This window comes from Zymoseptoria tritici, chromosome 20 (genome assembly GCF_000219625.1).
Source record: "Zymoseptoria tritici IPO323 chromosome 20, whole genome shotgun sequence".
NCBI classification, from domain to species: Eukaryota; Fungi; Ascomycota; class Dothideomycetes; order Mycosphaerellales; family Mycosphaerellaceae; genus Zymoseptoria; species Zymoseptoria tritici.
In genome coordinates this window covers 253-137,607 of record NC_018199.1, presented here as the reverse complement: position 1 = coordinate 137,607, position 137,355 = coordinate 253, and the positions used below count along the sequence as shown (strand labels likewise).

The following is a 137,355-nucleotide window of genomic DNA, read 5'->3' as shown; positions in this document are numbered from 1 at the left end:
TTGTCGAAACTGCAGATACGCGATGACGAGTCTCTGTCATTGGAACGAGCTAAGGAACTACTCGATCGTGCCCGCGAGCAGCGCCTGAGCAAACGTGGCGTGATCAAGAAGACCAGTCATACTCGTGATTGGCGACCGGCAGATTGCACGGTTGCAAGGGCTTGGGCAATCGAGGAGGACCATGCACAGCAGCGCGTCGTGCAGTCGACGAGACGGAACCTGCGGCGTATTACGGCACAGAAAGAGCGTCGGAGCGATGGTCTGGACCATAGGAATGGCAGCGAGAATCGAGAAAAAAGTGACGGAGGAGGAGGAGAAGACCAGCAGTCTGGCAGTGATAGTCAGGATATTGGAGGAGACGACGGTCTACAAGACGAGCGGTCTGACAGCGATAATCCGGAAGGCGGAACGACGGAAGACGGACAACACGCCGAGCAGCAGGACTCTGCAACTCCGTCGAAATCGGCGCCATCGCCTGAGCAAGCTCGCGGAGTTCGATCAAATGTCTTCCTCGACCTACAAGAGGACGACCATATCAGCCTGCAATACGACGACCACGTCGAAACTCCGGACACGACGGCATGTTTGAGTAAGCGATGTGCGCCTGGCGCCCTCACCACTGCGCAGTTCTGGGAGCAACGCCATACCGAATCCCACATGCTGAGGATTGCCCGCGACGTAATCACCACCTTTCGTTTTGCCAGTGATGAGCTCATGATGGATGGTTCCATCGATCTGCTCGAGCGAGCGGCTGCGATGCAGCACAACGCCAAAACTAGGTTCACCACTCTGGTCTCATTCGTACGTCACGTCGGAACTGGGACGCGCTTGTGGTTTGCTGCAGAGGTCGACCTGGCAGGACAGGAAGCTACTTTATACACACTGGCGCCGCCTGAGGCAGATTCTGCGATCCGCGAGCTTATCGAGCATCTTCACCCTGGACTTAAGCTGTCGAAGAATGAGCGCCGAAAGCTTCCTACGATAACCGATACGACCGTCGGTGAAGAGGCCGGGTTTCTTGCCTGTCTCGCTGTAGCCACGAGTATCATAGCCGACCGACAGCCTCCCCCTGCTCTATCTACCCTCTTCTGGACCACTGTTGTCCAGGTATGCCAGACTCCCGTCGCGATCCGTCGCACATCCAAACTCTATAACGACCTTCCTCTCTTTCCCTACGAGCACTCCGGCGAGGGCCACAAGCGCCCACGACTCGACTCCGTATTGGATCCGGATGTGTCGACCGAGCAGGGTTCTTTACGGCAAACGCTCCAAGCCTGTCGACAGAAGAAGATCGAGATGTCTCGGCGAATCAGTCAAATTGAAGCATACGCCGACGAGGTCCGTCATATCCAATCTTGCACCGACGTGACCGAGGTGAGGCCGGCGCCGAATCTGACGCACATAAAGGTGTGGGCGGATATGATGGCGAAAATATGTCTGGACGAACTTACGACCGTGCGGAACGGCCGAAATGTTTACCTCCAAGGCATACGGGACATCCTCCTCGAATCCGACAGCTAGGTGGCATAAGTTGAAGAAAGGAGCACTACGAAGAAAGGATGAGGCCGGCAGTTCACACAGAATCATCACCAGGAAGTAGCTCTATGCAAGTGCTGCAAACAAGTTATTCATGGTCTCTTGAGTATTTGTCTTGTGCTGGAGCGGACCTTTGTTCATACGTAGTACTTTTGTTACAGTCGTAGCAATTACACACCTGAGCAACTCGTCAGCCATATACGCCACAGCTTGAACACCAAGGCGACCTATCTGACCAGCGCGCGTCTTGGCGATCAGTCGCGAGTCTGACCACGAGCCCCACCAACAATACCTCCACTGCCCTTATCGCCATGAACAGTTTCCAGCCTTCTCATTGGCCGACCGTACGACAGCAGATTCATCGTTGTGCGAGTCGTTTGCACAGGCAAGAGGTCTGCGCCGGTGAGGCTCGAATATGCGGCCAAATCGATGGCCAAATCGATGTTGTATACAGCTATATCCTTCAATCCAGCCTGCTGCAATTTCCAGCCTTGCCGTCGAGGAACAGCGTCCGAGCATAAAAGTGCACTCAAGCATTTATACTCTATGCACATAGGAAGGATGAAAATGGGTCAATGGCGGGATACGATAGCCTCGCTGCTTGACACTGCGAATCGTGCTCATGGACTGTGGAGTACTCATCTGGAACACGACTGGCATCGGACGATCATGGGTGATGATGCAGTCTGGAGACTAACACAACGTCCGGCAGTTACATACATTCAAACACCTTGCCGTCCGCCACCTCATTTCCCACCGATGCCGACCATGATCGTGTCCATCACACATCAGCAGATCGCAGCGGGATCCCCATCTTGACCTAGCCCGGACTTTGTGTCAGAGACTCGCAGCTTTGAAGAGACGAATGGATCCCAGATTTTGCACTGCTTGGTGGCACGGGATCCAGCAGGTGTCCAGAAGGTGGCATAGAAGACAACTCAATAGCCGTTGGGAGCCTTTCGGCGCAGCCTTGGGTCGCTAGCGTTGCAGGGGGAGCGGCGTGCTCTTATAGCGGCTGAAGGTTAGCGATACTGGAATTGAAGCTAGCCCGACCGAGGAGCGTCATGATGGACAGCGGCGGGCGGCAACCCGAGTGTGTGTCTCGAGAGCCGGCAACGATAATACTCGCGGTGTTGGTCGAAGTCTGAACGGGGTCCGGGACGAAAAGGTCCATGGCGGTGATAGTGTAAGTAAGGCCGAGTTGGTCGATGAATTGGGAGAACACTGCGAGGAGCTCGAGTTGTCGATTGATATCCGCTGGTGTTGTTGAGCGGACCCGTCTTACGAGGACTCGCCCGAGCTCTCCTCCGATTGATCCGAAATCTCCACATCCATATCGCTATCGCTCTCGGCTGGGCATAGAAGAGAACCACTTACCTTGGTGAGCGAGAAGCCTTCGTCGATGTCGTACCACAGGCCCGGGCCACGATTCTGCTCGACCACAAGGCCCGCAATAGTGTTTAGAGTCTTGTCTATGCAGATCTCGGTGACTTCCTCGCCCTCGGCAAAGGGACAAGCGAGTAGAGTCGAAAGAGTATGGCGGATCAGTATGCAACTCGCGAGACCCGTTCCGAAGCGGGCCGGCTTCGTCGATTTGAGATCACACCTTCAGCGACCAGCTATGTGGCAGTCAAACCACCCGAAGTTGGATTTCACTTCTGGCTTCAGCGACCTTGTTTCATCGTACCTGGAGTCTCAGACCCTGCCGAAAGCGACATCAGCCAATGTGTCATCCGTGCTGGGAGACGACCCACCCCGTGGAGTCGTTAGAACTCGCGTAGGTTGTCAATCGATCGTTCCAACCGGCTGGCTCAAACTCCCTTGCATGGTCTTCTTAGTAGCTGGACGATTCATTCGATCGATTGACCCGAACACATGATGCATGTGTACTTCCGCTGATGCCAAGATGTGCTGACATGAGGCCGCGATGTCGGCTGGAGACGGCTCAGACGGGACGGGAGGGGTGTTTGGTCCGCGGCTGAACCTCGGGATTGGAATCAGGGAGCGTGCACTCCACCGACCGCCGCTATGAAAGTCAAACACGGTTCTTATTTTAACCTCGCCTGACAAGAGAACAGGCGAGCAGTCTCTCACCAGCGACGAAATTTTCGATGAAACGGTACCGCTGTAGGTATTCGCCCTCCCTTCCCTCAGTGGTCGTGGCCAGCAGACACAAAAGCAAGCGTCGCGCGGTACGTGTAACACCTCGCACATTCACACATATCTGTCAGACCGAGCACATGATCCGCGAAGTCAACAACTTCAACGCTCTCCATCTTCAGCTCGACAAGGAGGAAGTACCCTCGATTCATCAGACCATTCTCGACGCCGCCAGAGCGCAGAGGCTTCAGGGTGATGGAGAGAAACTTCGACTCATGACTCCCAAGTCCACTTCCGGAGTTCTGCGAGCACGATGGACAAGAACCGGGAGCAAGAGTCGAGTAGCTGTTGGCGTACAAAACATTTCAGGGAGGTCTTCCCGAGAGATGGGCCATCGCCGCTATGCTACCACACGTCGAAGAGATGTTTGAGATTCCAACGACGTTTCAGGGCGATGATGGCGAGAAAATTCACCAAGGTCAGCCTGAACTCGTTCAACCACCGATGTGTCAACTGGACCATGATCGAACAGGCACGCGATGAGACGGGTGAAGCCGGAGGCTCGGATGTGGACATGCAAGATGCGGTCGGCGAGGAGGACAAGGGTATCCGAACATCGAAACACACCGCCGCCGCCGCCGCCGCCGCCGACTCGTCGCGCCATAACGCCCACATTCTTCACGATCAGACTACCGACGCTTTCGCCCGGCAAAATTATGGCAAGTAATCAGTTCAACCGATGATGGAGGAGGTACCGCCTTGTGTCCTTGCGCCCCCGAGCAGTCGCTAAAGAAGAGGAAGAGGAAGTTTGCGTGCGGGAGGAAAGCGATCGACCCGACCGCGGAGAACTCCTACCACCGCGATGAACAGCAGTCTGATGCACGATCTCAAGGTCGACGAGAACGATGGGAATAGATCACGAGGAAGGGTTTGAAGACGACAGTGCGGGAGTGTGTTGCGGCCGGTCCGTGTCCTGGCTTCCCAGGCCATGCCATTTCCGGCCAGCCGCGTTCCCGGCCATGAATGCCACGAATCAAAGGCAGCGTCAGTCCGGCTGAAGAGCTCTCATTCCCTGCCAGGTCAGCACGGATCGTGCGTCCAGCAGCGCCAACATCTAATCGACTCTTACCTCCTACCGACTTTGCCTCGATTGTTGCAATGAGCATTCCCAACAAAAGAGGAAATAAGAATCAATGAGAAGAGAAAAAAAAAACCAGTTGGACAAGTATAAGACATGTACTCGTAATGCAAGCCATCTACTCCCAGCTTTACGAATACTCTATTCAGGATGCGCACTCGCGACAAAATTATCGTTCCGAGTCGCAATACATTGTCATTCCTTCCATCGGATCCTGCATCTCGACATCCTCGCCGCCGAGGAGGAATCCATCAAGGAGTAAGCCAGATGACACATCCGACCCCATCGTCTCGTCCATGCTCGCCATCGGGCTCATCTCTTCCGTGAGCTTTGCAAAATCGTGGTCGAGCCTCGCAGTCTCCTCAGGCATTGCCGAGGGCGGCAGTGGCAGCCAACTTAGCAGTGGTAGATGGAGAGGCGTCAAAATCTCCCAGCTGTACTCAGCGCCGGGCGGAACGCTCAGGGTCAGCGAGAAGGAGGAAGTACGGCTCGAGGAGTTGATGTTGGACAAGACGTGAGCCACTTAACGGCAGTGGTCCAGCATGGCGGCTTGAACCTGCTTGAGGTCGAGACATCATGTCGTCGTGTCTTGATGTTTGTGGAGTCGATGAAATTGGATGTTGTGAGGTGAAGTTGATGAAGTTGATGACGTTGATGAGGCTGATGAGGTTGAAAGAGTGAGAGAGTGACAAGTCAAAGTACTGCGACACTTCCCATTGCTGCCAAAGGTCGAAGGCGGCTCACCACGTGACCATCACCTCAGGCTGCTGCTACGATTTCTTCCTCATCTCAACACTTCCACCACGATTACGACACCACCACCAACGGCGCAATGCCGGTTTGTACCTTATCCATATTCATGGCTTTCTTTTGGAACTTGCTTTGGACATCTGTGAAGATGAAGCTGGCTTCATGAGCTGAGCAGCGCTTTCAAGTGCCTTCGAGGCCAGGCCAGTCACTCAATGTACAATCTATGACTGTCCCATCTCTCGAGTCGGAGAACTTGGACATTTCTTCCCGGCCACTCAAGTCACGGTCGTGCAAGACATGCAAGATCGTGTTCACGGTGCGGAACAAGCGTTCGCGGACTGTCCCGACAGACCAAAAGGTGCTAGGCAGCAACCCGAAGGGTAAGGTGAAGCCAGAGATGCGACCGCTCTACCTACCAGAGCAGGCCAACCAGAAGGCTAGAATTAGCAAGCCGAGAATAGCCGCGAGCGACGCTGTACCTTCCGCAGCACTGACATCAAAAGCCTCGCCGGAAGAGGAGCAGACTCGCCATTCGCACCCGCCAGCGGTGGAAATTACCCCGGCCGCTGGCGGTCAGGCCATCCCGGAATCATCTCGACCAGCTCAGATACGCCGGCCAAAGGTGGATGCTGACGCCCAGCTCGAAGTGCTTGCTTGATTCAACGGCAAAACCGCTTCCTGCCATGGCCTGGTTTCGCGTAGCGGCAATTCTATTTGATCAGCTCATCCCCAGACGCTGCTCACACGAAGGCCACGCCCACAGGATCGACAGGACGGCATAAGACCCAGCCCCAACTCTCGACCGTCCTAACACCGGCTGGCCCGAGCGAAGGCTCGGGACAAGGTGATATTCGTCGTCAATCCCAGCAAGGTGGCCGCAGAAACGCAGAAGCGGGGATCCGAATCTACCGCAGCAGCGCGAGACGCGGGTTCGGCGAGCACTTGGAAGGGCAAGGAACTCCAGCACGCATGACCGGCCACAGCTAGAATTTCACCCTGACGGCGAACTGACCAGCGGTTCACCTCAGCGAACGCATCCCATCCGACCAAATCCGCCGGCAAAGCCCCCAAAAGCCAGCCGATGTCCAGATCCACCACAGCAGGTGTCCCCCAAACTGTCAAAACTGCTGGTCAAACCACCCGTCCATCGCCGACCTGGCTTCCTAAAGCCGTAAAGCGAAGGCAAGCGTCCATCGCCGCAAGTCTCTGCGAATACCACCGCAACTACGAGAACCCCGGCTGTACCAGCGGCATCAGCGACAGAGAAAGCCGTGAGGACTTCCACCCAAAAGGCAAGCCACCTGCCCTCACCTGCGAAAGCAGCTGACGACACGCCCGCCAAACGCACCAGCAAAACGACAGCATCGGCAACAAGCAGGCGGAGTTGTAAGAGCAGCCTTCATAACCCAGATTCGCCAAGGGACCCGCGAATATCTCAAAAAAGTACGACTTATCGCAGAGCCGGCAACTGCAAATCCACCGTTGCCAGCCACCCCTCGAGTTTTAACTCAATCGCAAGTTCTCTCTCTCTCCGCGAAGACCTCAGTGACCACTGCCACTGAGGACAAGGTCTACTACCCTACCCTTTCGAAACGTGAGCTCCAGCTCCCTCACTTCATATCACTACTCGAAATCCTTCAGAAGATCACGGATCAGCATTTACGTGTGAGCTCCGCCACCGCGCACATTTCCATACTGAAAACCTTCGCTTTTCCGCGTGAAGAGGCCAACTGTAATGACGTCTACAATGTGGGACTGTCGTCGAAGCGGATGGTCTCACAATTGAATGAGGAATGGTATTGTTGGGAAGGATCAACGGTGGACAACAGAGTCGCTAAAGATGTAACTCAAGTAACGAGAGTCCGAGATATGATCAAGCCGCCGATCCAATGGAAGAAGTGACTTTACGCGGCCCGGTCATCGGGTCGTTCGCGTATAGTCGAAGATCAGAGCCGACCAACGTTCGCGTAGTCATAGCACAGGGCCTGTCGTTGTTGTGGGAGCAGAGTTACTGATGGAGGATCGACTCGGTGTCGGCATAATTGGCATGAACCGAATTTGAACATCGCAGTCGTGCGCCTTGATCAGGCACGTCGAGTTTCGAGATCGAGACACAGTGACGCGAGGGCATGGAGATGACGGCATTGGAGCCTGGTGATGGCGGCGACTGTACGAGCGAAGACTGCCGCAGAGGAGAGGAGATGTGGTATTGGATTCGCCGCATTGTCCTTTTAGACCACATTCATGGCTGCACATTACTCAACATGTTGTCTAAAGTTGACCACACTCCGAAGCCCGACTGCCTCGATACATCCCCTCACCATCCACGCCCTCGCGATCCACACCCGGCGGAATGAGCTCCAAGGCGCGAGGCGGCAGGGCAGGCCTCCTATGCAGCGATCGAGCGGGTGAAAGCGGGTGAAGGCGGAGCTGCGATCGAAATTGGCGGAACTCAGCGGCATGTTCGAAGAGCAAAGAACATCACTTCCGAGCGAGAATGGATACTCAGCCCGAGTCACCAGGATTACCATGAACGACAGCCTCTGGACGAACTTGTGCGCGAGAGAGAGATGCCCATCATCGCCGAGCAGAAGACCTGACAGACATTGGACAACGAGGGTATACGTGCGATCAGACTGTCGGACCAAAGCGCGATACGAAACCTCCGACGCCATCGCACCGCGCCATCACTGCTCCCAAGTAAGTCCAATGAAATGACCGACCGGTACCCTCACCGAATCGCCGTGGCACAACACTTCGCTCCCAAGCCGCCGAAGACGAAAACATGACACCTACCAACCACGAGCAGATCCCGACTGGCGCAAGCGATTCGCGAGGCAGGATGGGTGGATGGATAACAAGGAGATACCATCGGAAATAAAGAGAGCTGCTGAGGCCACGGCTTTGCAAACGCCTCGAAGGGATGGGCAAGCCAAAGACCATGCATACTCTGGGACACTGGTGCAATCGAAGTTGGACAGCCAGACGAATGCCAAAAGAGCTCTCGAAGGGTCTCTCGCGTCATACAAGACACGAATCCAGGAGCTTACCGAGGAGAACCGCGAACCTGCTTCTCAGAAGAGTGTGATTGTGAGCGACCTCAAGAGCGAGAAGTAGTCGATTGAGATGGGAATAACAAGAGGGAATAGCGAATCGAGAGGGGGTGCGAAATGTTATCCGATCGCTGTACAACGGAGATGGAAGAAGCACCTCCCGATCAGTGGAATGAGACGCATTTCGCTCCCGGCGGAGATGATGGTCGAGGACGATGGGTCTGCCAAACGGCTCAAGAAGGTCGCGTTCGATGTGCCAGTCACCTCCTCTGACTCTGCCACGCCTTCCACAGATCCAGCGGAGTCTGTGTTGACAAGTGAGGATGTTCGCTAAATTCTCAACGGCAAGGTATGTTGGGCAGAGTGGTATTGATGGATAGTAATGGAGACCTCACGAATACCGCCAAGGACCCTCGTCTGCAGATAGGCATGCGGAATATTGAGAGTGTGACCAGATGTTTCAGTCTCCTCCGCCATCAACAATCAAACACCTGCAGAACCCTTGGAAGAAGGATCCCGCGAGATTATCGGGCTTCGAGGCTGCAGAAAGGCAAAGATGGTCTCAAACTGGCTGTTGCAAGACACGGCAAGCTCTGTGTTCTCGCACCGCACACTTGTATCTGAAGCTCAGAAGGGCATCTATACCCAAGCAGCACCAGAGAATGGAAAATCAATGGCAGTTTCAAGAGATGTTCTGTTTTACAAACTCGAGTATCCTACGCAACATTTCAAGATCGACGCCATGGTCGAGCAAGGCCAGGACGCACCAGCCCGCTTCACCCCTCAACGGACGTCCCAGCTCCCTTTTCTCTTTCTGCGCATACTGAGTCGCCTCACTCTTCTCCTGCCGACCAACTCAGCCTTTCCTTCCCACGTCCGTGATGTCGATCATCATGAATCCTGACTTTTTTCCACCTAGAAGCTGCGAGTAGAGCCAAACCTCCGCAACCAGATGCAAAGCCCGGTTCCTTCGTCAGTTCAGCGCTGCTCAGCGATTCATCGGGCAATCGCAGTTCCGGGAACTTCCACTTCCAGCTCAAGTATAAAATCTGCTCACCCAACGACCTCAGTCCGCTAACAGTCTTCAAGGTCCTAGGGTACATGGAAAGTTCACTCAACCGCATCGCAGGCAGCGCCACGCACCGCATCGCTAAGACGTGCAACAATCGCTCCAAGAGCACCAACGTCGGCCATGTCGCCGGTGCAGTGGCCGACACGAAACTCCTCAACACAACGTTGATAACGGTGAAAAAAGTCTTGTTGGGCCTACCGATGCCGTACCGGCCATTGTGAAGTGTGTGGAGGAAGTCCGCCTTTAAGCAAGGCAAACCCGTCGGTGTGAAAAAGGGTAATATGAGCGGGGTGTCATCCCCGCATCTGTTTGTCGACGCCGCTGCTGCTGCTGCTGGTTAATTTGTGGAAAGAATGTCCTCTCTCCCCGTCAGTTCTTCGATGTCGCGAGTCTTATCGTCGTTGGACGCATCTAGCTGGCTCCAATTCGTCTGCAGTTTCTGGTTACGGATTTTGACGTCGGCGAGGTGATCAAGCAGGCCTTAAATCTGCGTCGAGCTTCAAGAACAATGCCGACCAAGACGACGTCTTGCAAGTTCGCAGCCCTGGACTACTCAATGCTGCCGCGCGAAAGGTCCAAGTTGAACGCTACCCTTCCTGGATCAACACCCGCAGTGCACGCAAACACAAGCCGCCGAGTTCTCAGGTCGTGATCAGCCGGAATGAAAGAGGCAGAAAGTTCCTAGATGGAGAACAAGGAGCCTTGGAAAGTGTTTACGGACGGGCGTGGGTAATAGTCGGAGTTGAACTTGGGCGGAGAGGACATGAAGCCGAACACGAAGGGCACTTTAAGGGAGAACCGGAAGATCAGAGCTGAGAAATTATATAGGACAGGTGATTCGTGGATGGAATTGGCACCGTAGAGGCCCATAACGAAGAGGATATCGGAGAGGAGGACCTGAGAGAGGAGGACATGGCAGAGGAGGACATAGGAGAGGAGGACCATGACGAAGAGGACATGGGAGATGACAACGAGGAGCCGGACACGAGAGAAGATAAGCGCGAGGAAAATCGTCAACCTGTGAAGAGTCTTCGGTCAAGGCAAGCCGCGGGTGAGTTGATGCGTCGAGTCGAGCCAAGCCGAGCGTCTTGAATATATGGCAAAATCGCGGTCTGCGGCGGACAGGACACGTCACAAGCATTTGCAGCACTCTTCCAGCATTGAATACAGGACCTCGCCTCCATCTCACATCTTTGATGCTCGCCGCAAAGTCACACGAAACCAAGCCACGGAAGGCTGGTCCAGTGAGGCCAGGTGGGAAGGCCACACCGAGGGCCAAATCTATACTCATTCCACACCGAGCCTGGCTCCTTTCGCCGTGATGAAGATGTCAGACGGAGACTTGTCGTTGGTCCGAAGGAAAATCCTCCCATGGACATTGTCCAGGACCAAGCATTCGGAACTCGGTACTTCCGATGCTAGAGCTTGACATGACAGTCTGGCGTGGTTGCAGGCGGTACAGCCGGTGGTTAAAAAGACGGGATGCCATCTGTAGCAGACCTGTAGAGACTCTGGCTGGGTGGCGAGCTTTGATAAAACGAGTCCGCTGCTGGCAGCCCAGCTGGAGGAACTGCAATCGAAAGCTGCAAGCAGTGAGGTCAACTCAAGTTGTGTGGGAGAAGAGTACTGGAAGCACCTGGGTGATAACTTCCGACCCTTCGTGGTGAGTGAAGTGAAGTGAAGGTCCGTGTTTCTCCATAGCACAAGAAGAACTGCCTTTGCATAAGCATATGCCGCAGCAGGCTGCTCGAGGAACATTGGACACCAAGCAAGCGCCGCAGAAGACTGCTACCAATCACTGCGTTCAAGCAGAAGCTTGCAGCCGCGCATAGGAAGAATCCAACACCATAAACGCGTCTCGATGGCACCTCATTGCCGACCCCGAAGTCCCAGACTCCGGTTCGAGAAGCCCGTTCGGGAACAGCAAGTCGACCGGCCGGGAACCCTCAGAAGCCGAAACGAAAACGCAAGCGCAACGCCTAAGATCCTTCATCACCACCATCAATGCCTCCGCCGCCGAAGAATAGGAAAGTAGGGAAGACAAAGACCCAGCAAGCAGTCTGAAATCAGTGACCGCGCTTACCAACACCACGGCTCGAGGGACCCACAGCTTGTCGGTCCTGCTCCGGACGGACGATGGCGTGGCGTGGTCGATGGGATCGTTACTGTAGACCTGGCGCTCAACGTGGAGCTCCGACTCGGCCAAGGTAGCTGCTTGTTGGAGCAATGGCTTGCCTCGCGGTAGTGGTGATGATTGTGGGGAGGAGGCCGGATTCTGGGCTTGGGCAGACGATGGTACATTGCTGCTTGAGTACTTCGGAGCCTCCCCGCCGTCAGCCGACGACATCGATGGCGTAGCAGATGGAGGGACGGCGTGGTACGGTGGATGCATGTCGTCCGCGTGGCTGCCAGCGGACTAAATGACGAGGACTTGGGGCAAGTCAGAAGCGGGTGGCGGCGAAGTGGCAATCTCCTCGTTGCTAGAGTCGGCGTTGCCACAGTCGATCGATCCATGGACTTGACACGTACCATCGAAAACCATGATGTTTGGGTACAGGCAGAACAGGTCGCTAATCCCTGTCAATCCCCAAGCGTCAGCGCTTTGCTGTCGGTGTTTGTGCTATGATTGCAGCATGCGAACGACCTCTCGGACTTCCTCTGCCATCTCTCCCAAACACATGAAAATTTCCGTTCACCGAGCCATCTCAACTAACCGGAGATCTATGCCAATCTGGAGCAGGCAGATTTGCAAGAAGATCCGAACGAGCCTCTCTCCTCGGTCTCAACGCCCAGCGACTTCGACAGTCGACAAGACATTTGTTCCGGCTTTCATGCTTGCCAACGACTCATCTTGAAACCAGCTACCACTCGAGCAAAATAGTCTGCTTTGAGCACTCTGCAGGTCTTGCAATGCGACTGACATCGCTATCTTTTACTCGACGCTGAACGCAGGTAGTAATGTTCTTAGAGGAGCTAGCAACCGGCGATAATGCGTCAAGACAGCTACGTTGAGTCAACAGGCCACCCCAGGACTACAGAGCCTTAATGAGGCATAAGAAGTGCCTACAGGAATACTACCACCACCGGTCTCTCTCCACCTACGCCGCCGAGAATTTTGCCCATGGCTGCATATGCTAGAGAGGAGTCCAAACACGAGTGTGGCCGCTCGAGAATCGATGCATCCTGCTGCGCTGTTCGTTGCCGACCGTGGTAGAAAGCTCCTAGACCTTCCGGGGCAATGTTCCTTTTGCACAAGCGGAAGACCTAGACTCTCTGCCTTTGCCGCTTTCTTCCTTCGAGGCTTGGTGGAGATGTGTCCAGCTTCTTCGTCCAAGGCCGCAGTGTTCCGGAGGCACCTCCACACTATCCCCTAGCCGTCTATCTTCACCTCCGCCTCCACCTCCACCTTCGAATAGTTCAGCCGTACGCAAGCGGGACACAAGTTCGGGTCCGGTCTGTTCCTCTATAATGGGATCGACAGAGTCGGAGGAGTTATCATAGGCGGGAGATGGGTCGGCGCCAATGGACTTGGGCCTGATCGGCAATATGGCCGACTTGTATACGATGTACGCTCCTGCCGGGAAGTTGTCTGCACCAGCGTTGGCGTCTGGTAGTCGCTTGCCTCGGGAGTTGTGTATTCTTCGACCTTGTCCGGTCGTGTAGCCGTTCATCTCGTGCTCTAGATCTAGTCGGCTCGTCTAATTGCTTCGCAATGTTCCTAGGGCAGGGCTGAGCACATACAAATATTGTCAATCTTAATATGTGCTTTGCTCTTGCTCCTCTGCCCTCGATTTGACAGCTTTCTTGTTGTCAAGACAACTTCCCTGCCGATGTAGTCGCCACTCTCGCCCTTCACGTGGCGGACTTCAACGCCCAGCTGTTAAAGAGCTTCGTAGAATCACCCTCCCATACCACTACTACCCTCTCTCCCGCCCGCTCGCCGCTCGACTAGCAGCAACAACATTAACAGCAACGGCACCATGGTTCGCGACCGAAGTAAGTTTCCGATCGCCGAACACTTCTACTGCTTGATACTAACGATGTGTTTCTAGTAGCACCAGCCAAATACGCACTCTGTACGATCGATAGCTATCATTTGCTGCCCGCACGCCCTCTGAACTCTATGTTGCGTAGTTCTCCCGCCCCCTCCTCGACCGTGCCGCTCTCCCCCTCGCAGTCCGACTGCGGGAGTCGTCGACCGACGAGAAGAGCGCCGTGAAAAACGCGCTGCCGCAGAAGAGAGGATGCGAGACCAAGTTAGCACAGTCGTTTTGTCTTGTTGTAGATTGTATAGCTAACACTTTAGGACAATCTAGGAGATGTGCGACCTGCAGCTGTTAGGAGAGTTGGAGGCAGCAGGCTCGATCTCGGTACGTCTACTGCATTCTTCGTCGTTGCGTCCGTGCAACTTTCTAACGACTACTCTATAGATGAACCAGAAATAGATCCGCAATGACAGCTTCTCTTCTCTCTTCCCGTACCTCCACGTCTAAGCCGTTGCAGAATCTTTGCGCCGTTGAGGTTCATCTGTATACCCACTGCCCTGCACACTCAAACTCCCTAACCGTCTGTCCACTTTGTCCGAGATCCAAGACGCCGCTAAGGCTGTTGGTCAAGAGAAACACAACTCAGAAATTAACGATCGATCGACAGCGGAGAAGCGCCATCGGTGGGTAAGGATGAGCCCTTCGGCCTGGCGCGCAGTTTCCCTGGGAAATCCTCTTCGTCAAGCTAAGAGGAGACCGTGAGCTCCAAGGCCAACTCCATGTAAGTACATTGCCGAGTGATAGGACGGATGAAGATTGACAGATCTTAGGGATTCGACAACCAGACAATGTCGTACGGCGTACGTGGTCCCGTTGACGATACTGAGATCGATTGGAGTAATCCCAACAGCCAATTGATACCTCCAGCGCTGGCTGGAAGATTTAAACCTGCTCCGACTTTGCTCTGGCGTTGCTGGATAATCATAGCTTGCGAGGACGGAAAGCACGGCAGTGCCGACATCTCATACCTGGACAATTCATCCTGGACAGCAAAAGGAAGGCTCAACTTGGACACGGAGTTGGTGACGACCACGGTTGAGACATACGTCGGTCAAAGGATGTCATTATTCAGATTATTTGGATTCGAAGCCACCTCAGCCCCAAGGGCTACCGCCTCGGACTGGGACAGGACTGGCGCACCTGTAATGCTCGACCGAACATCGAGGCATTCTACGCCGGCCGACGACAAGCAGGCATAGCTAGTAGCACGGAGCAAGCATCGACTGAATGCTGGAGGTATATAAGATGCCCCTCAAGCCTACGCTCACCGCAAACACCTCAGTCTTGAGGCAAGGTAGAGCGACGAATTCGGGCAGGTGGCTGTTTGGGACGGCTCTGCTGGGCCCGAGTTGCGGATGGACCGTGGTCTTCGTCGCTGCGCTCGGGCGAGGAGTTGTGGGTTAGACGGGCCATTTTGGATGGCGCTGGAGGGGCAGTCGGAGGTGAGGGAGAAGGCGTTAATGGAGCGATCGAAAGAGAACGGTCACATCGGTGGGCGTGAGAGGGGGTCTGCACAGTGCTTGCCGACGCAAAAACAGCGAGGCGGTAACTAATTGACTGGTTCGACCGCACGGCGGCACGATGGGCTTGCGCAGCAGCTGGCAACGATGTCAACAATGCGGCGGTGCAACGATTCCCAAGCGCCCTTTTGCTGCCATCCTTGCGACGGAGACACGGCGATCGAGCCAACAATCTTCAAGAGCAGCTTTTCAAGGGCATCTCTGTCTGGTTTGAGGACTGGAGTAGTGCGAGGCTTTGAGTAGACAGGTCCATGTTGCTTGCGGAGCAGTTGGCGTCACTTGGCGCGATAGGGGTAGTGAAAGGCGTCAAGACGACACGGGCATTTCGCTTTGGAGACCCATGTTGGCGCGGGCGGTGAAGATTTCCACCCCAAATTTGTGGGGGAATTTTGCCGTCCAGGTCGGAGAAGAAGCGGCGGTGCAAGAATGGCTGGTGCAAGCATGGCTGGCGAAGTGCCCGGTTTCGAACATACCTTGGGTACATGAGGACCTGACGGGACTGCTGGCCCACGAAACGACCCGATCGAGCAATCGCCACTACTCTTCATCCACGTCGAAGGCGCAAAGGCCTTGGAAGAGTGGGTCAAATCCAGCCGCGTCTGCACTCTTCTTATTACCCAGTCCAGAGGCACGAAGCTTCGCCACGAATTGTTGGCCCTCGGATTTCACTCGATCATATTCCAGCGATGTAAAGTCGAACCGTCAGATCTAACCTTCAAGCCGTATTCGGTTCATGTGGAGCGTGTTTTGATCGCCTGAATCGTCTTGAGCTCCTTTGCATAGGTAAGAATATGAGGCGTGAGCCGCGCAGTGTGGAGAAAAGCAGGGATAGTGCCACGTGCTGTGGGGAAATTCAGGGATGATGCTACGTGTTGTGGGGGAATCCAAGGATGATGCCACGTGCTGTGGAGGAGTTCAAGGATGATGCCACGTGTTGTGCTCCTTTAGCGTCACCTTCCTCAGAACGGAGTCGGAGTCGGAAATGCAGTCAAAGCCTTCGTCACTGTTTTGTTGTTCATCATCGTTATGGCTGAAGTTGAGACGAACTCCGATAGCGTCGCCACTATGAGGATCATCCATGCCCTGTCCATCGTCAACTCGAGCTTTGAACACTCGGAAAGCTTCCTTTCGAGATTCATCCCAGACCTTCATCACGGCACTCCGACCACCACTCCGACCAAACCTCAACCTACCTCCGTGTCGACCTCGCCGGCGTGGTGCTATCCAAGCCATCATCGCCGTCAATCAATTCCCGACCATATCTCACCTCCCTCGCATGTCGTCCCTCCACCACGTCCTCCACCACGTCCTCCACCACTGCACGCAACAATCCACCGCCCGCTCATACGTCTCCTGCACCCGGACATGCGCCGGCAGAAACCTAGGCCGATCCCTCTCCCGCTCCTCCCTCGACTTCGACTTCCGAAATCTTGAGGTAATGAGATCCACGACCAGCCAGACGGACGACGAAATGCTGAAGCCACAACAGCGGAAATGTGAGGCTTCAAGGAGAATATCAGAAAGCTCGATCTCGATCAGGAGAACGAGCGCATTCAAAGTTCGCTAAGTGCTGCGGCGAGCAGTCCAAAGGAAACGGAGGGGTGTGTTGCAAGGGAACAACTGGTTCGCCACCACCATGAAGCATACTCCGGAGCCAAGCTCAAGGTGGTCCGGATATAAGGCATGTGACAGCGATGATTTCCAGATCAAGGGTTCGAGCAGTGAAGAGTCCGACGGTGAAATACTGGCCGGACGCTAGAGAAGGTGTGGAAGCTGGAACACATCGTCAGCGCTGTCAACCTCCGGAGCCAGCGTGATTGTCGTCAAAAGTTGGTCTCTGAATACGTTGCAATTTTCACACGAATGTCGCCTGAGAGGTGCGATTTCACGACAATAGCCTTGCACTTCGACGCCCGTCTCGAATTCTCCTCGGACGATGACAAGCTCCGAGTCTGGCAGCATGGCGAGTCGCGAGGCTCACGCAGCGGGGCGAGCACCTGTGGCTCCAATATTCTCGACAGCATCGCAACGCCCTCCGGTCCTTGCCGCCGCCACCTATTGCTCGAACAGTCGCAAACGCAAGAGAGGGTCGTCCCCATCCGACTCGGGGATGGTATCGGGTGGGTTGAGGCGTAGTGCCCTGCTGGCCGACTTCTTCGGATGTCGCGGCCTGGGACTTGTAAAATTATCGTCGGAGTCGGGGATAGTGGATTGTGTGTGATTACATGTTGTCTTGCTAGCTGACCTTATCGGCTGCTTCTTCGCTGGCGTGATGTCGTCGTCGGCGTCCAGGATGATGTGCTAAGGGCGACGGCGTACTGCCTTGCTACTCAACTTCCTCGTTGGCTTCTTCATTGATGTCAACTCGACGTCGGAGCCGAGGATGTTGAACCCGGAGCGAGAGCCTGCTACCTCCCTGCTCGACTGCTTTCGCTCCTTCTTGGTCGGTGCAAAGCGTGCAGGAGGGATGTACGGTAGAATTCCCGACACCACTGCTCCCGGGTTGTTACTGATGAGATCTCCATCGTCGTCGGAGTAGACGGGCCGCGCATTCTACCCGCGGCCTAATCGGGACTAATCATCATCGCAATCGTCGATGGCGAGGGTCATGCGCTAGGGTCGTGATGCCTGCTAGATGAACCGATCGAGGACTCGTCCATCGGTGTATGTTGTCCTTAGTGAAGCCCGCACATAGAACGTGCTGCCAGATGTCTCATTCGTCGCAGCCGATAATTGACCTGATGGGCGTTTTGGCATGTACATCGGAAGTTCTGGAACTAGCTGGCGAGAGCTGATGAAGGGATCGAAAGCGACGCATCGTCTTCCTGGTTGAACATGGTCGTTAGCGTGCATGTGTCCGGATGGCGCTGGTGTGTAGCGGAAGCTTCAGTACACTCCTTCAGCGATTCAATGACGGCTGTTACAATCAAGTTTGAACCACAGCATCATCATCAAGTCTCCATAGTTCCAGCAACATCCCCAAACAAGTCGTCTCGAAGACTCCCCGAAGGTGATGAGGACTCGGAGTCATGCGATCACGCTTGCGATCTTCCCTGTCATGACCTGCCACTCAATTGCCAAAGATCAGAGCGCACCGAGGGCTGCTGTAAGATGGGCACACACTGCGAATGCGACGAATATCAGCGGAGCCGTAAAAGAGTGAGAGAGTTGATCTCCAGCATAGGCAGCGATCCAATTCGGAAGCGAAAGGCAACTTACGTACCTCTCGCCCAACCGGCCTTGGTCCGAAAGCGCAAGCAGTTGATCGTACTGGCGGACCCAACTTCCTCTCCAGCCGACACATTTTGCGTGTGAGCCATGTCACTCCCCGTGACGCCGGTTTATAGAGCCAGCGGCTGTAGTTGACGGGGTACCAGACATATCGTTCGACGAGTGCAGGGGTCCTTTGAAATATATTGGCGAGGGCACTTGCGTTTGACACGTCGCGGCAAGATGAGTACCGTCATTATGGAAATCGGACTCCGGAAGGTGTCAGGACAGCCTATGGCAAGGTTATCGACGGTGTGCATCTTACAGCCGGCAGGTTTGCCTGTGCCATCTCGATCGCAAGGTCGGGTACGTTGACGAAGCTCTCACGACTTGCCATGCTTTGCCGTGACGTATTGTACACAGACACAAGAGTGTCGAGGAGGAGGTGCTCGATACGACCAAGCGGCGCCTGGTTCAATAAGAGAGGACTGGAGCTGTATCACAACGGCAACCGCGGTCCCGCTTCGGCCAATTTGCTCCGAGGGTCGAACGCATGGTGTGAATCTCTCGGATGCTAGGCAGGTCTTCGAGAGTTGGTGGCCGTAGGAGTTTGGTCGGACCGTATGCGGCTGATGAAAAGTGAGCCATACAATAGAGACAACAGACCATACGTGTCCACAGCCAGCTCCCTGTGTCGAGTCATCGTTGGGGACATATTCTCTTGAGCTTACAGCTTGCATCGGATTGCGCACTTACATCTCCTACGAATGCTTTACCCTCGAACCGTAGCTGCTCCAATTCGCATAAAACGTCGACATTCCACCCTCTATGCGGAAGAGTGAGTGCTCTCGCACGCTGCAGTTCGGATAGGTACCAATGGGCTAGGTTGTCGTTGTCGGCGGATAGCGAGATCCGGGATCGAGATGAAGCCTTCGGTGCAGAAGGAGTGCGAGGGTGATAAGTTCGTTCCCAGTCCTCCTCAATCCATCCCATCAGCGGCGGTAGAATCCACCTGTCAAAAATAGAATACAGGGCGGTTCGAGCAAAGGATGGCGAAGACGGTGCGTACAACTCCCTCCCTCCCTCCCCAAGGTCGGCAGAGGTCTAGGAAGGAGGAGTGAATTTCAACTTCCAGAAGAAACCCGGCATGGCCGTCGGTCGAGTAATCGATCGATCGAGAAAGGAAGTCAAACAGGCTCATAGTCCACTGGGAAAATAAAGTACAAAGCCATCTCGAACAAAGGACAGCCCGCGGTCTCAAACACCTCCCTCTCCCTCCCTTCCAAAAGTCCAGCAACTCCGTTCCCTCTGCGTCCGTCGTCTTGCGAGGGAGTACTGCAGTGACACTCAAGTCTTCCTTCTTTTCCACCCCATTTATAACGATATACGGATACCGCCAGAGCAGGTTTTACGGAGCAGATTCTCCATCGGTCCAGGGGAGATTTCGTCATTACTTATGAGGGGAGAGGGATGGTCAAGGATTGAAAGGGTCGAAGGCGGTTGAAGCAACAGCGACGACCGAGGCGAGGTAGGTCCAGTCTCGCCAGTGTGTGAGATTGTGTCCAATCCGGAAGTGGGTCCATCCCGGAAGTGAGTGTCGTGAAAGCGGACGAGAGAGGTCGCAGTGGAACATCGGCAGCGTTCAGCACCCGAGGTCGCTCATCTTCGGCCGTGCAATCCTTATCCTTCCGTCGTCCTCCCACTCCAACTGGTGCAACCGTCCTCTCAGATCACCGAGAATCCCACTCCAATCCTTGCCCTCCAAATTGTCCAGGGAGCCACAGCCTCGAGTTCAGCTCCGACCGCCCGCCCGCGCGCCACTCGACTGGTCCTGACCCTGCGCATCCGACGCCTTTCGCGCAAACTCCAACAATCGTCGTCCTGCACGGAGCGCGCGTGTGCGGATGTCCAATGCCCTCAAAAAGCATTTCCATGTCGAGAGTCGGCTCTCCCGCCATGTGCCGGCGTGTGTGAGTATGGAAGACCGACGCCGCGAGGGTGCTCGTCGAATAATGGAGCGCCTCCGAAGGTGCAGCGGCTACGGTGAGCTCATGGGACGTCGGGAACGGTTGTGACAAGCGATCCGATATGTAGTGCGCTTTAGAGTGTGGCCGGGGAAACCGCCGCTGCGTGCGCCATGTCCGCTTTTTCTGTTGTGGCAATATAACCCAGCACTGGAGTGCAGGTCACTGCATTCAGCGCCATTGATTCCACTGAGACGACTTCGGAGGTGGGAAGCGTCGCTGGTCATGTCCTGGCTGTCTCATCGTCTCCTCACAATGCCGCCTGCTCTGCACGTCCACGTCTTCCTCCTTGGCTTCCCAACCGTCCATCATCTCTTCCTCCATCGACGTGGAGCGAACGGGAAGCTCGTGATGTCCGTAGAGAAGGATGACCCTCCTGCGAGTACGTGCTGACGAGCGAAGAGTGATGCGCAAGATGGAAAGGGTGCAGTACGCAGACTGAGGGATACCTCGTGGGAGTGCTGAAGTCGTGGCCGTGCAGAGAAGAGGTTCAGGTAAAGTATATAGAGTTGGTAGAAGCGGAAAGTCAAAGACTCTCATTGGCCTACACCCCTGTCGACGCTAGTAATGGTACAGAAGGTGCCGGCTTCGACCCGGGCCGGGCGGATCTCCTGCAGTACCTCAAATAGGCACTGGGTGGAGCGGAAACCTGTTTAGGGCAACGCCGCCGATTCCTTTGAACGCTGCTCCGCGATCATCTCCACTCTGCATACTGAGTTGCCATATCTGCCTTCTCTACCCTGCCTTGATTGCGCCAGATCTTCCTCCGCGATATTTGGCAGCATCCCGCTGCGTTCCGGCAGAGTTTGACTCCGCTGCTGCACTCCTCTTGCGGGGACCGAAGCTGATGGCGAGGGCAAGAGTCGCCTCCGTTCCGACTCGAAGAGCCTAGTATAGCCCTTTTTGATCGCGAGGACGAGATTCGCTCAGGCTCGCGCGGTGTCGCAGCCTCTTCACTTGCGAGAGCATAGTACTTCCTCACCAATGCTGCTGCTTGCGGAAGTGGTCGGCGACGGTTGGTTCTAGATCGAAGAGCGGAGGAGAGTTCGGAAGAGGGCGTAGAAGTTGTGTGTGTCCCGCCTTTTTGCAGGAGGTCAACCTCATCAGGCATCTCCGAAGGCAGCAGCGCCAACGCGGAGGATGCGAATGCGGACGCAGAGTTGTCAAGAGCTGATTTGTGGGGCATGATGGGGGTTGGTCTGGTTGACAAGGTATGGGCGGGATTGGAATTGGTGTCGCTATCGGCGGGACCGCGACATCACGGAGCGGTAACTTGCCGAGTAGTACTGTTAAGATGGAAGGACCGAACAAGGCGTGTACGCTCAATCGGCAGGACTTCTTCGTAGGTAGATTAGGCAAGTCCAGGGATCCCTCCGTGGAAGGCATTGGTGAGCCAGCATGTCCTCTTCACGAGTACTCCTGGCGATCCGGCCATACCTGGCGTAGGAAAAGCAACGTTCGTATTCATGCACACGATCAAGTTTGCAGCTTGCGCGACCAGGAATGGGGATGCGTACAACGACCATTCGCGTGGGAGTGACCAAGTGTGCGCTCTCCGGCGCCACCAAAAAGCCTCCGCAGGCCATGTAACCGGCGTTCGTGTTGACGACCGCGGGAGAATTGGTCGGCACGTATTTCTCTTTCTTCCGCGGCTTCTGTCACCCCATATGCGCTTTCTCTCAACCTCTTCCGGCTGCATCCTCCCTTGTCGATGGACTCTCCTCTGCCTCCGTCTCGAACTCCCGCTCCGCTTCGGACACTTCCGCGTGTCAAAACCGCTTGACGACTTTCGAGAATAGCTGTCCATATCTTTCGGCTTCTCGTCACTCGACCCACTAGTCCGGGGCCGAAATTTTCATGTTTCGCTGGAAGCCCTGCGGAAAGTGGTGCTGGCTCGGTCGCAGTGTTTATGAAATTTCTCCAACACCGGCATCAGGCGCTCACAATCAGGATCGGAATAGCTCGGAGCTTCTTTTGGGATATGGGATGCAGTGGCGTTGCTCTTGGAAGCAGCGTTGATGTCGGCGTGCATGGTCGTGGCGGTTTGCACAGGTCGGGGAGGTGAGAGAGAGAGAGAGAGCGTTTGCACATGCACTGAGGCTGGACCGCTACGTTCTGGATTCGGCTGAGGATTTGGCGTCGAATGGCAGCCGATATGCTGTGCTACCGGTCGTGTTGGTACGGCCGACAGGCGTTACCTCGATGCTCCGACTCTGGACATCGCGGTGCTGGTGCGAACTTCCAGACCTCGGAAGGGGGTTTCTATCTTGGTCGTACAGACATGTATTACTTTTGGGCGCGAGCGTCCTGATGTTGACCTTTTCCGTGCAGGCTGCTCGTCCTCGTCCTCGTTCTCGTCCCCGTCCTCATGCCTTGTCGGATGTTGCGAGGGGTGAGACTGTGGTCTTGGGGTGTTTTTGTTTGATTTGTTTGTAAACTCGCATCTTCAGTAGGAGTAGATGGACCCAGACGGTGTCCTCCACGCCCTTCACCGACAACAAGTCTTTGCTGACGACCACAACTTTTGCTGATGACGGGACCCACCTCAACTTTCTCCCTAACTCAGCATAGTTTCTCCTCCACCGCTGACCTCGTCTTCGCCATTCTCTCCCCACACGCACCTACTTCGACCAACGGATTTCCACCAGGCGAAATATTCTCCGTCGTCGCACCGTGGCTGGCACATTGGAGAAGATGCGCCGAAGGAGGGAAAAACCGCTGCCGGTTGGCATTGGCCGGTGGAGGTGGTGATTGAGAGAGAGGCGGACCCGACGCAGGAGGTGAGCTGTGTTCAAATGAAGTGGAGATGGGGCGGCGAGCGCAGATGGAGGCACAGACGAGCGACGCGACGCGCCAGGTCAAGCCCAGTCTGGAAGAAAGGGAAGACACAAGACAGTTTGGCGCAACCTCCAGATACGTCCGCCTGTCCATCTCGCTTCCACCTTCCCAGTCCATCCCATCTCTGCCGATGCGGCCCTCGCACTCCTCCACCACCATGGGTTGCCGAAGACCACTGCCCCGTCCTCGACAACAGGGCGCCATTCGACAGCCAAGCCGCGGCCTTGACAACGACAGTAGTGCTAACAAGACCGTGAATGAGCAAGATGACATGTGCGGCACAACAACAATAGCGACACATTACACACTGCAACCTCTCCCGGCGCAGTGCAGGGCGTCGAGTCCTGCTGGTTCGACACCGTCCAGCAGCTACTTCTCGCAGACAGACTTCGACGCAGAGACATCTTCGGCACACGATGTCTCGCACCGGCGGACGCCAAATCAGGCGAGGAATCGCTCGGCGCACGAGGAGGGAGTCCACCGCGACTGAGTCGGCGTACGGGCGCTGCAGAAGTCGGCCATGTGCTCCAATTGGTTCTGCGTGCTGCAACAAGGCGAGGTGGGACACCAATGCGAGCAGAGCAGCGCTTGAAATGAAATTCATGTTCAGGTTCTCGCGCGGCGGCGAGGAAGAGTGCACGCGCGTACGCACGGCATCATGGCCATGTGTCCTTGTTCAATCAAACATTGTATCCATCTCCGCCGATCCAAGCTTGTCGTATGCCCAATTCCGCCTTGCACAGCCCAGCCATAAGTCCATCTCTCATTTCCAATCTCGTCAAATTCCCCATCTTCTCGATTTCCTCGGTTCTTCCCGATTCTCCACCCGCAATTCCAACACAGCCCGTCGTTTTCTTGCCACTGTACCTTGCGAATCGAGGTGATGTGAAGAGATGCGGTACCAGCCATCTGTAGCGATCCGGCGTGACGTGAAGGGCATTATTCGAGATTCGTTGCAGAGGAGGATCCAATGGGTCGGTTGGACTCGCATCATCAGTCGTGCCGATTCGTCCGCCCAAGTGCTCTACCGCTCTCTCTCTCTCTCTATCTCTCTCTCTCTTTCCATTGAATTGAGAAGGCAGATAATCGGCTGCGGATGTAGACACGGGAGGCGATGGGCAGCGTCTGCCACTCCAAACTGCTTGCACCGCAGCGTTATGGTTGAGTGGTCCTCGACGGTCGGATCTGAGCTCGGAGCAGAAATGACGGAGCATGCGGCGGCACGGGTGGATAGTAAATTCAGGCGAGATGAGACACATCGTCGATGCCAAGACGATAATGAAAGCCTACACCCGAATCGTGACCGATCTCTGCTCGAAAGCCAAGAGTGCTGAGCTGCCCTCATTGCAGAACTCAACTGCGGTGTACCTCGCCAGCTGCTTCAAGAGAGCGACCACGGACCACGTGCTGATCACGAAGCCTCGTCATTCTCGAAGCCAGCGGCTGAAATGGTGCCAGAGGCCATGCTCTACCCAGTGTCCCACCTGATCCCGATGGTCCAGCTACCTGTTCGTTGTGAAGCATCCCAAGACCAGTGTCGTTTTGTCCTTCAGACTGCAAGGGTGTGGCGAGATGGCAGCAATTCCCAGGTTGCCTTCAGAGTCGGAGTTTTTCGGCCAGTGTAACATAGCCCGCGGCCGAGCCAGGCTCAGGCACAACTCGATCGTGACTGTGGATAGAGATTAGACGCCGACTGAGACTGGCGTGTTCGAGAGTGATTGGGTGCTGCCGGAGGACTGTGTCGGGCACTGTGTCGGGCACTGGGTCGTGCACTGTGTCGGGCCCAAAACTCATCGCATCGTCTTCTGGATGATGGTGATGTGCTTGCAGGACCCTGCCAACGTGGTGAAGCTCTTGCCGACCGCCTGGCTCCTGATGCTTCATCGTTGCCTTGGGTTGATGACACCAACACGAGATTTTCTTGAGTTGTCCTTCAGCAGGAATCATCCCACGCTGAGAATGGCATCCAGAAAGAGAGGTAAGGGGTGCGCATGTGTTTGTCTCTTTGAGAGGTGTCGGAAGGACGAAGGTATATACAAAGTTCTTGGCGTGTAAAGTGGTACGTCAGGAATGCCATCCCGGAAACCAGTCCATTTACTCATCATCCATTAAGTCGTCGTCCTCGTCAGCGCTAATGCCGGTGTGGTAGCCGTGAATTGTTGGAGGTACGCTGTACCCCTTAACCGCCGTTGAGGTCGTCATGCATAAAGAAGTGAAACAATGGCCAGATGCCTCTGGCGGTCATCGCTGAGATGCTCCATCAAATTAAATGCTGCTCTCTTACTTTCTTGGAGCATCTTTCCGGTGGTGGTGTATCAGCTCGTTTGGCGGTCCTGGTCCTTCGGTTTGAACGGTCGGAGCGTGCTCGGCGCTAGCAGTTTCTCTGGTGGTGGATCGAGGGCAGCGAGGTAGCCAGTACATACTGAGAATCGCTTGACGTGGTCAGCATGGCGGCAGCCCTGCGTGGCCTTTCCTGACAGTAACTTGATCGTATGCACGCTGCTTGATCCAGCGACCTCTTCAACTCGGAAGAGACCAGTCCATGGGGGTTGTTCTAACTTCTGGCGTATCAACTCGTGCTAGCACTCGGTGCGCCCGTCTGCTTTGCGTACTGCATCCTGCACAGGAGGTCGTGCACTCACTGCGCTGGTGTCAGGTGGTGCACTGGCATCGTGTGCGGTTGGTCGGCGGTGGACGGCGAAACCTCTTTGCTTCACAAGGTACGCCTGCGAGGGCGTATACTCGAGGGCGTAGGAATGCGAAGCTGATAGCACACTTGCGCCGACGACATAGACCGTTTTGGCTGGTGGTATCCGCCGAGGAAACGTGTAGAGGACATTGAGGGTAGGGCAGGTTTGTAGGTGGTCTTCCACTTAGATGACCTCCACTCAGATGAAGTCAGCGGAGTTATGGTCAACTCTTTCGCTATTCGATCGCTGCACCGTCATTTTGCTTTCTGGTGCCAACTTGGAGGCCCTCGCTCTGCTGTCAAGCCCGCCTCCTTCTCAGTTGCGCTCCATCCCAACAACGCACCGACTGTGCCCTGTATGCTACGCCGGCGAACGCTCTCCTAGAAGGGCTTGGAGGCCATCAACGCGCGTGAAACGGGTGATGCATGCAAGCGGCTGGGCGGGCTCGAACCTCTCATCAGCCAGTCAGAGTTTAGGCAGCGCAGGCTGTGCTGATCTCGCGCTGGGAGAAGGACTGTGCCGATGAGGAGAGAAGGTTGAAAGCAAGATCTGGTGAAGCTGCGGGATAACGTAATCTTGGGAGCCTCAGACAGCGTCGAGCGCCCTCCGACCCTCCTGAAACCGTTGCTAAGCCTTCTCACAGTCCGTATGGAGCTGAGCAATCTGGGCTGCATTGTCTCACGATGTCTTTACGCCATCGAGCTTCCTGGATCTCCTCACGAGCCATCTTCAACACTTTCAGTGGTCCTCATCATCCAGCCACTGGGCAAACCCCGTGATATTTTCGAAGTTCTCCTTCGGCTCCCATGTCGGCTTCCAAGAGACAAACAGCTGCTTGCCTATCCCACTGTCCTTCTCATGCAACACGCTGTCGATGTAGGTGTACGTTGGCACTGTCTTGGCCTTACTCTTGCCTGCGCCCTTGCTCTTCCCGGCGCCCTTGCCCTTGCCCGGACCATCGCCTTCCCAGTATCGCTTCTGCTCCTCGGTGATCCACCCCGAAGTCCATGCCGTAAGGACCTTTTTTGTCATCGGATCATACTCCAGCCAGTCGGCGACGGTGAAGGTAAGCGATGCCTTTTCTGGCGCCGACGGTGGCGAGATAGGGTCAAGGCAAGACTTTTTCCGCGGCGGAGACTCTTCCGCCTGGGAAGAAAAAGTCGAGTCCTCCGCCTTGGAAGAAGAATTCGAGTCCTCCGCAGGTGGCAATGAGCGCTTGCCATTCATCCCTGTAAATTCGTCAGCCATGCTCGTGCTGCTGGATCGTGATGCATCCCCCTTAACGTACCTCTGCTTACCACGCGGCGACCAGACTTCTTCATTTGCCTAGCGCGAAGGTGTTCTTGAGACGATATGTTGGGAGATTTCAATGCCGCAATCTCTGCATTCGTCTCGGGTGTGTGTTCATTCTCCTCCTCGTCCTCATCTTCCGCAACTGATGATTCGGGACTGCGCTTGGGATTGCTGTCGTCGAGGGGATCGGTGTCGGCGGAATGGGCGTCGGCGGACGGCACGACCATGTCCGGAGGGATGAGAGGCTTGTGCGCCACGATGATCTCTCCATTGGTGTCGTCGTGCGCGGTGTCGATGTGCTTGGTGTCGTCGTACTCGCTGTCGTCGTGCTGAGGAGTGTCGGCGCGCTGGGCATCGGCGTGCTGGGTTTCGGCGTGCTGGGGGTCGTTATCGCCTGCAACGGGGTCCATGAAAAGAAATATCCGCGCCATGCTCTAGTAAGTTCTGAGAAGATTGAAGTCGTGCTTGTGAAGCTGGTTGAAGTCGTGGTTGTGAGGCTGGTTGAAGGTTGAAATCGTAAATATGTGGGAGACGCGTTTGACGCGCGGGAGTGAGATGAGATCACGGGAGTACCGCGAGATCACGGGACGGCAGATCATGTGACGCGAGATTACGGAGCCAAGTTTCTCCGACGCTCCGCGTAGACATCGAGACAAATCGCTCGCTTGTGATCAGGCAACAAATCAGGCATGGGGCGCTGACGACATGCATGGCCCAACTCCCTCCTCCTCGCGCTCTGGACTCTCCTGCACTGCCTCCTGCGCCGCCACTCATCCAATCTACGTCTACCTCTACGCACCGTCCTGCTTATCCTTCCCCTTGCTGGTCGAGGATGTCGAAGTCGGATGGAGTTGCGGAGAGAGAGTGGTCGTCCTCTATCCTATATGGCATTGTTTTTGACAGCTCTTCTCCAAGACTAGGCACAGAAGCACCCGGGACTTGATGAAAAGGTTTTCCCATGGCACCCGAGGACCCTTGTTCGCATTTCGATGGATGCGGCTGGCACCGTGCGGAGCGTGAAGGTCCGACAGCTCCGCAGAGGGCGTGTGAGGGCTGTGTTGTCCGCCGTATTGCTGTCTGCCGCCGCTGTGGGACGAGCTTCGCCTTCGTTGTTGCCTTGATGAACACGGGAGTCGAATGCTGGGCGGGCAGCGTGTTCCACGGTCGCGCTGATGACATGCGTTTGGAGGGCCAATGTTGGTATGCCTGGGAGTCGTCTGTGTAGAGGAGGCAGATGCGGAGTTCTGCGACGAGTGAGGGTTTTCGTAACATCTGGAGGGGAGCGTGCTTTCGTAATGTCTAGAGGGGAGCGTGCTTTCGTAACGTCTGGAGGGGAGCCTGTTGTCGTGACATCTGGAGTAGAGCCTGTTTGCACTTGGAGGATGCGGAGGAGTTGGATCAGTTGCTCCGAGGTGAGGTACCAGGGCACCCAGAAGTTGTCGGCGGCGTCTTGGAGGATGAGGAGTTTGGAGTGCTGAGAGGGATAGGAGGTGAGTTGGGGCCTTGGAGGGGTTGGCGTGTGGAGAGGGTTGAGGGGGGATCGTACCGTAGTCATGTGGAGGATGAGGACCTGCCATTGGTGCTTAACGCGAGTTCTCAGTCGCGACGTATAGAAGAGGGACAGACCTATTGCAGCAGGTGGGATGGTGGGAATTGATGGTGGATTCCTGCCGCCTCGTGCTCGCCATGCAGCAGCCATAGCTCGATCCGGAGATGGTCAGCCACGCATACTTGATGTTGCTGGGAGTCGCGAGCTGCAAGGATCATGCGTTGGCCCACGCCGATCGATCGTGGTCCGCCACGCAGATGCTGCCCGTTATTTCGACCATTCACAATGTGGTGTCTTCCTGGCGGGTAAGTCTCTTCTCGGACCAGATGGACGGTGTCGGCGGTCCGCTGTCAGCCATCAGCAGCAGCTAACCTTCTCAGCCCAGGGCGATCCCCACGAGACTCCAACCTCTCTCCTCTGTCCGATGAAGCAGCCACCCACCGAGCCTCTCCACCTCAAGCCAACTCAAACCGCCATGCTGGACTACTAGGGTCAACTGGCTCAAATCATGTCCCAGTCGACCTCCAGCCGCCGTCCGTCCTTCTCGTTGACTGTAAGCATCACGCCCGGTGCTAAATACAACGTAGGAGCCATTGACGGTTCCACATCTGCCTCTTCAGCATTGGCGCTGCTGCCGTCGGCGATGCCTGAAGAGGACCGTCCGGACGATGCCATATGCCGTCTCGGGAGATGAGTCCTACCCCAGGCGGCCGTGGCGACGTGGGGCTTGATGACACGGACGAGATGATGTGTGCCTCCCGGTGGTGACTTTGGCGGCGAGCAGGATGTCGAGATGCAAGATGATGCCGGATCGATGGAGCTGATGAGGGTTTGAGGGTGTGAACGAGGGCTTGAAGGGTGTGAGCGAGGGATTGCAGGGAGAGAACGAAGGATTAAAGGGTGTGAAGGAGGGATTGCAGGGAGAGAACGAAGAATTGAAGGGAGAGCGCCTCCATCAAATGACCCTGATGCTGTTCCGCTGCCGAGACATCGATCAGTGCTCCCACGAGACGGCGTGCTTCATGATCGGCTTCAACAGCGATGGCGTCTGGGAGCCAAGGTGACCGGTATGCGGGATTCTCGCCCACTCAGCGAAGATGAGACAGGAGGACTCGCCTACCGCGGCAGTACCAACCTCCATTGGCTGCTGTAACACGGTCTCCTCCGGCTGTTTAGCCGCACCATCGCGTGCATAGATGCGAGCACAGTAGCTGCCGACCTCCACGGAAGCAAGTCATCGTCCACGATCGGCGGCGGAGAAGCCTCTTTCGGCTTGGATTATATGCTGTTCACTCGAAATGTGCCACAGGTGGTGGATCAATGTCAAGAAGGCGGTTTCCTCTCGCTTTGCGAATCCTTGTCTTCCACCTTCCATCGCTCAGAAGTTCACATGAGCCATCTATCCGCCATACAACTCCATCCCACTCTTCCTCCTCCTCCTCCTCCATGCCGATCCCTCTTACGGCAGCAGTAGCAGTAGCAGATGGAACCAGACTCCGACTCGGATCCAGACGAATATCATATCCTTCTCCTCTCACGACGTTCGTCAACACTTCGGAGGGGAGGACTTGAGCCGGAACGTGGAAAGTCTGCAAATGACGGAATCTGCGAGGGGTTGAGACGATGTCGTCCCACGTTGACTGCAGGGAAGATGCGGCTCTGCGTCGGGGGCGGCGGATTGAGCGTAGAGGTCCAGCGGGAGGCGCAGGTGGATGCATAGTGTACATGCTCCCGTGATCGTCGGAGAGGATTGAGCCTTGCTGGTGGATAATGGTGGGGATAGTCGGCTCCGCCGTATCGGCAGGGATGGTAGATGGTAGAGGGTTTGGGACCGAATTGAGGCATTGCAGATCCGTCGTCTTGAGGCGTTGGGCGAGCGTAGGAGAGGTGGGCTCCTCCGAAACGTTGTCCGCATTGAACGCGGCATCGCTCCGGTGGTGAGCAGCACGGAGTGAAGCGGCGGTGCGATTGAACATGTCGAGATTGCCTCCTGCCGACTGAAGGAAGGGGTGATGCTGTCTAGGACCGTGATCGAAGCTGGGATCTCAGACGTTGATGAGAAATGCTCGGGGAATGGTGCTGGACGCGGAGTTCGGCGGCGGGAGGGGAGGTGCCGCGGCGGCTGCTGGATGGGACCAATCCTCGTCGGGAGGAGGTTGTCGCATTCGGAACCGAAGTCGCTGTTGTATTCGGAGAAGTGCTCGGTGGAAAAGTTGGTGGAAAATTGGGAATCATGATGAAGCCTCGATCTGGTAACAATGCGGCGGTGATGGGCGCCTGCATTGTCTACCCTTCGGCGGATAGGGGCAATGGAAGGTCAAGGAGGGTCACTGTTTAGTCTCGGTCTCCGCTCTCCGGTTTGAGCCTTGGTCAGGGAACGATGCGGCGACAAATAGTGGCGTGACAACCTGGAACAAATCGTGCCCCGATCGCGTGCCTGACCAGAGATTGAGCGATGAAAGGTGGCAAGGCAACGGTGACACACTCCGCCCGGAGGACGCCGACCCGCTTGAGGCGCTTTGCCGGGATTCATTGCGTCCGTTCATCGGTGGCCACTGCAACCATTCGTTGCGCGAACTTTATCAGCGTCCGTACATCGCCACGCCAGGAGCATCGCGACCCGGATGTCCGCTCCATTCCGAAGTTCCATGCTAGTTGGACGGCAAGCGTGCATAGGGCGCCTTGAGCTACGAGCTGCGATTTCCGGATCGGGAGGAGGCGGGTGTTTATTGAACCTCCCACAACGGAGCTGTGTGAGCCCTGGCATTTGACATCTGAGCCGCAAGTCATGGGTCACGATGCGGAGCCGTCTTGGACGAAGAACGTGGGGGACGAGCTTGATCGCTAGACTCCGAGAGTCGATATGTGTGTCTTGCTGTCACGCCGGAGTCGAACCTCCAGTTGGGCTCCCAACATTCGTCGGCTCCAGCTGATGGGCCATTGGCCGGCCCATGCTTGTCCATGTCTTTGATTTCTCACGTCTTGCAGCCATCGCCATCCTTTCCAGATCTGGACTCCGACTCAACCGACCTAGCGCTTGCTTCCTTCTGCGTCGTACCTGACGCTGCTCCGGCTCAGGCAATATATTGTCTTTGATCTTGAAGGCAGTCGCGGGTCTCTACGAAAGGAATGTGGTACTATAGAGGTTGAGGTGCATTTGGGTAGGTTTCGTCGAGGGCGTGCGTTTGCAGCGAACCGAGTCGGAAGGGGTGCATTCGTGGTCGGATGAACGGTTCCGTGGCTTTGCTTCATTTTGTCCAGGTCAAGTTGCTCGTGGTTTCGTGATTTCGTGCGCGTGGCTGTCTGTCATGTCGGTGCCCGTAATGTGATCTCGTGCCTCGTGTGCATAGCGGTAACGTTGGATGTTGAAGATGTGAGAGAATGGCGCTGGTAGGATATGTATGCCTCAGGCATGAATATCGCATTCAGATGAGTGTGGTTCTACGCCCTCACTGTCGCCACCGGCCACCCAGCAATATACAATGCCAGAGTGCATCGGCGTGTTCAGAGCGACGACTGACGGTCCATGTAGCCATGAACTATTGAAGACGAGTTTGGTGACCATTAGCTTCTCCGAGTCTGCAGCTGATGGCTATAAACTGGACGATAACCGATAATGGTGGAGAAGAATGTGTTCAGTCGCAGCGAACCCTCTGTGACCTCCACACGACGAAGTTTGCCCCTCCATGCTTGCCGGTTGATGTCCACTCTGTGACCTCCACACGACGAAGTTTGCCCCTCCATGCTTGCCGGTTGATGTCCACTCCAACATCATCAGTCCGAAAGTGGAGTGGTTATTTCCCAGCATCGCATGAGAAGCACTAAGGCCGGGTGCAGTCCACGCCGGCGAGAGATACCAAGCACAGTGACTCTGGCTCTGGACACGGGTTCAAAGGACGGCCTGGGGCGGAAGTAGCCAAAGCCTGTCGATGCGGCTGGTGGAACTATTCGTTGGTTGATGACGTGGGTTGATGTCGTGAGTTGATGTCGTGGACAAACCTGCTTTCCGAATCAGCGAGTAGGAGGGCGCAACGCACCGCGACAACGTGGATAGCAGAGGACACCGCCTGTCGTACAGCCGGACGTCGGAAGAGTCCAAGTCTTGTGATCGGATCTGTGATCGGGACATGCAGAGGCTGGTATGTGGCCGGGAGGTTCGTCCGGGTGTGGATCAGTGCCTTTGAGGGCTGTAGGAGATGGCGGAACTTCGACCGATGGTTAGGTGGTTATGGGCACGAACCAAGAGTTCATCTCGTAACAGGGAGCAACGGGCAGGCACAGGGCAGGAGTCGTCTCAGTCTGTGCGCTTTCGCCAAAGCGGCCCTATATTCCTTCATCTTCCGCAGTTATTCGACACTCCTCGCCACGCATCCGTCGATTCTAGCAGCTCTTTGCCGCCTTGGTGGTTGAGCGCACAACGGGATCAATGCGGTGGGCTCGTCGAGACGGACACAATGAGGATGTGTCATGCCTCGACGTGTGATGTGCTTCATACGGGCGGCGCGGTCTGGGTCATCCTCCGAGTGCGGTTCTCCACCAATGACCTCCATGTACTCGCAAAGGGTCGTGAACGAACTGCTCCAGCGCGGCTTGCCAGGTCTTTCCATGTTGTGCAGCATATTGGTCGGGAGATGAGGCCTCTTCACCATCAACTGCTCCAACGCTGCCGGCCAGGTCTTTTCATCTTGTGTAGCACTCTCCTGGAGAGAGGAGATCTCGGTGGGCGGTGGAGTCGCTTGAATCCTGACGCTCCAGGCCTGTCACTAACTGTCAGCTCGGGGATTTACGAAAGATATGTGGCCTGAGGCACCATATCCGCGGAGTTGTGTGGGTACAGGAGTCGAGACGGTCCAGCGGTGCCCACTCATCAAACATGCGGCGCAGACTTCCAACCACAACGGCACCCCTTGAAGCAGGCTCGCGTTGCTCCATGTCAACCCGCATAGGCGCCGATGGATTCACACGACCGGGTGGTCAACTGATCATGCCAACGCACGCAAACGCTTTTCTGGTTTGAAGGCGACTTGAATGGACAACTCGGGATGGTTGTGGTGGAAGTCAGTCACTGCATGGTCAATAACTGGACATGGCTGACTGTCATGAAACCGCCGCGCGAAGGTATGTATCCTTTCCAATGTACCAAGTACTGTCAATCGACGGTCGAGGGTTTCTTACCTTACGCCGGCAGGTCGATTTTTGGAGAGTCGTCTCGTTTTGTTCCTGGTGGTGTGACCGGGCGGGCCGGCAGCGATGGCCGCCCTTTGATCGTCAGATGATCGTCTCGTTTCGTCGTTGACGGAGAATGGGCATGAAGTTTGTCAAGGCGAGACAATTGGCGTTGCGCAGAGCATACCCGGGTAGTTTTGGCCGCACGACGGATGAGGTCTTGAGAAGTACTACAGTAGCCGGGAAGCGACAAATAAGGTAGCCAGCGGAAGCGACAAATGCTCCTATCGGTTGTTTGGCTTTGTGAGGTCACTAAGGTGGGAAGCGACGGGTAGGGCAGCCAGCAAAAGACGGGAGCTCTTACCGGTCGCTCGTCGCGGTTCCCGGGCAAGAAGGCCCCCCTTCGGAGCCAATGGTGTTAGTTCTACTGTATAACATGGCAGAGTGAAGACATGAATGTATGTAGTGCTGCAGCTTTCAGGCGCTACTGATCGAGGGTCTTCTCGGGACCTCATATTTGGGGGCAGAGTTCCTCGTATTTGGGGAAAGGTGCCTTAGGCATCAGGAATCTTGAACTGGATCCTCACTTTGCCCTCCATGGTCACAACACCATATTCTATCCGGTGAGCGCAATGAAACCCGCCGAGCTTAAGAAATCGGTAGGTGGGTAATGAGGACGATAACGACGAGCAAGATGGAACTGAAGGTTTGTGACACGGATTTCAGTGGAAGAGATGACACTTTCTTCTTAATGCACAAGCACACGTCGGGAGGCGTAGACGGACGGAGAGGTGAAACCAGTCCCTGAAGGAGATTTGATAGATGCAGTGTCGAATGAGTCCAAATTCAGAGCCGGAGCTTGCGTGGTGCCTTTGGGGGAGCTTGCTATGGCGGACATAGCTAATGGTGGAGGTCGTCGTAGGCCGTCAGGTGTGCGTGCGTGGCGCTGGCGTTCTGCAGGCGGTTGATGTTAGCAGATCGAAGTAGATGGTAAGGAATAGGAGAAGCATATTACCATTCGTGTACGGGAGATCGTCGAGCACACGTATTGCCTGGACGTTGCATCAGCCCAATCGAAAATCTGGCGGCCATAACTGCGCACACCCCGGAATGGATGGAGCCAGAAGCGAATATTCTTGCCCGTCCCAGAGAACGGCTTTCGAGGGCGACGCTGAAGCCAAGCTGCTGCACTTTATCCACCCCGACGCACCGCTACGCTGCCCTTCGCGGCGTAGCGTGAGTCATCTTTCCAATCCTGTCCATCCTCGTCATAAGTGTAAGGACCTGGATATGGTGTGCTGCATCTTGCCATCTTCCATGTACTCTTCCGCCGCCTCGTCTGCCTGTGACGTGTCGGATCTTTTTGACTTGTGCACTCGATTCCTTGCTCTCTTCAGCCTCTCCTGCGGTTCCTGGCCGATGCCTTTCGCAGACTCGAGGCTCAATTGTCTGGACAGCTCGCGTAGGCAGTTCGGGGCATGATATCGGATGGTTGGCACGGAGGGATGTAAGCAAATGCAGGTAGGCGATAAACAACATGCGATGGAAGTCGACGGGAGCAGACTTTTGATGCATGTGCGTGGGGCTTAAGCCTTAAGCCGTCCTGCGAGCGTTATGGAATGCATTTCAGAGTATTTCAAGCTCCGAGGTTCATACCGGCGACAGCAAGACTGGGCATGAGTAGAGTAGAGCCGATGACAGCAATGGGATGCCTAGTGAAGGTCGTCCATTTGGTTGCAAAGTAAAGGACTGGAAGCGTCGTAAGGTAGAGAGGGTAGCGCTTCGCCTATCGGAGCAGAGAGGGCAGCATTTGGCGTGTCGTGGCAGAGAGGGTGAGCATTCCGCATGTCGTCGTAGTCGTCGTGGAGAGGATGAGCATTCGTGGAGACGCTATAGACCGTCGTCCCTGTTGTGTTACCCCGCGACCCGCGACCCGCCACCCGACAGCTCGGAGCTCGGGGAAGTAAGCCCGGTTTATGTGGACAAACGGTCGCGGCTGCAGTCGCTGTGGCCACAGGTCTGGTGGCCCCTGTTGACCGGGCTGCTGAGGCAGACTCTACTCCGCATTTTGGGGAGGGAAGTGCTGCCAAGTCCCATAGTGCTGGAGCTGACTGCTGTGTTGCTCGAGCAGGTAGTAATAGAGGTGCTAGCCGGAGGACGGCGGCCATCTACTGGCTCCAGGCTGTGGCGGTGCTATAAGTCCTGCGGCCAATTAAGACCTTATCGTCGCCTGGCTTGTTGCTACACGGTTAATTGCTATAGCAGTGCTCTGTGCACAAGGATTGCAGAAGCCTCTTCGGGGTGCTAGCGGCCGCAGCAGTCGTGACGGAGGGTTGCTAGGCAGGCTCCTCATTGCTATGGCGGCGTACTACAGCCGCTTCCTTAGTCTGTTGTGTAAGTTGCTCCGGTCCAGTCGCTTCGCGTGTGTTGCTAAGAAGGCTTTGTTGCATCGAGTACTTTACGAGGGAATTATATATAACTGTCCCTGCTGTTGCTTCTTCTTGCTGCAGCTTCTTCCGGAGGTAGTCGGCCACCAAAAAGGATAGTGCATGCCGGGGTCTCGTCCGTCCTCTTGTGCTACTTCGACTGTGTGATCTACTCGACGGTTAACGTCGTCGATGTGGCTTGCGTCTCGCTTAGAGGACGTCGAGTCTCTGCGCTAGCCCGCTTTGGGAGTCGTCTAGACATACTGTCCCTGAACTCTTTTCCAAATTTAAGGTCGAACATAGCGCAGCCGACCGCATCCTCGTTCTAAGCCTGGAGTGCGTCGCAAAATCGCCCACGGCTTCGCCGCTGTTCGACCAGCCGATTTTAGGTCGCGGCCGATAGATTAAAAGAGCTTTACTAGAGTTTCCCGAGTAGAACAAGCTACTTAAAGACGAGAGTATAACACTTCGAAGCTGCAAAAAGCTTATTTGTACACTAGTCCACTTCAAGATCTCTCTAGACATTGCTTTAGAGGGTACGCGTCTCTTGGATCTTCTAACTACTACCTCTTATCTGCACTATATACCTATAACCCCGAGAGGCTTAATGTTATTTAGTCGAGAGTATAGAAGATATTATCTATAAATGCTCTGTCTAAGGTAATTAACTAATAGCTGCGAAAAGGCCGTTGTGACACTAATCCACTTTAAGAATCCTCTAGATATGCTTATTCTGAAGGACCAGCCCGACAGTCTCCAGTGCACGCACGATACCAACTGCTCTACGACCGACCGTCCGAATAACTACTAAATCGCCGACGACTCCACGACCGACCGCAAAGCCTTCATCGACCGCTCCACCATTGCCAGTGCGACTATTCATCGCAAAGAGAGCTACAAAACCGAATTAAATGACTACTACAGAGCACGAGAACGTGCTACAGCAGAAAATTTTGGCAGAAAGGAAGAGACTTGGGAGAGAGCGATACATCTACTTCATAAACGCACAAACTACAGCTACACCGATCGCCAGCTTTACCAGCATAAACGACTGCGACACCAACAACAGCGACATTACCACCGACTGCGGGACGACCGAGAGCAACACCAAGAGCAAGAACTGAAGAACGAGACAGACATTGAAAGCAGCGAGCTTCCAACAAAGCGCACAACTACCACCGAGACAACCGCCACCCAGCGCACAACCACTGCTACTGGTGCTGATCGCATTGGGTTAGCTGGCTTTCTTTGTCCCTGTCTAACCCTCCATCGAGTCGTCAATCCCGTCGACAGTGTCCACGTTTCTCCTGCAAAATGTTGGTGCGACAGCGGGCTCTTAGTCTGCAGTGAAGATCCCGACCGCGTAGCCGGTGTCGGTGTGGATAGTGGTGCAGAAACGGCTTAATACAAGTGGTGGTAGTGAAAGCGTCGGATTCACGCTGAAATTGCGACCGACGGAGCTAAGGCCGATCTGCTTCGGATCGGCTGCATCCTTCGTTTTTGTTCTGAGGGCTAAAGGCGTGTTCTCATTAGTTAGTAGTCAACCAGATGTGGCTCCGTTTAAGGCCCTGCGGAGGTGTGTTAGTAGATGTCACTCCCTGTACGTTGCTTCGACGGCTGGTCGGGTTTCGGGTGTGGGGTAGGGCATGGCCTGCGAACATCTCTTACTTGCGCAAACGACTCGCACGGATGCTGGAAACGCTGAATCCGGTGTCAAACGTCCGGCCAACGGGATGGCTGGAAACTGCTTGCAGTTTTTCTGACTCAGCGTCGTGTTCTCGCTCTTGCTTTTGGTGGTGGTAAGGGCGTGTGTTGGTGGTGAAAGCGTGTGCTGGTAGTGAGGACGTGTGCGCTGGTGGTGGAGTTGTTGACGGCGTCTCGTTTTTCGTCGGCTGCGTGGTGGTTGTTGATAGCCACGGCGGCAGAGCGGCGGTGTGCGAGGTGGTTAGAGCGGTGGTGGCCATGGCGGCGGAAATTGTTGGCACTGGCGAATGCGAGCGTGCTTATTGTAGCAGTCGCGGTGGTTGAAGGCTGGCGAGCAGGAATTGGTGTTGCGGCGGCGGATGCGGTAAACACGGAGAACAATCTTCGCCCTGCTTAGCACCCACTCTAACGGTACGGAAGGATCCCTCCAGGTTTCCACGCCGACTTGGTCAGACTGCGCCTCCTTATGGACGACCGACAGCAAGTGCTGCGTGAACAACTCCTTAACCTCGCAACGTCTGTTTTATTGCCCGACGTTTGGGACACTCTCGCGACTTCACCACCTGACGCTGTTCCATTGCCACCCTTCCCTTCGCGGACAACCGCTGCATGTTGAACAGGAACAAAGGCCTAGATATTGCTCAGACTTTTGTACGCCGCGGGCTCTCCTCCTAATCTCGCATTCGACGAACTGTCCACCACACACCTGTCTTGGGGAAGCGTTGACAAACGCAAGCACTCGACGAACTGTCCACTACACATCTGTCTTGGGGAGGCGTTGACAAACGCAAAGACTTACCGCAACAGAATCAAACTGGTACAGCTACCGCTCCTCGCCCTTTCGGAGGTTACAGACAAGTTACTGCAGAATCTTGCAGTTCCGGAGCGTCTGACCAAGACTGCATCTTTTCGCCGACCCGACCAGTTCCTCGGATTCGTCAGTCCACAACGTTGCGGGTGCAGCTAACCACATCGATGCACGCGCGATCCTAGTACGTTTGACGGTGAGCCGACGGCGAACGTGGGAAAATTCATACTGATTAATGAACAATCAGCGGAGAACAAGGAGTCGAATTCGAGAGTGAACGACTTGGTATATGCAATCAAGAGCTTAACGACCACGGTCGCGACATCGCAGTGCGTCGCGACAGCGCACCGAATCGCCAATCGACTTTTCACGCCGTGCCCGACCGCGCAAACCCAACTCTGGATCGAATGCGCTCAGCGTTCGCAATCCCAGACCCAGCGCGGAGATCAAACAAAAGATCAGATGAACATGCAAGAGAAGGACGCTACGCGCATATCATATCGTCGCAACAGAGAACTCGCAGCGCCCGTCAAAGTGAATGGTAAGCGCCGGCGGCGCTGGGTCGTGAGACTTCCGTACATCACCTCCCCAAAACTGCTTAGCCCAAAACTGTTCAGCCCAAAGCCGCCGTGAGCTTAACCGCCGTCTGCTCTGCCCAAATCCGCTCTGCCGACGGCAACAAACGCATCCAAGACGAGCATCACGGCAGGCGAAGTCACCAACAATTCTGCCTTCCCGCCGTCGTGCTTCACCTCCTGGGAATTTGCCATTGCTTCCCTTCGCACCTGCCACTACCAGACCACCATCGACGCCACCGACGCCCGAACTAGCGATCTGGCACTCGAAGGTAACGGATACTGGACTAGCAAACCGCCTGTTCCGACCACGCCTCCACTAACATCCAGGACGCCAAGGTCGCCAATGAACGGACTGCCGAGCTGGTACATTATCCAGCGAAAGCGCCATCAACAACCGGAGCATCGAGGTTGTTAATAACCGGACTGGCGATCTCGTATATTATCCAGCGAAATCGCTACTCTCCACCACTTTGACAGGCCGGAGATTCCAGAGGAAAAGGAGATGGACTTCGTTGGCAACTTAATCAGCAATGTTGTGGTCCCTGTCGCGCGGCTTAGCGTGGCACAAACACATCATCAAGACCGTGCCAATTAAGTTCCAGGATGAGCAGTATCGGGTGCAGAATTTGGCAAGGCACCGCGAGGCATTACAGTACGTTTTGCACCCGTTCTTGAACGCTCCACAGAGATCCACTTTATGCTGACTAGATTTCCAGGGAATATGCGGCGGTCGTTGCAGAGTACGGCCACAAGGGAGATGACAAGAAGAGCAAGACCGACAGCCCGCTACCCGTCATGCCGCAACTGCGGAAGATGGCCTTTGCAGCCGCGTCCAACCGGCTCTGTCGATTGAACAACTTCTTCACTATCCGCGTAGGAAAAGGCAACACGAGGGTCGAGACAATTAATGGATGGCGAGACAAGGACCTCACCACAACCGACTAGGTCGGTTAAATCTTACAAATTTGTAAGGCGAGCGAACCCTCGAAGTACAACAGGCCTGTTGATATACTCGTACATAACTAAGCAGCCTCCATCTGACACCATCGGCATACGGATGACGATTCCGGCGGCTTGCAGCCCGCGGCTGTATCGAAGTTAGTTACGGCAACAGACCTGGCAGCGAATGCACGCTTACCTCTCCAGCGCCTAAGGGAGACTGCCGTCGCAGATGTTGCAATCGTTTAGCTGGCTTCTGCGACAAGTACTGCTCGCGCTCAGCCTCGGACCTCCATCACCTCCTCTCCCATCACCTCCTCTCCCATCACCTCCTCTCCTATTACCTCCTCTCCTATTACCTCCTCTCCTATTACCTCCTCTCCCATCACCTCCTCTCCCATCACCTCCGCTGTCAAAACCTCCTCTCCCATCCCTTCTTCTCCCATACCTTGGTGGTCCCTTCGAAACCGAGCGTCGACTTGGCCGGAATGAGACATCTGAGCGCCGCGTTCGCAGAACACTCGTCGTATGTTCAGCGACAAGCAAGACTACCAACATATGTCCACTAGCGAGGCATGCACCGCTGGCTGTTGGGAAGTATGGCCACGGAACCGTTCGTTTATAGAAGGCACTTCCCAACAAGGAAGCAACAGAGAGAATGGCGCTCTTTTTGAAGGATGTCCGCAACGGCCTTAACCGCATCGTCCAGAACGCTTCCCACGCTGGCGATGAGCGAACTGTCGAAGAAGTCAGGACAGCACAGCAAGTGCATTTAGAGGTATGTTCAGATCCTTCTGGAGCAATGCCGGCCAATGTCCAAGCAATCAAGCAACTAACTATACTGCGGGCCTCTAGCTCTTTCAGGTCAGCACAGCAAACAAATGCAGAGATCTGCTCAAGCTCCTTCTGGAGCAATGACGACTACAAAACCTCCTTCTGTCCGCCCCGGTTGCAGGAATACCACTCAAATCTGGACTTCAAGCGTTCTAACCTTACAGGTCCAACCAGGATCCAGTCTCAACGACATACTATTAAACATCTCTTCACCGGCCCTTACATCTCACAGAAGCCAGTTGTGGCGACACTGTGCCTGTGCTGGCCGACAACAGTCGCTTTCGTCCTTGTAATCGGCACAGTTCTCTTCTAGCCCGAGCCATGGCAGAGCTACCCGAAAGAGGGGAGCGAGGGTCTCGGAAGAGGCGTAAAAGAACGGCCAGCAATTCCTTTATTGCAGCCGAATCGCTGGGTTGTGCCGTTCCCGATGTGATAGCATTCCACCGTGGCACCGACAGTGGCTCAACAGCTCGTCCGACTCCTCTACCCAGCAAAGAAGATTCACATCGCATGCCCGGGGCTTGGGATTCGAGCTCAGTCGATAATTCCATTATCTCTATCGGGTATGACTCTCAAAGATAAGCCACAATGTTCGCCCCGCTAACTGTTTTCTAATTAGGTAAGGTCCTCTTAATAGGACCGACCACTCTTCCGGCCCCGCTATTACCATCACTAATGGCGATGAAAGCTCTTCTCTTTCCGCGCGCTCGGTTAATGTCCTTCCTCAAACCAGACATAGGAATAACGGAACATCCGGCGGCGCAGGGAGAGCAGCTCTGCTGCGGATGAGGAGGAAGAGCGTGCGAAGCCGTAAGTGCATCCGTTCATGATCGTCGTAATCGGCCTCTTACTCGAATACAGCAGCGATGAATCCGATCGCGGTCGTCGTTTCTTGACCAAGGACGCGAGCGACTACCATGCAGATGTGGAGGTGGGCAGTATGGGGGAGTAAGTGGTACTATTCATGATCATCGTGGATTAGTATCTCACCACTGAACTATAGCACCGATGGTTCCAGACGCGGACTCTCTCTTTCGAACGACGACAAGACGTATAAGGCAGCACTAGCCCATGGTCGCCGGCAATCGAATGTCACAGCCTTTCAGACAAACAGGTGAATACTTCCATATTCAGCCTACACCTTTGCTGACAGTAATACAGCCTCCACGACGACAATGGTCTGAATGAACGTGTCGATCCTCATTCTAGCCAACTGCACAGAACCGACCACGCACGCAAGCTCGAAATGCATCCAGGAGTGCCTGTCGATGATTACGATATGTCATATCAAGACGAAGAGGAAGACGAAGGCGCCGACGAACGGTCAGTCCAGTCGCCCTCATCTCTCATTCTCTCTTGATTGAACAAGCACACAAAACGAGCCAGTACAGGCGTCCCCGCTCCTCAATGTACTCCTCGGACCACGACTCCAGCCCCACCCCTCGCAGGGCCTCCAGGTCAACTCAGCCGTCGCGAAGCACACAGCCAGAATCAACAGTCCCCACGAACAATGACTCCCGTCTTCCAGTACCGTCATTAGACGAGGAAAGCGACACCTCCGATGGCAGAGAGACATTCCGCAACGCACAAACGGCCACCGGCTTCGAGCGAATTCGACACCGATGATTATGCTGGAAAACAGAGTAAGCCAACCGTGCGGCTCTGCGGAAAGCCCGCGTGGGATCCCCAGCTTTGGGCCGATTCATTGGAACCTCCCGTCCGCACCGAAGTCCCAGCACATCACGTGACAAGGGCGACTTATGCCTACCTTCGTGGCTGCAACACTCACCTTGCACACCATCCATGGAGCCGGCTGGTCGAATCGCAAGACAACTTGAGGCTCATCAAAGCGAAGAAGATTGTTCGCAGACATTCACTGCGCAAGCAACACCTCACACAACCGAACAAGGACGACCGCCTCGATTACCACGAATACCTCACAACCGATCTCGCTCAGCTGCCGCTGCCACCAAACACGCACATCTCAAGGCGAGCAGCCCTTCGGCGAAAAGCAGGAGGCCGCGGTCGTTCTCATGCAGTGCGCCGCGGCCAGTGAGCACATCAGCAAACGTCGTCAAGAGACCGATACAATGTGGATACCAGAGACAACAGACACCCCAGAGCACGTTGAAAAGGAGATCAAGAAGCCGGTGGAGCAGCTGGATGCCAGGCCAAGGAACTCTCGTTCACGCGCTCTCATTGAGGGCACTCGGGCACCGCCGGAATTGATATCCATCACGACACCTTCCGCTCTACACCATCGACAACATGACGAATGGACCAACCCACCACCAATCCATTAACCCAGGACTCATTTGGATTGACCAATCCATCAAAAATCGCTCGCCTGCGGCAGCCTCTCAGATCTAAGGACTGAGGATTGATCAATCTATCAACCCGTCAATCCTCATCAATCCACCTCCGGTCGGGTTGGGTGGATTGATCGTGCACCGCACGGGAGGAACACAAACAGTCGAAGATGCAAAGGCATAGAAGGTGCGGGCTTCTGGTCAACACAGATCAATTCGCCGAACGTGCTACGAGGGTACCGACAAGAACAGAACAGATAACAAGGGTCGAGAAGAGAGATGCTCCAATGTCCGGACTCGTTCGCTGTCCGCATAGTCTTGCCTGAGCTGGAATGAACGACCAACATCCTCAATTCCCTCGTTCGCGACCAAAGATCCGAACGTGTTCACTCCACACCATCGGCCCCATGCTTCGTCCTGTCTTCTTGTATGTTCTCACAACACGACGCCTGGTGGACTGCAATACATCAAGCATCCAGCATCTAGCATCCAGACTGTTCGCCCAATGGGTTCCATCAATCTTCCTCAACGCATCCCGGCGTTAACTGCGAGAAACGCCGCATCGAGATGCATGCGTTCCAGTCCGCACTCGACCTCGACTTCCACCGCAGATGACGAAGATACGTCGTTGTTTTTGCCTTTGGCCTTGTCCTGCCCTCCTCTCCGTCGGCGTCGGTCTGTGGCGTCTTCCACAACCCAATCGCGCTTCTTCCTCCTCCGACTGCTGCGCACGGAATCTTCGTCTTCGCTGGCTTCTCGTCTCGTGATCGTATCATCGGCCCGATCATCGCGTCCCACCCTTCGATTGCCTCGACCGCGCGATGAGGTCGAATCTGGTCTCCTCATTTTTCCTCCACTCTTCGCCGTCTTTCTCCTCTCCTTATCCTGATCGATGCCAGCAGGAGACAGCCTTTTCCTCCCCAATCCAACTCCGGTCGTCGATGAAGAAGACGCTGTGCTCTCATCCTCATCGTCGTTATCGTCTCCATCTGTCGACGACTCTCCTCCGCGACGCCATACCTTTCTCTTTTGACTGGACTGCGAAGGTATTGGACTGAGCATCGACTGTTCTTCTTCTTCTTCTCCTTGTTCTCCTCCTCCCGAGCTTTCCTCGCCGCGGCAATCTCGCTCCGTCATCCTCGCCCATGCACTTCTCTGTTGCGATGAGTACGATTGGATGCAGAATGGGCGTCGAAATGTTGGAGAAGGCGTGATGGTCTGGTTTTCTTCCCGATGTATGAGTACAGTGGTGTTTTGTCCGAGTGCATGTAAAATATCAACAACGGGTGCGGAGTTGTACTCTGCCGGTGGTTTTGACCGGCTGATCCGTCTTTTTTTGTCAGCAGTCAAGGATCAGAGTATCACAGCATGACCGGTCCGCTCGATGTGACCGTTCGTTCTCTACGGTAAGTTACCTACTCAGATCTCTACAATACCCTCAACCTGCTGGGCAATTCCCTCCCCTGCAATCATCCCATCACACAGCCATCAGAATCGCCACGCGCTCATCGTCATTACACGAGATTCGTCTGCATCCATCCCGATTGCTGCGTTCGAGACCATCGCCGTGCTGACTGCGTTCGATGCAGAACTTCAACCAGCTCAATTACAACGATGTCTGTGCGGGGGAGCCTCTCCCACATCTCTAGCTCTACCAAGCAGCCATCGTAGCCTCCACGCTTCACGACTCCGGCATGGTCTCCCGCTCCGTCTGAGAAGCCTTCAGCGATGGCCCTCCAGCCGAGTGGGCCAAGCGAGCCATGGTAGACCACGGCGGTGTCGATGCCATCTTCGCAATCCCATCGTCACCGAAGAACGACATCTCCGCAGACGACCGGGCCGATCTCATCGCCGACCTCGTGGAAGCCACGCTGCGTACCTTCAATAGTCGCAAGTATCTCGACTTCATTGACAATCAGTGGCGCCAGGTTATGGCGATCGTTGACCGCTTCGAACATCACCGAGGGGCGGTGTGGCGTGGGAAGGGCGAGCTTGCCGACGATGACGAGGTGGATGAGATGGAGCAAGAGCTTGAGGCTTTGGCTGCTCGGTCTATCTCTTCTCCTGGCCCACGACGTCGTGATACTATCCCGTCTGATCAGTCCCGCCAGCATCCATCTACTCCGACCAGGTCCACCGCAAGACAGCCGCGGCCATCTTCGGGATCCACGCCGTTGAGATCACCGCCTTCCAGATCTACCCCGGAGGGTCACATCACCGCTGCTTCCACCCATCGATCTCCGTCAGTACCTCCACCATCAATCAATCCGACTCGATCATCGTCCAGCGAGACTTTCACCCTCCCTTCTGCTGCTCCATCTCAAGTGTCGTACCCCTTGGAATCACCCTTGGCAACAGCAATAGCTACTGTCCAGTCTTCTCAACCACCTTCCCGAGAGCTGCACCACATCTAGCATACCGCATCATGCTCTTCTACTTCCAGTCTCTGCTCACTTTAACATATCATCAGCCAAGATATCAGCCAACATCAATCAGCCTCCACAAGCTCTGTCAACTCGCTAATCAATTGTCGCAGATCCTGTAGGAGCTCTTGATGCGTCCTACTGAGTTCCATGATTGATACACTGTCTGATTACGGAAGTCTCCTGACCAAATTCTGCGACACGACCCAGTGTATTGACGATGTTGTAGTGAAGTTGATCAATCTTCCATCAAGAACCGGCGGCGACCTTTGGATGCCTCAGGCCAGACTCCCGGCCCAAATTCTGGTCACGTGGCTGGGCTTTCACACTTCCCGTCACCGACTCACCACCTCAACTTCCACCAGCACCGCTCCCAACATCACCACGAATCCCTCTCCGCCCACCCCCCTCACCCACTCCGCCCCTGCCTCGAGTCAATTCCTCTCGACATACCCACCACAAGGACACTTCATTCCTCGCAGCGACCATGGCGTACCTCTCCTTTTCATGGACACGGGTCCACCCACTCGTCGCCATCCGCAACATGTCTCAGCCGCATGCCCACTCCAGCGCGATCACTGTACGCCAACCACGATGAATTGGCACATCTCCTTTCCCACCGCTCTTCGGCCTACCTTGCCAGTCCTCCTCCTCCTCGACAAAAAGGCGCTTCCGTCTCCACCCCACCGCAATGACACCCACCACTCCGGCGCCGCAGAGACCGACGATACCCACCGCCCACCGCCGCATCGCCATCTGGTCACCCGATCGCATCACGAAGCAGCAGCAGCAACACCATAAGCGTCCCAGATCCGCTGCTGCCTCCCACATGCTCCCACCGAGTCCCCAACCCGTCTGCGCGGCTACCGTACTCCTCCCCAGCGTCCTTCTCCTCTCGTCGAAGCTGTCATGGAACGCCTAGGCATTCGCCGTGGAAGATGCGTATCCAAATCCACGAGCAAGCAAGAGACGAGATGCACGCGATTTTTGGGAGCCCGGCCAAACACCCTCTACCCCGTCAGTTGTCTGGTCGAGGTCATGCAGCAGCCCACAATCGTCTCCGCCAGTACCGTCCACGCGTACTTGATGTTGGTGGGCGTTGCGAGCTGCAAAGATCATCCTCTCGGACAACATGACGATCAAACGTGGTTCTTGTCCCATCTGTTGAAGGAAATTTGGACCATCCATGAGTGTATCCGTTCTCGTGGGGTAGGTGATGAACAGCCGCGACTCCCTCCTCTCGTTCTACACACTCGTTTCCGATGCTGATTCTTCTCAGGCCGCCGACGCGCCCGAGAACCCCGCTTCCCTTCTTCACCCCATGGAATCCGAGCCCGCTGCGCCTCCCGCCTTCCTCCCCACATACAACGACCCACCTTTCGCCGGCCCGCCAGGAAGAGTAAGAGCACGAGCAGCCGCCAACCGCGAACACTCTCGCAGACATTTCCGGGACGTGGGACGGCTCTGATGCGTTGCTGAGTCCGTCGACGGCTACGATTACCCGCGGTAGCGGTGGTGCATACGCCTGCGCAACGCAGTGCACGATACAACATAACACTGTGGAACCACTTTGGACCGGTGCCGAGGGGAGTTATCCTACTGCGTCCGACCTCGACTCAACCCTCAGCTCCGACTTTGACTGGGAGGGCTTCGCGCTCGAATCACCCGCAAGTCCGATGCAAGAGCTCACTGCCGCTTGCCCAGACTTCTGAGCTTTAGGCGGAGCATTGGACTACTGGCTACTGCAGCTGCTGCGAGTTTTGCTGCTGGTCGCTCACCGATGGCGCTTGCAAGTTTGGAGGTGAACGCGGTTAGGTTCAGGTCTGTAGGAGTGGGAGAGACGATACGACTGGATGTGGACACGTTATAATGGCAGCGATGTCACTCGCTTCGTTGCGCAGTATCGCGCGAAGGTCAGCAAGTTGAAGAAGATCAAGACTTCACGCCTTCAGATAAGCTGTGTCTCTTTTATTTACTCTCAATCATCGGCGAGCACTTCCCTCATTTCGTTGCTGGCATGCGCGCTGAAGAGCGCCTCGAAGAGACCACTGGCAATGCCACTACACTCACCCTCAACCAGTGCTTGGACGCACTGGTTAATGAAAGCAAGGCGCAGGCCAACGCTGCTCATGGAGCCGCTATGCTGGCTGGACGCCCTCAACAGCAAACTCAGCAACAGGCGCAATCACAACAGCCACGTCGCGTTCCTCCAGTTCCGAACGGCAAACATTGCACCTTCTGCAACAAGGAGCGTCATCTCGAATCGGAATGCTATGCGAAGAACCCTCATCTGAAGGCAGAGCACGATGCAAAGATCAAAGCATCAAAGGCGGCTAAACAAGCCGCAAAGGCGCAGGAGCCGACTGGAAAGTCACACGCCGGATTCAACACTGGTGGACAGCAGAAGGCTGGCTACAAAACCGTTGCAATGCTGCCGGCAGCCGCTACTTATCAATTCGGTGAGCAGCGCCTGTTCATGGCGAAGCGTGATTGACAATCAAAGACGCCATCACCAGAGCCAATGCACTCGGTTGGTGCTGGCGCAGTCACTGCACTTCTTGCTGCTCACGATGCTACTGCTTGGGTCGTTGACTTCGGTGCCACGGATCATATGAGCAACAGTCGCCACTGCTTCAAATCCTACACCGCCTGCGACATTACCATCTCCGTTGGCAAAGGAGCTATCAAAGCAGTCAGCTATGGTGACGCTCGAATCGCCACCTTCACCGCCTCAAAGGGCCCTCAAGACTGCACCTTCACAGCAGTCCTTCACGTTCCGGAGCTGGCCGCAAACCTGCTGTCAACACAGGCCTTTATTCAGAAGGGCTGCTTCTATCGCAATAACCTTCAAGTGCTGTTTATTAAGACTCCGCAGAGCAACTGCGTGCCGGTGGCGGACGTTTACGATCACAATGGCCTTCCGCACCTGACAAAGAACCGACACCAGCCTCAACCGCTGCACCAAGCACTGGTCACGATCACCGCTCCGCACGGAACAATAGAGGAGTGGCATCTACGCCTCGGTCATATCAGCGAACGCAAGATCATTACCATGGCTGAACGCAACAATATCGTCATCACCGGTGACAGGCAATTGCCAGCCTGCGCTGCGTGCCGCCTGGCACACGCTCACAAGATTCACAGCCGTTTGACCGCTGAGCGACCTTCTACCATCTACGCCATTGTCAGCGTTGACGTTGTTGCCGCTCGACAACCAGGCCTTCGGAAGAAGCGCTATCTCACGCTGTTCACTGGGCTCGCGCTGGTCGTCAAAACCGAAACGGTCGTCAACTTCGGAGCGGTCGTCAACTTCGGAGCGGTCGTCAACTTCGGTCATCAAAACCGGAATGGTCGTCAGGCACAGCCGTGTAGCCAGTCATGATCAGCCGACCGGACTGCTGCTATGAAGTTGGCCTGCTCTGTCGTTTCCTTCGCAACCCCTCACAGCGTTACCTTGAGGCGGTGCTGCCAGTCCTTCGATATGACACCAAGGCCGTTGGCATGTTGTTCCAAGGCAATGGAAGTGGTGAACTCAATCTCCACGCCTTTACTGACGCCTCTTGGGCTGACGACAAGGCCACTCGTCGCTCAACCGGTGGCACCCTCCTCAAGTTCGCTGGGGCACCGCTCTTCTACAAATCAGGTCGACACGGTTGTGGCACTCTCATCTACGGAAGCCGAATACATCTAGCTCACGCTGGTAGCGAAGGAGATTAGCTACCTCTCACGGCTGCTTGAAGAGCTTGGATACAAAGGCAACACTCGGCTGGTCACGATCTACGAGGATATCAAGGCCTCAATCGCCATCACTATGCGCGACTCCGCCTCGAACGGTCGCACCAAGCACATTGACCTTTGCTATCGCTTTATCTGGCAGGAGCTGTCCGCTGGCAACGTAGTCATTCAGTGGATCAGCACTCAGAAACAAGCCGCTAACGAACTCACCAAGGCGTCGGATGCCATCAACCACGCCAAATTCGCACAGCAATTGGGCCTCATCGACTGCACCACTGCTGTTACCAAGCAAGCCGCCGAGCACTCTGCCACTCACTGCTCACTGAGAAGCCGCTTCACTGATGCCCGACTTGAGGGTAGTCTCTGGCCTCTCATTGGCCAACCGTTTGACTGCAGTTTCAGCGTTTCCAGCTCCCGTGCGAGTCATTCGCGCAAGACGCAGAACTGCGCCGCGTGTGCTCAAAAGTCTCTTCCTTGGATTTCCGACTGCCACCGCCCCCGGGGATTCTACCACCACAACCACAACCCGCACGTGCATGGCAACACTCGGAGCGTGTTCACGTGGATGGATATATGGAGCATGCTCGGTTGCATGAGTTGACACCTCTGTTATTCCGAGCCGAGCGGCGGCGAAAATTTCCTCTTGGCCCATTGTTCTGCCCTCTGTGTCAGTTATTCAGTTGCAAATCCGATCTGCGCGGAAGGAGGGAGCGAAGGGAGGGAGGGAGGACAAAGGCCAGCCAAGTCCCCACATCAGGGGATTATCGTTGTAACCTTGTCCGCAAGGAAGGGAATTGCAAGGCAGGGAAAGGACAAAATCAAAAGAACGCAGATTCTGAGAATGAACAGAGGGAGAAGACAGGACTGAAATTGTCCACGCAGCGATACAACGGAATCTCCGTGCCTAAATCTGATTCCGATTCCCCATTTTCCATCTCCGTAAAACCGAAGTACAAAGTCTGTGATTCTTGCGATTGCAACCAGCGTTCAGATCTAAACGAACCTGCTCGAATGTCGTCCCTCACGGAACGGATCCAAAGCGATCCCAAACGACGCTTTTTACGTTCTGAATAGCAAGGCCAGCAAATCTCGTGTTACTAGACTTCGGACGCAGGAATATTGTCGTGTGGCTTGTCCGCGACAAGCACAGGGCCCGGAAAAGTTGGGAGTCAATTTATCAGTCGGATAGTATCTGAAGGACCACGCCGTCGACTTCAGGACACCGTACATATCGATTCCAACCAGCGCCGGCGAGCAATCTCTACTACTATACAGTCAGCTCCGCTATGGAAACATGTCTCCAAGATATGAATCCGGAATCGTCACCGAAACGTGAGGTTCGCTTCTAACCCGGCAGAGGGTGCTGACCATCTCCCAATGATCCAAGTCTCCTCGTCAACCTGGCCCGTCGGGCTCCTGCATACACGCCACGTCCGAGCACGGGCTGTCGTCTCATCGCCTTACCGCCAAGAGGTGAAGGGGCAGAAGATCTCCGTGAATTGCGCGAGCTTCGTCCTGCATCATCTGCGAAACAAAACGTCGGTACGAGCAACAGCGCCCACGTTCGCAGGGCGGAATTCTGGAGGTCAGTTTGTCCGGCTTCGAACTCACATCATTATCATTATTACCACACACACACACACACACACACACTGTTAGCTCATCAAAATCGGATCGGCAGGCATCATCGCATTCATTCCCCATCGATCCGTCAGTCCTGGCACCCAAGAAAGCCGTCGGTCGCCCCAAGTCGCAGCAAGGGCAGCTCATCAAGAACTATTGGGCAATCATGTGCCTCGTCGGCATTGCCGCCCAATAATGTACGCCTACCTGAGTCGCAGCGCGACCTTTCTCTTGTCCATTGATTGGCATTTGCCTCATTTCCACCTCGTTTTCCAGACCATCTCTTGCGCAGCCAATAGAACATCGTTGCAAGATAATCCTACCCTCGGTGAAGTTCGTTGGCGCATTGAGCTTGGCTTTGAAGCGTGCTGTGGATGTAAAGGTGGAGGTGAAGGTGAGGAATCGGAAAGTGCGCCATAGTACGCAAAGGCATGGATCTCGCAACGGCGAGTCTGGGAGAGCAGTCAGACTCAGTACCTCGCCTTGTTAATGGTGGCCGAGTTGGCCTTGAAGTTCACTCTCAGCCTCAGGCATGAACGGCTTCAACTCAGTTCCACTCGATCTCAGATTCAATCCATCCTTCTCACCTTCACTCCACTCTCCCACCTTCGCTCCACTCTCTCACCTTCCGGGGTTGAAGCCATGCTCTTTTGTTGAAAGGTTGGAGAAGCACAGAGTTGAGGAGGAGGAGGAATACCAGATTTCTATAGGTGCTGTCCTGTCCTACGAAAGCAGCAGCCTGGATATCGCTGGGTTATTGCCTATGAGACCAAAAGCACAGCCGGAAGCTCGCAGCAAATAATCCTCCCCGACGGGCTCGTCTTCATGATCCCGGACCAAGCCACGCCAAACTCCCTCAACATCGAGCTCACCTCCGCGAACATCCTCGAAACCAGACCTCGCATCGCATCTACGAAAGTCGAATACTGGCACTCCATTCAAGGACTCTTGCGCCTCATACCAGAGATCGCGCTACTCACTAGCAATACCTCTGGCCGATTCGTCCCGTCCGCGCTGCACATCTGAGACGGTCGGTATGGCATAACGCCGGAGAAGAGCAAGACTAATTAGGCGGGAACGGCGACGAACGAACCGGATTCCGCGCTCCTCATCGCGGACTTGCCCTCGTCGCGAAGTCCGTAACGGCAGAAACGTTGAACATGCTGCTACTGTCCATGACGGAAAAGGTATTGGCAAGGCGCCGAAATAGCAAAACATAGCAGTTGATCAAAGCATACTACTCTGCGAAGACCACTTTCTCGCGTCCTCTCCAGTACCCTTCCTATCGTCAGCATCACCCAAATCAGACATCCACTATCCACACCCTTCCTCTGAACCTCTCGAGTCTGCTCCGAAACTCTCCACTGCCGTAGCACGACGTTTAACACCTACCCTCCATATCCTCTCCTTTGGCCGAAAATGTCTTCTTAACTCATACCCGCCGTGCATGTCTTCCATGCAATCACCACATCTCTTCGACCCCATGGACGATATGATGATGACCATGTCCGGACACCACCTGTCCGACGCAGACATCTTCCTGGAGTCTAAAGAAGGTTCGTGGTTTCGATGCTGTGTAATGACTGCATACCCGACCATGCTCCTGGATCCGGAGCTGTAGTACTTCGGGTCGGAGCGGGCACGGCCGTGGATGGGGACAGGGACGGTGGAGATGGCGATCGCGCAGAGTGTCGGATGCGGTCCAGGGTTTCTTCCCTCGGCGGAGGCGGAGGCTGTGACGGGTGACTCTGCTCGCGCGCGGAAACGCAAGCAGAGCATCCAGCAGCCTGCCTGACGTACGGTCGGCCTTGGTCGTTCGGGAGTTCCACGTTAAGATCGCCTTTCCAGTTCTGAACCGCGGCTTGGCAGCCGGGACAAGTGCAGTGAGGGAAGTCAAATTCGCGGTTCCTGCCCGAGTCAACGACATGGAAAGAGTTGGTGGTTTCGAATTCGCTTGCTAGCTGGTTTCGTAGAGCTGGTGGATCGGATCGGACTTGTACTGCTGCACACGATCCGGCAGAATCGTGTAGTTGTCGATGCGGTCCAGCTTGTGGACCCAGTCGCCGGCGTTCGGCCGGAGTCGGATAGATCTCCGGTATAGTCGCTGGATATGGACTGTTACAGCGGCTTTGTCGTAGCATGATGGCAAAGCTCACCCGAGGGACTTCTGAATCAATAAAGGAAGAAAGATTGACCTTTAATCACCAAATGGATGGCGATAAAAGAGTCTTTGGCAAGTATATTTTTCGTCGGCAATGGTCAAGATGCAGACATGGGCATCTGTTCCACCGCATGAGGCTTGGTGGTGGAGCGTGTGGCGACGGAGGGTCCGCGATGCAAGGGCGGCCCCAGGTTCCTGGACCTCGTGCGATGTGACCGATCGACTTTGACTGATCTCTGCGTCCAATGTTTTGATCAATGACACGACGAACATGATGTTGTGAAAACTGGCCAACTTCATTAGGGCTGCTTCTCGAGTCGGTCGTCGCTGACGTTGGTGGCCAAAATAATCCTCCGCCGTAGCAAAAGCGGGCCTCTCCAGGTCAGAGGCACCGTCCTCGGGGTACTGAGTAGTCGCAAGTCGTTGGGATGCTCGATGTTGATGTGAGTCACACGGCGAAAGGCCTCGTCGTTAAGATCTTTCGTGGTCTCCTCTTGCGGTGTTTGTCCTTGTTTTCCAGCACCCATGTCGTCGTCCTGCGGTGAGTTCTGCATAAATACCCAGTCTGGAAAAGGGCGATATGCTTTATCAAACACGGTCGAATGAATATCCAAATACCCGACACCACAGGAGCGGCGATATCAACTAGTACGCTGTGTACGCTGTACGTACTCACATTAGACTCTGCTTGCTTGCTTAGGCCACCTATGCCTTCTCCGTACCACTCCTTTCCTTCTTCAACGTGTCCATCGCAAATGGCTGGCCAGACCACTGCGACGCACACGCCAAAGTCGGAAGATGGACCATTCCGACACCATTCCAATTCCAATCGCTACCTTATTCTCATCACCGTATCTCCGTTTCATGACTCCATCCCATCAACATCATGTCGCCCCATCTCATCACTACATCATCGCCATCTCATCAAGATCTCGAGGTTCCTCTTCTGTCTTCCTCACATCACACAGTTCCTTGCCGGTGTTAAGTCGGGAGGCGGCGTTAGCAACCAGGTAGGTGGTTCGATCGTATCTCTGGCTGTTTCGTTTCTGCATTTTCAAGGTGTAGGTGAGTTGGTGTTTGGAGAGGGTCTTCTTCGGTGGTTTCCAAATAGACAGAGTTTCGGCACAGGAATGCGAGGCACAGATCCGATGTGCGTTGTGAGATGATTCCAGAGCCATCTCATCGATCAGATCAAGCATGAGTTGGATTAACCATAATGACCTCGATCGGAGGCTTCTCCCGCTTGAGGAAGAAGGTGAACAAGAAGAAGGAAGGGGAAGAGGAACATGACGCCTTGTCCCTCTCTCCCATCCGTCTCCTCTTCAGCACGGCTGATCAGACCGTGAGAGTCAGGAGAGGGGAAGAGAGCGGGAATCAGCATCGGGTTCATTGCTTGAGTTCTTCCTTCATCGCAGGTCCTCTGATTGATTCTCCGGTGGGTGGATGTGTCATGTCCAGGGTAGCTGCCGTTGGATCGAAAACCACAAGGTGCTGGATTGGTATGCATGCATACGGATGAACATTTGTTGCGTCAAGGTAGTGGTGGGAGTTGCCACAGTGAGACCGCCGAGGGAAGAAATGTGCTTTTACTTGTGGCAAGGAAATCTAGAGCAGGCAGTCAGCAACACATTTCAACAAGAACAACACGCAACGAATTGTACACACCCTGGAGTTGGAGGGAAAGTCCCCGTGATTATCTTTGTGGTATAGTCCAAGAAGTGTTTCAGAGTCCTGCTGCCCGAGAAGTTAGTATTGGCGTTGCAATGTTGGGAAAAGCCACATGGAAAAGTTTTACCTCGACGATGCTTTGATGTTTTGCTAGTGATGCGAACGTGGCGGAGACTTGTGTTTGGGTACATTGGTAGGTAGAGTCGAAGCTGCAGTCCAATTGCAACGGCGGACCAGAAGACCAGCGTTTCTTGCTTTGCAAAGGTCGAAAATTTGTATGATCGGTGGTTGAGGTCGTCATAAAGGTTGTGGAAAACCAAGTGGGGTGGGTCGAACATTCCGGGAGACCTTGCAGTGCGGGAAGTTTTGATGGTTTTGAAGTTGGGCTACCAACGGTTCTGCAGACATTGCTGCTGCTGAAGGGTAATTGGTTAGACTTCTCTTCCTATGTTGTGTGTGGGAGGATACGTACTGGCTACATGTCGGTCAGTCGGAGACTCACACACTGGCAGTCGGTGACGGAGGACGTGTGCGGGCTAGCGACGGTGCTTTCAAGCTGCACAATCAGCCCGTGTCGGAAGTAGAAGATACGTGTCGATCAAGAGAAGAAGCATGGAGAATGCCGGATGAAAGATGTATTGTAACTCCTCCACCTGTCGCCCTCCTCTACCACGGGCGCGCTTTCCCACGGTAGACGAGTTGGAGAGGTAGAGAGTTGCAGGAAGAGAATTGCGGGAAGAGAGTCGCAGGAAGAGAATTGAGGAAGAGAGTTGCAAGTTGAGAGTTGTAGGAAGAAGAAATGGAAGCCGCACGGCCTTCTCACAAGTGGACAGAGAAAGCAAGCCAGATGGGGTGGTGCACGGAACATAATCTCCTGGACTGGACATAGGCAGTGTTTCAAGTACGGGATCAAAACAGATGAGAAGATCGTCGTGGCGGAGAGCAATGACGGCTGAGCTGCTGCGAACGGTCCAGTTCACGGCAGGAAACCGAGCTGCGAACGGTCCAGTTCACGCCATCGGCCGAACCGCATAGAGACAATCGCCGAAGATGGATGAACGGGTTTCGCACTGCTGTTCCGCTCGGGATGCAAGGTCCCGCCGAGACGCATGGGACGGACGAATGGAGCAAGTCGTCCATTTCCGGCTGGGGACGACTGCCATGCCGTCGAATCGACACGACCTTATCGGGCATGGAAATCTCCGAGGGCTCAAGTTGGCACAGTGTGCTTCCCGGATGAGTTCGCAGTTGGAAGGATGTCGTTTGTGGGCAGAATGAACGGCCAAGGGCGGAGTGGGCGTCCGGGATCGCCGAGAGTGGAGGGCTGATCACGCTTCCTCGTGATTTGTTCAGGCCGAGGAACGAACATTTCGCAATTGAAGCAATTGATTGGGGTTGAAAAAAGGTCAGTAAGGTAAAGGATGGAGGTTCTCGATGCCGTCGAAGTCCAGTCAAGCCCAAAGACTTCCATGGCTTGGCTTGGCTTGGCTTTCCCGCGGAGGTGCAAAGCTTTGTAGTTCTCGGCCGAACTCTTCTTCCTTGCGACCAGCCCAACTCTTCCTCCACACAGATCGCGTCCTCCCCGAAACTGTGTTCGACGTGCTGGTTGGACATGTCGTCGCTTTGTCATCTACTCGATCTTTCCTCGACCTGCTGCCAACATGATGTCGATCAAATGCTTCAACCAACCTACGAGTCGAAGATTTCAGCACGTCCATGACCACACCCCCTTGCTCGCTGGAAACGAGGTGATGGCTGAGTGTGAGGAGGAGCAGAAGGAGGATGTGACCCAGGAGGAGGCATACTCGGTGAAGGAAGTGGTGGTATTGGAATGCAAGATTTGTGTGCAGGTTGCTCAAACATGGCACCAACAGCAGGAGCACCAAAAACAGGAGAATTGGCTCATCGAAGTCGAGGTTTCATAAGACAATACACCATGGCTCAGCGCCTGGAGGATGGAGTGGCAATCACGCGCAGGCGCATATAGTACTGTTTCAACAGACGTGTTTCTTGCGAGGTCAAGGATAATGAGCAGGAGAATCGCAAATATCTCTCTCAATCGACTTCTAGTTCCTCCCAGTCCCCGGGGTGACCACAGTCCACGAATCCGGGACGAGACACTCTCCAAACCTCACATTCTATACTCATACCATCAGAGTTTCCGGAGTGAACGACCGAAAGATCACTACCGCGGGATGCTTCTTTTTCTCACAAAGCACTTGGAAACGAACAAGACTTCAATAGATCTCGCCAGCTGAAGACCACCACTCGATATTTATTCGCTTCGGTTCTCAAAGCCGCGGACTTGAACGGCGGTGGGAGAGAATGTCTTGAAGCTATTGGCGGCCAGGTATAGCAGCGAGACCATGGCTTCCTTCGGAACCTTGTTCAACTCTACTGCTGTTTTCGCACCCCCAACACAACAATCTCCACCATAACTACTACCTTGCTCAACCAGGATGGAGAACCACAAAATGAACTAGTGAGTCTGGAGCGTCATTCGCCGACTCCCAGTATGACATCTCCGAGATCACCACGGACGATTACGACACGGCCAGCATTGCTTCCCACGACGATCAAAACTGGCAGAGAGAGCAGACCGCCAGCGACTTTGATGAGGGCGAACGAAGACAAATTTGAAGAGATGACGCTGTCGCGAAATGTCGCCGTCCAGAGCTACAGTGCCAATAACTCGACACACCTGCAGCAGACATAGACGGAGAACGTCCTGCTCACAGCTACTTTCCGGAGGACCTCAAACCGCACTATGGTTGCAGTGAAAATGCACTCGCAGCCAGGCGGGAGACACTGAAAGGGCGAGATCAGCGTTGGACAGGAACTCCAAGAGCATACCGTCCATGATTGGTGGTGGCACTTGGAGCTGGAATTATTGGCAGTGGCACATATCTATGCGCAAAGAGACGAACGTACACCCATACGGGAAGCTCTTGCACAAGCCACCACATTCTCCCAACTGCCAAGCTATCATCGAACGCTGCAGCAGTATGGCTGAATGCCTGGCCGTCTGTTTGCGCGCAGTTTGCTCGTCTCGTCTGTCAATTGCCGCTGGTTCGCTGCGAGTGCTATGCGTCCTGCACGAACGTACAGTAGGAGTACTCCTCTCCACATTCGGTAGGCGTTGATGAGTGCAGTGACTAGCGATTCGTCAAGAACCTGGAGGTCGGTGGAGGTTGACCTTCGTCGGGCGCCTGTAACAAACTCACAGTCGGAATGGCGTGACAAGTTGTGCTTTGCTAAGATAAGTCCTTCGGCGATCGTGCAACAACGTGTGAGCCTTCTTCCAGCACATCACGCCGTGCCATCAGGTATTCTACTCCCGAAGAGTGATCTCAGGCACTGCGGCGAGGCCAAGAACGACAGAGTCATGTCGCGGAACGCTCATGAGGAGCTGCCGTGAAAACCTCGATCTAAAGGCCATAAACCACTTTTAGGTAGGTAAACAGCAGCCATTTCATCGAAACACACTCACGGTCGTGCCCAACAATACCGTGGGCCATCTTTCCTCTGCTCAAGACTCTATTCACCTCATCGCAACGACGGCCTGTGTTCTCCTAACGCAAATAATACTTAGCCAGGCTTGACTACAAGCGAGTCTTGTCGGAAGGGTTGACGGCATCGCAAGTAGAGTTGACTGTACATGCAAGGTGCGCTGAATACTCACAGAAAGCACCTATCATATAAGCCGCTTCGTGGCAATGTGGAGCTCGGACTATAAGAGGGAGAGTATGTCGGTAAGGGAGGCGAGGGAGGTAAGGGAAGCGAGGTTCCGGCCAGCGACGAGGAGGATCCTAGTCGATAGGTAACTCAGTAGGTGCGACGACGGGAACAGCTCGTCTGCTCCTGTCAATCCATCCGCCTAGTCATCTATCGTAGCGAACGAAGTCCACAAAGCTCGGCGGCACTAGGCGCCCTAGATCTCCTCGACTGGCCGCACTAACAATGGAGACCACGTAATGCAGGAAAATGAGCGCATGTCCTCCGAGGAGGCCAATCTCAAGCTGTAACGACCTGAACATCGCCTTTCGAAACACCTCCCTTGCTTCGGCCTCTCGGCGGCGGCGATATCTCCTTTAGCTTAGACTCCTTGATGTTGGGCTCAAAGTGGGCAATGCTCATTGGAATAGTCCTTGGCTTGCGTTAGCGCTTATGTAAGCAGGAACGAAGTGAATGCTCGACCAATTTCCAACATGCGGCAGCCGCTTGTTATCGGGTCTGTTCCAGCGTCGGGTTCCGTGCTGCGAGCACACGCCGTGGAGGCGGTAGTAGTGAAGCCTATCATTTGTCGTACCTCCACTGTTCTGTCGAGGAGTTCGGCGATCTGAGTGCCTTGGTCTGCTAGTGCTTTGCATGCAAAGTACGATCTGCGGGCGAGTAGTGTAGAGACATCGCGCACGATGTTATGTGACTTTATATGTACAGAGAGCACACCTGCAGTAGTGGGGAGGTGAACTCATAGGAATGCGTGCCCTTGTGTGCACGATTTCTACACTAGTGTGCACGATCACATTGGTACACTAGTGTATGTGCCCCTTAGTGTACGTTTTGCCTGTACCGCAGACTTTGGCACGGGCTGTACCCCATCAAGCACCAGTTATCAGCCGCAAAGCACCTCCGACAGAAAGAGCTTCATTCGGGACAGTGCTAGCCTGTCGACGCTGACTCGTATACATCTCAAGTTTTGACCAAGGACGAGACTCGCAATGACCAAGCAGGCATCAGCCAGAAGTCAGCAGAGAACCAAGTCGCTGCAAGAACTCCGCAAGGTTTTGGATCGAGTGGAGCAGTATCGCATGAGAACAGCTTCGAGTTCACTCCCCTGCTTCATGCGCCGACTCTCGCGGTCTCCAGCAAGGTTTCCCATTCCTTGAATATCGTCCCACTCGAGATAAACTTCTGCCTGCCCTTTCAGCGGCACACCGAAAGAAATAGAGTGCGGTGTGTACTTGTCCATGAGATCCAGGATCGTCAATCAGTTTCTCGAACGTCGTCGCACTCAAGCTGGACTCTTGCTCTTTCGCGGGCACAGTGGAAGGAGGGAAACTTCTGCAATGTGCTTGTCCATGAACTCCGGAAGCGTCAAAGCTTCCCTGAGCTGCCTACTTCCTCTACGTGGTCGGAGGTTTCGCAATCTCGATCTTGCATTCGCACACTTGTAGCTTCGCAACACTTGCTCTGCTTGATCCAAGCTCGCCCTGAACTTGGCACGTGGGTGGATCCCTAGAGGTTCACCTTGGAGAGTAGCATTGCAACTGAGTAGTGACGGGTCCAGGCTGGACTGGTAGTTGGTGAGACGTGGGATAAGGTATGGGACGGCGATGTGTAATGAGCTGAGGGAATCAAGAAAAAAGAATTCCGTGGGGCGTGATCTGATGGCTGAGCAGGGTTTGCTGGAGACTTGTCCTCTCGCGATGGAGGAGTCGCTCCTGTTAGTTATGGGGCCGCCAAGACGTAGTGAGCCTCGAGGCGGGGTGTGATGGTTGAGGATGGACCGCCGGAGAAGGCGGGAGAAGCATCTTGTTGCGCTGTCGAGGAATGTGTTGCTGCTGGTGATGTGGGCTTTAGACTTCTTGAAACCCCGGTGTCTTCGCGAAGACTTTTGAGCAGAGGCTGTCGTCGGTGTTCCCGTTGCCGTCGAACCTCTGGCCAAGGGCAGTTGAGTGGAACTGGCTGGAGATTCGGGTTTGGCAAGAGCTCAGCCGGAAGATAGACCGCCGGGGAAGGTGTAATAGGCATTCTTTTCTGCATTCAAGGCTTCTTTCGTGAGCTTCATCGCTGGGCTATACGTTACCGTCAAGCATTCCGAGTTCCTTGCCCGCCGCGGTGGCAAGAGGCCCATGGCATTGGTGATGCGGGCTTTGGAAGATGGCTTGAGTCAATGCTTTCGATGTGGATATTGTGCTTCTAAGGATTTGCTCGTGCTAGCGGGAGTGCTAGACCTCACTCTCCGATTGCTGTGGAGTCAACATTGCTTATGGAACCGCGGAACACCTGTAGAAGATGCGCTGCGGTCGGTAATGTGGAGTTGCCGATCGTGCCAAAGCCTTTCGAGAGAAGCCATCGAATTCTTTCTCCATCCTTGCCATGAGTTTGCCCGAGCCGGTTGATGAGGCAATTTCATCTCGACTTTGTCATCTTTCTCCTGTGTATCAAGTACCCATGCCGATAGCTGAAGTCCAATGATGCCTCGAATGATGCTTTCTCGAGTTGTCGCCCACCACGTAGCTCTTCGTTGACAACCTGAAGCTCGACCACAACGCCTTCTCAGACTTTCATCAAGTGTCATTCGGTAGCTTTGACACGTCCAATAACAACGACAACAGCGCTCTGCCGCTTTCCCGACCGCGATCATCGACAAGCTGAAGTTCAACGGCGATTCGCACAACGTTTGACGGCTTTCTCGGACTGCTACTAAGCCGTCAGTTCTCACCCAGCCCAGCAACCTCCCCACCGACAAGCCAAAGTTCAATGACAACGCTTTGCCGGTATGTTGGCAATTTCCTCATGATTGAGCCCAGAGTAAAAACAGAAGAGCCTCGTCTTCCCTGCTCAGAAGCGTAGGCTGGTGTGCGGCAAGACATAGCCTGGGCTGCCTTCCTCTCCTTCCACCGTGCCAGAATCTTATGACGCAGGTGTCTCCGATTCGTCTGCGTCGCCTCGAGGTCGGTCAACGGGATGTAAGAGATCCTAGGGCGGCCGAACTTCACTAGGTTATTGATCCCTTGGACGGCGAGCATAAGGCTTCCATTGCCGGTGGCGAGGAATATGCGGCCACGAGCTTGAGGCTTTCTTCCAGTAGTCGATCGCGCTCAAGATTGAGCCTTTTTGGCGGCTGACGTGCTTGCATGTAGCTGTTGAATAGCACGGGGCTGGCTCTATGATGAAGAACAATGACCGAGTTCCATGCAGCGGGCAACTACCCTCTCGAGCAGTCTCGCGCGCAGGTCATTGTGTCTCAGCGCCGAAAGACTACCACACCCTTGACCATCTCCACCTCCGGCGTCTCTTCTTTCTAACCTTGACCTCTCGGAACGAACCGGATAATTGGCTTACCTCCTCAATGTGACGTCAAATCTCGTGAGGCCTGCTGCTGCACGATGGCGTGCTAAGTATGAGTACTCGGCGACTCCACACCCGAAACATCTGGTGAGGAGCGATAGCAATCGGCTTTGCGTATCAGAGAGTTCAGACGGCCGCACGGGTTCGGCTCACATGTGTTTCACCACTCCAATACGGCCGAGTCTTGGTCAAGGACCTAGGAGGGGGTTGACGGTGCTGATGAGAGATGAATTCAGAGTACTTCTAGACGACGCTGAATGACTTCTGCGGTCACGGAGAGCACACAGAATCGCATCTCCTGCTTCTTTCAGGTCATGGACTTCATTCCGGTCATGGACTTCTTTCAGGTCATGGACTTCATTCCAGTCATGGACTTCATTCCGCTCATCGATTTCAACCAGAGACAATGTCCCGCATCTGTTGTCGTGCACCCTCTCGACTTTCCTTCTTCTCTCTCAGCCTCCTCTCGCATTCTCCCACAACCATGTCCGCCCAAGTCTTCACATACGGCAAGTTGGTCTGACTCGGCAGGGCGGGTTGCAAAGCCTTGAGCTCCCTCTCCAACAAGTGAAGAGTCCTTGCCGCAGCGGCGTGTTGACCGCTGCCTGACTCTGCCTTCTCCATCCTGGCCTTGGCGTTCGTAATCTCGCTCTGAAAATGTTCCACCTCCGCGGCGAGCGTATCCGAGATGGGTGATGATTTCTCCAAGGCGGTAGCAGCGCAGTATTGGATGTGTCTGGCCTGCGGCACGTAGGCTTCGATGCAGCTGATTTGCGCGGAGAGCTCCTCCATCTCTCGTCGAAAGGCGTTGATAGCATGTTGCATAGTGGTCTGCTCTTTCGATGGAATGTCGAGCTTGCGGCGCTTGTAGGCATAGGACAGTTCGTTGTCGGCCAAGAGTGAAAACTCCTCCACAAGGTGGGAGCAGCGACGCTGTGGCTGGAGAACTAGGCACGCCTGGAAAGCAGTAGTCCAAAGAGGAGTGGACAGTAGCAGCGTCTCATCAGGAACGCCACCAGCTACTATAGTCGTAGCCGTAGCAAGACAAGAGATGAAGTCTGCAGATTCGACTTCGTCGGCCACGTTAGGAGGGCTTTTGGAAATGATTTCCAGCGTCTCGGGTCTAGAGTGAAGTTGCGCGATGAGATCGGAGATGCTTGAGCTTGCCTCGGCAGGTGCCCGGGTGTAGACCGTAGCCTGTAGTGCTGACATGTCGACATCTGCAACGAACCAGTACCGTGTGCCACTTGGAGCAGGACACGCTACGGAGCCCAAGACGGTAAAGAACAGCGAATCTGCGGTGTTGTGTTGGACCGCAATCGAATCTTCGAGCAGACTATCGGCGGCAGGAGCCAACATGTCTCCCGTCACCAGGGAATCGCGTGGGTGGCAGAAACTAGTCATTACATTGCGTGCAAGTCGAAGCCTCTGAGAGCAACTGCGGTGCTGGTTCCAGAATTTCGCCGTGGTACCGATGTGCTTGTTTTCACCGTCGCCGGATGGGGAGCGTGGTCGAAGTCGCTTATGCAGCATGTCGGACGATGGGTCCTCGGGCGGACGAAGGTCGAGCGCGTCGAATGGCCGAGTGGTCTGGTGGACAGAACTCGGTTTGGCGGTTGTTTGCAGCGAATGCTGATGTCGCTGGTCGAAGGAGAGGATGTTGGTGTCGGTGTCGGTGTTGTCGACGAGGATTTCCGCGTCGGAGTGGAGGTGCCAAGCGGCGGGTTCGGAGCCGAATCCGAAGGCGTACACGTCATGGTCGTCCAAATCCTCAGCAGGAGGACTCCAGGTCCCATGCGACAACGATCCAGACGTGCTGCTGCGGTCGTCGAGATGACCTGATCGGTGTGCACGACCTTGCTCAGGTGGCGGCGCCGATTCCGTCGAACAGCGGTCCCGCCCGTTGCTTTGCCTCGCGCCGCTTTCATCGCCACGATGTTCCTCGTCTTCATCGCTATGATGCTGCTCGTCTTGGTGGTTGTCCTGCCCAGAATCCCGTCGACCGCTGTACTTCTGCCCAGCTTCTTCTTCTCCGTGATCCTGCCCATCAATGCTGTGCTGCCCATCTTCTTCCTCGTGATCCGACCGCCCATGGCGGACCTGCCCAGCTTCCTGTCCAACGCCGTGATGCCCTCCATCTTCTTGTCCGTGCTCCTCTCCGTCGCAGCCATGCATCATTGGTTTCTGCCCGTGCTCCTGTTCATCGCTCCCACGCTCTTTGCTCGGCGCCGTGCCCTTCGCCTTGCCGGGCCAATGCATTTGATCCTCGGCGACCGCCAGCTCGCTTGCACGCTTGCAGTCCGTTGGCGTCCATTCTGCCGAATGACTGACACCCCTCACCCCCGCACGCGAGCTCTTTCGATCGTTACTCGCACGATGGAGAAGTTGTAACGCGCGTATCAGCGAAAGACTGTGATTATCGCTTGACCTCAATTCCGCCAATTTGCGGAACGCCTCCAGGAATTTCCTTGTGACACCGGTATGTCCAAACAGTGCGTAGATGCCCAGGAAGTCGTGGAGATCTTTCTGCCACGGGCATGCGTCTGAGAGTAGCCACATGACTCTGGTCTTCAGGTTGCGATCACTGCCATGTGACGTAAAGTAGATTGTTTCGAAGTGATGGATCAGCTCTTCGGTGGTTTTCGGCGGAAGCGCGTGCGCAATCGAGGATTCGACGGATGAGATGGGCTGTGCGTTGCGAAGCCTGCGGTACGCTTCGAGGGCGGCTTTGCCATCATTAGAAGTCGCAGCGATGCTGATGAGCTGTTGGAGCGCTGACGGCGAAGGCGGCTGTCGTGAATGCGGCGAAAGCGACAGAGTCTTCCTCGTGTTTAGTCTTGCCATTGCACCAGATGGTGCAAGGCGCACTTGGTGAAAGGTGGAACATCAGCTCTGCCAGGAGGATCCGGCATGCAGAGTGGATTGCTCCTGGTACTTGGCCGACTACCCACCGCGCAGCCGAGACAGCTCGGGGAACAGCTCGGGAGGAAAGGTGTGTGCTTACTTGTGTGCATGTGTGCAGGGCCTACTTGTGTGCATGTGGGGGGGCTTGCTTGTGTGCAATGATGTCACTTCTTGCCTCAGGCATAATTCAACTCGTGTCAATCAAGGTCCCGCGCCCCATCCAATCTGGGCCGTGCGGTGCTGTCTTTACATCGTCGTTCATGTTGCGTTGTACCCGGGTAAGGATTGAATTCTGGGTCGATTCTTGATTGACGGTCACATGTCACTTCTTCCTCCGGGATTCGAGCTCGCTCGTAGCACAATGTGAGGCATTTCCAGAGGCATAGATTTGGGCAGATCAGACCGGAAGAAGTTTGTGCTGATCTCCAGGTCGCCTCAATCTCATACATTCTCGACGCAAATCAGGAAGCGACGTTGTGATTAACGTGGAAGAGGTATATAGAATACGTCGTCACAGGTACGAGATCTTGCCAGCATGTCAATGATGACATTCCCGTGCAATTTGGCACGCCTGCACAAGACGCATGATGGCCGATGTCCACAGAGTTCATGGAGGGAGGAACTGAAGTGGCGACTGTCTCGGCGACAAGCGGGACCTGCGTGACGATTTCGCTCGTGGAGACATTGCGAGGGTCTTGTCGATAGCTTTGGGCTGGAAGGAGAGGAAATGGAGACTGACCTTCTTGACAGCCTTGTTAGTTGATCATTCCATGGGCTTCACGTGAACATGATGCGCACGCGACAAGGCTCACATCAAACGACTTGACGGCTCTCACTGCTCATTCGCGACTCCCATCTCACGGTATCATCAGCTCCGAAGACCACTTACCTTGAGTGAGATCCTACGCCTTTGGTTTGCACTTCATCAACTCACTCCAGCGTATCACTCCACCGCTCCACCTTTCCTACACATTGACTGTCATGTTCACCTGCTTCCTTTCCGCGCGCCACTGCATATTACTCGATGCTCGGGCCGGTGTTCAGAGCGTGATGTAGTGGAGGTAGAGGGTGTTGGACTCAAGTTCGAGTATTGATAGCGCCCCGACTTGAGAGGAACGTCCAGCAAGAGTTTGTTGAGAAGCAGGAGGAGGGACAGAGGAGGCTGAAGGCATGACGCGAGTGTTGGGTGGAACTCTGCCGCTTGTACCCATGCTGTCCTGGTGTTGCGTTGGTGGTTGGGATCTGCGACGGTGACGACGACTGGACCTAGGGTAGGTAGAGAGGGATGCTGGTCTGTGGCTCTGGTGCGGTTGACGAGGCGTATGCAGGCGAGACGTTCAATAATGGGTCCTGTGGCGCCGTCGTGTTGTGTTTGTTCAAGGGTGAAGGCGAAGATGGCGTGAGCCCTGGAGCACTTGGATTTTGGGGAGTAGTGCGAGATATAAGCAGGCCTTTGACGTGTTCGTTGTAGATCGTTCCGACCGTAAACATCTCATTTGGCCGTACAGTGTTCTTGGCGTGACTTGATGCTCCACCGTAATATGAAGGATCACGCGGTGTAGGTAGAATGGAAAATCAGATGCTGGAAGTCAAGGTCGTCGGAAGGGTGGGCGTACACTAGTGTAAGCGTATCCCGTCATACTTTACTGAACACTAGTGACATCATCGATCCCAAAGAAGGGCTGGTGCACTTGAGACTCGGAGTAGGACATTATTTTGGAAATGCTTCCCTCCTCCACACTTGACCTCTTAATGCGCCCACATCATCATCACCAAACAAAGCGATGTTCGCCTTGAAATCGCTCTCCTCATCATACCTTTGGGGTAACTCCGAAAAGCGAAATATCGCTGTCACGACATCATGCTGGGCGGAAAACATCATGCTGGGCGGAGGACATCATGCTGGGCAGAGGACATTATGCTGTAAGGAGGACATCATGCTGGGCGGAGGACATCATGCTGGGCGGAGGACATCATGCTGGGCGGAGGACATCATGCTGGGCAGAGGACATGCAGGACATTGTCCTAGAGTTCATCGGAAGCCATTGCCCGCTGGAGAGCTTCGTGCCGATCTTTCCGTCCCTTCATACCTTCGACTTCATCATCACATCTCCGACTTCATCACCACATGTCCGACTTCAACGTCACATCTCCGCCCTCATCAACATCTCCGCGAAAGGGAGACTGGTGGAGGAGCACAACGAAAGACAAGAACATCGAATCAAAGCGAGACGTGGATGGTAAAGGAGGAGCGGACCTTCAGGATCTCTGGATGAAGTGTCTACGACATTCGATGTCCGAAGCCAGGGCGGCCAGACCAGAGACTGAGATGCCCGGATCATTCGTGATCGAGCAGTCCAAGATGCTCTCCGAGGAGACGCCCACACCAACCCGCACATGCAACTGCATCAACTGCCACACTGCTGACAAACACGGTCACCACCCTGCTCACGCTTTCGAGGCTGCCACTCCAGACATGATCCCGCCACTCGCGGCCGAGATGAAGCTCACCGCCGGTCGAAACGTCCGCCATCACGCCATCTGCGATGACTGCAACAAGAACATCTACGGTGTCCTGGGCCAAGCGCGATCGTACAATTCAGTCACCGCAGGTCCCAGGCGTCGAATTTCTTTGCCACCGACATGATGTGGACGTGCCTTACTTGACACTGCGATAAGAAGCGGTTCGGTCGTTCGCGTGCGTACAATGAAGCTGCATCGAAGATGACGCCGTCATGCAATTCTCCCAAACCTGTCTCCCGTCACGCCGACACCAGCTGTCGGCCTATACCATTCCTCCCATCGTCCGATACTCCGTATACGATCCAACCATCCACAGCGATCTGGATTGCGGAACCAAGCACGAGTACTACCAGGCTATTTGCTTCGATCCCGACGTTCCAGCAGGTCGGGCTTCTGCGGACCAACAAAGCCTTGGAGGATCTGCACGGCATGGACGGATCTCCATGCCTAAGCCGCACCTGGCCAGCCATGAGCCTGATGCGCAGGCATGGCGAGGAATGGAAGAGCTTCGAGAGTGCTGGCAGGTTGAGGAGCTTGGTAACTCTGCACATCATAGGGTGATCGAGCAACAAGCCTTCGAGAAAGACTTCGCTAGAGCCGCTTGCTCTGCGGATGATCGAGCTGCCAACCAGGATACGGGTGACGCGACAGCATTTGGATGTTCGTGAACAACAGCGGCTCGCACCAGACCACCCGGTGCAGCACTTCGTCGATCAAAGACTGGAAGCAGGTGGAACAGATGTAGAACCGGCATACAAGCGCTTGGCAAAGCAACTAGCGGTGGCGTGAACGACCGGAGCATTGTTCGGGTTCAAGTCCCACGCGCGTGGCCTCCTGCCCGATCAGGAATAAAGCCAAGCCAAACGAATGGAACCAGCAAAGGTCTGTTCGGTGCTGGCTTTGCGCCATCAGCGTCGGGCAGCGTCCGCACCTCCTCCTCAGAGGATACTCTACTCTGCCGCCTCGCCTTCATCACGACACCCTCGCTGGATAATCGCCCAAGAGAGCCTTCCTCCACCGACTCTGCCCGTCTTGCTGACGTGCAGCAACATTATCCGGAAACTGCCTCATTCGCGTACCCTCGACCTCCACATCTCCATCTATCTTCTGCCGCCGCCTGCAGACGCATTCGGTCCTAACACCAGCGCCATTTCTGCATGTCGCGAGTACAAACCGCAACACAGCTCTCGCCGAGAACGGTAGACTAGACTCTGCTGTAAGCTGTTCCTCGAGAACTTTGCTCTCGACCCAGCCCTCCGAGTTTCTTCCAGGCAGCCCTGCGCCTTCACGGGAATTGGCGTATGGGCGACAATGCTCTACATCGACATTGCATAACTTGACAAGGCACGGACGGCAAGTCACTTTGAGATCTCGCGTACTTTGCATGGAGACGCCACAAAACCTCTGTTCTTAGCTCTTCACATAGACTACAAGTATGTAAAGCGTAATCATCTTGCAATCAATATCTTTCTCCTCGGCCGCGCCAGCCTCAGCCCATGCGATGCTGCCCTCCCTCATCCCTTTACTACTACCAATGATTCTCTTGGTGGCCCAGGGAAGGCGAGCTTGCCAGAATGGGGCCCGAGAAAAAAGGCCTTGCAGATTTTGATAAGTAGAGCGTCGACACAATCACTCGTCGTCAGGAGCCTTCAACCTGTCTCCAATTCACATCGCCGCCCGCGGCGTGATCGGGCTGGCGTCGAAGAGCTTAATGATCTGATCTAGGTTCCAAGCATACTCTACCTCAAAACGAGGAACGGCCTATTGTCTTGACGTCTTGACCGTCTCCGAGGCTAAGGTATTCCACGTCATTCACCGACACGGCGAAGAGGCCATGCTGGGACAGGGCGGCGTGGAGGCGGAGTGAAGCCGGTCCCAGCTCCTCTTATGGGCCACCGTAGCTTCAAAAGTTCTAACCTGTCTTGAGCTTTTGCCAACACCCAAGACTGGCACCAAGACGAAGAAGACAAAACGACTCGTCTGCGGAGTGAAACGTCACCGTCACCACCACCGTCACCGCTACCGCCTTCGTCTCCGCCATTATGTCAATCGAATTGTGATCACCTCTCTACCACCCGCGCTGTGTGCACCATGGACGACCACCCTCCAAAGCCCCGCGCCGGCAAGTCCAACCAAAATCACCACCGCCGCCATACATCCCGGACTCCTGCCACGCCCACCGCCAGCGACGCAATGGCACTGGCAAACCGATGGAAATTGCGGAGCCAGAGACTTAGGAAGTCTCAGCCTTTGATGGTCAGATGTACGCTTCAGTCACCCGTCGAGGAGGATGTTGGAAAAGAAGTGACTGCAGATGTGGATTGACAGCTCCGCCACGGAAAAGCTTGGTTCGAACGGCGCCACTCTCAACTTCACTGCCTCGAATCTAGATTCTACACCGGACTCCGCGCGAGACAGCCCGTATCGCTGATACCGCTGGGAAGCCATCAACGCGACCAGAGGAGATCGATGTCGAAGGGAGGGCAAAGAATGGAAAGAGAGAGTTTGGCCACGTAAGGAGGAGAAGGATGTTGGAGGGAGGACCGCAGACCAGACGATGCCACGGCAGATACTACGACAATCTGAGCAGCCGCTGCAGCTGGACAATTCTGAACAGCGCAAGGACAAGGATCTCAACAGCGGATATGGACACAACCCTTCACAGCCGCCGCCGCCGCCATACATTCCTCAAGAGCAGGTACTACCTCAAGCCTCATCCAATGTCAGCCGTAAAAATCCTCCCGAGCTCGAATACGACGACTGCCAGGATTTCCTTCAGCACCTCACTGCCTTCTTCATCACCCATTGCCACAATGGCTCCAGACAGAAGTTTCTGGCGCTGTGGACGATTTGGGAGATGATTTGTTTTCTTTGCGAGGCGGCTCATCGCAACCAGCGATGATCGGCAAGACTTCCACCCCGCCCGGCGCAGGCAAGGAGAACGACAGCAAGAAGACCGCCGGACAGGAAGCTGTGGTGCCGACTCCGGCAGAGAGGCCCACGATGACATATCGCAAACGCAAGCCGGCGTGGGAGTGGGAAATTCGACGGGCGGTTTGAAAGGAGGAGGCAGTGTAGGAGAGTGTCGTACCCACCGCAGAACGCCGTATTCTGCTCCTGCTCCCGCCTATCATGTTTCCTCATTCTCGGCTTCCTCTTTGGAAAGAAGATCTGGAACTGGCGGCTGGGATGCGGTATGTCCCGTTCTTCGACCTGGACGTACTAATGAAAGCCAGCAACGTTTTCCTCCTCCTTCGCCGCTCATCCTTCAAATTCCTTGCCGCCGCGAAATAAGCCACTTCCACTGCCTCCCGCATCAAAAATACCAGCATTGACTCCAACACCTGCCGCGTCTCCGATCCTCTCCCCTGGAAAGCCCATTCCATTTCCCCGGGAGAATCAGCCACCGCCGAACTAAGCGATTTGGACGACCGCATCGCCGGCTTGAACAACCGACCAAATCGCCGAGCTGATCAATCCCATCGACTTGAACGACCACATCGCCGACAAGGTACCACAGACTCACATTACTACCAATGATACGCAGAGGAAGCATTGGATCTGCGACAAAGACATCACAACAAGTCATGGAAGAAGTCAGGACAATGGAATCCGACAATGCGACCGTGTGCCTGCGGGCATTCGAATCGGTTCCCGAGCGAACAAACAAAGGACACATTCTCCTTATCCTCCAGCAGTGATATCCTCCAACACGGCAAACTGTCCCTCGCACCGGCAACGAATCACCTTGCAGACACCCTACCATGACAATGTCCACTACCGACCTCGACTCCCAACGCGCTCTCTTCTCCCGCTACCACGGCCTCCTCGACACCGACAACCTTCTCACCGCCCAGCGTGCTGAGACCGCCCGCCTATTCCTCCGCCTCGCGCAGCGCAAAGCGATCATCCTCTCCACTCCGCATGCGTCCGGAATACATCTCTGCTTATGCGCTAGGAGAGCTCGCCCGCGTCTTGGGTACAGAGGCTGGAGAGAGGGTCTTGGAGGGGAGGGACCGGAGATTGAGGGACATCCAAGAGGAGGTGCGCGAGGAGATATTGCGGTTCTACAAGGAGAAGAACGGAGGAGGATACTCGCGCCTGCACTACGATCTTTCGCCAGGGTACGGTTGGTGGAGCGCGAGGGAATGGGGTATCATTCTGGCGGTGCTGCTGGTTTGGTGTTTCGGGGTGCGGGAGTGATCACACACATATGATACCAGCAGCGAGCGGAGCTTCAACTCGCTTGTCAAGAACCGCTCGGTATCTCCCTCAAGCATTGCAACACGCGCGCGCGCACTCACACACGCCCACACATACAAGCTCCAGCGGGCATCCGAGAGGAACATCGCTCGGTCGCGGCCGATTTTCCGGAGTTCAATGGTTGCGCTTGCGGAGTGGCGCTGGTGCTCATGGATTACGTCGCCGAGCCCGCTTCTGCCCGATCTCGAACTACGCCAACCAGATCGAAGGCTACCTGGATCGCATGACAGGCAGAGAGCACGGAATACCGCACTCTTGACGCTACCGCAGGGAAGGGAAAAGAAATGGAGCGAGAGGGTCAGGTAGTGCCGATGTGGCCTCGTTACGTACTCCAATCATGATTATCATGTTGGCTTGTCATTTCTGGGCCCAAGTACTTCAGATCATTCTCCCTCCACCTTCTCGTTTCCTCTCTTGCTGCTTTCCCATCGTATTTCTGCGCCACCAGCGGTTTTACATCTCCCCGTACCTGACAGACACCGGGAGAAAGCAACGAACACAACACACACACACACACACACACACACACACACACAGATACACGCCTGCACACTGAGCCTCCGCAGCCCGCCCTCCCTTTCATTTCATTCATTCATTCCCACCTCGCCGGCTCGCAGGTACACTTGCCCAGCCACGACCATCCCAAGTCACCTCTGCTGATTCCCAACTCCCAAGATGCCCAACTTCCCCACCGAGAGACTGGAATACATAGATGCTGGTACCGAACTCGGCCCAGACGTCACCCGGAAGACCCTCGTGACCCAGAAACCACCCAAGCGGACGCCCAAACCTGCCTCGCAGACACCCGCCGCGCCTCCGACTATGCTGTGCTATCGGGCCAGAATGCGCAGCAGGCGATTCAGGAGGCGGAGCAGGCGATGCGGACTGCCCTGTCATTCCACCGGACAGCCATGTGATCACGTACCTTCTTCCCACTCTTCTGCGACATGACACGTAATAAGCGACGGCGTGGGTTGCGGACTCGGATCGAGTTCTTCACTCGTTGTATTGGATTTTGTCTTGTCCATCCGGCCTCAGGCAGCTTGGGAATAGAAGAGAACTTACTTCACATCTGTCACTTTCAACTCCTCGCAACAACATGCGGGATGGAGAGAGACGAGCTTGAAGTCGTCAGGCAAGACGATGCAGATCGCCCTGCGCGGCTTGTTCGTCGGTAGCATGGTCGCGAGCTGGGTGGTGTCCGACTGTCTTTGCCGGTAGCTCGTCCACATCATGGGATGATAGTGCGAAGCTGCGGTGACCGACGCCAGAGACGATCTCGGAGAATCGGGCCTGGTCGGTGATGGAACGAGTCTGCGGACCAGGCGGCGCGGTCGTGCTGATGGCGGTGTCATCGTCGCTCTGCTTCCAAGCCGGCGCCCAGGCGATCGACTCGGTGGGATGGGGAGGATCAAAAACCACCGCAATCTCCTCGTTGTTGGACGAGTTACTGGCCAAGATCATGGCGTTGCAGAGTTCCGCCCTGCATATCTTGCTCTTTTGCATCCTCGGAACCACGTTCTTCCCGGCCGGCGGCTGCTTCTGCATACCTCTCTGCATCGCGAGCAGAGCGGCGAAGAGCTCCGCGTCGTTCGTGGCCCGGGGAGTTGGCGTTGGTATGCTGGATATAGTCTTGGACATTGTGCTCACTGGTGGTTTTCCTGGCCGACCACGATCGGACTCTCCGCTCTCATCATGCGCATCCGCCATCAACACCTCCTCGGCTTGTTGGGATTTCTTTCAGCTTTCTCGGGTGGTAATGTGTCTGTCTGACAATTCCCTCTCGTCCGGCAGGGCCCGTCTCGCATCGTGAAGGCCAACCAACGACATCCAGAGCATGACATAGTGTTTCACGAGTACATGAGTTTTCGTTGTACCCTCTTTTTCGCGAGGCCTTCGAAAGGTTTTGGGTCATTCCTCAGCGATAAGTGGAAGACTGCAACTACAGTGTGAGCCACGACCATCGCCGACGAAGATCGGAGGTTTCCTGTTGAAAGGTCTTGTGGGAGAGGTTTGGGTTGCCCGGGTGTTTGGGGGGAGTTTTGTTGATGTTGCGGTTCTGTTCTGTTCTTCTCTCGACATGGCCACATCGAATGGTGTATGGATGATTGATGATGGCTGAATCACGTCTCCCGTCCTCCTCCATCCTCCTCCGCCGGACCTCGCGATCCCACCCCGCTCCGCCCGCTCCACCCGCTCCGCCGACCAAGGGAGAGAGGCATCTATTTCCATGTCCGTGACCACGAATCCTTCACCGTGAGGCCTCTCCTGACATCTCCCAGCCATCGTCTGCTTCCGTTCCAACCGCCGCCGCTCCCTCTCGTACCGGTCCGCCTCCGCCGCCCAGCCGACTTGCAGACGGCGTCCTTCTTTTGCCGAGAAGCTGGAGTCGCCGGACGAGCACTCGTTGTCTGCCTCCTCCGCCTCCTCCAAGCTTGTCTCCTCTTCGGCCATGGCGGATTCGCGGCGGTGTCGATGTCGACCAGGTCGGTATCGAGGAGAAGATCGGGAGAGTTCGGCGCGGCCAAAGGTGGAGTTTCGGAGACGGGTGACTTTGACGCTCGACATGGTCTTGGTGAAGGGGAAATGATTCTGGCTGCCAGAGCTGACGGATAGGCAGGGGAGTTTTTTTGACAGGAGGAATTGTGCAGCGAGATTGGTCTTTGCAGTGTAGGCTCAACGTGGGCACCCGAGAGTGGCGATGGGTAGGATGATGTTGATCTCTGCCAGGGCTTTACATCGTCATGAAGGTGTTGAACAACAATGCTGAACATCAGTACTGGTGCTGAACGGGGCCCGCCGGGTGACTGCAGGAGTGGGCGTCACACCATGACCTTTGCCGAAGTTGACGACAGCGACGCTCTTTGCAATGAATGCTGTCGGACTGCGTGACGGCAGTTCTGTTGGATGGACGGCCGCACGACCTCGACATTGAGGGATGGATCTCGACGGCGGAGATCTGTTACAGCAACGTTGGCGGCAGCATCTCCTGTTGGCGGCAGTATTTCCGCTGGGCGGCACCCGCAATCATACTCCCGGATATGGCGGATGACACGTGCGGTCGACAGAGGTGACAGTTGAAGAGATCGAAGCAGTCCGTCTCGCCTCTGCTGTCCCTCCATCACATCCCCAACATCGAACGCCTATTACTGTCTGCAGACACTGGGTTGGTTGTCACGGTTCTTTGAACGCTTGATCGAACAAGTTTACATGGCCAGCAGTAGTGAGCACCGCAAATACAGCACACCGCTCCGCGGGCAGCTCGCCGGAAACCAGCCAGATCCCTTCGGAAAACACCGCTCTTCCCCTTACGGTCTCATCCCCTTCTACTACTACCACGAATTCATCCGAGACTGCTGGAATTGCACCTCAACAGCCCACAACCGGACTCCTATCCTTCACAGAAGGGGTCGAATCCGAGGAGTACGCTCGCGCCCCGAAGAAATCCCTCTTCCTGAAAGGACTACTCGACTCGCGTTTGCAGGGTGGAGATCGTTGCATCTCGACCTGGCTCCGAGCTCTCGAGCACCTCCGGCTCCACTAGGAGACACATTCAACTCTAGCCCCTCGAGCCCAGACCGTCCATCGCCAACCCAGAGCCCGATCCTCCTTTCAAACGTACAAGACGACGCCCCACTTGAACCGATGGCCGATCCATCTTTACCAGAACCCGGCTCTCTGTCGAGTTTAAGCAACCTCCCGGTCGCCTCGGACGGACTTGGAATTTTGCTCGAATCGACTCTGTCCAGCCTCGACCGACCTTCTCCAACTCGCGGATCCTCCCCTGCAGCTCCGGTTCAGACCCAACCTCTACGTCGCGCTGTCTCACTCGAATCTTTAGCCGACGGCGGAGAAAGCTCCAACTTCCGGGTCGTACCTGAACCCTCCTGGCCCGACGTGCAAGACGAGGCAAGCTCTCTTGAGGATTTCGAGGATCTCAAGGATGATGTGCAGGGTTTGCCTCCGGATGAGGAAGCTTCCGAGGAAATTTAGGCACGCGCGAGGAAGCTGCTGCAGGACCGCGGTGGGAGCGTCAGTTCGGAGTACGGTGATGATTGGCACAGGAAGGATGAGGGAGGTAAAGATGAGGGAGGTAAGGATGAGGGAGGTGAGAGTGAGGGAGGTGAGAATGAAGGAAGTGAAAACAAGGGAAGTGAGAGCGCTGGGAGTAAGGAGCTACATCTTCCTCTGCATGTGTTGCTCACGTGGCATTTGCTTCCAGGGGAATACCGGCACTGACCACGCGACCTCCACAGCTCCGCGCCGCCTTCGAACACCAGTCCGAGAGTCATGAAGGTCCAGCGGAACGCGGAAGGAAGTCTTTTGCACCGAACTCACGGCCAGCAAGCCTGGCGAACTACCCCTCAATAGCATTTGACGACGTCAAAGTGCGCTTCTCCCCTTTTCACGATCCTGCTGTTCCTTCTTCCCATGATGATTGGACATTACAGGTTCCTGCACGTCCGTGGTCCGAAGTGACCAAGAGCAGCACGTCCACGTTCGAGAGCAATGCAGCTGCGGAAGTCCCTATTCGAGCTGGGTCCTGTCATTCGAGGATTAACGATAGGCGGCAGAGCCGCGAGTCAGGCGTGCGAAGCCGAAAGGATGATCTTGAGAAGGCCGCCGGAAGTCCCGGTCTCACATCTATTCCCGCCAGCACCAAGAAGGCTCGGAGAACTCGGGTTGGAAACACTACCTCCTGTGCTTCCTCATCTGCCTTCCCCTCTTCTTCTTCCTCCTCCGTCAGTAGTTCCCTCTCCTCTTTCCCCTCCTCCGTCCGAGCAGCCGCCTCAACCTCACTTTCTCCCACCTCCTCTCCTCCTCTCCTTCTGCCTCTACACTGCTATAAAGGAGGGCATCTTTACTACGAGATCTTTCGATTAACAAAACCGCTTTGCGCTAGTCGTGAGGCGCTTGCCGAATATAGCGGAACTGGACGTGGTGACCAGGGAAATTTCACCTCGATGCGCAGATCATTCGCAGTTCCGCGCTCGAATGGATGGCCACGCATACGCATTCACTCGAAGCAAGGAAACATCAAAACCAGTCCGGCGGCAATCCACGCCTCTCCCGCCGAACATCTACTGTCGCCTTCCAACTCCACAACCATATCTGGCACTCCTACTCTCGGCGCCGCAAGCTGGCACTGGGAAGGATCCGGCCCGACAAGCCGTGCCGACCTCCCTACCGGCGGGTTGAAGATGGCGATTGAGTCGGCCCTGCTCTTACCCTGCTCTTCGCCGGCCTAGACGTCGCTGACACAGTGGATTATACGAATTTTCTCGGCGTCGGGGAGAGATGGGAGGATTTTCGGTGCAGGATGCTAGATAGGGGTGATGGTGGGGGTCTTCGTACTGCGTGGCCCGAGGTGTACCTATCCACGTGGATCGATTTGAAAGCCCTGATGGGGCTGGAGCGATGGAGTCGGCCGTGGGGAATGGTTGGAGGCGTGGATGGACCTGGAGGAGAAAGGATGGACGACGTTTGCTATTTTGTCTGTGGACGGTGGGAGTTTCCAGGCTTCGGATTGGCTTTGTTCTTAATGGCCGGTCTCGCTTTTTCAAGGCAACAAGACATCGACACAAGCGGAGGTGGGGACTGTCTTTGCTTTTCTTTGTTGAGCGTTTTGGGGGAGTCCGCCGTCGAGAGTTGTTCGAGATCCTTACGGTACTTCTAGAACCGCATTATCTGAAGTCTAGCCGTCGACATCGGTTCGAACGAGGATTTCTTTGTCTGTGATGTGGGAGAAAGAACGCGGGCTGTCGAGCTCAATCGTGAATGTGGCTCCGGATATGGTCTGTATGCATCGTGAGCACGTTTGCCCATTAACATGCTTGTCGTCGTCGTGAAGTTGCTCGAGGCGGCGGCCATCGTTCGCTCCAGAGGTTTCCGTTACCATTCATTAAAGCTGGAATCTTCATGTTGGCATAAGAGGGGTATCGTCAAGTAGAAGCATTCTATCAGTTAATACAATGTAAGAAAGGTAGTGCGAACAGCGCTTGTGAATGATGTGTTGCAGATGCCGCGCTGTGGAGTTCTTCGCGCAAATCTCTAGGAAGAGCAATCTCCCAGTTGCATTCGTGCATATGGAAAGTTTCACGAGCACGGAAGTGAGGGCCAAACGGATGTCGAGCAAGAGTATTACTGTCGCGCGGGCAAAGGCAATTTTGAGAACTGCTTGCGCTGTCATAGGTATTGAACACTCCCGGAAAGGTGCAAGAGCATCATCTATCCTATGCGCTGTAGTCGCTCATTTTGGCTCACACAACGAGATCTTATCCTTATACTCCATGCGTCGTGCAGCAATGAATCCCGCTAGAGAATGCATGTGCTGCCGAACGACCTCCAGAGGACGCTTATCGGGAACCTCGGAACGGCCACCTTCGAGCTGCTCCAGTTCCCTTTCCAAAGAGGCAACCCTAGCACGTTCAATCCGACCTTGAGGGAGATTGCGAGACTGTTTTGGTTTCGCTTTGTAAGAGTCGACTTCGGCTTGAACGTCGGAACTCTCATCCGTAGACACAAGTCTGCCCAAGGCGATGGGGGTGAGGTATACGATGTGCGCAGCATCGGCGAGCAGGCTGGCGGCTATAACCGTCTTAACTTATAGAGCGTCGCGAAATGACTTGGCATGTCTTTAAGACTGAATGAACGTCGATAGATGGACCGTAGAGAGACGACCACCTTGTTTAGCGCTGCCAACCTCAGCGGCAGCGGAGATAACAGCGGCAGCAGGTGGCAACAAGGCGTCCACGGTCGCAAGGGCGTCGCGCATATCGAGGTCGTCGACGGTGGATGAGGCGGAATGTGTGTCGATCGCATATGACCAGATTGGAGGAAAGGCGGCGATGGTGTTAGAGACTGGGCGGTGCATGCAAAGGCATGTCGCTACAGCGACGACCGCATACGGCGCGCACATCGGGACCAAGTGCAGCTCCTCGATAAGATCATTCTCTCCGTAGCGAATAACTTGCTCGATAGTTGCGGCATTGATGGCCGTGTTGTCCGGCACGTAGATCTTCGACTCCGGTATTCCGGACCGATTGTCTACGTAGGCACATGCCACTAGAGTCCCTCCTCCTTTGCTTGTGTACAGGATGCATGTCCGTAGGCCACAGGGTATTGGATTAGCATCATCGGCGCTGCGACGATGAATGACCAAGCTGCCTTCGTCGGTGCCATGTTCTGCGACCGATACGGCGTTGAGCTACGTGTCGAGCGAGTCTGGTGGCGGATCGGCCGTCGAGGGTGCGCTTCCGAGCATGTTGCCAAGCAGTCGACGTCGCTTCGTGATGAGGGTGTCAGTGTCGTCGGGCAGCTCCGGCGATTTGCGCTTGCGGCTCATGTCGCGAGAATGGTGGCGGATGGTGTGGTTTGGCTGGACATTGGAACCGTCATTCTAATGAGAAGGCTCGTCAGTAAGGAGAAGTGGCGGGCAAGGATATGAGGGAGGCGTACAGGTAGTGTCGGTGGTGTCGGCGTGTGGATGTTGACGTTGGGAGGGAAAACGGAAGCTGAAGCGACACTGCCAACCATGGCCCCATTGAAGCTGGGCGTTGGGTCGCGTGACGGACCATCACTCCCGTCTCGATCCCGGAATCGCCTGCAGACCAGGCCGCTCAGTTCAGATCGAATGATGCATCGTCGACGAGCGCATTTCCTGCGCCTCTTGCTCCATGGCCCTGCTCAGGGGAATTTTCGAGCGGGCTGGCCTCGGAATCGTCACCTCCATCGTCAGCCCGCGGCGTGGTCATTTCGTTCTGGTCTGGGAATGGGCTCTCGTTGTTGGGTACTGCTCGTGATCGTGATTTGGTGTATGCGAAGGAGGGTGACGCACTTCCACTCCTGCTCCGACTCGTCCTCGAGTTCGAGCCATGCTGGTCTGTCTCCATGGACGATCCGTCAGTGTCGTCAATCTCCTCATCTTCCTGATGCTCACTTTGCTCCTCCTCCTCATCTTGAAGCTTCTCTCCCCCCTCTTCCGTGTCATCGAGTCCGCTGTTGTCGCATCCATCCGAGTCTGATTCCTTGTCGGTCGCCACCTTGTAGGCCAAATCCGTGTCTATGGCCGCCCACTCGTCCTTCGGACTGACCCTGCGCTTTGTGTACTTTTTGGTTCTCCTCGCACGCGACGCATCCCTCAGCAGTGCCATCGCAGCCTCATGCGAGCTCGACACACCCATGAGCCGCTGGATACCCTCCATAAACTTGCGGCTTTGACACATTTCCGCGCCGAACAACGCGTACACGTTCAACATCGAGTGATGTTTCCATCCCATCGTCTTGGCAAATTTCCTGTGACATATTTGCACCCTGGTACTCACCTGCTCGACCACGAGGTCTTCAAGCGCCTGAGCTTTGGCGGCCGGAAGCTCACCAAGAACACCGCTAGAGGCCCAGAAGCAAGTCGGTGTGTCCTTTACATCTGCTCGCAACCACCACCACTTCCGGAAAACCTTGAGCGCGTCGCGACATGAGCCGTCAGCGCTGGGTCGCCTGAGAGAAAGCGTGTCATCACCACTGTCCGAGCTCGCAGCGTCGGGTTCAGTCGGATCGTGGTCCAGTAGACGTAGGAGGTGTCTATAGGCCTCGCGAGCTTTGATCCCGCGCTTATGCTCCTTCTCCTCCTCCTCATCATGGTCTTCTTCCTCCTCATCCGGGTCTTCTTCCTCCTCCTCCTCCTGGTCTTGTTCATCCTCCTCCTCATCCGGGTCTTGTTCCTCTCCCTTGTCATTGGCTCCACTTTCGCTCGCTCTCTCAGCCGGGCGGGCAGTCGAGCTCTTGGGTGCTGTCGTGCGGGGCATGATGCTGATATGATGTCGGGGCGTTGCGTCCGATTTGCCGTGCGAAGAAGAAGAAGTGATCGGGACGTTTGAGGCAGGAGCCGCCTATTGATGTGGGAGGAGGTCAAAGGTACCGCGGAGTGGTCTCAGGTCCAAGGTATCGCGGACAATGGGTGGCGATTTGTAGGCGGCAGTGTCGGCGACGGCAAGGCAGTAAGCTGACGGATATTCGAGCATCAAAAGAGCACTTTCGTCGTGAAGCGCTCCAAGCTTGCGAGAGTACCTTCCTCCTCGGTCTCGACTTTGGTCACTCGTGAGAGAACTTGACAACGGGATGAAAAACCCTTCCAGCGGGTTGGGTAGGAGAACATGACGGGACAATGCCAGCATGGGCGAAAAGGTGTGCTGGCTTGTGGTAGATACAGCCGGGGTGCCTCTCATCTGCGACCGGCCCGCTCTTGGACGAATCCCTCGGACAAGTCTGTGATTCATCTGATCGCGCAACCTTCTCCCAGACAGCTCACGAAACCCGAGTCTCGTCCCGCCTCAGCTACTACCAGCGTCAGCATCGAGACCCTTTCACCGACGATCGAACGCCCGGAGTCATGCGCTTGCGAATATGCCGAGCGAGGAGCAAAAGGAGAGATTGGCGTGAGTTGTTCGATATCCGAGCTGGCGGTCGGGAGGGAGAAGGCGGAGAGGGAGAGGGAGGGTTTGAACAAAAAGCTGCTGGAAATGTCGCAGTCGGAGGACTCAGCGCTGCGAATGGAACTTCGGGCAGAAAAGGCGAAAAGAGACCAAAGCAATGCAACACGACCTGGATGATCTCAAGACTCCCCAGAACTGATCAACGACGACTCCACCCTCACATGTCATGCCCTCATCAACTGCGTCTGCAGATGAATGGCACGGTCGTCTTGCCACGCCGATGCTGAAGCATTCCGTGCAGCTCTCCTCAACACCACCAGAACGGACTTGCCGAGGCATCTAATCGTGCTGACACGAACGGTGCTGCTCGCCGCACCTTGGCTCCCTCAGGACATGTGGTCAGAGGCTTCGAAACATACCGCTTGCCTCCTTACATTCATTCCAGGCAAGGCTCTCAGGTGGAAGCCGCCCTAGGAGATCCCAGCACGGTACGGGCTGGTCAGAAGTCATTGGGCAGATGGGCTGAATTCACGATGAGAAGCTCCCCAGAGGAGCCAAATTTGAGGAGCGCTCAATCGCAGCAACTATGGTTGGCATCGAAGGACGCAAATCTATCGCATGTATATTCCTGGGAAGACGCCCTATCCAACGCACAAGCGCCATTCGATGAGTGCCATTTGCGGAAACCTCAGCGACACTGACACAACTCCGCTAATACAACCATCAAGGTGCAGGATCTCAAGTCGCTGATCTCCTTGCATTCTGGAGACTTCGATCCACCGCCGTCCAGTGACGGTACTCAAGATCCACCCTACAGTCCTGAGCGAGAATCCGAGCATGAATCTGCGCGTCCGAGTCATCGCACTATCCCTGAGTCTGATTATCACGAGAGTCCCGAGACCGGGGGTGTGCAACGCAGTTTGGGGGGTGTGGGATTGGACCATGGTGCACCTCTACTTGGCAGTCAAGTCATGCCTCCTGATGATGCAGAAGCAGCATAGCAATGCACCTTCGGACATATGCCAGCGACGCAGCGATGGGTTGGGCAACATCCGGCTAAGTTTGAAGACCCTTTTGCACCAGTTTCTCCTCCTTCTTTACGACCAGCAAGCACTATGCCTCCTCCTTCGGTTGCCGAGTACAACGAACCTGCATCACTACAGGCAGTCTGGCATCGATCGTTCCGTGAAAGAGCACGATATCGGAGATGCTGAATATGCAGCTATCTACCAGAATGCTATTTGAAAGATTAACAGGCCAGTACGAATGATCAGTGTTGTTGACATCGAGGACTCCTGGCGCAACTTTCGAAGAAAAGTCAACAGTCCGACGAACCTCTCCACGCAAGAAGGCCATGCCGGACTACTGATCCGGCGGGTTTCCTCGCCAATCGATTTGAGGAAAAGGTAGTCCAGTCACTACGGAACCGATTTCCTACTCACTCGACAATCTACCAGAGCGCGAGTGTAGAATCCTGCTCAACTCCGTCATCGCTTCCGGCAGTGGGTTGCGTGGCACCCGGTCATGCAAGATGGCTCGCAAGATGAATCTCTTGACGTTCATGGCCGGACTTGGCAAGCCTGACATGTTGATGACTCTCAGCGCCGCCGACCTCGAATGGATTGACGTCGCTCGCCACATGTCGCGGTTGAAGGAGTGGTTGAGGCTTCAGCTAGATGATCGTTCTCGCCTTGCCCGTGAACACCTGCGCGACATTTCACACATTGCGGACGCCCACTTCGAACGCCGGTTTATCCTCTTCCGCAAGACCTCCTGTACTCCCTCCTGGGCTTCCGCCTCACTTACCGATTCCTGAACGGACTCCGGAGACTCCAGTTGTGAGAGAAGCGAGCGAAAAGACATCAATGACAGAGCCCGAGTGCGTGATGTCAGGAAGGACGAACTTGAGCTAGCGGAGGCACCTCGCTAGCGCCGCTCTTTCGCCGGTTTTCAGAAAGTGCCGACAAAGAGAAAGGCCGGCGACCCCAGAAAGAGATGACCAGCTCACGTGAGACATGGGCCTCGAGTCTTGATAGCTTTGTTGGCGGCGGTGAAATGGAGGCGATGATGATGAGTATGGTATTCTCAATGGTTCGCACTGATGAGATGTGGAGCACTGATGAGATGTGGACCCAGTCCAGCACGTGGAAGATACATTCCTACCTACCGTCAACATACATACCGTCAACCGGATCGGAGTCTGCCTCGCAGGAGATTTCGAGCGAACTGCTCCAGACCTCATCACGTAATGCGTAGCATCGCCGCTAGCTTGGCCAGCGTCGAATTTCAGTCGTTATGCCGCCTTCTTTTCAAAACGCATGTCCCGTGCTCGCCAGGCGCAGCATTTGCTAACATGTCTCGACTTCACAAAGCATTAACCTCTACCGGCAATTGACACCGGGCCCGTCAGCCAACGCTTCTTGGACTCGGCTTTCGCGGTGCAGATTTTGTCCGAGCAGAGAGTCCTCCAAGTATCGCTTGCGCTCTCCGACGGTGCCTATGCTTCTGTCAAACTTTTTGCGCTAGGATGTTCTCTATGGAGAAGCTCATTTGTAATTGTAAAACTATTTTGATGACCTTTTAGAAGGCGGTGAAGGGTGAGCGAATGACGAGGCGGAGGCGGAGGCGGAGATACAACCGGTGTTGCGTAGCATTCGGCAAGGCATGTAGCGTAGCAATGTTGCCGAGACAGCAAGCAGCACTGGACTTGGAGAGGATGGACAAATGGTGTCGGTGGAGATATAAACGTCGGTGGGAGATGCGAGAGTCGGTAGGAGATGTGTGAGTCGGTGGAGGACGTGTATGAGTCGGTGGAGGGGAGGACGTGTAAAGTGCCCTGGGCGGACGGGACCCTCAAATTCTGAGATAACCAAGCCAGTCAAGTCTACGGGTCCAATCATGAAAACCTTCACCTTCACGCGGGACCGTGGTCAATATTCGACCACACTCTTCCAATAGCATCAGTTACTCACAGCGACCCTATCTCACCAGCCTTCCGTCCATTTATACCTTGCGAACACGACCGGTTTTGGATCGTTCCAGCAACCACGACATCACAGCGCTCGCCGACCAAGCCGGAGGAAGCTGTCAGGAGTTTGGCATTCAGTACAATAATCCGGATGTTCCAGGTCAGCGAATCTGCGGCTGAGTGCTGATTCTGTGGCGTCGAGTCCACGAGGTCATCCCGTCCCAAAAATCGCCCAGACAGCGCATCCATCACCATCGCCAAGCCATGTCAAACCAGCTCTTCCAAGATCCACCCACCACAGGCCGGGCCTCCATCCACAAACCGTGAAACACAATGCTCGTCGGCCTGCGGCGCCGCTCTCTGGATCTCTCTCTCCCTCTCTCTGATGAATTCTTCCTGGGCGTTTTCACACCGCAGCCAGAAGAGCCGCACACAGCATCCTTGTCACTGGATCGGAGGCAGCATCGGGAATCGCTCGGGGAGTCCTGCAAAGGTCGAGAAGGTCGAAGAGAGTGGGTGCGGAGCAAAGACAGGTTAGGATACCACGAGAGCAACACTTAGTTGGGTGAGAATAGACAGTGAACCGAGGCTCGCTTGTTACGCGGAAATATCATGGATGCAGGAGCAAAGATGAGGAGAACGTGCCGCGGAAGGTTGCCGGAATGTCACACTGGATTGGAAATGCCCTCGGCATTTCAAAAAGTCACCACTTTGGTTCTTCCCTGGCTACTACGGCATATCTGGGACTATCGGTGCAACGGACTTTGAAATATGGATGTATCCCACGAGGAAGTCGCGAACGGTATTCACGAGGAAGCCGGTCCGGCGATCGTATCTGCTCTCGACCGCCTCGTAAGAGGGAGGTGTCTTGAATGGTTCAGGCAATCGATTCAGTTCACTGGAGATAGCACCTAGCTTTCACGCAGGATCTCCACTCAATTTCTCCTAAGCCCTTCAAAGCTTGTACCAATTCGATACTCGTTGTCGAAAACAAATGATCAGCACATATCTTACCATTACTTCCAACACGATTCATTTCCCGTACTTGGCCAGAGCAGCACCGCTTGACGCTCCTCGCAGCATCATACATAAAATCACGCGCAACAGAAAGGCTACGCTGTCCCGCCGGTCCCGCGACTGGCCGACTGTTACTAACTCATGTTCGAGTACTACACACGAAAGCCGTGCTCTGCTTGAAATTCTGGACTTGAATCCCAGGCTCCCTATGCGCCGACGCCTACTGCGCAAGACAAAATGTAATCAAATGTCTGATCCCTGGTTCGGACCTTTCATGCATCTTAACATAAAGTGCGGCCAGTTGCAAGTTGCCAGCAGCCATCTCTCGTCGTTTCGTGTACGGCTCCACTAGCAGCAACAAGCACAGGCAACCTCACATTGTGCCACCAGCATCACCTCGCCACCCAGCAAGTCAACGCAAGGCAAACGGGGTTCTTGCTACGATTTTCACCGCAATGATGCTGGCCTTCCTCTGCATCTACTTACACTTCGCTGGCAACGACGGTGAGCATTCAACCTATTAAGGTGTTACAAGCATACCGAATCTGGATCCCGCCCGTGCTATAGAACGGGTTTCGGTCGGTAGGCGGGATGTTGGAGTTATCCCACTTCATGCAGGCGCGGACTCGGGGCCGTGTTCCACATCACTATCTTGAACAAGATCATCTTCGAGCAGACGTTGCACTGGTTCTGGAGGATGTGGCACATGATAAGGATGATCTTGTGTCTGATTATCGCTATCGTGTACTCAAAGAGCATGCGCTCTCGACGTATATAACTTCGTGTGCCCAGGCTGCACGTGATGACGAGTTGGTTAATGCGCATAACATACTTACGACGGGGAACACAGCAACGAAGCGGCGCAAAGACCAGCCGAGACACTCGACCATAGGCACATACGTGATCCAGGACATGCAAGAGACCTCCCACCTGCGCATGCCCGACATAAACAAGACGTTAAAGTCGGTGGATGAGTACCAGGAGAAGTGCAAGAAGAGGTGGGACGACTTCGAGAAGCTCAAGGTCAACGACAAGTTCAGGAGCTCCTACGCTGGCCGAAGACAACGTTCGACAGGGCCTAGATCACGGTGCTGTCCGGTATGGCTATCGATATCCATAGCTACGAGAATCCGCAACTGGGCGAGAAGTAGCGCAAGTACATCAAGAGGAAGACGATGAAGGTTACTACGCAGGCGAGAATGGGAACTACAACTCGATCGAGATCATCTCCAAGCCCGAGGAGGCGAACGAGGACATGATAACGGACTTGATCAAGTGCATGAAGCTGTACGGCTTCAAGGCGACTGCAGGCGACGGGATCCTCCCAATCCCAGCATCGACAAGAACAAGTTCAGGAGGGACGCGGAGTCTTCGTGGCCGTTGCGGTCGGTCTTGGCGTCACTCAGATCAGCTTCTTCAATGACTTCTTGCTTAATGTCCGCGTGATGAGGATGATCTTGCAGTGTGTCCTCCTGCCTGTCGTCATCTTGCTTGCGGCGCGTGGACTCCGAATGGACTTGACTGTGCGGCCTGGCGTCGCCGCGAAGCAAAAGCGAGTCCGCAGCTGAATGTGACCATGTCAAGCCTGACATTGGGTTGTTTTCCAGGCCGATGCTGTTGATGCCGCTGCCGATGCTGCCGATGCTGACTCCTAGAAGTGGAGCTGCTTCCAACGAGACGAGCGAGATGCTGCCCCCGTTGATCAGCGTTAAGGACGGCTTGCTTCAACGATTCTCTGCTGAATGAATACTCGATCTTATACAACCGCTGTGCAGTCGAGTATCCAGCAAAGGAAGTATTGGAGAGGCAAAAGACTACCTGGTCTTCCATCTAGTGAAATGTGGTATACTTTGTATAGGAAGTGTACCACATTTTGTAGGGGCCTTAGGCTACAATTCTGACTTCTTCCAAGTGTACCACATTTCTTAATACTCGACTCCCCCGCCCGTATTCCAGTATTTTTTTGTTATGCAACCTATCTGCATTGCCTACCGAAGAGATTGGCACTAAGATTAACTACTGTGTGTACGAGTTCGTAAAATGTGGTATACTTTGTATGAGAAGTATACCACATTTTACTGAGGCCTCAGGCCACAACTCGTCCTTGGCGTGATCCAGCTCGGTCAGGTTAGACGTGAACTTCACACTCGATTGAACAAGACCAACGACAACAACGACGACAACCACCACGATGCAGGACGCAGAGCTGCCAGCGTGAAACCCGCGCCGTTGACGACCTTTTGCAAATCTTCAGACTTCACCGGATCTGTCAACTCGACCGAGCCTTCGACACCATTGCCTCGCTGGCACCTCGAATCACCGCATCAAGCCTTGACAGGCCCGATCACATCGCCCTACAGTCGTGCTGTTGGCCCCGAAAGCTCGGTATGCTGTGAACGCTCGCAATCTACCACCCACAACGCCTACGCCTGGCGCCGAATGACCGACCAACGCCGCAGAGCTGTCGGTCCACCACACTACGAATCACGCACCAGCGCCATTGAGCAAAAGATGGGACGAACGCGGGAAACATGCCATGGCAGAGCACACTGCGATATGGAATATCGAAGCACCCTCGCGGGTACCATAAGAGACAGTAGTCAAAGCGGATGCGCAAAGACGAATGTCCACCTCATGCACCAGTCGCGGGCAGTAGTGAAACTGTCACCTCATCTCGCCGCTTGGACCATGCCACCCCGCCTCTGTTACATCTGAGCACCTCCACCGTCCTCATCAGCTTGGTACGTTCACTGCTGCCTCGCAGGGGCGCTCTGAAAGGCTGGCTCACCAACTACCGACTACCGCATGCCGCACATGTTCGCTCTCACCGGCGCCCTCCAGCAAGATATGGACGGAACGCTGGACACACACCTACCATGGCCGAACGACGACCGAACACCGCATGCCGCACATGCTCGACACCGGCGCCATTGAGCGAAAGAGACCACGCCAGTCTTCGATGTTCTCCTCTCCATCTCCTACCACTATGCACATGGGCAGAATCTGCAGGCTCCAGAGGTTCCTCACAAGCGTTTCTTCGAGACAGCATCGCCCAAACACAACAACAAGCTTGGCTGGACCTCTCAGATCATTCGACTCGATGGCGGTCGTGAGAATGGCGTCAATAGCCTCAAAGCTCTGTCCCGAGAGTTCAGGTCTGATATTCACACATCAAAACGGCCTGGAGGAGGCCTCTGATTGACCCGTGCCACGGATGGCTCGCAGGATGCTGCTCTCAGCTCCAGAGGCAGAAGCCTGCAAGCACGCTGCAAATTTGCTCCCAGCGAAACCCCTGGAAACACCATCAGGCTGCCTGCAGAGCTCGATAGTCTGACGAAGTCGTCTCCAACGTGATCCGGACACCATCGAAACATTCTTCGTGACGATCACACCTCGCAAGCGTGGAGTGCCAAAGCTCGTCTGGGCCGCTTTGGTACAATACCACCTCCGCCTACATCAATGTCTGCCTGTTGTGAGATGTGTACTTGAGAAGTCCAAGTCTTGCCATGGCCAAGACCTGCGACGACATACCGCATCGAATGGCGTGCGCGTTGGTCATCGCGGAGAAGCCGACACAAGCACCAGAGATGTAATGCTAACAAGAAGTTGAGCGAGACTTTCGCGGAGCAGTTCTCCAGCCTTCCCGGCCCTGTTGCATACATCGGATAACATATTCGCGTGTAATCGGTCAACACCTCAATGTCTCACCTTTCCGCTCTTCGATCCTGCGCCCACGCTGTGCGACAAGCAAGCAGCCTCTTCAAAAACCCATGCTCATCACAAGATCGATCTTCCTCCCCTCCTTCCGCCCCGTCTCGCGCCGGCTTCGGCTTTCATTGCTCACGGCGCTGGCCTCCTTGGATCACCCTGCAACACGTGGTGCTTTGCGACCCGGCGGCTCCGCGGCAGGAAGTTTGGAAAACAACTCAACCCTCGCACCAAGTCACCGAACACCTTTCCACCTACTGGGACCAACATCACGAATCTGCTGTGCATGGCGGACGAGGCAGAATGTGGGGTTGCTGAGTCTACAGTTCCGTTCCGCAGGTGGACCTCTGATCACTTGCAGAGACAAACGCGAAGCGAGGGGATGTGTCTGAAGTGAAAGATTGGCAAAGTGTGAATGAGTGGCACAACATGCTTGGTCATATGGCTTCCACGAGCATATATGTGCTTTCTTCCCTCTTCCTTCTAGTCAGTTGCACCACCAAACGGTCACATCCCGGGCTATACATTCAGTGAATCTCTCACTCACGTGTCAACCGTATACTGCGATTCAAACCCGAGCCTTCCATCACGGCCTCCTCCAGGTCGCCACGCTTTCTCTCTGCAGGAGGAGTGCCATCGATCACAAATCAACCACAATGGTCACATCGGAATTGGGTCTGTGCCACTGGCGCCACTGTTATTATTCGTCCACGACGACGCTGCCATTTCATCACACGTCAACAACAGCGGCCGAACCATCGGCAGACAAATATTCAAACCATCGGGGTGGGACCGCCAACAAATCACTCATCTACTACCGCACAGGTCGTAGCAAAAGTTCGAAACTTGAATCCTTGTCGACTCTGGACGACGACGTACAATCCATCCTCCATGCACCTTGTCACCTCTCGGAAGAAGAAAAAAGCAAACATCCTCCTCCACTTCCAAAACCCTCGCACACGCCGACAGTCAGAACTACCCGACGCTCACCCTTAGCGATCTTCCTGGATCGCCGACCGGCGGTTTCGCAAACACAAGAGCCAGATGTCCAAGACCATAATCAAGAGAAACAAGCATACTCGGCTTTGGGAGGTTGCATAGCAGGATACCGAAGAGCCTTGGGAGATGTTCCGTGGAACGACATCGGAAGCGGCTGCGCAGGCCTGCAAGGACACGCCGTTCGACTTTACAACGAGTGCGACGAGCCGGCTATGTATAAGGTGAGGAAGGAAGATGACATAGCTGTTCAGACTGAAGAGGAAGGAGAGGTCGCTGTTCCGAGCCGCGATCGGCGGTTCCTTTCCCATCATGCGGAGGTCAATCTCGAGCCATCGGATCAACCTTTAACCGTTAACATGTTCGAGGAATGCCCAAACGCGTTGGATGTGCACGTTAGTTATTGCTGCTGCTGGGGCTAGTGTGCTTGTTTGTCGTAGCTGCGAAGTTGGTCCTTGCGCCGAGGAAGTCGTGGAGATATACAGCAAGGGGATAGCTACAAGACTCCGTTTTACGTAATCTTAGCTGCAGAGCGAGGTTCTGCTCGCGCATTGTCGTAATTTCTTTCTGCAGCGTGTTTTGGGCGATATTCGCCTCTGCCTTTGCTTTCTTATGTTTCTCTTTCCGTTCCTCCACCTCCGAAGTTAGCTTCTCTGCCTGCTGCTTCCATTTGAGCTCGTTCTTTTCCGCGGTCACGACATCCTTCTTGAGTTGCTCTTCCAATTCCTTGCTAGATGCCTAGAAGTCGGCGAGACCAGTCTCAAGCTGAACATATTCGACCTTGTACCAATCCAGCTGCTCCTTGAGTGGAATCTCACGGCCCGGTGACCAGGTATGCTGTAGGTTTCAAGACATCTTGAGCAAATGACCCGGAAGGAAGAGTCGTTGCTAGCAAACTTGCCGACCAAAAGCTCCTCCAATGTTCCAGGATAAAGTGGACGAACGCTACGCCGGCAATCGCAGTGCAGCATGTGGACCATGCCAACGGCATTCGAGTGTTTGATGCAGAGCCGAGTCGCTAGAAGCACAAGCGAATGGCTCCACAGTAAGGCTCTGGGATCCCGTTCCAACGAGGTCGTAACGTTGCACAACGCGATGCATTGCTCCGTCCGTCAGAATTGGGAGCTAGCCACGAGGAAAAGCTCGAGGAGCATGATGCCCAGACAATGAGCGTTCGGCAAACACTTGAGCTGCCGAAGTTATTGATCCCTGGCGGTGCATTTTGGCCTCTGCTTCGTTCGCTAAACTGGCTTCTAACGCTCGCCCGCAATGTCCTCTTCGCTTGATCCTGCTTGCTGTTCAACAGGAGCGCCGCTAGCGCGCAGATCAGACTCTGGCTCTGAGCTCGGCATAGCATCCGCTACACCTCTTTCGACGCGATGTCATCAGAGACGCACTGTTCAAGGAGATGACTTCACGCATAGCGATGCTGGTGTGCGGATGTGGGTGTTGCCCGGGTGTCCTCTTGACGGTGTGATTGTGCGGGAGGGATGGCGGTGGTCGAGCAATAGGAGCAGTGCTTTTGGCGATGGGTGTTCACAGAACCCCTTTTCGGAATCGTAATTTGAAGATGGCTCAAAGGCAATGTCGAATCCGATCGTCGGCCAAAAAACCTCTTCGTCAAGGCTGTGATGATGGCCAGCGAGCTACCAGAGTCCGTGTCAATGCTGGGCATTCCGGGCGCGGTGATGTTGTCGTGTGGAAAGTTGCGCTGGCACAACAAGCCCATCGTGTCTAGAACTGGAGAAGATGGAGACTTTCTGGAGTGAGCAAGATCTCCTTGACGACAAGCGGCTCGATCGCTGGTACTTGAGCGGGCGTCTTCGCAGGCTTGACTGGCGTTCAGGCTCGGACTTGGCGGCTACTGGTGCTGCTGCGGTGAGCGTAGTAAGTGTGGCAGCGGTGGTGGGTCGTCGGCGTATGCTCATCGGCGGGAATGTGTGTCGGCGATGACGCTGAGCCGTTCATGGCGGAAGTGTCGACTTCCGTTGAGAAGGAGGACGGGAGGGATTGAGGGAGTGTGAGGTGCAACCACTTTGAAGTCTGAGTGTCGGCTTCAGATGTTTCCGCCGACGCCTCCAAGCAGGAGCCAGTATGTTTGGGTCCAATTCTGGTTTGAGGGCTGGCACTGGTCAGATCTGACCAATATGTTGTGGTCAGATCCAGATTCGATCTCGGTCAGATCTGACCGAGATGTGGTCACATCAGATCCAGGAGGAGATGGAAGTCTTGTTACCTTAAGCACGCAAGCGATTATTGTTACGCAGCACAACACAAACATGCACGCACCTCAACGTCCATTGTTCACATCATCGACACGCAATAATCTCGCTCACCAATCCTTTCGCCCACCAAATCCCATCCTCACGCCTTCACGGAGGGGCGGGACAGAGTGGTAGACGAGGTATTTCTCGTCGGCGGAGGAGACTTTCGAGAGGGTCTGGTGGTGGAGGGGAAGTTTTCGAGGTCGAAGACTCCTTTGACCTTGGCGTCCTGCTGGCCAATGCCGAAATGTTCTTGCTCGGTGAGATGTTTCTTGTTTGACATGTTCTTGCTTCGTGTCCGGTTCGGCGTGCGACGTATAAGGTAGTCGGGCAGCTCGGCGGACGGAACAGGGACAGACATGATGGTGGTGCTGTGGGTTGAAACTTGACGGAAAGGAATGGAGGAGAGAAATGGACCAATGGTGGAATATAACGACAACGAGCACGACAAGGTACACCTCCACATCGTCGACTGGGTCCTCCCTCCTCCGCCTTCCGTTGTTGTCGCGCGGCGACGTTGTCGTGTTGCCGGTCGTGCAACCGGCGAGACTTGGCTGCCTCCATCAGTACCAGCCTCCCCATGCCCAGGCTTCCACAATCACAGCTTCTTGGATTCGAAACAATCAGCAAAGGCGTCGGCTTTGCTGCTTGCGAACTAGCTCGAATGGATCTGAGCCAAGTTCTACTACTGGACCCAGGACGGCAGAACCAAACCTGTCCCAATCATCCGGCCATCGGCGTCGTTCTGTCGAAACACCCTCAAGCACAAGCACAGCGATCGGATGCTGCGTGACGAGTATCGCGATAGCGGACCAAGATCGAAGACGCAGCAGCGCGACGCGGTGTCAGCTGCTGCAACCGCAATGCCTCCTCGATCGACGGACATGAATCTACGGCAATCACAGTCCACACAACCCGGTCACGACGAGATATCGCAGCCGGACAATCCTCCACCTATCTCCTCGAATGCAAACTCGAACATTTCAAAGACTACCGTCTACGCACACTTCTGATCCCGCTCTATGCATCCGAGCACTATCCCAGTCCATCGCACAGCTCCTGTTCCCTTCCCAACGTCCCATGTCTTACCAATTCGCGGTCTCATATCACAAAGGACCAAATCACCTCACTCTACAAAGACCTGCAGAATCGATCCATCCCGTGGGTGAGCTCTCCGCCGCCGCAGCAGTTCAAACCGTCACGTAGCGTCGCCGTGAACAACAACCAGGTACATTCTGGCTGCGGTCCTCCCGCAGCAGCAGCGATTCGATCCGTCGCTTGAGAATCTTGCCGACAACTACCAGCACGGGATACCTCTTCCTTCTTGGGGCCTGATCAATCCATCCCCTATCGGCGGCCTCGGCAACCACTTTCAGCATCCTTTTGCCGAGGAGCAGCAGCAGCAGCAGTCCAGGCCGTTGCTATTGCTGTTGCTTAACATTACTACCGACAACAATCAGCACGCGACTCCTCCTCCCTCTTCGCACCAAGCAAACCCAAACCCTGCCAACGGCCTCGGAAACGACTCCGAGAGCCCTTTTGCCGAGAAGCAACAGCAGCAGCAACAGCAGGTTCTCCCTCCACCCCGTCTCAGCTCTCCCACCGCCCCAAAGCCAAGAGCACAGCAGACCTCGTCAAGGACAATGTGCGGGCCTAATGGCCAGACATTCAAAGGGTCCTTGCACTTGCAAATCATGATGAAGCCGATGATTTGGAGGACAGGCCCGTCACCAGGGGCGATCCGTAGCTCCTTATCCATTACGATCGTGGACGCTTGAAGCCCCCGCAGAAGCACTGGACGCGACGGATCTTGGAAGGAAGGCGGTGTGTGAGCGTGTCTTGGTCGCAGAAGTCAGGACTTTAAGTGTGTTCTAGGCATCTACGCATTGTTTGGAACGTTTAGAGCTTAGAGAAGCTTGCTCGAGGCCCTTCACGATCTGGCAGGATTGAGAACACTTGGAAACGACCCTCTGCCATTGGCACGCGCCGTGGAGCTTCTTAAGGATGCCAGCAGCGTGCAACGGAGCAATCGCTCCGGCATTAAGGTAACCAGCCGTATTTACGAATGGCACCCGTTGGTCCCCCAGGTTGCACGTCAACGGGCGAGAGAAGAAGATCGAATGTGTGGGCCTACCAAACCGACGACGAGGCAGAAAAAGAAGCTCGGTGTGCAAAGCGAGGAGCTCAAGAGTGCCGAGCAGGACACTGGACAAGAAGACGAGCAGCTTCACACCGACATGCAGGTCATGGGACCAGAAGTGGACGGGCAGCAGAGCAATGACCCACAGGACGCTGGCATGTACGTACACATATATGTACGCTCTGATCAAGAAAGAGGAAGTCTGAGAAACCTGTTCAGTTGCTCGCAGGAATTTCTCTGATCGTGCTTCGCTCTGACTCCGGCCGTCATTCTGGTTCTGGTTGCCTACTACGAACATTCCCGCCGGGCAGATGCAGGAGATGCGCACGGCGCCGCTAAAGACTTGAGACCGCCCTTACTCAGAAGCAAGGTCTTCCAAGTTCCGGCTCCACGACCCTGAAGATTCCACAACGGCTCGTCGCCGATGGAGAAGACCTGTCCTCTGGGCAGTGCCGTTATCGTCTTCGCAAGAGCGAGAAAGTGCGACTTCTCCGACTTCTCCAATCGCAATGCTCGGCGTATTTGCGATTTCCAGCACCACTACCGGCTGGATTCATCTTCGCGGACATCTTTCCAGCCTACACTATGGCAACGCGACAGACCTCTCCAACTTCCACCTGACTACTATGCCCGCCGAAGACAGCTCTCTCTTCCCGACAATAACATTGACCGGTTCGCCGGTAGGATGGCCGGTCTCGGCGCTGATGAGCGCCCTTGCACAGAGTCGGAATTGAGTTGGAGATGTATGATCGGCTTTCGTTTGGCAGAGGATCCCAATGGACGCAGTTTTTTGGACTGGCACGCTCTTACCTCGTATATACTGCTTCAAGCCAGATCCTAACAGAGCCTGACATTTTGTTCAGACCAGATGATGCACCTTGCATACTGGGACCTGTGCTAGAAGAGAGTAGACCGCTTGGGGCAGACTGACCATTACCAGATGGGTAGAACTATGCTCATTGGGGTCGCCAGTGGTCAATGGCGTCTGCTGTCTATCGCCGGGTGGTAGTCTTTCCAGTCGCATCGCATGCAGTGAGTGCCGCGTCTTAAGTAGCGTTCAAGAAGCCTCACAGCGTTGCACGATGACGCCTGTTAATAGATGCGGCACTGTTCGTCGAGGCGACGGAGAGCCGAACAGTATCTCTCGTAGGAAGCCGGGCATGTGCTTTAACCTTTGCATTTCACCGCTCCCAACACCTACGAACCGCAGGAATTTGTGAGAAGTGCCGAAGGTATGCTGGCGTCCAGAAAGCACATAAAGGCAGCCTGCCAGCATGCTAGCCTAGTCTGCGCCGTTGCGTCGTAGGCGCGCCGTTGGCGGGAGGGACCTAATTCTAGCCTCTGAGCTATAGATCTCGGAACCTTTTCGCAACCGCTCTTCGAATAACCGGGCTGGCCGCATTGTTTTTTCGGTGACGAAGTTCGACATCGTCGCCGGTAAAGAAGGCGGCGTCGTTCTTGTGGTGTGTTAATGGCAAAGGGTGGCGATAGTCCGTGTCATGCTTAATAGAGGCAGACCATAGATCGCTTTGCGAAGCAGAATGGTTGTTTTGGTGTTAAGGTAAGGGTTCATCATCGCAGAGAAGCTCGTCGCGACTTTGTATCACGACGTCAGCAGAGGATCTCATATTCTAGGTCGTAAGATGCGTGAACAGGCTACTGGCAAGAAAGGAGGCAAGCGTCAAGGGAACTCTAGGCTCCCTTGCACGCTTCTCCAGACCAGCGCAGCTCTGATCGACTGCTCCTGCCCCGGACAGGTCTCAGGCTTTGGCGAACCTAGCGACCTGCCCGACATGATATTGCGAGTGGGGATGCCGCTAATGTAGAAAAGAATAGCGCATCCTGAAGCTGGATAGGATGTGATCGCAGGATAGTGAGGGTCGATTGGGAACGTACGTCGGAACGGGCGGCGGTGAGCAGGCAAGGCCTGGAGTCTGTTGGGAGTTACTTTCGCTGTTCAACGTCCCAGGTAGATAGTGCGGGACGATAATCAAGCAAGACCGGATGAGACTTTGACTTGTTCCTCTAGCAAATAAAGGATAAATCTCTTAACCAAGTTAGGGCAGGAACTCCGAGGCCGGAGCTCTTAAAGCAATAAATTGGATGGCAAGCTCGATATGCAGGCATTGATCAAAACTGTTGGTGGTTCGTCGTAGAACTACCACTCCCCGGAAGTCCAGGGTGAATCGAAACCACAGCAGGATGGCGATGCTGGTAGTGCTTTCAATTCTGAGAGTCCTGAAGGCGGTTCTGTAAGACTGTTTGACATATCGAGCTCCGTGACTAGACATAAATGGGCTGCTTCTACACGGTGGCCACGGGAAGTCTTTCCTCGCGGATACATGTGGCTACTTCAGTGTGGACCTCCATTCTGCTCAATTTGCTACTTTGTTCTTGATCAATCGCCAAGCTGATTAGCTGACTAGTTGTCTGTAGGTCCTTCGAATCGATCAAGACACGACGGATGCTAGCGGACGAGAGTCCAGGCCGTGGAGCGAATGCATCACCGAATTGTAACGTTGGCGAGTGGTGGAAGATGCATCAACATACCTCGATTGTCGAAGTAATTGTGATATCGAGCTGAAGAAAGGACCACAGCGAAGTCGTTCGAATTTGATTTTATTTTGTGGCTGGGCGCAGAGACATGTTCCTGAGAGACTGCTCGTGCGGCTAATAGTAGCGGCAATCATCCCCAGCACCAGTCTAGTAATATCGAGCTCTGGGATGTCCAAGGGTACCGTGTTGCGGACATACATTCCATCAAATGCGGACAACTTGGTGCATCCGTAGGATACCGATGTTGAGGAGCTGTCATGGTAGTGTCAAGCAAGACCGCAACAAGAATCCAACTTTTGAAGAGAATTCCAGCTGAAGAGCGATGTCGAATTGTACACTCCGCACGAAATGCATTTCCGTGTGTGTTAATCAAACAGAATCATCCCGATGGCGGAAGTGCGGGCATCCAGTAAAAGATCTCGCTTTTTGTGGACACCTCGGAACAGGGTTGGTAGACAAGAACAATCTCGGCTCTCGAGGAGACAACCTTGATTAGAGGGCGAGCAATGTCGGATACTATGAGCGCACGATCTTGCTGCCGAGGAGCTCGTTCTTGTAAAGCTCCGCTTAGGACGAGCGATCCTGTCGACGATGAGACCTTTCCTGCCGAACTCGTCAGCGGCCATCACGGATGTAGTATAATCAGGGACCTCGCATGCTGGCGGCGCGAGAAGTCGCGTGGGCGCAACTTGAAGTGTGTGTCCTGGCAATGGTGAATCGAAGTCGGCACGGCTTGTCGCACTCGCAAGTATAGCCTGTCTATCCCTCTCGACCTGCACTACCCGTCGGAGTAGTATTTCCTTTTCGCAGGCCAACGTCTTCTGTTCCTCCAAATACACCCGATCATCCCAGATCTTGAATACCAGCACCGATGTCGGAGTTCGTGGCGAGGTGCGAAGCTGCATGAGTGTATAGAATTGTTGTTCAGGAGATCGCTGGCGTGCGAGGGTGGCACCAAGCGGCAGGATAGTGATGTTGACTGACACGTTGTCTGGCCGTGGCGCAAGGAGGATGTGATGGCATCGAACAGGTGGGCTTGGCGGCGTTGCGGTCGAGTGGTCGGCAGCTGATGTGGATGCTGAGGTCGATGCTGAGGTCGATGGAGGATGTCCTTCGGTGTAGATCGAGGATGTCGTTTGTTCCTTTGCAAGGCGAGCGGACGGGAGGAGCTTCCGAGGGCTGCTGCTGCGGGCTGCTAAGACTTGCGAAGTTCAGAGGAAGTCCGGAATCCGGGACGTGTCACCTCCTCGAACACAATCCGCTTGGGAGCCTGGCCGAGATGTCAGCATCACAAGATGTGTGTCGTTCACGTTCAATCCCTTCGCCCGCTCGCGTCCATCTCCGCCTCACGACCCAACCGTGGTGCGACATGACAGAAGCTTCAGGCAAGAGATATAGCTGCACCTTCAAGGACATGATCGAGTCCGGTTGGGAGGAGAACATGGGCGAAGGTTCGCTCAGTTTGCCAAAGCCACAGCGATCGAGGATCCAGCCCCGGCGCACGATGATGCAACGATAACTTTGGCCGGCAGAACTTTCACGGGACATCCCGGCGCTAGTCAAATTCTGGTCAAAAAACGCCTAGAATTTGGCAGCCGGCCTGAGGCACCAACCAACTCACCAACCAACTGACCGCAATGCAACCCTTTTACGACCTCGGACAGGATCGCAATGCTACTGGATCAGGTTGAGGACATCAACAAGCCATCGCCGAAATATCCGCGCTCGCGAGACGATGAGGGTAGATGGTGTTGGTTGCAGTGTAATCTGAATTTGGGCGACGGAGACTGGCGACGAGAAGAAATGCTGCAGAGCTGCTATTGCGATTGAGGTGATGAATGTAGGAGTTCCTTATTCAACGGGAATGATGCTTCCCAATCCCGACATGTCTAGATGTCAGATCTGTTTACAACTTAACAGCAACGCTGGCGACGGCGTTTCTGCCGACAGAGTTAACGAGACCAACACCGACCACTAGCCAATGGTGCACGGCATAACACGCGACGGAGCGGGAAGCGGGTCAGACGGATGCGCTCGGCCGCCGCCTCGTCGCCGTCCTCGCCGCCGGTGGTTCGGATAGGGTCGATCTCAGTGGTCGCTTCCGGTCGCTCGAGCAGCACGACTTGACTTGGGTAGGTCCATGGCTGGGCTGTTCTCCGTCGACAGGTGGGCTGGCTTGTTGTGGTGGTTGTTTCCACCAATTCCAGCTTCCTCATCCGTGGATTCACGCAAGAACTTCGCCAGACTCGCCCTTGGCAATCTGGAAATCTCCGGCGTCGGGCCAGGTGGGGGTTCTCCTCGATCCTTTCGGAGGCGAGGGCTGTAAATCCGGCACATGTTGTGCGGCTGAGTATTGCGAGAACATCCAAGGTTGGGCGGATGGACCAGCGGGACGCGAGCCGGTCTGTTCGTGCGGAGAGACAAAGGAGGGGTGGATCCCTTGCCTCCCTTCCCTCCCTCTCGACTTCCTTTTACCCGCTTTTCTTTTCCACATGGCTGATCAGACCATGGAGAAGGAAGAGTGGGATGGAGGGAGAGAATGGGATGGAGGGAGAGAATGGGATGGAGGGAGAGAATTAGATGGAGGGAGAGAATGGGATGGAGGGAGAGAATGGGATGGAGGGAGAGAATGGGATGGAGGGAGAGAGTGGGATGGGGGGAGAGTGTGGGATGGAGGGAGAGAGTGGGATGGAGGGAGAGAATGGGATGGAGGGAGAGAGTGGGATGGAGGGAGAGTGTGGGATGGAGGGAGAGAGTAGGATGGTCGGGATTCTTTCGATTGGCACGGTTGAAAGGTGTCAGCTGGACTCCTGACCCGGAAGTTGTTCTGCTCGAGGAAAGTTAGCGCTCGTGTCGGGGTGGGGAATAAGGAAGGGAAGAAGCATACCTGAATGAGATGGACGGTTCGTCGAATGTGTAGATGCGGATGTGGTAGGTGTGTGTCTGTGTGTGTGTGTATGTGGATGCGAGAGGATGCATAGCATTGCCGGCGCAGAGGTAGAAGATGTATTTCCATCTGCGGGTGCAATAGGGAGTTGTTTCCCATTCTTCGTGGGTTTGATTTGGAAGTCCGAGAAGTTTGGGAGGTTGAGTTTGAAGTTCGGCGTGTTGCTGGTAGATCGCATTTTGGAGACAATGCATGCTATTGTCTGGTGGAGGGCGTTCCTATTAGTCTGGTTTTCCGTTGTGGGCCAATTGATGGGGATACATACGTACCGGGTCCGAGTGGACTCCAAGTCGGGCTGGTTATTGGTCCGGCAAAGGTGCGATGGCTCATACCACAGGTGAAGCATCCACGTGGGCCTCCACAATCCACCCATCCCTATCGACTTCTCCATCACGGGCGCGCTTTCTCGCGACGAAAAAGTCCAAGAGGGCGGAGAATTGTAGGGCGAGAATCAAGAGGAGAGGCTGGGAAGATGTGCGTGGCCTGGCATATATAGTGGCGATGCGGGATGTGTCTCTTGCTGGTATCAACAGATTCACGGGTAGGTCGCGCGCATCTTGAAACCGTGCAGGATGGGTATTCGAGACCGCGACATGCTCCTTATGTATCTTCGCCGTGGATTCCGCGGCTTTCTCCACTCTTTTCACGGCTTGAAGAACCTCGTCCCACATGGTGATGTTATTGTGCGGACTTGACATAGCTGAGAGGCGGTGCTTCTGTTGATTGCAAGACGGAAAGCGTCGAAGTCGGGATTCTGATCGAGTGGGATCGAGTGGTGCTGAGGCTGAGAAGCGGTGTTGTTTCGTGGAGGATTGAGAATGCCGGCTTCTGGACAGAGGCAGGAGACATGGCGTACTCGAAGGCCAGGCACCGTCCTGAGTGGGAGGATGGAGTGTTGCTCGTAGACGCTCTGAACGGAGTGGTTGGTCCGAGGTCGTCCGGTTTCGTCTCCGCCTCAGGCATGAAGATTTCCAGTCAACTTGACGCCCATCCAAGTCTCAGGTCTGTGCTGGTGCCCCGTCGTCGCTATCAGGACACGAAGATGGTCAGGACACGAAGATGGACGTCGTTCCAATACCTCACGTGCACACTTCGTCGTCATCCTCTTACCGGCACAACGGTAGATGGAGAAAATGATTCGAGTTCATCATTTTGATCCTCACCATCTTGTCTTGATTATCTGCTACCCGACTTCAAGTCAGCAGATCCTCCTGCCGTCCGCATCCTCAGGTCCAGCTCTCGAGACATCTGAAGAATCATGCGACGATACAGGACTTCCGCCATGCCTCACGTCAGCAATCGCATCCGCCCGCTCGCGAAACCATCCAGCCTCTGCCGGATTCCAGATCACGGAATCGGGTCTCATCATCTTCCTAGATGCATGTGAAGAGAAGTGTGCAAGGCATGTCAAAGAAGCATGGCCAGGAGGTCAGATGCAAGGTATGGATCACGACGAGTCTGGGAGGAGACCGGACAGATCGGAGGGACGGCGATGATGAAGCGAAGTACGGCAGAAGGAGAGGGTACAGAAGCTTTTGGACGGACTGACAAAGGGAGTCAAGCTTCAGTAAGCGCACTGAGCAAAACGTAGGCAGAACAAATACATCCCAATTCTAGCCAAAAGATTGCTGAGAGATCACTTGGTTTCAGGTCCTTGCTCTCACATCCTGGAGTCTGCGCACGGTCAGAGCCAGCCGTGTGTGGTTGATAAAAACGGCAACCGGAAAAGACAGGCGAGCAAGAAACGCCTGGCGCCTCGAGACGTCGCCGCCGCCCGGACTCGTGTTCTGGAGCAATTCGAAATCCATCCGCCTTCAGCACCGTTATCCACAGCCAACGTCCGTCGAAAGCGAAAACGACTTGCTAGCGACAACGAAGAGCGTGAAGAAGTATAGGACACAGGCTAGGAAAGAAAGCAGGACAAAGACCGGCAAGGAGTGCAGGACAAAGACCGCGAAGAAGTGCAGGACGAAGACGTTGGCGAAGCCCAGCACGGAATCGACGGCGAGGCGAGTTGCAGCGTCGACGAGGTGGCGATGGAGATGAGACGGCCTGCTCCGTTATCTCCCTTTGATCGGTCCTCATCTGTTGCCTCGGAAGACTTACCCAAATCAAACAGTGCTGTATTGGACCGGGAGATTTCGAACAGCTCGCCGGAACCCGAACCCACTAACACATATGGCGACTCTACCCTGAAAAGACCCTCGGACGGAATGACAGTTCTTCGTTCCCGAAGACTGAACGATAAGGTGGCACTTCCGTCGACGCATCCGCCACCTATATCTTTTTGGCCTACACCTCGCCCTTCACTACCAACGGTCCTGCTAACACGGTTGCCGTATATACGTCAAGATTCTCCCTTGATGTCGACGATGCAGGTACCTGCACCAGACACCTACTCGCTAGTCGCATCGAAAAAGCGGAAGATGTCGACCTATGCACACGTTACGCTGGACACTGCACGGCCCAGGCCGCTTGCAGTTATGACGCCAGATGCTGCTATCGATCTTCTTATTGATGAAGAGTGGATCTCCGGAGAACCAATCTCATTATGTCTTGCGTTGATGGCACCTTGGAAATGGAACTGCGTCGACCCGGCCTTTGTGAAACCCGATCGACCAAAGCCATTTCTTCTGCCAAATTGGAGCATTATGTCCACGACAGACAAAGACCATTCTAATTTTTGAAGGGCGAATGAATAAGGGTCTGCGTTGCATCGAGCAGAGGAGAGGTGAAGCCTCCAGTACCAGTAGGCATTGTGCGATGCATGTGCTTGCACAGTGCGACAAGTTTCTCCGTCCTACAGCGACAGGCAGTTGAGAGGATGTATCCGAGGGCTTCTACTGCATCTGCGTGGGCATCACCGTAGGCTTGAGGGCCACTCCATCGACAGCATTTGCACCGAGAGCATTTCCATCCAGAGCGTTTCCACAGGCAGCATCTCCATCGACCGACACGCAGTACCAGCAAGCTCCACTGCGAGCATTACAAGCAAAACTATGCAACAGTGGTCGTCGCTCCCCTTCAAAACAGTATGCAGCACCAATTCAGCGACAACATCCTTCACGATTCACGATACCCTCACCGGCTCTGCATCGTCAAAATGAAGAACCTAGGAAGACGTCGAAGGGTAACTGAGCCAGACATCATCTCATACCGACTGGAGTCCGACGAACTTCGCGGCCCAGCTGCATACCACTGGTTCGACAAGACGATTGTTTTTGAAGCAGCAGATTTACCAAGGTACGGTCGATGAGGACAACCTCAGTCCAAGGCTACATTAGAAAATCTGCGCATTGGAGCCACTGCGGCCAAGCATCTCAGCTCGCGCTCTATGGTTCATCTCAGCCGCATGGATATTGAAAGATTCCGCACCGGCACTCTTCTCTTTGCTTTGAAGAACGACGTGTCTAGCCACGATTACAGCTTCTTGCGCGATCTTGATCAGCCAGTGAGCGATGTTCATGCTAAGTGTGCTCAGGAGGGCAAAAAGGCTGCCGCAGAGCCGTCCTGTGAAGCCGGAGGCAATCGATACCGTAGCTATCTCCTAGCGATTAGCACAAAGCTAGTTGTGGAGTATAACCTCCGGGTCGAGCGAGAATTAGCTAATGGCACTTTAGGTCTGGCTTGACGGAGCTAATGTAAAGCAGGACATACCGCTTTGTCTTATCACATCCAGCCTTCACAATCGCAACGGCGGATATCCGAGCCACCCCAGCCCTCGACTCCACTCCTCTCGTCGCCGCACTTCCTAGGCGGACTTAAAGAAAATGCATACTTAAGCGGCTCCGCGCGGTGGAATAGGGAGGTCTTCCCGAAGCAGTGTTTCGACTGTGCGCAATACTACACGGAGTCGTAAACACACACCCTGAAACAAGCTATGAAGATGAAGGCCGACCGCGATGATAAGGCCGACGATGGAGTTAATAAAGCCGAGGACAATGCACTTCATGCCGTACATCTACGAGAGCAAAGTATCCGGCTCACTACTGCGGCGTGTTGCTATCGACCTCGTACGCGCCGGACTTGGCCAAAATATATTCCACTTCTTCAGAGATTGGGACAAAGGGCCGCTTCGTCACCTAGCGATGGCGAACTGGAAAGATCGGAACGAGCGCGGCATTGCGAAACGAGATTTGCAGGCCGGTGAATACTGCATCATAGAGACTACGCACGAGAAGGAGTGACAAGAAGGGTAAATGAATGGCTCGCAGATCTGCTGAGTTGACGACGTGGATCAATCGATTGAAGCTAAGGAGATGGTCACACAAAGGCGCATTTTGACGATATTTGTTTTCACGATATCTGTACGGATTGACCAAGGATATGGAGACTTGGTTCGGTCGGTTATGCATGAATCTTGAATCTAATGACTGTCGGTTTCCCCTTGGTCGCCGACCTCATGGCCTCCCTTTGACCGGCGTTCAACGACATCCTCCTGCCACAGTAGCAGAAGCTGGACTTGGAGCACTTCCCCTCCCTCGCAACGCAGGAATCAAAATTAGACGGGTGACGTGTAGAGGCCCCGGAAGCGCCTAGCATCAGACCGTCACCCTCGTTGAGGTCGCTGATCGGAGCGGCACAGCGAAACGTAGCAGCCGCAGGCTCAGTCGTATAGGATAAGATGTGAGGATTTCCGGACGTTCCCTGGTTGTACCAGTACTCCGGCCTCTCCTTTTGGACGCCGTTTTTTTGTCGCCAGGGTAAGGCAGTCGATGGCTTGCTCCATATAAGAGTAGCCGAGGGTGCGACTTCGCAGAATTTGGTTTGCCAATCTCCGTGGCCGAAGTCCCTGACTTTCGTCCTAAGGATCATGTCGACTACCCGAAACGTAATCAATCAGCAGTGGTGACGACGCGTGGAGTTTACAGTATTACAGTCCAATCTACTTGCACACCGCACACCCTCTCACGTACCAGACTCGTCTTTACCTGCTCCAACCATGCCGGTCTGCTGATCAAAGCGCATCGGAGATGACATTGTTTATGGAGAAACGAGGTCACCTAGTCCCCAGATATCTGCAAGCATTCGATCTCATTCTCAAATTCCAGGGCAGTGTTATTGTTAGTCTCTCGATCAATCAGCTACCGAACTTCCCCACTAACGCCACAGTACAGCAACTCCAAGACTCATCGCCATCTACCCATCCTTTCGCAAGCCCACCACGGATCACAACCCGCCGATCTGCTCGCAACAAGCCCCACGCGCGGCACGGCCGAACGAAAGCGCAGTGAGAGACGGTTCCGAGCAACATGCTGGCTTGAAGGACTGCAAGTAAGTTGAAGATGCGACTCGGGCTGCATCGAAAAGGATATTCGGATAGGCAACGACTTGTGCGGGTCGTTAGTTTTGTGAAGACGGGTGTAGGGAGTCCTTAGTAAGAGGCGATCCGTTAGGCTACTGGGAGAGCGGCCAAGAGAAACACGAGCGTTCGCCTTTCCCCGGCATATGCTCCATAGGATATCACAATGGAGTGGAAGCCGACGGCGCACCTAACGCCCAGCGTGATCACGAGGAACATTCGAGCGGTGGAGGCGGAGCGAACGCAGCTAAAGGGCGAGGAAAGGGAGACAGCGAGGAGATACAACGAGGAATTGGTACTGCTGAGATTTCCAGCGTTTAGGAAGAGATTGACCTAGAACTGGTACTGAGATGCGAGGTCGTGACCGGTAGAGACTTCCCCCGACCAGCGCCATTCAGAGCGCACTCCGGAACTCCAGTCTAAGCTGGTCACTCAACCTACCGTCAGGCTGGCATGACTAAAGCGGCAGGAATGAACCGTTTTGACAGGGAGAACAGCCTAGCGACAGCAGCGCGACCAGCATACCCTCAGGAGTAGGATCGAGGGATCTGGGAAACGGTTCCATGTATGCCCCTTGTGCATGTGCAGAGCACCGTCATCTGGTGGACAATGCTGTCGGCGACATCGCATCTGACTGTATCGGGTAAGTCGTTTTGCAGTCTTCCAAATTTGGTTGTGGAGCTTGGGTTGGGAGGGTTGCGAGAAGTGCTGACTGAAGGTGATGTCTATAAATCGATGCATCCTTTCAACGACTTTGGATCCCGAGAGAGAGCCGAAGGAGTCGAAGATTTGAAGTAATGGATTCGATGCGGCCTGGAGTGGACTAGCCCATGTGGTGAGAGTCGACGTCGGTTGCGTCGGTCTGGAAAGGGTTTAGTATGGTATTAGGCGTACGCACGCAGGAAGACATTGCTGGAAGGGGAAGCGCTATGTCCTACCGGCGACCCATCAGCAAGTTCACAGAAACATCCCGCCGCAAGAGCCGAGTACGACGTCACTATTGACGCCGCTCAGGTGCTCTCGTGTTACATTGAGACCAATCCAGCGGTAATTGCCCGCACGGTTTGACCCTGGAACAGAGACCCGGCTGCAACAAGAGCCTCAGAGGCTACTACTACCGCTGAGATCATAAGGAGAGGATGCTGCGAACAAGAGCGTGAAGCAAAGTTCACCGCCGCAGGGTCCGACCTGCCTTGAGTGAACTACCTGCAAGCACTTCTGCTGCAGAGCATACGCCAACGACTGTCACAAGAAGCAAATGGATCACAACCGCCGAACAGCACTGCTGCAAAGAATGGATGCTGTAGACCTTCCAGGACACGATACCGCGTCTGCCAAAGTCACAGTCAACACTGAAGTGGAGGAACACCCTCATGCGTGACAATAACATGATGCGGTGAGGTCTTGGACAAGATGCATAACCTGAGGGAGGCTGTCGGGGCCATCAGCGGTAGAAAGATCAAAATCTCCAAGCCACGCCAAAGCACAAGCTGGACTATGCCTTTCGCACCGTCGGCGCGGCAAGCATCAAGACTATAAGAAGCGATGGACGAGGGCAAGGGAGACAGTATGATCTCGGACCATTATACCAGCCGTCACCAAAGGCCCAGGCACAATCACGAACAAACGAGAAGCATGGCGAGCAGCGCACCAGGCACGGATGCAAGCTTACTGAATGTTACACATTGACAAGAAGAGTTACAAGTTCGCCGACCGTACTACGGACTGGGACTATGCCGCCAACTACTGTATGCTTGCCGCATATGAAAGATTGACTTGGATACGCCCCCAGTGGAGATCATTCTGGGTACACACCTAGAACAGTTGAAGACCATGGAACTCGCCCACCAACTCGAGAGGCGAGAGCTGCTCGAAGCACTAGTCGCGATAACATCACCGGCGGAAATCCCAAAAGGAGTATTGTGACAGTCATGTCATCGACTGACGACAGAAAGACTGGACTTTCAGCAACACAATTCGAGGAACCAGGATCACAATAAGCACGAAAAGGGAGGAGGAGAAGTGGAATCATGTCATAGCAGTCGACAGGCCCTCAGACAGGGACTTGGACCCTTCATACGAAGACAGCGCTCGAATGACCAACGCGGCAGTAACTTGGGAAGCATCCTTCAAAATCACAGCCTTTGCCTGAGACCGCAACAGATCTGCGCTGTTGGAAGAACATGAAGCAACGAGCTATACTGGTATTATACAAGGCATAGCGACAAGCTCCGGATCCCAAGGATCCGCCCTGCTCGTCTGAGGGACAAAGACCGGCATAATCCATGTGCGTGGCCGTCGACTAGTATAGGAACTCCCGGCGGATTGGTATCGTGTCTGGGATAGGATCTTCGTGTCGAAAGGAAGTAGGAGATACGAATACTTTGGGGATAGAGCTTCTTCATGGGACAGCTTGTTGAAGGACCCCTGGCTGTTGCTGGTCGTAAAGGAACTCTCCCTCGTATTAACAATTTTCGAGGAGCAGCAGTTCGAGGAGCAGAAGTCTGAGACTCTCGAAAATTCCGCCGCGCCAGGATAAGGACACCGGAGAAGAGGTGCCTTTTCGGGCCGTGCTACCCTTTTCCCGTCGGCAGTTCCGACACAAATCCCTGTTGCTGCACCAAGCTGACGTTACGACGCTCCAGGTTTCTTCGGAACGACCGACTTGCTGATGCGATGAGGAGCTCAAGGGCAGTGCTCGGAGGTAGTGGGTGGCCAATGCCGTTGCAAGCAAAGCAACGGTCACGCTTCTCGATATCAGCCTGGGAGATGGGCACGAAGGTCTTGCCTAACGCGGCCCAGGTGTTTGCGCGAGCGATACTGTTGCTGAGGTTGCCTCCACCGGCGCCGCCTTGAGTGTTTGCGGCAGGGTGGCGGTTCGAGGTGGTCCAATTCGACAACCCGTAGATGATCGCGCATCTCATTGAGCGACTGGGGATGCTTGCCCCGGATGTCAGCGGTGCAGTTGGCATTCAACTTGTCCTGCAATTTCTCCTGTTTCTCGGCTTCATCAAAGGATAAGGTACGGGAGGTATGCATTGAACTTCGCGATGAAGTCGCTGAAATCCTCCTTTGCGCCTTGATGCAGAGCATAGAACCCGTTCTTTTTCTTCTGTCGTCAGAAATGATCTCCCCACGAATCGGGCGAAGACCTCGGAGCCGGAGTTGAAGATGTTCAGGTCGGGGAGGAGACGATCGTACGCGGTGCCAGTAACGTTGTTCACGACCAGTGAGACGTGGTCCTTTGACGCTCGCACTTCAGAAATGTCGTCATTCTGATCTTCCACTCCGGGAACAGGAGTTCGTCATTGTCCTTCGCCTTTCCTGGGTGGCGCTTTGTGAGGGTTGTGTCGACGGCGGCTGCGGCGCACGCGAAAGTTGTCGTCGCTGGAATCGTCGGCGGATGACAGCACCACAGGGGATTGCGCGGCCGGTGCCGGTTCAATAAACGTGACTCGAGTGCGTCTCGGAACAGCCGCCGGGGTGTGTCCGGTGTTCTCGGACTGGCGCATGTTGCGCGCGAACTTCTCGGCGTAGGGAGTATCTTTGCGTGAGTGGGACTCGTGTCGGAACGTGCTGGCGCACGAACGGGTTAGTCTGCTCGATTTCGGTGTTGAACTCGTCGTTGGAGTCATCCTCGGCGGCGAGCATGGTCGAGATCTCAGCATTGATCGGCTCGTCCGCTGGCTACGGCGATACGAGCGTCGTCCTGTTGACCGGTACGGAAGGTGAGCCCAAGCTACCCAAGCACCTTGAGCGCAAGAAAGGCACCACCTTCGCTCTTTGAACACCTCCTCCAATCTACCAGGTGCGCAAATGACATTCTCTCGTCCTCATCGCTAAATAAGAGTCTCTCTCATCCTTATTCACTATGCCCGAGTGACATTCCCTCGTGTCCTCACCCACCATGGCCGAATGAAATTTATTCCCTTCTCTCCTCACCCACCATACCCAAATGACATTCTCTTCTCTCCTTATCCACCGTATGCCGGGATGGCACGTACCGCCAAGAATCACCATTCCGGAAGCAAAGGGAAATCGATAGCCCTCGGCACCTCCCTCTTCACCATGGCTCTGACAGAAGTCCGCAACATACCTTACGCCGGCCGAGATGTCCTTACTGTCCAGCCGCTCCCTGCATGCACCGTCATCCTCCACAGCGGCATTCCAGCATACCACAACGATTCGCTCGGTTTCCTTCTCGTGTCGGATCTCGGCGTTGTCCAGAGCATTCAACCACTTGTACGGGTAGTCTTGTAGGCGCTTCAGAAGGTTATCCTTGTCCTTGATGCCCGTCAAGTGTGAGACGTTGTGTCAATGTCTGCCTGCGCCGACTCCGCTCTTGACCATGTCGAAGGGAACGGTTAACCTGAGGTCCAGCGTCATATCGTTGCTGTACTGTTCGCGGCCGGTGGATCCGTGGTCAACTTGGAGTTCGACTCGTCCTTGTCGGACTTGAGTGAGTTCGTAATCGATTTGCGCAGAACCGCCTTGAGTGTGACTGTCTGTAGAACGGTTGCTGTGGGCGGACTTCGTCGGACTCACCGTGGGTCTTGTGCGCCGTCGCACTGGCGTCCCTACCTATTCTGCTGTCTTTTGTCTGTTGTAAGAAAGTGTCGTCAATCCTCGATTGACTCAATGAAGTCTTCGGAACCACTCATGTCGGAGCGCTGGAGATTATCTGTTCACGCGTCTCAGTGTGGGCTAGCTTTGGCCAATTTCGGCCAATTTCGGCCTAAGTGCAGGCGCCTGTATGCTGACAACAACATCTTGGCCCAGGGCACTTCAATCAAAACAAGATGAATCCTCTCAGTCCGGAACGACTTTGTAGCATTTCTGACATGTCCTCGGTCCTCGGTCGTCGATCGAGCACAGACCGTGTCTTCAGGCGTCCTCCGAGCCCACCCGAAACGGGTCTGTGCCATTTAAGGTCCAGTTCCGTTGAATCCGCCGAGCTTAACCAGACATCATCTCTTGACCAGACATCATCAAAACCGGCTACACGTTTGCCAGGCTTGGATGGAAGAGACCGCAGCTGAACTTCCGATAGAGATGATCGATCTGGGGAGTCAGGGTGACGATCGCTCAAGCGGCCGGAACGGCGAACAGGCGTGTGGTTGGTTTGAACAATGTCCGAAATGGGACTCAAGGACGAATCTCCAACCCTCAGAACGTACGAAGTCAAGGAGATTGATAGCGGCCGATTTGGATCGCCGCCTGACTTGACGCCGGAACACGGGACCGGACGCACGACCGGGTATGGAGCAGGAGAACCAAGCTCGTATCGGATATTCGCATTCCTCCCGTACAGGAATTACAGCTAACATCTTCTTCATCCTCCTCTCAATCTGCCTCTCCCGCCTCGTTCCTCCTTCTCCTCCTAACCCACTATCACAAACGTCTCACCGAATCCTCCCTACTGCTACCAATCACACCCCAGACGCTTTGTAACCCACCGGAATCGCGAAATGAAACTTCAGTCCTCACTTCTTGGCGTGTATAAAGATAGTGATCGTAAGTCAGTGAAGCATGCCGCATTTTTGCGAGCTTGCGGAAAGGAGGAAGAGGGTGGTGGCGCTTCCGGAGTATGGGCATATCCGATGCCGAGTTGGGTCATAAAGGAGAGCAGCCCAACCGTGACTATGATGCTTCAGGCAAGACAAAGGCGCAGAAACAGATGTGACCTCAGCTGGCCGTGGGCGAATTGAGTCGCCTGCGGGATCGTTAGCGAAGTCGCCGCCGAAGGAGCCGATGTCGCCGTTCGCGGAGAAGTCGACTACGCTGGCCGAATCGTGAGCCTTTCCTCGAATGGCTTTGTAGCTGGTGTCGGATCGAGAGCTCTGCTAAGAGAGGCTGCCAACGTCGATCTTCGGGAAAGAGAACGGGCTTAGCTGATGCGGTTTAACTTGCGGCTGGACATTCCAGGATTTCTGCATGGTCGACGACTGGATTTGGGCGTGGCGTCGGCGCTGGAATCCTGCTACGTCGTGTTGCCCCTATTCTTTCTCCAGTAGTCGCGCTAAACTTTCTCCTGACTGTTCCTTCTTGCACAACGTTTCACTGGTTGACCTCTCTCCAAACTTACGCTACCCTTTTCCCGATCGTACCCCTTCCTCCAAACTCACTCTGAGCTAATACAAGCAGGAAAATTTACCACCCTCCTCCGCCACGCCACCACCGATTCAAGCAGCTTTCATCATCCGATACACATGTCACAATTTCATCCGCGAAAAACCACATCTAGCACCCTTTTGCCGGACGGCCTCCTAGCGTTCCACCCAAGAACGGCCGAGCGCAGCGTGGGCTTGGTGGAGGGCTCGTACACAATGTGTTAGTGAGTTTTTCCAGGAGGAAGACTTGATTTTGACATTGTAATAACGGCGATGAGCCTGAGGTTGTTGTCCGACAACAGGGGTTTACGGAGAGGAGCAAGTGCAGGCGCTATTGCGGAAGCACAATGGGGCGGGAGGACGGGGTTCAAAAGGTCAAGCGGGAAACGTTGATGACGAAGGAGAGGGAGGGGAATCGTGCCTTCCGCCTTGCATACAGGCGTGGGAGGTATGCGGATCAAGGAGTTGTTGGAGCAGGTCGTAGAGGAAAGGTGGAGTATAGAAAGGGCTGGAATCTTTTGGCAGCGCCGCGCCAGGTACGGAGGGTGGGACGGTAGTGTTGGCAGTGTGATAGTTCGGATGACTAGCTGGACTGGCTTAATTAACTCGCTCGAGTTCTTTTTTTTTTTTTGCGGCGTGCGTTCTGGCGGTGGAGGTGCAAGTCTGATAGGCGAGGAGAAGGAGAAAGAGGAAACGGTTTGGCGGGAGAGCTGTTGTATTTTTGGTTGCAGATCCTGTCCGAAGAGAAGAAGCCAAACCACGACCACGACCGAGATTTTGATGACTATAGTTATAGTAGCTAGAGAACTCTGCAAACGATCCGACTGCATATGCCGCGGTCGACTGTGAGCCTAGTACAGCGAGATATAAGCACGACAAGGATGCTGGGGAAACGAGGCCAACGTTTTACACTGTGGAACACCAAGCATGGTTTAATGGTTTGGAAAGACTAAACTGGTTCTGGAACATACGAAGCTGAAAATTAGTCGAGGGGCCTTGTTCGCGCAAGGCGTTCGCGAAGACGGAAGTTCGATCATGCTGAAAACGACAACAACAACACCCCAGTTCCACTCCAGCCTAAGATGCTGCGTTGTGTGCTCTTCTGCAACCAAGCAGCACTACAGTGGTCGAAGCCGTCGCTATTCATCGCGGAGACTCCAACGTGAAGGGCACCGTGACCTTCGAACGGACCTCCGGTAAAGCGGCGAGAGCACCATCACATGAGACATCACTGGCAATAATCCCAACACCGAGCGCGATGATCCACGCCTTTGGTGACAACACCAACGGATGCACCGGCGCTGGTCCTCACTTCAACGCATCGTACCTCGCATGGTGTCTCCGATCCAAGCAGCGATGCCAATGACACCATAAGCCGACCCAAATCTAGCGTGACCTGTTTTCTTGCTCTTCTCGTTGACGACGACGGGGCGGCTAAGCACGCTCTCAGGTCCGATCAGCTCCTGAATAAAGCAGAGATGGGGGTGTTGAATGTCGAAACTTCACCTTACACGGTTTCAGTCCACGCACTGTTCTTGGTCGCGCTGTCTGATGTTCAGCACTCCTGCATCCATCCAAGGCTCTGGAAGGTCATCGGGCATGCCTCGTACCTGTCACCTCGCTCGGTGCACGAGTGTGGTTCAATCGTATCCAATGGCGCTGGCCGGCTATGCGTTCGTTGCAAGTGTAGCAGAGGCATACCAGTGCCTTATCCTGGAGGCGAACGAGATGATCATGGGAACCGAGTTGGTGTTTGATTGTCCATCTCCCGCATTCGTTCATCGGTATGGTCGTTCCAGAAACTGCCACCCGCAGATGTTCGCCCTCGACCAGCTCGTCTGTTAGGTTCATGGCTTTCTGAATCGATGGCAAGAGGTCTTTCATGGAGCAGCTCTCGTCGACGATGTTGGCCAAACTTTTTGCTATACTACCTGGTCTGTCTCCGAGTATATCTGCACTGCGAGATATTCTATCAGTCCAATCTCCACAGCAGACAGACACACCCTCAAATAGTAAGCACGGCTCTCATACACGCAAGACATCGCCGTCTGGTATCCAAAGCCTTCGTGGATGTGCACCACTCCTCAACGGAGTCGGTAGCCTAGCCTTCCTCGGCGAATCGCGAACTCTCTTCGTCCTTGAACCTCATGGCGGGCTTGACGAAAATCGAGTAGCCCAGTTAGAATCGAGTAGAAGAGACATGCTGTTATAGTATAACGATCGAACCTGGTCGAGTAGTAGAAAGCTCTGTGATCTGACACACCCAAATGCCATCTCTATAGGACCAACATTTATACCACTGCAGCCGGATCTCTCCTGCATGCTACCATCGTCCATGCTGCATGCGAATTTTGCCAAGAGACTGCTCCCCTCCCGGCCAGGTAGCGTTTGTCCTAGAACATGGGACAAGTGTTAGCTTAGTATGTTTACTCTGGACGCCTCTCTCTTCCGGGTCGTTTGCCTCCTAAGACGTCTTTAAACTGCAGCAAATGTCTCCACGACTTCTTCGTCGCAGGAATGACTTTACATCCAAAACAGACAGCACAGCGAACATGCCTCGGTCAATGCCTCGGTTACCTTCCCTCAAAGACTGCCATTGTTCGATTCGTGAATGCTATCGTATGTCTTTTGGACCTGCATATAAATTGCTCCCAGCAAAAGCTGCGGCACTTGCGAGCGTGTGTCTTGGACCAACAAGACATAGAAACCAGCTTGGTACTTTTGCGTCTCTCATTCACACCTCAAGGTTCATCTATGCACGACCCAGGCCAAAGTATGGACTCTGCGGTGACATCCAATCTCAAGCCAACCAGGCCTGATATACTTGTATGTCACTTCCCTTCCTCCCGAAGATGCTCGCTCTGCTCGAATGGACATATCCTACGGATGGCTTTGCTTTGGTCGTTTATGGGCGGCTGTCGGACCATCATGTTTACGAAACTGCCGCCTCTTGCGCGATGGTGGCGTACGCTGCGACGAAGGCCGCGCATCCCATCCAATTTCGTCCGAGTGCACGAGTTAACGGGGTACTGGACGTCTGGATCTCTCCTCGGCTCGTAGGTGGTGCTCTTCCCAGCTGATTTCACACGAGTCCGAGTCTATCAACATTTGGGTATCCTTCGACATTGACTTCTTCACGCCTCCTGCTTTTGCGACCACGCTTGTGTTCACATCTGGCAAGCCTCCCTCCGCTTGCAATTCGTTAGAAACTCTGCTTTCTCGCGCGGCGCGGCGCTCGCGCGCGCGCTCGCTTTCCACGTCTGCTTGCTTAGTATAATTGCATAGATTGCATATAGTCGCCTTTTCCGTTAAGCCCGTCTGGAATTGTGTCCGCTCCGTGTCGTATGCGCCGTAAATGCACCATTTCATCTCCTTACCCCAATTGTTGCGTTTGCACCATTAGCATACCGTAACTTCTTCGTATGACCACATCTTTCTAGGAACATCGCACTGCGTGCATATAAAATATAGTTGTGCAGGTCTTGGTCTTGTGCAGGGTCCATAGCATACGCCGTCTGGGTGGACAGTGTACCTACGCTTATGCTTCATAACTTGCTACGAGCTCCTAGACTTCTCGGGATCGCCGAGGAATGCTCGTTGGAGAGATGATGCGGCGGGATGGAGTCGATGCAGTGTTGCGGCGGCACGAGAAAGGGAGGGATCGGTGGCGCGGCGAGCCGACTAGAGCTAAGAGGGCGTTGACGGCGGAGAAGAGTAATAGATGCGCGGTGCCTGTCGTGCTGGAGCCGCTTAGCGTTAATGAGAGTAATGTGCGTAATGATGAGGGTGATAGTAAGCGCTCTTCGATGAGTGATCGGTCCTGGGTTGTGGGCGATAGCCGACTAGAGCTGAGAGGGCGTTTACGACGGAGAAGAGTGATCGATGCGCGGTAAGGATGGGTTTGCGGGTTCGGCGGTAGAATCGAGCCTTAGTAAAGAGCTTAGGCGAAATCTATTGGCTTGCGGAAGGAGTGACGGACGCCGAGCGTGCGAGTAGTGCTCGCTACGTTGGGAAGGCATCGTCGTCTCCACACTGTTAATTAGTCTCAGGCTCCGCGCTTCTATTACGCTCTTAACGCCGTTCTCCTTACGGTACCGCTCGTCGCAAGTCTTGAAAGGCGTGTTGCGACGGCCGGAACGGTACCGTACCTTAGTACCCATCGAGCGTTGTTGTTGAAGAATGGTTGTTGGGGAGAGTGTCGAAGGAGTGTTCTGCGAGTGGTGGCTAAGCGCCCGACTAGGCATGTTTGCGAGTGCGGAACGAGTGGTGTACGATGTTCGAGAAGTTAATGTTAATATTCGTGAGGAGCTGGTGAAAAGTCAGCTTCGGAAAACATTATAAACAACATGCGGGAGCTTGCCGAAGGGATAACGCTCTCACCCCCTCCCTCGTTGCTAAGGAAGGTGGAAGATGTTAATGTTAATTATGTGTTCCCTGTGCGACTGAAGCAAAGGGATATACCACGACAACGACGGCGATGACGCAATAAGTCATCGGACGCCCGCACGCATGTGCTGCGCATGTGCTGCGTTCACGGGGCGTAGTGATCACGAAGTGAGCCAACTCGTGACTCTTTAGCGCATTGGGGACTAATGCTTGTGAGGAGAGGAGGCAATTGTAACAGCATTGCCAAGGCTCAAGTGAGGGATCATTGGATCCGCACCATGTGGGGTCGGTCAGTCGGGCGGAGAATCTTCCCCAGGTCTGGAACGCAGCATCCCATTCTGTGCTCCGAAGACTCCGAGGCTCGATATGTTAAAGAATATAAAATTGCGTAACGGGGTATGTTAGTAACTAAATCTTAATCTACGGCGGCTAGATTACTAGCTACAAAGATTAACTATAAAACCCTACTTAACTTCGCCTTCCGTCTAAACGGACGCCGCCAGCCTTCCCTCGGATCCCTTGGCCTGCATTGCCTCCATGACCTGCTCGTCACGCTGCACCATCAAACACCAGCCACAACGCTTCTTTCCAGCGTGTATGCTCGGTCAATCCGCCTGCAGCTCCCCACCTTCGATCCCGTCTCTCGGCTCTTCTCGATCGAACTACCACTTTCTCCCTCCATTCGCACGCGGATATCTCGACGCCATCGGCTCCCTCTGCATTCAAGCCGGCTTCCGCGGCGACACTGTGTCTCTCAGCCGTGCCAATTGGCCGGTGTTGTGCGAGCCATGCTACTGAAGAAGTGGAAGAATATGTGGTTCGTGGTTCGCAGGCCAGTGTGGTGTCGATCAAATGATTCGGTGGAAGTGACTGCCAGTGTGCTCGAATTGTCGATCTGGATCAAGACTCTGAAATTCACTGAATCGTGCTGTGTGATTGGCTGGTGCAGAGCGACACGTTCCGGCCGACGAGATGAGTGCGTTGATGCGTGCTGGGGAGTGCCGATTGATGGTCCTTTGGAAGATTGATGCCCGGTGTTAGGGTTCTTGAGTGGGAGCCAATCCTTCAATTGCTGTCTGTTAAGCTGTCGGTCTCGGTTTGCCTGCATGTCTGCGGTGTATAGTATCTCCGGTTTGCTGTCTATCCGGCTGCCGAAAAACGTGGTGTTGGCACCCGCGAAGTAATGGTTGAGGATGTGTTGGAAAGAGCTCATTTGGTCTCCTCTCAATGACGGCGAAAGAGTGTTTCTTGCTCTCGTCCTCTCTACCAATTCCCTCCCGCTTCTCAGAAACTCACCACTCCCGCTTCTCCCAAGATCCACACACGGATCACAATGGCTGGTCAGACCACAAAGGATGCAAAAGGGGAAAAACCGAAACCAGTCCTCCCAACGCGCAAAACTTACGTCCTGAGGAGAAGCGTTGCGGATACAGTATAGCGATAAGCACGCTGATGATGATGATGTCCGAGGACGGGTAGGAGACCGTCGGTCGTAGGGTTCCCGGCTCCAGTTGAGGAAAGTGGTGGTGGTAGTAGTCGGAGTAGTAGACTAGCTGGTGTCGGTGGCGGTGGTCGGTGGTCGGCGGCTGGCTTGGAGACTCCCAAAGTTTGAAAGCAGTACCTGTATCTTAACCCCCCTCAAGCCTAGAAAGCGCGACTGGCTGTAGTCTAGCTACACTTCCCGAGGCAAGGGACAACGAGTCTAGAGAGGGAGAAAGAAGTGCTTCTCCGGAGATGGGTAACTTGTCGTAATTTGCTAGGAGGGGAAGCGCCGTCTCGGTGGAAAACAGAGGCGAATAGGCAGGGCGGTAGTCGATCGTGTGTCGTACGGAGGACAAGGAGCTGTGCTCTCGCGGTATCTCTTCCGAAGGGCAATGTTAATGGCGTTGGGCACGTCGGCGGGAGAGCTTCCGGCCGTGGCGAGGGTATCGAAGGGCGGCCAGTTGATGGCGTTGGGCACGTTGGCAGCAGAGCTTGGGGTTTTAAAGGGTAGTTCCGGATAGTAAGGCGACAAAGCTTCTCAAAAGCACGCTTGCACGGAGGTGCAATCGGGGATGGTTCAAGCATAGGCGTGGTTCGGGTCAAGGTGGTGTCCGGAGGCGCCAGGCCGTCGAGGGTTTGGAATCTTGGAGAGGTTGAAGTTTGAGTAGGCTCGAACGGTTCTTGGCGACGGTGATCGGAGAAGGAGGTCGATCTCTGCCAGGTGTTTTGTCTTGCACGGCGGGATTGTTGTCATAGTCGTGGGCGCAAAAGTAGATGTGCAGACTGCGGAGGTGCAGCCGGTCTTGAGAAACTGTGCGCTATGACGAGATTCGGGTGTGGTTTGTTGTGAACCGGGATTGAGTTGCGCATGATTTCACCTGATTGAAACCTTGTAACATGTACTTCGATTTCCCTCGAGACTAGAGGTACGGCGGGTGCGGTCTCAAAGGGTCGCAAAAGGAAGACGGGATGCTCCATGGGATCGTGCTGCGCGGGTCAAGTTAGCTGAAGCCAGCGGCCAGCCTCACAGAAGAACATCCACATGACGCAATGGCAAGACGTACCGGATCGCCGACCATGCTGGATCAACTTGTCGTAGGTGGTGATCCGCGCAGCCTGCGCCTCCAATGAATATCAGGTACGCGCTGGTACCGAGATCTGGGTCCATCGTCTGCTGCTGTACGAACACGAGGCTGCCGAGAAGATGTGGTATGTCCGGTTTCGTGGCCAGTTGCCTTGTACATCTCAGTCCTGGCTCTGTGGACCTTGACACGCATCTTCCTCCGGGGATTGTGAAGGCGTCCATGACGACTTTTGATCAAGTGATTGGTCGAGGGACTAGAACTAATGACGATTTGTAAGAGAGAGACCGGACCTCTATTCCCGTTAGCACTCGCCAGCTATTGCTAGCTACCGATACTTCAACACAAAAAGGTCCGAACCTCCAGTCTGCTTGTTTAGACTCTTTAATGCCGCTGTGCTAGCTTCTCTAACCTCCGGCGTCCACTTGATCGATCTTCGTCTGCCAGTCGTGGAAGTGTTGCGGTGCGCCAGCTGAGGGTTCGTATCGGACGTGGTGTCGAAGACGCACAATGTGCGCAGCGACTGGATCGGCAGCGTCGACACACCAAGGTAAGATGAGTTGTGCAAGCCGGCAGCGAGAGGAATTTTGGGCGCGGCGGTGAAGGCTTCATTGAAAGCAACTGTGGTGGTGGATTGATCGACACAGGGTGTCGAGTGGGTGATGAGGTAGGGACAGACTTCTTCTTCTCAGCGCGGACTTGGTCGAGGTTGATGATGGTTTCGTTGATGAAGTTGTCGTTGTTTTACGCAGGTTCTGTGATCTAATTTGTCGACGCGTGGTCATCGTAGCTGTAGCCCAGTTGCGGAGGCTTGGTGAAAGACAATTCGATTCGTGAGCGGCCAGGGTAGGGTACGCAGGATTGAGCGAAGACAGCTGTCGGCCATTGGCCATTCCCGTGTCATCCTGACATTCCTATTCCCTTCGTGGTCAAATCTCGCTCCAGCTCGCTCATCAGGCCAGACGGAGGGTCAAGCCGGCTGGCAGTTCAGCAATGTGCTCTTTCCCGTGCCGAAGACGGAGATGATGTGGTGATTGAGACCGGCTCGCATGACATTCTCCAGTCCTGGGGAAACAATGACGACCTGGACGCCGCGTTCAGAGTTCTTTCGGATGGCCAGTCACTTGCCGGGTGCCCGCGCTCGGTCGGGAGTTACTTTCAAAAGCAAAGGTTCACCGACGGGAAAGCCAAGCATCGGACCTTAGTCCGGATGATGCCTCAGGCACGCCAGTCTTGAGCGACTATCGCGGGATGATGGCGATCTGACGGTGTCGAAGGTTGGTCTTGACGGATGCTTGTGGTTCAGTGTCGTGGTAGCCCCCAGCTTACGTCGACTTCCTCGTCCTCCTCATTGGCGTTCTCCACGATAGCGCTTTGTGGCCTTCTCCTCGACGGCGCTTCTCGATCTCCTCCTCGAACACTTCTGCAGCCTTGTGCTTCAATCTGCGAATATCCTTGAAGTTCATCGTTGTCTTGCGTAGAGCATTCATCTTCTCCGTCTCCTTCTCCTTCTGTAGATGTCCCACCTCGAGCACTTCTGCGGCCTTGCGCTTCGATCTTGTGGATGTTCTTGGATGCCATGGCCGATTCCACCACTCTCATTAGGACCTGCCCAGTGCGCGCAAGGATTCCGCACAGAGCGTGGCCAAGTCCTTTGAACGCCTGCTGCATCGCGCCCTGCAGCTCGTTCCCAAATGATTGCGTCGAGTTGATTTTGGCGAGCTCCAGGTTTTGGCGGATGCATTGGCGTTTCACTTTGTCAAATTAGCAGCCCGGTCTTTGTTTCCATGGCTTTGATCTCGTCGAGGCGGATCCAGCCTTGCTGTGGATGTCCAGGGAGGTGATGGAAGAATGGGCGTGGTCGCGGGCGGAGGCGTGAATTCTCAAGGTAGGAACCGGAACGGGAACTAGAACTACACACCAGCTTCAGTTGCCGCGCGGCGCGCCTGTCAACGTCATCCTGTCTTCTCGGCGGTCTTGATTGACGGGGCTGGTGGGTGGGCGAGTCGGTAAAACCGTTTGCGAGAGCGGAGCGGTCGTGGCTCGGGCGAGTACAACGATCCTGCTGGCTCTGGCGGCGAGGCGTTGTGGAGCTCAGTGTTTAATCCCTCCACTCCACTGTGTGTCCGTTCAGCTGCAATGACCGCTCTCGTCGTGTTCCTCGCACCTTTTTCTTTTGAGCCATGTAGATGGGCTTGCGACGTCGGGTGACAACGTCACGTCAAGGATGGTATCTGCGCAGACGGCGAGGCGAAAGGCGAGGTGTGGGAAGAGCAGGGATCCTCGACGTCGACGATTGCGAGCGATGGTGGCGACCAATAGGCGATGCTGCAGAGGTCGATCGAATGCGCGGAGGTAGAGCGGAAGTACGCGGAGGTTGACAGGACTGCGGAGGTGCGATGGTGAGGAGGGCGAGCAAAGATGTGCAGATCGGGCTATACCCTGGCGCGGAAATTGGGGTATGCCTGCTGCAAGACTCGTGCCGTGCAATGAAAGTTGTGCCGTGCTGTTGAAGTGGTGCAATGCTGCGAGGTACCATGCTGCAGTGATTATGTGGTAGTCGAGGAGTGTTGAAGTGCTTCGAAGTATGGTTACGAGTAAGGTCGAGGGTGTGGATGGACGTGGATATAGGGGTGATTCGTGCCTAAGGCAAGCTGCTAGAATCTAGGCAAAAAAAACGACTAGATTCTGGTAGCTGCCGCCGCATCCGTCCAGTTACCAATCCTTTACTAACACTCACTTTCTGCCCACCTTTTCTTGGACCTCTCGTCGCCTCGATGTCACGTCGTGTCAATATGTACCACAAACCTGAGTATGATCAAATTATGGAGGCAGTACGTGTGATGGAACAACTCCAGAGATGTGCACGCCGGGTGACGGTGACTTGGTGATTTGGCGAGTGTCGAGGTCGGCGGATGTCCATCACATAATCCACCATGTCCGTCTCTCTATCAAAGAATGAGTTCCTCAGCGACCATCTTCAGAGCACACTCTTCAGTCCACCTGACCGTCAAGCTCCCATGAAGGACGTCTTCCAGCTCAAAAAGAACTGTCTGGTAGGCGACGGCCGGAATTCACCAAACAACAACCTCCCGGGACAAGTGCCCACGAGCCAAAGTAGGCAAGGAGGTGTATTGCTGTCCGAACAGCAGCATGGTAGGAAGCGTGGGCTTGTGCGTTCGAATGATGGCAGTGACGAACATGACGAGATAAATGGGAATGGTGACAAGGTGGTGATGTGATGATGCCGTCGTGGCGATGATGTGGTTTGTAGAGCCAAGCAGGTACGTGCTCTATGGGCGATGCATGTATGTTTGGAATCTCGTCTTGAGCTCCCGGCTTTCGAATCCAGGAATCCAGGAGAATGGAAGCTCCCGTTCCTGCTTTCGCATTGCGGACTCGGACCGGGCTCCGCGAGCAATGGAAACCACTTCCAGGCAAGGACCTCGCCATGACGCCTATGATCACCACCACCTGAGGCATAATTCTCTCTCCTCCTCTTTCGATATCCTTAGACAAAAACCCGTCATGGACGACAGCCTTCTCTCATCGTGAGTCCTCGGCCGACGACAGGACTCTCGTCCAACCGCACCACCTTCCGCCGCGTCTGGTAATGGAGTCGGCCTCAGAACAACGAAGTCCAAAGCGACGGCGGCAGTCTCTCATCGGACATGCTAGTCAACAGCAGCCATGCGAACGCAAGCTACACTCCACCGTCAGAGAACAGACCGACACGGCGGCGACGCCAGAAGATGAGAGAATGGGGGACATACAACCATTGATATCACAGCACAAGGCAGAAGGCTGTTGTTCTGAAGAGGGAACAAGGTCAAGGTCTTTGTCGGAATGATCTTGGCAGTTCATGAGGACGACAGTGTCAGCGGCTGGCTCGCAGCAATGGATACAGGATAAACGTGGTCAGGCTGCGAACTTCATTGCACAAGGCAGTGGACGCGTGGGAGGAGAGTCACAAATATGACAAGGTCGAGCATGGCGAGAAACGTGGTCAATGTGTTGACGCGGAGAAGAGTGGCCACCATGTGAGGCGCATTGGACACCATCCAGACTTGGCAGTTCATCTACATGATGGACACGACTTGACTAACGCAGATTTTGATATCAGGCTCGGACCTCACACCCTGCTCGCGGATACCGCAGTCCTTTACTTCCTCCCAACCAGCCCATTTACACGACAAACGACCGCGTCGCCACCTTGATCAACAGCGACTGCCAGCTTCGTTACATTTCCCGCCGCAATCCACCCTCTACCTACAAACGCACCACCCGAAGCAGCGCGAGGCTTGCTCTCGATGACCACGATGTCCTGTGTAGCGGCCTCTGGCATATCCACCCAGTCCGACCTCACTACAGGCACTTACGAACTCCAGCGTCAGGGCACCGAGTTCCCGCCAGACCCCGCTTAGAGCACCCAGATCTCCCATCCGAGGACGAATTCAACGCCAAACTCGCCCTTCACTTCAAGGCATCGGGAGTGATGTACACCTGCACTAAGAGCTCAGAGCTCAGAGCTCGACGGGTACAAAACACAAGAGGCGACGCCGACGTGTTGAACAAGGATCCAAACAGGGAAACCATGACTATGGATGGGAGGAGATACTCGCAGCATGTTTCAGAATGTGGTCAAAAGTTACTCACACTCGTGGCATCGGTCCGCCTCTGATCCTACTCTTCCGGGTTGTTGACAATTGAGGTTAAGGCAAGCTTTTCGATCAGTGGTGACATGCCGATGCAATGTAGAAGATAGAGACCTAGCACGACTAGGTCATGTTCGAGATTCAAGGACTCTTACACTACATCGATGTTGCTTTCAGCGATACTAGATGCAACGTGCTTACTCGCGCCATTCCTCTTGCGTCCCTACAGCTTTTCACTCCGACCATCATTGACAAATGCCTCCAAGCCAGCGAACCACCCGTTCCGCCACCGCGAGGCTCATTGCCGACGACGACGATAGCACTTCCGTAGAGTCTACCTTATCGATACCCGCGACCCGCAAGTGCAAGGCCGCCGCCGAGCCTCCTCCTTAGTCGGCGCGACGACCAGCGTAAGAACAAGCGAGCGAAAGCAACGGAATCCAACATAATACCTACACCCACTACCTCTAGCAGCAAGACCGTCTTTTGCATCCGAGTTCCATAGCTAGTAATCCGGGCCAGATGAGATTTCGCCGCCGCCAGTCCTAGCTAAGGACTTGCTTCCGACTGTTAAGTGATCGACGAGGAGGGAGAAGGGGGACAGGACATTGAAAAGCGGGATAAGACGGTCGTCGATACTCGGAGATGTTAGCAAGGACACATAGCACGCCATCCGCAAGCTACTATCGGAGCCAGGCGCATCGGAAGAGCAGAAGCTTCTCCGGAAAGCGATCTATGCCTATCAACAGAACTTCAACGGGCTGTTAGAGCGGACGAAGTCGATTGAATTATACGTCAACAACACTAGAAACATACGGAAGTGCATCGACACCTTCTTAGCTCGAGCCTCCGTCTCTCGTAAGGTATAGTCTTTGCAGGACCAAATTGCCTCCAGCCGAACCTTAGAGGACGAGCATGTGCCGGGCAGCGAGGGTCACAAACTAGCAAGCGGATACCTCCTCTTACTAGAAGTGAAACTTGTAAAACTACAATCTGCGTCAATCATGCCGCATCTAAAGACGTAGGGAGACTCGGATAGAGTACGGCCCGGAACTCCCAAAATGTTAAGCGGGACCAAGAGGGTGTGTTTGCGGAAATGGAGACAGCAATCTCCAAAGCTAAGCACTGGATAGGCGAAGTGAAGTAGGACATACGTCCTACGTACTCTGGATGATGATCTACCATTGTTGTTGAACTGTTAGGAAATAGCTACAATCGAGGATTGTACTTCAAATTGTCCGATATCCTGCTTCACAATGTCGAGTGCAGTCCGCGAACAGTCTATTGCGCTCCTCAATCTACGAAATTCCGCCGTACGCTAACGGCGAACTTATCCCAGCTGCGTGCAGCAACATAGAGCGACGATGCCTGTCAAGATCCCACCGGCGCCAAACGATTCTGGCCGTCCGCCGCACAGCTACAAGTCACGCCGAGTTCTGGTCTTTCTCTTGTGCAGTCTCGTGAGAGAGCGCATGCGCCTCACTCTGGGACAGCACGTCGCTTGTCGGAGCATTCTGCTTGCTTTTTTTTTGCCGCCTTCGGAGCTGTTAGAGCCTTCGATTCACTTACGCCCAAGCTATTGCGCCTCATCTCCCCTCTAGCACACTCTCCTACGCTGTAATCACGACCGGGAGCCTACCCCTCTTAGCCTTGATCGCGTCAACCGCAAGCTTACGCGAAGATTCGCGCTGCTTCTTGAACCTCCCCTTGAACTCGATGTTGTTGTGGGTCCCATCGGCCTTCTGCACAAGGTCAGGGGAGACGGATTGACGGCAAGAAGGCAGTTGACACCCTTATGCTCGCTGCTAACAAACAATGCAATAATTGCTAGACGACTGGATAGAGCACGAGGAGCGTGAGCGAGGACTGTCAAATCGAGGGTAGCGCGGAAGAATCGCTGATGGTTGGTCATGGATGGTAAAGGTGATGAAAAAGGCGGCGCCGGTTCATCTTCGACGATTCGAGCACCAATCAACCTCCTGCACATCTCTAATCACAGGTACGACATCTCTACGTGACAGCGCTTCTATTGGGATCCTTGAGGCCCTTTTCGAGCTCTACATGGCATCTGCGTCCTCGACGCGGAAGACACTTGCCGAAGCAAAAGCGATTGAAGAGCCAGCAGCGGTTCCGGCGACGGCATAGTACATCAAGGCCCAGAACCGGTCTCAGCCACAAACCTATACCGAGTTATCGCTATTACCGTTACAGCCTTTATCTCACTCGCCAACAATCGCAGCGCAGACGATCTTCCGATTACCAACACCGGTGGAATGAGCTACGAGAACTGCAATTCCACCACCAACACATGCAACACGACCGTCTCGGAAAGCCGACCGCTTCGAACACCGAGACCGTCCCGAGAAGCATCGCCTCAAGACTGCCGCGGCCAGCTTCCTTGTCTAAACTCTTTGCCCACGCCATGTCCGCCAATAGTTTTACCTCTATCGGCAACGTCCAAATCCTGCGAAGAGCGATCGGAATCACGATCAGTATCAACCTCGGCAAGAACAACAGCAACCTAACCTCCTTACCGCATGGTGTCCATCATCCGAATCGAGAAAGAAAATGATGGATACATCGTTACATGGACCTCTATGCTCGGAGCACTTCTTCAAGGGGGTGTACCGACTGTGTTCCTGGTTGATATTCAATAGCTGGAGGTCTCACATCGTTCGCTTGCTTGTTTTGTCGGAAAGATGATGACCGAGGCAGTGCCGATAGTAGCGATGAGTCGGGAGATGGGAAGTAGAGGACCGAAGAACAGGACGAGAACAAGAAGAGAGCAGAGGAGGAAGGGTGGTCGAACATGGTGTATGCCGCGATCCGGCAGTCGAGGAAGCCTCAGTTGAAGGATATACCCATCAAAGTCGTCAAACCCTCGACAACCAAGACTTCACCCAAGACATCTCCATTTGCTCGAGATCAGTCTCCTCAGGACGCCACTCCCCAGAAACACCTTTCCTCGGCCACGAGGCAACACCAAAAGGATACCCCTCCAGCTACGACGCAACACATCCCAGGACCGCTACCTCCGCCTCCTCCTCGACGACGAGGCTTACCCTCTTGCACCTCCTGCATAGTGATTATGGCATGCATCTTCTTCATCTTCCACTCTCTCTCCTTGTGCCACCTCGCCGCCGCTAATCACGACTCCGTCGCTTTGGAACCCCTCTCCGAAATCGCCCATCAGGAGTCCGGTTCTCACTGGCCGGCGCGCAGAATAATGGAGGTTGCGGTGGAAATCATCGCGAAGCCACTGAATCGTTTCCCTTCGCGACTCCGTCCACACCTCCCTCATCCTCCACTACAACCCGTGAATTCGCCGCATTGAACTATGGACTCGCACACTCCAACTCTACGCCGCCTTACTTGTCCGCTACCCAGCCTACAGTGCTGTGTCCGATGGGAGGCTTGGATAGGAAAAGCCAGCGGAGGGTACCGGGTGGCCGAGCGCGGCATAGATCTGGTAGAGGGATGGAGCCGATGTATAGGGAGCTTCATTAGGAGGAAGACATGCTTTTTCTCGAAGAGGACGATTGTGATGACGGTGATGATGCTCGCTCATAACGACGTTCAACGACGACGAGACTCGAAGAGGAGCAAAGGCAGGCGCTGTCGCGGAATCACAATGCGCGCGCAGAGCGGCGGTCAAGAAAAGGAGATGGACGTGCCTTCCGCCTTCTGCACGGGCGTCGGAGGCCTTTGAGTGGGCCAAGAGGATTGTGGAGGAGGCCCTGCCGGAGGGGCCGTAGCAAGGCGAGGAGATGGAAGGGGATGGAATTGTCGAAGACAGAAAGGTCGCCAGATGCTTGACCATGTTAAGCTAATGCAGCCAGAGATCGTCAGCAATCTGCGGTTGGAATATAAGTTGCACTACTCCACCTTGCCGACTTCGGGTAGACCAGCCCAATGAAATCGCGAAGCCTCAAGGACACCACGGTCCTCCTTGTAGACAATAATAGCACGCACACGACGATCTTCTTATCCCTTCCTCCCCACTATTATTGTCGACAGGACCGCCACCTTCTTCACCACCGCCGCTAGCCCGCCACCTAACCTTCTCCGCCGTACGTGCTGCGCACGTCTTGCCGCCGCCAGACCGGTTTCCAGACTGCGAGTTAATTAAAAAGGGGGTCCTGTGCAAGGACGGCTGCGGGAGTGGGATTAACGGTTGTGTCTAATACTTACCAGATAGGGACGGTATAGCGAAGACACGCCTAGGAGCAGCGTTAGCGGCTTTGTTGAAGAGGCCGAATTTCCGCCCCGGCGGTGGCCCCCAGCGGCAGCTGCTCAAGCGGCGTGTGGCGTGTAGCAGCAACGTGGAAGCCATTTCTGACCGCAAGTTGCTGTTGCGTCGCTGGCTTGTTGCTTGATGACGGCTTCGACGGGCTATGCTGTGGCTCGGAGCAAACTTGGGAGCATGAATCGATGCCATCAATCTATCCGAGTAACCTACCTCCTCTTCAGGCGCTTCGGAATCTTGGAAGGACCAGGGCATACGAGTGCAGGAGCGGATTGCGGTGTATGTAAGCAGCCCTTTGTGAAGCCTCGAACATTCGATCCGGAGTAAAGGGTCTGCAAAGGAGATAGCGAGTGACTCGCCTGGCTGAGGCGCGATAGTGCAGGCGCCGGTCATGGAAGCATCTCTTAAGACACTCTTCTCTTGCTGCGTGACCGAATTGGATCCGCCGCCGCCGGTTTTTTGGCATTAGTTCATGGCCCACTAGTTGGACATCGTAGTCGGTCGTCCTTCCCGCCATGGCCGATCTTTCCAACCCTGCACCTGAAGAAGATGCCATCATGCAAGGAACTGATGATTCTTCGCCTTATGGGCCTTATCAGCATCTGCCCCGCGAGGAAAAGGTTCTGAGCTTTCTGGCGGAGCACCCGACTTTACCCGCGAAGATATGCTATGGCAACAAATGCTCTCCTGCCACATAGGCATGTTAGGATAGATGACGCTCGAGCTTATGCGTCCAATTTCAACCGAGGACGCATCCGACATCGACTTTTACGTCGTCCCAAACGTCCACTGCGTTACTGGTGCAACCTCTGCGCTTGAGAGTGCATGCTAGCGTGTCGAGGAAATGTTCGAGGTCGGACAGAACTGTCGCGTAGGGGCCGGCCGAATGGCGGATTGACTACTATCGTGCTGGCGAGACAACTCAAGACAGCTTAATGCTCCTCCTCGTGTCTGGACACTTGGGCGCCATGGCGTGGGCCGACCGGAATACTGCCGTTAACTTCTTCACCTCCAAGGATGAATGAAACTTGATTGTACTCTAAGGGCGGTCTGCAGAGTCCGGCGGGACAGCGCAGTTGGTCTTCACCCCAGCTGCTCGTTGCTGGAGCACATCTACCATTTCCATTCGTTCCCTCACTCAGATCCTGACTACTCCCATTGGCGTTGTACGCATGTACGATAAGATAGCTTTGGAGGATCGAGCTTTCTCGTAGGCAGCCGACACCCCGGACCCGGTAGGTCGACTCTGTCCTGATACCGCTCGGTATGAGCAGATTTAAGCAAAGTGGGAGCGGCAAGGCTCACAACCTTCGCCCGGCCAGACGACGACACTCGCGTCCCGCTGCGTTAACCTCCGACGCCGCGGTCATTCGACTCTACCGACTGGACCAGCCCTCGACGCTATAGCCACGACCCAGCGCCGCCGCCGCAACCTTGCATCCTTCTCGTAATTCTCGAGACCAACGACATAACCATGCTCGATTCTTCACGAGCGCGGTCAAGCAAGGAATTGCATGATTAAGACGGGGGTGGCGGAGTCGGGCTACAATCCAATACCGGCGACAAGCGTGAAGCCCGTGGAGCGCGAGATCGACACTGTTCTTCCGTCGTGTCGCAAGATTTCGGTGGTGCACGGCTGATGTAGAAGTTGTAATGCAGAGTCAGCCAGTCGAGCGGACCCGGCTGGGCGGAGAGGGAGGGATAGGAGGAGGTGTACGGGTTGACGGCGGACTCAAGACAGAGTTTCTGGATCAGACTTGGTGACTTTATAGTGTTGCTGTGGCTCCGGAAGTTGTGGGACTAGTAGTGTTGTGGAAGGAGTTGTGTTCTAGCTTAGCTTCAACATAGACCAGATGGAGGTGAGAGTGATAAGGAGCAAAGCGCTCAGAGAAGGCCCGGACAAGTGGGAAACTGTGGCGCAGCGAGATCGGCTCGCCCTTCAGGAGAATGACTGGGACGACACAATACCGGACCGTATACAAGTTGGACGACTGGATTATGCAAAGCGAGAGATATGGATATAGAATCGAGACATGCTAGGTTGGGGGGTATGACTGATGTTGCGGAGATGATGTGTGTAAGGATTGGAAGATAGGGACCAATGGAGCTTTAACTTGCTTGTATGATCTATGCGGCGGGCTTCGGTTCCGATCTTGTTACGGGCTGTCCGCGATTGAATACCACGGCGGAAGCTCTGATCCTTCGCCTCGTTACCAGTTTCGCTGCGACATGATTGCTGATATCGCTTCTCCCTGGCAGATCGACGGTGACGAATTGGCGTCAGCTTCACGATTCGTCCTGAACACTACCAGGACCGTCACTATTAGCAGTCCCGTGTTGTTGTGCGAAGCCCTCGGAGCTGCTTGGACTCGAAGGCCAGGCGCCGGGCATGCGCCTGCTGTCGCTGGTCTTGGGCTCGGAACGAGATGGTCGGCGATACGTGCGGCGGCGTTTCGGCGGGGGTGGCACTCCAATAGCAAGACCACTTTCGGGAGAGGTGACATGGATCGTTGTGTCGACTCGCGATGTTGTAGGTGATAACGGCGTTGCAGATGAGACCTTGACTGTCGTTGCGCTCTTAGTGCGAGCCGCAGGATCGAGCTTCGCCCTGTCGCTTCGGCTTCGTGGTTTGCGAGACGGAGCTGCAAAGGTAGACTTGACCGGTCCACGGACGTTAGTGTGACGAGAAGATTGTGTGTTGTTGGTATTCGGCGTTGTAGAATTGAGATCACCGCCGTTGTTGTCGAGTATGCTGGAAGTTCTCTTGCGGGAAAGGGGAAGTGATCCGAGTGCAGGACCAGACCCAAGGCTCCGTGGAAGAGCATCGACAAGGTCGACTGGACCTTTCGAGACATGATCTAAAGAACCATTAGAGGAATTATCCGAAGGGATGTCAATCGGGTGGGACGAGTGACTGCCCTTCGGGTGAGAAGGGGAGGACATGTCTGAACCCATCATTTTCTGCGGGATTGAGCTGGCTGAAGAGTCGAAAGATGATGGAAATAATAGAGATCGTAATGGTGTCGATAATGAGAAGATGGAGCTGATGGAAATTTGCACCTGCATTCACCTGAATGCACCATTGTGTAAAGCAATCTATCGCACATTGTGTAAAGCAATCCGTCGAGGGTTGTGTTTGCTTCCACGCGATCCCAGAAGGTGCGATCCTGAGCGAGACGCTTGGAATGCAAGGCAAGCTGCATTCATCGCGAGCTCATTGCCCGGATTATACAGTGCTGGTGGATCTAAAGAAGATTCGCTTGATAATCGCCGTAGCGAGTTCAAGTCTCCTTGTCTGATTGCAGCTCAACCTCTACAATTGCTTGGTCATGGGTTCCACGCAATATCTTAGAGACCTTCGCTGTACGGTAGCTATGCAGAGCTGAGTATTTGGCCGATGCGGTGGGTTCTCTTGGTGTTGGTACCAGCGGACAGTGTCGCCATACCGGCGTTCCTGCACTGCGGCTCGCGGAGCGCTTAGGGTTAGGGTTAGGGTTAGGGGTTCATTGTACTTGTTTATATAGGCTAGTCTACCTTTGCACCTGATCTGAACCGAAGCCCCATCCAAGCCCTTGCTCCCGGCTCTTTTGGCCGTCTTCAGAGGGGAGGAAACAGACCTACGCTCCCACGTAAAGCGCCTCGCAATGCACGGCACCGCAGCTACTCCCAGCCCAACTACGTTTTACGGTGTCCTTTTTACCATCTCCCGAGTTGACCAAACCGCCAAAAAGAGAGACCACCGATGGGCTAGTCCGCATCCTAACGTAAAATATCGCTCCGGCAATCGCTCACCGTCCATCGTACCTTGGTTTTCCAAACCTCCTAGGTGACGGACGAGGTGTGCGTCTCCTACTTATAGCGTAGCTCGGGTCGACGAAGTCGACCCGAGCGGAGCTATAAGGCGATTTTTCGCGAAGCGACGCGACTTCTCGCGAAGCGACTATTCGTTCGAGAGGTCGTAAGCCCTTCGAGAAGGCTTAGGGGATCTTTCTATAAGCCCTTAAGGCTTATAGATAAAAATACCCTATTTTAGTACTAGAAAATAAGGGTTCCGAGGTTTTATTAGAGGCTCTTAAGTTTCTAGGTATATAGAGTAGGTTTTATAAGATATAAGAGGCTCTAAAGAGTAAGAGAAAACTACTAGCTAGTCGTAGAAAACTCTAGTACTCGCTAGAAAACCTAAAGTACTAGTATATATAGAGACTTAAGGTTTTAATATTCTTCCTAGAGTTTTAAGGGCTTAGGGTATAGTTTTCCTAGATTCTTAAATAGATAAAGAAGCTTAGAAAACCTCTAACTAGTCTATATAAACTCTACTAAAGTTTATAAAACCCTAAGTTTTAGTCCTAAGAAATTTCTTAGTAAAGACGGACTTAGAGTTTTATATTAATCTAGGAGGTTTCTATAGACTAGTGTATAGTTTTAGTAGATTCTTACGTAAATAAGAAAGCTTAGAAAACTATTAGCTAGTCCTAGAAAACTCTATAAAAGAATAGAAAACTTAATATCCGAAATAAAATATAAACGACGGGCCTAGAGTTTTACTTTAAGCCCTAGGGTTTCTATAGACTAAATAATAGTTTTAGGGTATTCTATACTAACCTAGAAAGCCTAGAAAACTATAAGTTAGTCCTAGAAAACTCTAGGAAAGAATAGAAAACTAAAGGTATATCTAGTACTAAGAAATCTAGACTCGAAGTTTTAGTAAAAGCTCTAGAGTTTCTAAAGACTAGCTAGTAGTTTTCTTCTACTCTTTAATAGATTAGGAAGCTTAGAAAACTACTACTTAGTCTTAGAAAACCCGAGGAAGAAATAGAAAACCTAAGGTAGATATAGTACTAGGAAATCTAGACGCGAAGTTTTAGTTAGGCTTAGGAAGTTTTAATAGACTAACTAATAGTTTTCTTATATCCTTTTATATATTAAGAACCTTAGAAAACTATTACTTAAGCTTAAAAAACTCTATAGATAAATAGAAAACCTAGGTTCTACTTAGTACTAAGAAAGTCGGACTCGAGGTTTTAATAGAAGCCCTAGAGTTTCTATAGCTTATATAATAGTTTTCCTACTATTTAGGCTAAATAAGAAAGCCTATAAAACTATTACCTAGTTCTTAGAAACTCTATAAAGAAATAGAAAACCTAAAGTCTCTTAAAGTCTAAAAAAATTATTACTATAGCTAAACTCTAAGTTTTCTAAGAAGCCCTAGAGTTTCTATAGACTAAGTAATAGTTTTCCTATTATTCTAGCCGACTAATAAAGCCTAGAAAACTATTAAATAGTTCCTAAAAACTCTATAAAGAAATTAAAAACTAAGATAGACCTAGTACTAAGAAAGTCGGACCTTAGGTTTTTATTAGATCTCTAGAGTTTCTATTATCTAAGTAGTAGTTTTCCTATCTTTATTACTACTCTAGAAAGGCTAGAAAACTATTAGCTAGTACTAGAAAACTATAAGGAAGAATAGAAAACCTAAGATAGACCTAGTATTAAAAGTATTAGACTTAGGGTTTTTATAAGAGCCTAGAAGTTTTAATAGACTAAGTTATAGTTTTCTTATACTCTTACCTAACTAAGAAAGCCTAGAAAACTATAGCTTAGTCCTAGAAAACTCTTAGAAAGAATATAAAACTATATTAAAAATAGTACTTTAAGAAAAGCTATAGTAGAGAAATAGAATAAAATCCTATAAGATAGCTATATAAAGTAGTCTAGATACCGTTCCCTAAACGCCTAACCTTCTATACTTAATCCCTTATATTAGAATTTAAAAGCTTTATCCCTTTTTAGGCCGTCCGCCTTTTTTACCGCTCTTAATCTTCTTCGGTCTACCTCCTTTCTTTTTAACTATCTCTTTAGCCTCTTCTATATTCTCTTCTACGTCTAGATTATTATTAGAAGATTTCGATTTACTACTATTAGAACTATTTCTATTACTAAAAGACCGCTTAGTAGAAAGCTTCGGTACTAGGGGTTTAGAGCTACTAGGTACTACTAGATTCGATCTTAACTCTAGAGTCTTTATAGGATTCTTAGGGTTCTTTACTCGAGAAGAATTCTTAGATTTAATAGAATTATTAGAGGTAGGGCTAGAATTACTAGACGGCCGTAAAGACTTAGTATTACTCTTTTCTTTAGAGTTAGATATAGGTTCTATAAGATTCTCTCTTTCCGGATCGATAGTCGTTATATAATCCTCGATAATAGTCTCTTTAGAAGGGCTAAAGACTTTATTATTAAGTAGACGAAGAGCTTTAGGAGTAAGTCGATTCTTTCTAGTATTTTCTTCCGTTAAAAGGGTTTTAGGACTATTAAACGTATTCTTAAAGGTAAAAGATATATTAGAATCCGAGCTAGGGTTGCTTAGATTATCTTTAGAGGACTCGAGTACCTTAGGAATAGTAAGCGTTTTATTATCCGAATTATTACTTAGGTTAAGACTACTAGAGTCGATAGAAGATATCGAAGAAGAGGTAGTACTATCCTCTTTATTACTAGTCGTCTTATAGCTTTTTACTCGAGAGATATACTCTACTTTATCTTTTAAGATCTCTCTTATCGATTTATCCTCTAGTAAATTAAAGTAGTTAAAGTATAGCTTAGAGAAAGCTAGGCTTCGGTTCGTAGTATCTCTAGTCTTATTACTAAAGTAGTTTGTTTCTCTAGCGTAGTTTAGATTCGCTACTTTAGTAGAATGTCCCGCTAGTATATCCTCGATATTAGATTGTTCTCGATTACTTAATTTTATAGCCGTTTTGTTCGATCGAGGGCTTAATAGCTCCGGCCTCTCTACTAGTATACGCTCTTTAATTATATAGGTTATTAAATGTCTATACTCTTTAATACCAATTCCTTTATTAAAGTACTTTTTAGTTATATCCTTTAGAGCTTTACTTAGAGTAAGGCTCGTAATATTCTTATTATAAAGCTTAAAGAAAAGCTTTGTTTCTAGGGTTGTAACGTCTAGATAGTTAATCCGTAGATACTCTATTAGCGGAATAATAAAAGTAATATAGTAGACTATTATCCTCGTTATGCGTATAGGTAGAAACCGAATAGTATTAGTATTTAGGGTAGTAGAGTCCCGGTTCTTATCGAGGTTACTCGTATCTAAAGCTATTAAATTATTACTCTTATCGAGGAAGATATCTCGTAGGGATCCTAGACTAGTATTTCGAAACTTAAGTAGAATAACCGCTTTCCCTCTTAAGGGACTACTCGATAGTAAGTAGATATTTAGCGCTAAAGATACTAAGAAGTTATAGATCTTTTTAAAGTAGCTTAGAATACCGTCTTTAATATTCGCCTTACTACCTAGAGTAGGATCTAGTAAGAGGTCTTTATTTATAAACTTCTTAATAAGAATATCCTTATATTTTACTAGGTACTTAGAGCTCGTTAGATCCTCTAAAGGCGTATTATTATCTTTTCGATCGAGAACTTTACTTAGATCTAGGTCTATTATATTTTCCTCCTCCTTATTAAATAGTATAATGTCCTTAAAGAATAGATCCTCTAGATCTTCTAAGGATTTTATAAATAAGGTCCGTAGCGTATTTATATTAATTTTAATATTATCTATAGCTAAAGTATCCGGATCTATATCGTCTATAGGCTTATAGCTACTAATCTTATTATAATTATAATACTTTAGCTTAATCCGAAGGCTATAGTACTCCGTAAAGTAGTTACTAGCATTTATAGTTAATCTAGACTCGATAAACTTTAAGGCGTTATCTACTTTAGTAGTAGTAGTACTTAGAAGTACTAAATACTTTAAAGTAAATAGGCGGCTAGAGTAGATTAACTTAGATAATAGAGATTGTACCGAAGTCGTCTTTCTAAATATAATAGTATTCTTATCTTCTAGAGCTAGGATCTTAGCCGGATCTAAGCTCGCTATAATCAAATAGGTTATTAAAGGATTATTAAAACTACTATTCTCGTAGAATACTATATCTATCCCTAGAGTAAGAAGATAATCTAGAGTCTCTAATAAAACTCTCTTTAGATCTTCTTTAGCTCTATTACTATCCTCTATTAAATACGTACTAATAGTAGATACTTTAAATAAAAGACTACTAAGAGAAGACTCTATAGTAGGCTTAGAGTAGTAGGCTTCCGGCTCTCGATATATAGTATAGAGATAGACGAAGAAGGTAGCGATAGGCTTAAGGTAAGACTTTCTCGTAGCTATATCGAGCTCTTTAAAGGCTTTTACTTCTAGATTATTATTTCCCGGGTTATAGTTATTAAGAGCCTTTCTAGTATTTATAGAGAGATCTTCGATAGAACTAAAGGTTTCTAAGCCTAGATTTATAGTTGTATAATAGATAAAGGCTAGTAGCCTATTCTTAAGAAAGATATTAGGATCTATCGTATTTAGAAGTAGTTCTAGGTCCTTATCCTCTAGATATCGGAAGTAGTAGGTACTTCTATTAAAAAACTCTTCCTCTCTATTTATATTAGATTCTTTAGGCGCGTTAGAAAGTGTATCCTTCTTTATACTACTAAAGACGTCTTTATACGTATCTAGATTTAGATCCGTATTAGATATACTACTAGTATAGGTATTACTATTCTCTTTAATAAACTTAGGTATAAACCTATACTTTAGATTATCCTTAAATCCTTTAATAGATATAATAGGAACCTCTCTTAGAACGTTAGGGTTAAGAGTAGTCGTACTTTTATAGTTATGTTTTTTATTTAGATGTCTTCGTACTTCTTTAGCGCTCGGATTAAGATAGAGACAAAGTCGGCATTTATATCCGTCTAAGTTTAGCTCTAAGTTAGGATAGTAGTAGGTATTATAACTTATATTACTAAGTACCTCCTTAGAATTCTTTTCGTCTTTAATAAGTATATCTTTACCCTCTATAAAGCTCTTAATTAAATCTAGAATAGAGGTAGAGTTATAGTATTCTCTAGTCTCCTTATTATTCTTATTCGAATGTCCCTATTATATATAGTTAGTAGGCTTTCTAATATACTCTCTAGACTATACTTACCTTTAAATGTTTTACTATATTATTAATATCCTTATTAAGAGTAGTAGAACACTCCGAGCAAATTAATAGCTTTAGATCCGGATTATAGTCTAGCGGTAACCCTTCTAAGGACTCTATACTACTAGGAGTAATAGCTTTAAAGGTCTCCTTAGTATAAGGCCTATTATCCTCTAGTAGTTTATTAAATTCTTCTATAGTAAGAGGCCTAATTCTCTCTATATTCTTATAATAGATACTACTAGTAGTAGAAGACATCTAGTAGTAATAAAGAGTATAAGAGGTAGTAGTAGTAAAGAGTATATAAGGTAGTAGTAGTAAAGAGTATAAAAGGTAGTAATAGAGTAGATAATATAAGAGAGAAGGTTAAGAAAAGGAAGAGAAGAGTAAGACGAAAACTAAAGGTTTATATAGTCTATTCTATTTCTAAGTATATAGTATAGCGGTTTTAGAATATAAGATATAGCGGTCTAGAGATATAAGATATAGCGGTTTCTAAGTATATAGTATAGTAGTCTAGAGATATAAGATATAGCGGTTTCTAAGTATATAGCATAGCGGTCCTAAAGTATAGAGTATAGAATATAGAGTATAGCGGTTTAGAGTATACTAGTATCTAGATATACTATAGTAGCTTAGAACTATATACTATAAAGGTCTCTAAATATATAGTATATAGTATAGGCGCCTAGAAGTATAGAGTATTATATATTAGGGCTCTATTATATATAATATAAAAGCCGAGAACCTAATAGATTAATACTTTAAGTATAGCTTATATATATAATATACTTTAGCTAGTAGTTCTAGAGTATAGATATAATATAGAGTATATACTATTTCTTATTCTTCTTAGACTACTTAGAGCTATAATATAGAGATAAATTAATTAACTAAGGTAAATATAAAGCGTAACCTATATAATAAGAATATTAGTAAATAGAATAAAGATATAGAAGTAGATAGGGTAGAACCCGAATCCGCGTAGCGCTAACCCGGTTAATAGGTTTAATTAAGTCGACGTAAAGCGTAACCCGTTAAATAGGTAATAGTATTAGGGTTAATAGATTTAATAAAATCGACGCGAAGCGTAACCC

General features: G+C 53.6%; 31 protein-coding genes across 31 annotated transcripts in view; 18 read left to right on the top strand and 13 right to left on the bottom strand.

Moving 5' to 3' along the window:
• The window catches only part of MYCGRDRAFT_98024 (uncharacterized protein), a gene marked incomplete at both ends in the record, with an annotated part of 1,890 nt that extends 369 nt beyond the window's left edge, over positions 1–1,521 (top strand). Inside the window, one exon of the mRNA XM_003846923.1 lies at positions 1–1,521. This exon is cut by the window's left edge and continues 369 nt beyond it. Coding sequence (XP_003846971.1) covers positions 1–1,521 — 1,521 coding nt within the window.
• A 2,103-nt stretch (positions 1,522–3,624) lies between these two features.
• Positions 3,625–4,221, top strand: MYCGRDRAFT_106700 (uncharacterized protein; the record flags this gene model as incomplete). The annotated part of the gene is made up of 1 exon (XM_003846924.1): positions 3,625–4,221. The coding sequence occupies one exon, from the start codon at positions 3,648–3,650 to the stop codon at positions 4,065–4,067; it is 420 nt and encodes a 139-aa protein (XP_003846972.1).
• Positions 4,222–4,881: 660 nt separating this feature from the next.
• On the top strand, positions 4,882–5,292 carry MYCGRDRAFT_98022 (uncharacterized protein; the record flags this gene model as incomplete). Its single annotated transcript, XM_003846925.1, has 1 exon — positions 4,882–5,292. The coding sequence occupies one exon, from the start codon at positions 4,882–4,884 to the stop codon at positions 5,290–5,292; it is 411 nt and encodes a 136-aa protein (XP_003846973.1).
• A 2,367-nt stretch (positions 5,293–7,659) lies between these two features.
• MYCGRDRAFT_98021 (uncharacterized protein) lies at positions 7,660–8,641 on the top strand (the record flags this gene model as incomplete). The annotated part of the gene is made up of 3 exons (XM_003846926.1): positions 7,660–7,693; positions 8,065–8,224; positions 8,293–8,641. The coding sequence occupies 3 exons, from the start codon at positions 7,660–7,662 to the stop codon at positions 8,639–8,641; spliced, it is 543 nt and encodes a 180-aa protein (XP_003846974.1).
• Positions 8,642–12,870: 4,229 nt separating this feature from the next.
• MYCGRDRAFT_98020 (uncharacterized protein) lies at positions 12,871–13,320 on the bottom strand (the record flags this gene model as incomplete). Its single annotated transcript, XM_003846874.1, has 1 exon — positions 12,871–13,320. The coding sequence occupies one exon, from the start codon at positions 13,318–13,320 to the stop codon at positions 12,871–12,873; it is 450 nt and encodes a 149-aa protein (XP_003846922.1).
• A 2,810-nt stretch (positions 13,321–16,130) lies between these two features.
• Positions 16,131–18,519, bottom strand: MYCGRDRAFT_98019 (uncharacterized protein; the record flags this gene model as incomplete). Its single annotated transcript, XM_003846873.1, has 6 exons — positions 16,131–16,218; positions 16,483–16,717; positions 17,077–17,270; positions 17,461–17,516; positions 17,907–18,040; positions 18,435–18,519. 6 exons carry the CDS (start codon positions 18,517–18,519, stop codon positions 16,131–16,133), a joined length of 792 nt encoding a protein of 263 aa, XP_003846921.1.
• A 2,185-nt stretch (positions 18,520–20,704) lies between these two features.
• Positions 20,705–22,039, top strand: MYCGRDRAFT_98018 (uncharacterized protein; the record flags this gene model as incomplete). Its single annotated transcript, XM_003846927.1, has 3 exons — positions 20,705–20,831; positions 21,476–21,660; positions 21,938–22,039. 3 exons carry the CDS (start codon positions 20,705–20,707, stop codon positions 22,037–22,039), a joined length of 414 nt encoding a protein of 137 aa, XP_003846975.1.
• A 4,676-nt stretch (positions 22,040–26,715) lies between these two features.
• MYCGRDRAFT_98017 (uncharacterized protein) lies at positions 26,716–30,795 on the bottom strand (the record flags this gene model as incomplete). Its single annotated transcript, XM_003846872.1, has 7 exons — positions 26,716–27,206; positions 27,266–27,647; positions 28,070–28,150; positions 28,277–28,744; positions 29,002–29,166; positions 29,940–30,038; positions 30,232–30,795. 7 exons carry the CDS (start codon positions 30,793–30,795, stop codon positions 26,716–26,718), a joined length of 2,250 nt encoding a protein of 749 aa, XP_003846920.1.
• Positions 30,796–34,733: 3,938 nt separating this feature from the next.
• On the bottom strand, positions 34,734–35,560 carry MYCGRDRAFT_98016 (uncharacterized protein; the record flags this gene model as incomplete). Its single annotated transcript, XM_003846871.1, has 4 exons — positions 34,734–34,789; positions 35,001–35,037; positions 35,196–35,240; positions 35,309–35,560. 4 exons carry the CDS (start codon positions 35,558–35,560, stop codon positions 34,734–34,736), a joined length of 390 nt encoding a protein of 129 aa, XP_003846919.1.
• A 4,471-nt stretch (positions 35,561–40,031) lies between these two features.
• On the top strand, positions 40,032–40,446 carry MYCGRDRAFT_98015 (uncharacterized protein; the record flags this gene model as incomplete). Its single annotated transcript, XM_003846928.1, has 2 exons — positions 40,032–40,153; positions 40,218–40,446. 2 exons carry the CDS (start codon positions 40,032–40,034, stop codon positions 40,444–40,446), a joined length of 351 nt encoding a protein of 116 aa, XP_003846976.1.
• Positions 40,447–42,100: 1,654 nt separating this feature from the next.
• MYCGRDRAFT_98014 (uncharacterized protein) lies at positions 42,101–42,634 on the top strand (the record flags this gene model as incomplete). The annotated part of the gene is made up of 2 exons (XM_003846929.1): positions 42,101–42,222; positions 42,436–42,634. The coding sequence occupies 2 exons, from the start codon at positions 42,101–42,103 to the stop codon at positions 42,632–42,634; spliced, it is 321 nt and encodes a 106-aa protein (XP_003846977.1).
• A 2,317-nt stretch (positions 42,635–44,951) lies between these two features.
• MYCGRDRAFT_111797 (uncharacterized protein) lies at positions 44,952–48,701 on the top strand (the record flags this gene model as incomplete). Its single annotated transcript, XM_003846930.1, has 10 exons — positions 44,952–44,989; positions 45,069–45,199; positions 45,324–45,662; positions 46,489–46,586; positions 46,817–47,215; positions 47,286–47,405; positions 47,545–47,677; positions 47,755–47,827; positions 47,883–47,919; positions 48,087–48,701. The coding sequence occupies 10 exons, from the start codon at positions 44,952–44,954 to the stop codon at positions 48,498–48,500; spliced, it is 1,782 nt and encodes a 593-aa protein (XP_003846978.1).
• A 2,816-nt stretch (positions 48,702–51,517) lies between these two features.
• MYCGRDRAFT_98012 (uncharacterized protein) lies at positions 51,518–54,052 on the bottom strand (the record flags this gene model as incomplete). Its single annotated transcript, XM_003846870.1, has 8 exons — positions 51,518–51,816; positions 51,971–52,082; positions 52,237–52,290; positions 52,345–52,386; positions 52,757–52,904; positions 52,956–53,151; positions 53,375–53,468; positions 53,858–54,052. The coding sequence occupies 8 exons, from the start codon at positions 54,050–54,052 to the stop codon at positions 51,518–51,520; spliced, it is 1,140 nt and encodes a 379-aa protein (XP_003846918.1).
• Positions 54,053–56,810: 2,758 nt separating this feature from the next.
• MYCGRDRAFT_106697 (uncharacterized protein) lies at positions 56,811–57,379 on the top strand (the record flags this gene model as incomplete). Its single annotated transcript, XM_003846931.1, has 1 exon — positions 56,811–57,379. The coding sequence occupies one exon, from the start codon at positions 56,855–56,857 to the stop codon at positions 57,116–57,118; it is 264 nt and encodes an 87-aa protein (XP_003846979.1).
• A 310-nt stretch (positions 57,380–57,689) lies between these two features.
• MYCGRDRAFT_98011 (uncharacterized protein) lies at positions 57,690–58,711 on the bottom strand (the record flags this gene model as incomplete). The annotated part of the gene is made up of 5 exons (XM_003846869.1): positions 57,690–57,843; positions 57,895–58,001; positions 58,125–58,167; positions 58,300–58,402; positions 58,684–58,711. 5 exons carry the CDS (start codon positions 58,709–58,711, stop codon positions 57,690–57,692), a joined length of 435 nt encoding a protein of 144 aa, XP_003846917.1.
• Positions 58,712–62,663: 3,952 nt separating this feature from the next.
• MYCGRDRAFT_111796 (uncharacterized protein) lies at positions 62,664–65,114 on the bottom strand (the record flags this gene model as incomplete). Its single annotated transcript, XM_003846868.1, has 1 exon — positions 62,664–65,114. The coding sequence occupies one exon, from the start codon at positions 65,112–65,114 to the stop codon at positions 62,664–62,666; it is 2,451 nt and encodes an 816-aa protein (XP_003846916.1).
• Positions 65,115–66,930: 1,816 nt separating this feature from the next.
• On the top strand, positions 66,931–68,365 carry MYCGRDRAFT_111795 (uncharacterized protein; the record flags this gene model as incomplete). Its single annotated transcript, XM_003846932.1, has 2 exons — positions 66,931–67,766; positions 68,014–68,365. The coding sequence occupies 2 exons, from the start codon at positions 67,303–67,305 to the stop codon at positions 68,363–68,365; spliced, it is 816 nt and encodes a 271-aa protein (XP_003846980.1).
• A 1,889-nt stretch (positions 68,366–70,254) lies between these two features.
• Positions 70,255–72,877, top strand: MYCGRDRAFT_98008 (uncharacterized protein; the record flags this gene model as incomplete). The annotated part of the gene is made up of 7 exons (XM_003846933.1): positions 70,255–70,395; positions 70,521–70,751; positions 70,864–70,891; positions 71,245–71,323; positions 71,452–71,821; positions 72,498–72,577; positions 72,697–72,877. 7 exons carry the CDS (start codon positions 70,255–70,257, stop codon positions 72,875–72,877), a joined length of 1,110 nt encoding a protein of 369 aa, XP_003846981.1.
• A 214-nt stretch (positions 72,878–73,091) lies between these two features.
• On the bottom strand, positions 73,092–74,528 carry MYCGRDRAFT_98007 (uncharacterized protein; the record flags this gene model as incomplete). The annotated part of the gene is made up of 2 exons (XM_003846867.1): positions 73,092–73,684; positions 73,907–74,528. 2 exons carry the CDS (start codon positions 74,526–74,528, stop codon positions 73,092–73,094), a joined length of 1,215 nt encoding a protein of 404 aa, XP_003846915.1.
• Positions 74,529–79,579: 5,051 nt separating this feature from the next.
• On the bottom strand, positions 79,580–80,764 carry MYCGRDRAFT_98006 (uncharacterized protein; the record flags this gene model as incomplete). The annotated part of the gene is made up of 1 exon (XM_003846866.1): positions 79,580–80,764. The coding sequence occupies one exon, from the start codon at positions 80,762–80,764 to the stop codon at positions 79,580–79,582; it is 1,185 nt and encodes a 394-aa protein (XP_003846914.1).
• A 367-nt stretch (positions 80,765–81,131) lies between these two features.
• On the top strand, positions 81,132–81,568 carry MYCGRDRAFT_98005 (uncharacterized protein; the record flags this gene model as incomplete). Its single annotated transcript, XM_003846934.1, has 2 exons — positions 81,132–81,143; positions 81,263–81,568. The coding sequence occupies 2 exons, from the start codon at positions 81,132–81,134 to the stop codon at positions 81,566–81,568; spliced, it is 318 nt and encodes a 105-aa protein (XP_003846982.1).
• Positions 81,569–85,831: 4,263 nt separating this feature from the next.
• Positions 85,832–88,258, top strand: MYCGRDRAFT_111794 (uncharacterized protein; the record flags this gene model as incomplete). The annotated part of the gene is made up of 4 exons (XM_003846935.1): positions 85,832–85,880; positions 86,227–86,474; positions 86,545–86,663; positions 87,467–88,258. The coding sequence occupies 4 exons, from the start codon at positions 85,832–85,834 to the stop codon at positions 88,089–88,091; spliced, it is 1,041 nt and encodes a 346-aa protein (XP_003846983.1).
• Positions 88,259–94,464: 6,206 nt separating this feature from the next.
• Positions 94,465–96,527, top strand: MYCGRDRAFT_98003 (uncharacterized protein; the record flags this gene model as incomplete). Its single annotated transcript, XM_003846936.1, has 5 exons — positions 94,465–94,643; positions 95,085–95,227; positions 95,584–95,716; positions 96,354–96,376; positions 96,514–96,527. The coding sequence occupies 5 exons, from the start codon at positions 94,465–94,467 to the stop codon at positions 96,525–96,527; spliced, it is 492 nt and encodes a 163-aa protein (XP_003846984.1).
• Positions 96,528–99,128: 2,601 nt separating this feature from the next.
• On the bottom strand, positions 99,129–100,378 carry MYCGRDRAFT_98002 (uncharacterized protein; the record flags this gene model as incomplete). Its single annotated transcript, XM_003846865.1, has 3 exons — positions 99,129–99,360; positions 99,928–100,056; positions 100,257–100,378. 3 exons carry the CDS (start codon positions 100,376–100,378, stop codon positions 99,129–99,131), a joined length of 483 nt encoding a protein of 160 aa, XP_003846913.1.
• Positions 100,379–100,656: 278 nt separating this feature from the next.
• On the top strand, positions 100,657–101,882 carry MYCGRDRAFT_98001 (uncharacterized protein; the record flags this gene model as incomplete). The annotated part of the gene is made up of 4 exons (XM_003846937.1): positions 100,657–100,659; positions 100,718–100,989; positions 101,186–101,427; positions 101,638–101,882. The coding sequence occupies 4 exons, from the start codon at positions 100,657–100,659 to the stop codon at positions 101,880–101,882; spliced, it is 762 nt and encodes a 253-aa protein (XP_003846985.1).
• A 1,208-nt stretch (positions 101,883–103,090) lies between these two features.
• On the top strand, positions 103,091–103,846 carry MYCGRDRAFT_98000 (uncharacterized protein; the record flags this gene model as incomplete). Its single annotated transcript, XM_003846938.1, has 3 exons — positions 103,091–103,230; positions 103,336–103,438; positions 103,667–103,846. The coding sequence occupies 3 exons, from the start codon at positions 103,091–103,093 to the stop codon at positions 103,844–103,846; spliced, it is 423 nt and encodes a 140-aa protein (XP_003846986.1).
• Positions 103,847–105,455: 1,609 nt separating this feature from the next.
• Positions 105,456–106,670, top strand: MYCGRDRAFT_97999 (uncharacterized protein; the record flags this gene model as incomplete). The annotated part of the gene is made up of 3 exons (XM_003846939.1): positions 105,456–105,584; positions 105,778–105,932; positions 106,517–106,670. The coding sequence occupies 3 exons, from the start codon at positions 105,456–105,458 to the stop codon at positions 106,668–106,670; spliced, it is 438 nt and encodes a 145-aa protein (XP_003846987.1).
• A 1,924-nt stretch (positions 106,671–108,594) lies between these two features.
• Positions 108,595–109,639, bottom strand: MYCGRDRAFT_97998 (uncharacterized protein; the record flags this gene model as incomplete). Its single annotated transcript, XM_003846864.1, has 3 exons — positions 108,595–108,865; positions 109,386–109,573; positions 109,637–109,639. The coding sequence occupies 3 exons, from the start codon at positions 109,637–109,639 to the stop codon at positions 108,595–108,597; spliced, it is 462 nt and encodes a 153-aa protein (XP_003846912.1).
• Positions 109,640–112,531: 2,892 nt separating this feature from the next.
• On the top strand, positions 112,532–112,765 carry MYCGRDRAFT_51788 (uncharacterized protein; the record flags this gene model as incomplete). Its single annotated transcript, XM_003846940.1, has 1 exon — positions 112,532–112,765. A coding segment is annotated over one exon (234 nt), but the record flags the coding sequence as incomplete, so codon positions are not given.
• Positions 112,766–117,844: 5,079 nt separating this feature from the next.
• On the bottom strand, positions 117,845–118,573 carry MYCGRDRAFT_97996 (uncharacterized protein; the record flags this gene model as incomplete). The annotated part of the gene is made up of 2 exons (XM_003846863.1): positions 117,845–118,085; positions 118,332–118,573. The coding sequence occupies 2 exons, from the start codon at positions 118,571–118,573 to the stop codon at positions 117,845–117,847; spliced, it is 483 nt and encodes a 160-aa protein (XP_003846911.1).
• Positions 118,574–119,319: 746 nt separating this feature from the next.
• MYCGRDRAFT_97995 (uncharacterized protein) lies at positions 119,320–120,020 on the bottom strand (the record flags this gene model as incomplete). The annotated part of the gene is made up of 2 exons (XM_003846862.1): positions 119,320–119,433; positions 119,679–120,020. 2 exons carry the CDS (start codon positions 120,018–120,020, stop codon positions 119,320–119,322), a joined length of 456 nt encoding a protein of 151 aa, XP_003846910.1.
• Positions 120,021–137,355: the final 17,335 nt, after the last annotated feature.